The 127245-nt window shown below is 45.8% G+C and overlaps 2 protein-coding genes across 3 annotated transcripts; both read right to left on the reverse strand.

Moving 5' to 3' along the window:
- Window positions 1-11698: 11698 nt before the first annotated feature.
- LRRC58 (leucine rich repeat containing 58) lies at window positions 11699-29382 on the reverse strand. The gene is given in 8 exon segments (XM_066341007.1): window positions 11699-15897; window positions 15900-16004; window positions 17474-17608; window positions 17611-17750; window positions 19045-19173; window positions 28847-28938; window positions 28940-29170; window positions 29172-29382. Coding segments are annotated over 8 exon segments (1110 nt in total). The 5' UTR covers window positions 29349-29382; the 3' UTR covers window positions 11699-15796.
- Window positions 29383-31951: 2569 nt separating this feature from the next.
- FSTL1 (follistatin like 1) lies at window positions 31952-84210 on the reverse strand. Of its 2 annotated transcripts, XM_066341010.1 has the most exons (11): window positions 84117-84210; window positions 83959-84018; window positions 46407-46511; window positions 45045-45174; window positions 43826-43858; window positions 42068-42198; window positions 38995-39113; window positions 38136-38248; window positions 37228-37338; window positions 35426-35523; window positions 31952-35171 (listed from the first exon to the last, which is right to left on the reverse strand). In XM_066341010.1, the coding sequence occupies exons 1-11, from the start codon at window positions 84117-84119 to the stop codon at window positions 35127-35129; spliced, it is 948 nt and encodes a 315-aa protein (XP_066197107.1). In that variant the 5' UTR covers window positions 84120-84210; the 3' UTR covers window positions 31952-35126. The 2 variants fall into 2 exon arrangements, with proteins under 2 accessions (XP_066197107.1, XP_066197108.1); XM_066341011.1 differs by lacking the exons at window positions 83959-84018; window positions 84117-84210 and adding an exon at window positions 64688-64760.
- Between the last annotated feature and the right edge of the window lie 43035 nt (window positions 84211-127245).

The raw sequence follows: 127245 nt of genomic DNA on the forward strand, positions 1-127245 counted from the left end.
AAGGCTCAGTGGGGCCAAGAGTCACATCCAGAACAAGTGAAGGAGTTAGGAGCCTTGTTACGGCAACGTACAAAGGGGAATGAAAAAGCCTCTTGGAAAGCCTTGGGAGACCAAGGTCCAGCAATTTAAAAGATGGAGACCCATGGAATCATTCTGAATTTTGGCATTGAAAGCAGCCCTCCAATTTGCAGATGTGCAGGATATCTGCAGCTCACAGTGGCTATAACAAAGGCCCCCGTATTTCAGTGTCTCTGGAAATCTGATCTCTTTTAAAACACACAGGCTCTCGGACTGAGCTCAACAGTCTGGTCTCTGCCTCCATAAGACCATAAGTAGAAACATCTCTCCAGGAAGTGAGGGGGAGACTGAGACCCTGGCTGTTCATACAGGAACAGGACTGAAGTGCCTTGTTTCTGGTTCCTCCCAAGGCTAGCAGAAGCACTCCTGTTGTCCCACTGACTCGTGCTTATTACTAAACACTTTGTAAACTGTGATAATGAGAAATGACCGCTTTGTGTGTGCTTTGGTTTTGCTCCTGGGTTTTGCTCTCAAAAAATAATAGTCAAAGCTCTAGGGGTATGGACAGTTCCTTGGCAACTGTTACAGACATGTGGATGTGCATTGCCTCTTCTTCTTCACCCAGCAGAAGTGGGACCACAGCCTCACCCCAGTGAGCTCTGCAACCCTACAAGAGCTGGGACATCCTTCTGGGTGTCACTTGGCACTGTCAGAGAACATGCAGTTGCAGCCAGGGTGCTGGGGAGTCCAGGAAAAGTGCCTGGGTGTTTTGTCTGGAGGCAGGAAAGTGCCTGCTGCAGTGCAGGTGTGCACCAAAAGGATTGGTGCTGCCAAGCAGGAGGAATGGAGGTCTGGAAAGGCACAAGTGAGCGCAGAAAGCCCATAGTTAAAGTGAGTTGTGTTACAAACTCTGCAGGGACGAGGCCCCTGTTGTGCCAAAGGGTCCTGCTGTGCTTAAAGCATGCTCAGTAACCCTGTGTTGGGAACACATCACCCCATGCCAGAGAATAACTGGAGCCCAGCAGCAGCATGGCTCAGCCAGAGGCTGGGTCCTAGGAAGGGAAAGCAAAAGCTGAACCCGTTTGAAACTTCCAGGGGAGGCAGGATGCAATTTTCTCCGTCTGTCTTCTATGTATTTTCTCAGTCCTTGCTCTTTTTAAACATGCTGATGAAGAGTTGGATTGCAGAGCTCCCTGAAGGGGCTCAGTATCCATCACAACACTGCCTGATAAGAAGGATAAATCACCTGCTCATGCCTCTTCACTGCTGCTCTGGCTCTTCATCCTCAGCACTTTGTTCATCCTGCATGGAGCTACTTACACCTTATAGCTGCTGGGTCCCTTGTGGGAGTTGTGATCACCTGGGACACAGCACCTCATTTTGGAAGTCTGGCCCATGTAATTTGCTCCAAGATGCACACAATGGTTGGATACTTGTTCAAGTTTACTTTTAAAAAAGGGGGTTTGGAGCTGATTTTTGTGGACTGAGACACACACACCCCCTGTTTGCCAGTCATTAGCAGTAATGCTTCTCTTCTGGGGTCTGACTCAGAGTTTTAGCCCATTTAACACTTATGCTTTGGCCATCCTCAAGGGTTCACACCCAACCAGGGTGTCATACAGGAACATCAAAAATACCCTCTACTTAAATGGTGGCTTTTGGTCATCTGCTGAACTCTTCAAGCAACTCATACTGCAGTCAGATTTCACTGAATTTGTCTGAGTTTTCTTCAGGGTGAATTGCATTTGGGTTTTGCTTCATCTTGGGGAAAACTAGTGTTTTGGAAAAGCCAAGTTCATATATGACTACCTATGATTGTCCTGACTTTGCTCAAGTCCATTGCAGCTGCTCAGCTCCACTGTCTCTACCCATCATGAAGAATCTAAAAGGGAGCCAGGGTGTGCTGGATGGACACATCCTCTGCTGGGAAATTATCATCCAGCACACTTAAAAACTCTCATGAGACTTGACTGTGGCCTGCAGGCAATCTCCACAGATGTGTCCCAGAATGAAATTATCTATGCAAATACAGTTTTCTTTTCACACGTTGCAAATGAGCCTGTAGAGAGATCCGTGCTGGGCCTCGTTTGATGAGGCAGTCAGGTACACACAGGCTCGCACACCGTGCTCCCTCCTGGGCTTTGCTGATCTACATAGTCTGCTCCGAGTGTCCCCTGTAGAACGGGTAATGTTGCCATTAGCATGAAGCACCACCCTTCTCTCTTTCAGGCGCTCTCTCCTTTCTCAGCATGTGGCAGCCAGCAGTTTTAACATCCCCCTTAAAGAAATCATTCAGCCACACTTAGGCAATAGCGGTTTTGTCCGATTCATTCCTGAAACTTCTTCACATTTTCTTCTTACAGACAAACTTTCCTATGTGGGAATTTAAACGACTGATTGTTTTCTTTTCACATACCCACCTGGTTCATGGTCCTTTGGGTGTAAATGGTCTGAGTTTTACCCGTTTGAAGGTTCATTAAAGCCATCCTGCCTTTCCCAGCCCATTTCCAGGCCATGAGGTTGGGCACTGGACTTTGCACAGGCAGCCATCCAGGGAACCCATCCTCAAGAACCAGGGCTAAGTGCTCCACACAGTGAAGTCTTTCAGCAAAGAGAAGCCACTTCTTCAGCCTTCAGGAGTTTCTGTTCTCTTCTCCAGCTCTCAGGAGCAGGACCTTGGACTTATTTCTACTTCTCTGAGATTTCTGAAGGCTTGAACAATCTTCTGCTGTTCCTACATCATCCTGTTTTCTTTCTGACACTTTCCAAACAATCTCTTCTCAACTCCTCTTCGTTGCCCTTGACAGAAGTTTCCATTATAACCACTTACCTTGATAAAGCAACTGGGAACTATGTGTAGACTATTCCTACACAAAGAACTGCCCTCAGGGAGGTTCCCACTGCTCACTGTGTCCCTCCCAGTACATCCTGGAAGAGTGTCCATTCAGATGGTGAAATCTCTGCCAGGGGTAGTTAGGTGCAGCTGAGGACACGAGTATGAACTGGGCCCATTTTCCATGGCTCTGTGAACTGCTTTAAGATAACTTTGTAACTTGCTCATGCCACATAAAATTTTGAGCCCCCTTAGTGCCTCTTTATCCAGGGCAAGTTAAAAACCCTTTTTTTGTAGTACAAGGCTCTGCACCTTCCCAGACTTACTCTCTCAGAAAACTGATCTTTGTATGGTTGATGGGGACCCCACTGTTGCCAGATGGACAATCCAAGATCTCAGGAGTGACCCTGGTGGAAAAAGAAATAGGAAGAGTGGGGAAAACCATGGTGGAAGAAAAGCACCACGTGAAGAAGTGACATGTGACCCACACCCCCTTATAGCAGAAGCTACAGCACTTTGAACTTGTCTAGGGCAGGAAGATCAGCTTCAGCGTGGTTTCCACCATGCTTAGAACTGCAGCTCACTCCCACCCCTGAAAACTGGTTTGTTAGCAGCACCCTGCTCATCCTGCCTGTCTCTTATGCAAAGTAAGGCTAATCCCAGAATCACCTGACAGGGGCCCAGGTCAGAAAGTCACAGAGGGCTTGGGCCTGAGACATGACCTCCTTCAAGCTGCCATTTGGCAGCTCCCTGTAAAAGTAGAACTGGTGCTCACTACTGGAAGAAAGGCGGGTCTGCTTCAACTCTCCCTAATCCTTTCTGCTCCATCCATGAAGCCAATCTGTGGGGTGTTAGAAACTCTCTCTGTGAAGACTTTTTGCATCCTGCCAGTGGCAATGCTGGATGGGGACCAGCTGGATGGAGAAAACCCTCAGTCAGTCTGTCGGATGTGGGAGAGGTTGACAACCTTTTGTAAGCTGGTTTCCCACATGCTTTCTAATTATTGTTTTTTTAGGGGATAGCATCAAGGGGAAAACACAAGATTATGAATTAGGTACTGCGGCAAGGAAAAGGAAGCCAGGGTAGAGCTTCTGAGAAAGCAGCAGGATGATCCTACGGTGCTGTGTGTAGCCAGAGCATGTGGGAATCAAGTGAGGCTGTGACCAAGCTTTCTGGTGGAGAGGCACCAAATAGCTCTCTAGCTCTGGCAAACAGGGATTTTCATACAGATTTAGTCATGAGACAAATGACCTCATCTTTGATGAGATCCTTTCCAAACAGTTAGGACCGTCGCTCCAAATGTTCCCCCACTCCTCTTTCTTCACTCCACTTTACATACTGAGCATGATGCCATAGGGTGTTGAGTATCCCTTTGGTCACCTGTCCTGGCTGTATCTCCTCCCAACCCCCAGGACCTTCTCCCCAGCCTGGCAGTGTGAAAAGCAGAGAAGGCCTTGGCTCTGTGTAAGATCTGTTCAGCAATAACATCTCCGTATTATCAACCCTGTGGACAGCACTAATTCAAAATACAGCCCCATACCGGTCACTGTGAAGAAACTTAACTCTACCCCACCCAAAACCAGCACAAAGGGGAGAGAGAAACTTGGTGGATTATTCCCTCTCCCACATGGGGTAGGAGCACATGCACAGCTTTTATTAAACATCAGCAATCCCTCTCACAGGGATGGGATCGGGCAGAATCATAACTTATGGCAAAGCACAGGTTCCAGTGGGAGGACAGTGCGTCCTTGACTGAGCTGTCCAGAGGTTGACACATTTTATTTACCATAATATAAAAAATAGCATGGGAGGGTGGAGGGGAGCAGAAGAACACACAGTTTTTGTCTTGTGGGTTTTTTTCCACTTGTATTTTCCGTTGGAGACTTGGTTTTCATCAGTCCCTGTTTTTGGTGAGGTAACAAATGCCCTCCGAGGTTAGATGGTGCTTCATTGAAGGGCCATGCCTGGTACCACACTTCAGAAAAGCCTGCAGAGGTCCGAGCTCCTGGAGGACCAGCCAGGCTCTGCCCAAGCCCTGGTGCATGCTGACACAGGAGACCAGGAGTTCGGCTAATTTTAGGTAAGGGACTGGTCATGCCAGATGCAGTCAGTAAAGCTTGCCCACTCTTTCCTTTCATACTGAGTCTTAATGTAGGATTTTTATTAAACATTTAGCATGACCTGGAACCCAGAGGAAGCATTCAGCCTTTTTGATGCTAATCTGAACCACCAAAGCTTTTAAGGTTCACTTCATGCTGCCAGCAACACCCAGTGCCAGCAGTGATTAGTGGTCTCCTGGGAGGTATCTCAGCCTCTTAGGATTTGACAGGGAAACAATGAAGTTTGCAGTGGAGCCGAGTTTCAGCTGTGCCCATCTGCTAAATAACAAGTGGTAAATGATAGTTTCCTTCAATTGTAGCAGTCCATGACTAGTCATGAAGTCATATAATGATCTCATCTCAGTTATTCACCGTGTTCTTTCTTCTACCTGACACAGTGAACATGTTTTTCTTTCTAACAGTAGAGAGTAAAACCAAACCCAAATCCCTATTAATACAGATCTAATGCACATGCAGTACATAACAGAAGCATCTCTTTTTTTCTGGCTCTAGCTGCCACATCTAAAGTATTTTTCCATTTAAGAGCTGGAAAGACGGCCACTACCTTCTTTTTAAGGTGTTTCCTTGTCGCAGCAGGGGCCTGGCCCTTCTCTCCCTGGATGCTAAGCACTCTGCTGCCAGGTAAGGACTGCACATCCCTGTTTCCAGATCCTCACAAACAATGCTCTCTTGCTCATGGCAGTCCTTAGAAACAAAGACTTGAGGCTGAGAACCATGTGGCACAGAGGGCATTGGTGGGAGATGTTCATCGCTCAAAATTAGTTCCTGATGCTGGTGGGAATGTGTTGAATGAGAATGTTCCCCATCCATCCTGAATGAGCCATCCTGGAGCAAGGAAAGTAGAACAGGAACAGAAGGGGTGATAATTGAGAAACAAGGCAAATGCAAGCCTGACATGCAAGGAAATTATTGTTTGTTATTCTCTGTAAAAGGTGGCACAAAGAAATTTTAGAAGCAGAACTATTGTTTCCAATAAAGCTTTCCCTGGATGTGCAACACCCAATTTAACAACCACTAAAGTACACCTTTCCCTTGGTGGATGCTGATCTAAATATGCTCACATTTTAGTCACATGATAGGTTTTCCATGGTCTTTAAAGCTATTTTGAGTCAAGGACATGTACCTGAAAAATCACAGACCTTTAGTACAGATTTTTTTGCTAAACTGTGAAGCACTTTGATCAATAAGCTCACTGCTTTGTTGCCACTAAGGAATTTAAAGCAGCAACTGCCGATGCTTTACCCCATCGTTTAGAATCTGAGATGGGAAAATATTGTACAACTCACAAGAGTTTTTGCTTAATGTCCTTTAAAGGGATTATAATCACAGGCTTCATAGGATGACACACACCAGCCCTGAAGTTGTGAACTCCTCAGTCTCTCTGAAGGTTCTGAAATCTCCTTCATCACGAGCTGCTTTAAAAATAAAAGAAACACACCTTTCTTTTCTTAAAAAGAAATTGAAAAAGTGGATGTCTTTGAAAAAGTTTGACTAGATGTTTGCCAATGAAATTTGCATGAAGAAGACTCTCGTTGCTGAATAAAAGATTGTGAAGACAAGACTTTTGTCAGCTTTATTCACCCTGGAGAATTCTGAAGAAAAGTTTATGACAAAAGGCAACAGGGCTTGCAAGTATGAAAAGGTTGTTTCTGTAAAAAGAAAGGAGAGAAGAAGGGGGAAATGTCTGGGCTGCCATGTACAAATCAACAGTCACATGGAAAACTCTCAGATCCGGAATGTTCAAGCATGTTATGACAAGGAGAAAATGCAGGCAAGGGAGAAGTGTTTTTATCACTGTAGCCAGCAGTGCCAGCACTGGTGTCTTCTCACGAAGCAGCAACTCAGCTTCTGCAGTGGTTAAACCCAAGGATGTACCAGGTTTCTGGGAAGGAGGCTTGGGAAAACACATTATGCTGGCACCTGGAGCAGTAGCAAAAGATGACTGGAACAGCCTTTTCAAATGTCATTCCAGCCTTTCTGTTGCCAGGGTATTTTACTCTGGACTTAGGAAAGAAGGCACTGAATGAGCAAAGTTACTGCAGACCCATGCAAACTCCTGTGTTACCAGGACCAAGACTACAACCAACATAAAGCTATCTGCAGAACCTGTGGAAGGATGAAAAGCTTTCTGCTGGTGATGAATCAGCCATCACCTGAAAGATTTGCTGAGTCATGATAACCATGAACCTCCTCATTCATCCCAGATATTACTTGAGGATTAATATGTTGTGCATTAATGAATGTGAAAGAATTATTTGTGGGGCAATATTTCCATATTCCTACATCTCTACCCAGGAAAAAGCAACATCTGTTGCCTTTACATGTGATGAAATGTGTTCTGCTCTATCCAAAGGCCCTTTGTCACAACCCACTGTTGCCATTTGTCATGTTAGACCAGAACCTCATTTGTCATGTCAAATTATACTCGGGCTTCACCTTTGGCCACAGAAATCTGGGAACACCACCACGATGGTTTAAAAAGCATCATGTGAGACACCCTCTCTAGACACTTGTGATGAGTGGGATGGTGTAGAAGGCATATTTGTTTGTCTGAAGAGGGAGTGGCATTCAGAAAATGTCATTAAAGAGGATGTTTCCTTCTCACTCACCTGGTACAGAAGCCACCTTCACAACCCATGATGGATGGCACAGGATCACCCCTGGTGTTCTCCTTTGCCAGGAGACCACAGATGATGTTGGAAGGTGTTCTCTGTCAGGATACCCTCAGTTCAGAAGCTGGTGTTGTGTTTGAGGAATTACACTGGGGTCGATGTTATTTCATAATGTGAATCTCCAAAAATTTAGGTAACTGGCAGTGTGACACAGAAGTGACACTTTTGCCACCCCTTTTCAATACACTTCTCAAGGGGGTCCTTGAAGACCTTGGAAGGGCAGATCTGTGACTGTGGGAGCAAAGCTCCTGTTACAACCCAGAGGAGAAGCAGGCAGCCACTGGTGAACCTCTTTCTCCAAGAAAAGGTGAACCTCTTGGATGCAAAACCTCAACTGTATAATGGCAAAGGCATCTGCCGTTTCCCAGTCCTAAGGAGCACCTTACATGAGCCTCCCTTGGACCATGCCCCTGCATGGGCCCTTTTGACACCCTCCCCAGCAGCCAGGGCAGCTCTTAGAACTTGGTTTGGCCACCCACCTGCAGAAATGACAGTAACACCCCTCCCCTGGCATATGCCCTTTTCCAGGCTGGTGGTGGAAGACAACCCTGCTAATCCCCTCCAGTGCAAATGGCATTTATGTGCAACAGTACAGGTAAACAAGCACAAGCTCAGGCTCCTTGCCACAGGAACACACTGGCCCTGGGACAACGCCCTGCCTTTGCCCTCTTTCCTATGGGGAATTCACTAGCCACAATGCCCTGCTTGAAGCGGGAATCACAGGAGCAGGAATATACCCCACCAGGGCTTTGCCAGACACTATTAAAGCAGACAATATTTATAGCAATGAGCCAAAGCAGAAACCTTATTCATGCAGAGTTTAAATGTAACATGCCCACAGCCCTCCATCAGGAGGTGTGGAAGCAACACGATGCTCCTGGATGTGCTGCACAGTGGTTTTCTTCCTCATTGCCCACAAGTGTAGGGACCTCTGAGCACAGGGATGAAAATACCTGCTGCCACAGCACACCTGGCATGTGCCAGCTGTCAGCATTCAGCCAAGGGCAGTTTTGCCTCCCAAGGCCATACTTCTCCCCTCCACACAGACACCAAACGAAATCTGGTTTTCTAGAAGCACTACGAAGTGTTCCTAGGCAGGATTCTTGGGAGGGCTGTGCGTGGGACTAGGGACGAGCTGTGGCCAGCACCACAGTGGGGGCTTTCCCTACAACCATGGCAAAGGGTCATCTCTGAACAGGTTTTCAAAGTGCAAGGCAGCCAGATGGGGTTGCGAGTTGTGAAAGACCAACATAAAGTTTCAGACATTCCTGGACCATTTCAAAACGTGTTTTGACGAGCCAGTTGCATGGGGTTTTCTGCAAGGCCTTTTATGATTATATCTCTCAGCAGAAGACTCAGGACTGCTTTAAAGAAAGAAAAACAAACAAAAGATGCAATTTAACTCCAAATACCTGAAGAGAGTAAGTAGGGAACCCAACTTGGAAAACACACTGCAGTGTTTATTTGAAGATAAAAACCACTGCTGCAAACTACTCGGGTCTGATTTAGATTACAAAGGGTGTTTGTTTATAGAAATGTAAGGGATGTTTTAAAGTCTTCCAGCAAGGCCCTTTCAGCATTGCTACTCACAACAGAAACAAAGTGCTGGGTTTCAGCCAGTGCTTTCACCAGGCCCCCTGTGCCTGTGGGGAGGTTTTATGAACAGAGGTTGAGTTCAGGCCCTCTGAGGGAGAGCAGGACTACACAGGGAAACAAAGCGCTGTCCTGAGTGGCCCAGGGGCATCCTCTGCCAAGGAAGTACAAGACTAGCAGTGACCTGCTAACCTGATGCAAAGGATGTCCCCAAAAGGGCAGATTTACCCCAGCCTTCAAGCGTGTTTGAAGCAGAGGGTTATTGTCAAGGGAAATGTTAAGGTCTCTGATTTCTAGTATCCATATTCCACCCCATTCCCATGAAATGCCAGTTTGGTCAGGATATGTTCAGTGTTACCCTGCTCAGGAGGAGAATCCCTTAGGTCACCCACCCCATCACATGGCAGTTCCTGAGGAACCACAGGCTGCCCTCCCAAGTCTACAAACAGCATTTGCAAGGCAAGGCTTTAAAGCAACCACGTAACATTGGCTGACAAAAAGGACATTGCTCAATACTGTGCATGTGTGTTACACTAACTTTTACTAGGGATGCCAGGAACACCAGGAATTACTGAATTTTTCCACAATGGCATTTTCCTATCCATTTTCAAAGCCGTCAGGCTGAAATTTACTCCTTCAGGGACAGCCCCCCAAACGAAACAGTGCTATGGCTTTCATACATGTCCTTTCACCAGCAGTAAATGGCTGTGGCCTTGCAAAGGGTGTCATGCTGACCTGCTGGGCTCACTCTGTGACCCCCTGCCCCCAGCTATCACCCAGATGAAGAGTTTGTCTGCCCTCCCAATTCACCTGTTCATCAGTGCCCAAGTCAAGCTCAAGCAAGGACCCTGTAACATTTGGTCTGTCTCATTCCCTTACACAGGGAGTGACAGAGCTTGATGAAATAATTTATTTGCCAACAAAATGGTTTTCAGAGGTGTGTAAAATGGCAGCCAGCCTTTTGACACTCTGATGAAAGGGTAATATTTAGGATAAATATACAACTCACTAGTACTAACTTCGGGTCTTGCTTTTTCCATGGAGTCAAGAAGGGGTTACAGACAGGTTACAGACAGCACTTGGACAACACCCTGAAGACACATTAATCCTTCCCACTCTGAGAGTAGCTTTGAGCTGCTACCAGTAAGTCCCAGGCCAGGACAAAGAGATGGCCCTGCCCTTCAATGCAGCACTTGGACTTTCTCCCAAACTTTTTTTTTTTTTAAAGGTGAGCAACTGCAGCTCCCAAACTTAGTGCAGAGAAAAAGGTGCACACATTCAGCTCTAGCTGTCTTGATCACCTAAGGCAGCATGTCTGAGTAAGAGAAGTACAGCTCTGCTTTATGATGACACACTTCCAATGCATCAACATAACACTTCCCTTTAGAGCTGTGCAACTGCATGAGCCTAAAATGTCAATTTGACATTCTGAGCATCTGGTTCAGCCATCTACATCACTCACATCTCCTCTGCACTCTTCCTGTTGTTTTAGTGCTAAAGGCAGAGGTGAGGGTCTGAGGGCCAAGATTTGCTCCTAAAGAATAAAACGTTGGCAATTATTAAATTAATTACAGAATAAAATGTCAGGAATCATCACTTCAAGGATTTTGTTTCCAAATATAAAGTAGGCATTAAGAAGGCAAAGAAAAGGGTATCTTTAAATTAGTTAACAAAAAGAAATAAGAATATTCTCAGCCTGGCTGTTACTGCAAGGTCACTGCACTCCTCTGTACTTTATGTTACTCAAAATGGAGCTGCTGCATAATTTGAGAAGGTTTTCCTTACATATGAAGTTGAAACCATTTCTGAAATAGCTCCTGCTGAAGTTAATATCAAGTCATTCTTGTTCCCCATCATCCCATTTTCCAATACACCACATTTCTGCACTGACAGCTGGTAATTGCATGGCAGGATCTGAAACATTTTGGCAACAGATCACAAAACTCTTCAGGATGCAGGAGGAAACAGGGGATTACTAAAGAAATGGAAACACATTAGCCAGTTAACACGATCAGAAAATTAGCATTCAAAAAGTCATTTATAGGTTTCAAGGTTAGTGTATTAAGAGGGAAACAATTCACAAAGTTTAGACCTGTTGTTTCATATTGCTAGAACACTCCACCAGGACACCACCTGCTCTTGTTTGGGTATTATCCTGTCTGTGAGTTACTTCTGCCTTTGAACTGTGCAGCAAATCTCTGCAACACTCTTCCAGAAGTAAAACGGGCTGGTTCTGTAACACACACTGGTCTGTCACAAGTGGGCCCCCAGAGCCAGGAGCTTCAGCAGTCCCTTTGGGAGTCTCACCTACTCTTGGTTTTACACAGACCAGGTCAAATCCCATCCACTCCCCGACCATGTACAGCCCCATTTCAAAGCTTCCAATCCTACAAGAGTTTTGTCTGCAGAAACACCGGAACTGAGATGTTGGAAAATAATGGACAGACAACAGCAGAAATAACGTTTTGTAGGTTTAGTGTTTGCAATTTGTTTTACAGCTTATAATGAAATACAGTTAGAGATAGTCTACATTCATATGTTTCAGGCAAAATACAGTTTTAAAAATCATAAGGCACTTTAAGATGTCTTAAAACAAATGCTTATATAAAAATTCGACAAGAGGGCTGGATGAGAACCCTTTCTACCCTTAGTGTTCTGGTCAGTAAATGATCAATTCTCTAGTCAGGCAAGCAAGTGAAATAATCAATAGAAAGGTTTCCAAGACAGAGTTACTGCTGTATTAGTGTGCACTCTGAAGCAGTCTATTTGAAGTGTCTTCAGTTGGGGAGGGAGGGCATGGTGTGAATAAGATGCATTAAAATAGTTCTTTGAACTGGGCAACAAAATGCATTGCAAGGATTAAGTTTCATTACTTTCATTGGATTAAATTCCTTCCATTCATTACTGCCAACAAGAGTAAGGAACAAAAAGGAGTTGGTTCTCCCCTCCCTCCCCCCAGTCCCATTATAATTCAACACAAGATTTCAAAGACTTAAAATGACCAGGACAGAAGCCCATGAAAAACTGCATCTGGCCACTTCAGAGTATGTTTAAATATTCATTACTGACTTCCTCAGGTCTCACCTCTTATTAAAGAAAGAGAAACATAAAAGAATTGGCAACTGTCTAAGTTGCTTCCCATCAAATTGATATTCTGCTTCTTTTTAACACGACCCCACAGTTCCCATCCCATCAAGTACCTGCATTCAGAAACACACCAGCAGCTCTCCCTGGCAGAGGCCTGGTGGGGCAGGGGATGAATGCAGCAGGGCCCCAGGCCCCACTGGGAAGAAGGAATGAGCAACTTTGCCTGACACACTTGTGTCTCAGCTTAAGAACAGCTACAAAAGCTGGTCCTGCTGGGCTGCTGTAGCAACAAGGGCACTGATACCAAAACATCCACTGAAGACTTCACTTCAAGATGCATCTTTAGAAGCCGAAATCTGCTAAAAACTGACAGAAAACAACAAACTGACAGTGGCAAAAACACTGCCTATTTCTCAGGGCCCTTGAGAGAGGGATGGTAGAAACAAATGCCTATTATCCATCTGTGTATTTTCAAGTTATGTCTCACCTGTTTGATTGCCCAGTATATTTTCAAGTCTTTGGGGGCCAGCAATTGCTGAAAAATGACTCACAGGGGCTCAATATGTTAGGCACTACAGTATATATCTGCATCCCTGGTCCTCTCAAAACTACTTCAGAGGGAAAAAAACCGCAAACACAACCAACCAATAATTTGTTTTTCCTACAAGTTCTTGATTGTTTTAAATTCAGACTTATTGGAATTGCACTTTAAAAGCCCAGCAGCAAAAAGAAAACTTGGTAGCTATTTCAGGAATATATATATATATATATATATAAAATTTTAAGAGACATTTTATCAAGTCTAAAAATGCACAGATATCAACTGCATAAGCTGTCAAGTTTTGACCTGGCTACAATGAAGAATCTGTGAAAAAAGATTACCCTAATAGACCATATAATATTTGGGCAGAAGGGGGATGCCTGTTCAGTTAGGAAGAAACTGCAGTTAAGGATCGAGCTACATTAGAACCAGCCACCACTGGTCTGAACTCATCACATACAGAGGTGCAACTGTGCAAACAGGAACTGATGAAATCTAGCTTTGCGAAGTGAAAAAAATGCATGACTTCAAGGCAGCTGCTGCTAAAGACAAGAATAGGAAGGTGGTACCTCATGGCCCTGACTCAAAAGATCTTGAGATCTCAACTTGTGCGGCTCACTTTTGCTGGCAGGACAGTCAAGCTCTAGATCACTCAGCTTACTGCTACAGTTACACCAGCAGGCAAGTTAAAATTGTGGCTCTGAAATCATCTTGCTGTCCTTCAGCATTGCTGTGACTATGTTCACTTGGGACAGCAAGAGGCATCTGAGGGAGGAGATGAACAAAACAGGCCACTCACTGGTTGCAATTTCACTAACAGCATGCAGCTGGTTTCTCTCAGCACCTGTAAGTTCTTCCTTCCAAGCAAACATCATAGAATTTGCTAAAGTGACATCCAGTTGTTTGGCACATACACCTCATTGTGTCTTAAAAACATACTTAAAAAATTATTTGGAAAGGCATAGAGCACATGCAATTATTCCTTGTGGATCAATGCACACAGGGAATCACATGTGTGGGAACTAAGTTGCAATGATTAACAATGGACAAGGTACTATTTTACTAACAGATAATTTCTTTCAAATTCCAGTTCTTTCCAAGGGAAACTGGGGAAATAAAGAGTTCTGTCAAGGAAATGCAAGGCAAAAAAATTCAACCTGCACACCGAGACAGATTGGAACATACAAAGTTTCACAGACCTTGTTCTTCAGGTCACATGAAAGCAAAAATTGTAGTCTAATTAAAAAAAAAAATCACTAAAGCTAGTTATAAAGAGCAGAATTATCAAAGTGCTTTAATACATAAAGTGTCAAACATAATTAAACAGGACCATTAACACAGAGCTGCCATAAGATGTTAAAATAGGTACATGTGTTTTCTGAATGCAAGAGAGAAGCACAGGTTTTAAATTACCCCGTAGGGCCAAAACTTAAGAAAGTTTTTCTTGTTCATTTCAGCTTCTTAACATGATGGTTTTGCTCTGTTCATAGCATTCAAAGGCACAGTTGGATTTGCTCTACCAGAAACTGCATCAAAAGGACTGTCTATCATGAAATATTAATAAAGGGGCAGCTCTCACTGAGTGAAGCACACAACAGTCTCATAAAGCAGATTTATAGATACCTGTCAATTTGTAACATTAATTTTATAAGGTATTTCTTGATGCTCCTGAGTATTTTCTGCAGCTTTCCTTTAAACAGAGTTTAAGATAACTAGATGTGTTATTCGAACCATCAACAGACTGCCAAAGCTATTGCAACGAGAGCAAATGCAAACAAATATAAATAAGGAAGACATTTCAAAAGTACCTCGTGCAAGAAGGTCAGATAACATGCTTTTGCCTCCCAAACAGCTTCTCCTCCCCTGTTAGGAATCAGGAAAAAAGAATTCTCCACAGCACTTCTCTGGTACTTTCAATTCACTGAGCTGCTATGTACTTTAGGCATGTAACCTTAAAGATGGAAAGTAACTCTGCCAAGCACAGCCGAGCAAACTGCAGTGGGGAAATGTGGCTTTTTATAAACAAAGAATGTCAACCGAGACCTTTGCTGCAATTCACAGCTGTAAAAGCAGATTTGCTCCAGTAAGCTGAGACTCAGAAGTATGACACAGAGCATCACATCTGGTCCCTTGCACAGGCCACAAGTCTGAAGTAATGCCAATTATAACAGAACAACTTGTCTGTTTTCTGAAGGCACCATAAAGACAGCAACACTTCAGGTGTAATGGGAAGAGGGAGGAGGAGGAAAAATAACAAATATTGTTAGAAGGAGACACTAAGAGCAGCTTAGTATAACAAGGGAAAAAAAGGTGGCTCAGTTCTATGGCTATAACATTTGTAACACTACAAAAACCCTACACCTCTAGGCAAAGGAAGAGTAACCACAGTTTGGAAGAATCTAGTCCTGAATAAAAAAAAAATATTCAACTTTCATTTTCGGTGGATGGGTGTACAATCTGTAACTGAGATCAAAGGAGACAGAAAGGAATCACACTGCAATATAAAACACTGGGGTCCATACACACTCACATGGCATCATTAGCCTGCTTCTGATTTACCACAGTGTTAAAGGATCTGGACAGTCTCCTTTGCTCTGCAGGATGACTGAAGTCCAGTCAAGTTTCATATATTAAAATCCTTCTGAATCTGCCAGTGAGAACAAATCTGAGGGATCCTGTCTGAGGGAGGGGGGTGCCTCCCAGGCAGGAGACATTTCTAACAACCCCAGGCAACCTACAGGCAGCACGATACTGAGTTAAATCTCCTAAGCAGCACTGCACCAAGCAAGTCCAGGCTTGTTAAGATGTTCTGTCCCTGCATAGACTTGAGGACAATTTCTCATGAGCCCTTCAGGCCAGTGGCTCTCCCTTCACCATTCCATGATTGCTTTTCAAATCCATTTTCCTTCCCGTCTTCCCCTCCGGCTCCCCGTTATCCCAGCAGGACTTTCTGCATCCTGTGTGCAGCCACGCTGGCCTCATCCTCGGAGTCAGACTCGCTCTGGGAAGTGGAGCTCTGGGAGGCAGAGCTGTAGGAGAGGAGCACTCTGGGGAGCACAGGTAGTGCATCAGTGGGAGCCGGTACTTCCCACAGAAGTCAACGAACTTGATCTGTCGGACACAGCTGTCAAAGTACACACCTGTGAGGGAGAGGGAACAGAAAAACATGAGAGCCTGTGCCCAGAGACCTGCAAACTGCAGGGCCCTTGTGCCTGGAGCACATGCCTTCAATTAGGATTTCACTGGCACTGGCGCTGGATGGAGGAGCACAAGGGATACTGGTAGAAGGGAAGGGACCAGGATACTTCTGAAAATGTGAAATTCCTTTTCTTAGTAAAGAAGTCCTTTTCTTAGTAAAACAGTATTTGGTAGGTGATTCAGAACAGCACACTCTTCACGTAAAGACACAGGGCAGTTACTTCCAAGTAGCGTGGCAATTTCTTCTAACCATTAGGGGGAAAACTCAGGCTGGGAATTTGCAGACTTCTTAAATGTCAAATGAGTTAATGCACTCTATGTTCAAACTTGGAAAACCTCTTCTACCAGCTAGGAAAAATGCGCTCACAAATAGACCTTCACAGCTCTACTTTTCTTCTGCTTGAGTGAAGCCACCATGCTGAGCTTGGATGCTACTTTCCATGGCAACAGTCTTGCTGTAACACACAATTACGTTCTCTTCCTGTCACAGCAAGTGATTTTAGACGCTGACATTTCAGAAGTTTCCAGCAGTGTTTTAAGTCCTAGCTGGTCAGGAGTAAGCTTTTCTCCTGCAGTGCTAGAGCAATGCTGCAGTAACTGTGAGAGTTCATAAGGCATAGTGAAAAGCACAAAACCAATCCACTGTTATCTAAGCTGTGTGAAACTCTTAAAAAAAGAAACTTTTCTTTCCCCTCCCAATATAAGTACCAGCCCTTCCATCTTGGCTGATGGAGCATGCTTTGATATTGTCCTGTAAGAAGATACAGCTTGCATTATGACTGCAGGGTAGATACTAATTAATGATTTTTCCCCCTTAATCTTCTAAATGCTAAATGTGCAGATAATTTACTCTGGTTAAAGATTAAGCATTGAGCCAAATTAAGCCCCAGGTATTCCAGGCTATTTTACGAAGTCCTCTCCTTCCAAGAGCTATAGGCTAGCGGTCCCAAGCTAGAGCTAAACAAGTTGCTGTAAGTAATTGCTAAGCACTAGAGCCACTCTCCTCTTTTCCACCCAGAAACGATGCTCACCATTCAGCAAGAGCGTGTGCAAAAGTTCTGCTGTCCATTACTTGCTCTGAGCTACTTCAGGACAAATGGATCGGAAACTTTAGATCATAAAACCATAGTGGAATGATGGGATGAGCTACAAAATTCTGACAGAAGTGCTGTCAATTACATTCTCATGCAAATCCAGTAAACCAGCACTACAGCTCTGAATACTGTTCCTAAATGAACCAGGCTCCTTGAAGACAAGTTTCCAGGAGACCTGGAGCCAGGGGAGTACAGCCAGAATGTGGCTGCAGCAAGTAACACTTTGAACCCGAGTGAGCTTATAAAGTCACGGCAAGTCAGAGGGAAAGGAAGCCATCAGGTAAGAGCAGGAAGCAGAGCTGTCAAGGTGAACTTACCCCCGCATTTAGGGTTGGGGCAGTTGCTGGCCAAGCTCAGGTAGCGGACCAGACTGTCGGGGAGGTCGCTGGGAGCATAGGGAACGTTGCGAGTTTTAACCGTGCGTCCGGCCAGCTCTTGCAGGCTCGGGGGTTGTAGGTCAGGTCCCGCACAAACCGCACCACCAGCGGGTTCCCCCGCAAGCTCAGCTCCTCCAGGTGAACCAGGTTAAGGATCTCGCGGGGAAGGTAAGTCAGCAGGTTATTGTGCAGGCTAAGGGAACGCAGGGAATGCAGCCTAAGGATGGAAATGGATACTCTGTCAAGATGTGCAAGCAAAATTGCCCCACAGCTATATTAAGCAGACCTGATGACTGTCCCCGCTCCCATCAATTTCTTTTTCTTTGGCTTTTCCCCTTTTAAAAACATAAATTCATTTCAAAAGAACTGCTCATACTCCAGTACACACAATGCACTAGAAAACTCAGCTCAGCACCACAATACCTGCTAGAGAAACACAGTCTTAAACACACTGCCATCCCTCTCAGTATTCCCCACACACACACCCCCAAAAAAGGTAGAACAAAAGTGTACAAACTGAGTGCTTTCAGGGGACAGAGCGCTTCCTTGTACCCAGCACATGCACCAAGAACAGTCCCATGCAGCGCTCTGAATAAGTCACCTGCTCTGCCTCATGCATTAAAGATGATTGCTGGGAGGGAGCCAGCCCTGGAAAGCCCCTTGTTTTCATCGCTTGCGGCTGCACCACCTCGCGCTGATACCACCAGGACTGAGCGAGGTCAGGCCAGGCCAGCAGCGGCGCAGGGGACAAGCAATTCTTTTGCTTTTGGATGAGGCTTTCCCCTCTCAGGAGCACAAAGCAATGCTCCAGCACAGCACCCAGGGCTGCTCCCAAATTTGTAAAAATTACAAGGTATTGTACTCTAAGAATAATCCCACCACACTATCAAATTGCAACTTGGAGAACTCCATGCTGCCATTCACTTGTTTTTAGGGTTACAGCTATACCTCCCATCTTAATTTCCTATCTGAGGCTACACATACAGAACTGCAGTATCCTCTTTCTCCAGATAAATATTCTACAGATAAAGCAGTAACCTAGCCACTAAAGCTGTACTGTATGATTATATGAACATGCTGAGATCCAAAGGTGAGGAATACCAAGGGAATAGTACAAGACAAAAGCACACACAAAAAGGTTTTGGGTGAAAGGCAAAACCCATCAAGCATTCATTACTAAAAAACAGTAGCATTCTTACTTCTTAAGGCAGCAATTTATCTTTTCTGAGTTGCCTAGGTACTGTTCACAGTCCCCTATACAAATCTATTAATTCACTGTAACGTGCAATCTCAGTGATAGCTTTTTAACATAACCCTTTCATTAAGTTTTCCAGATCATATATTCATGGTCTGCCTGCAGTGCACCATGCCAAGGATGTTCTTTTTCAAATCCAGTCACATTAATAAACTGAAGGACAAATAGGTCCTCCCAGGTACTTTTATCCACACACAGAGAAGAAAAAGTTCAAAGAGTTAATTACAGCTGGTGGCTGATGACAGTAAGTACTCACTGTGCCAGCTGAGGTGGAATGCTCTGGATCTTGTTGTCACACAGAACTAGATACCTCAGAGAAGGCAGTTTTGCTAATTCAGGTGGAATTGCCGTAATGAAATTGCCTCCAAGGTATAGAAACTCTAAACTGAAAAACAGAAGAGAAAAGAGTGGATTATTTCATTAATTTTAAGTTTCCTTTAACATCTAGGTTTTCACAGCTAGTGCATTTCTTAAAGGAAATTGACATATGACTACCTATGAGATAATTTGCTGAGAGCAAGAAAAAAAAAAGCTGAGTTGCACATCAAAATTACAACAGAGCTGCTGTTTCACAATAGATAATGTTGAGATTTTACCTCCAGACTCCTGCAGTCACTATTACACCTGCAGGCAAGCACCAGACAACTGTGTCCCACTACAGCCCCTTATGCAAAGCTCCTGCTCCTATTTCCAAGGATGTGCAGCCTGCACACACACAGGGTCTGCAGCACTGCCACAGATCCTGCTGCAGCCAGTGGGAGCTCTCAGTTTCAGCAGGAGTGAAGCACAAGCAGCGTCTCTCCCTGGAAATCCTGGCCTTGCACCAGCACTAGTTACTCTTTGTGGAATCATCTGACTCCTCAGTGAATAACTGGAACCTTTCAGCATTAGTCAGAGGCAGCCAGTCCCCCTTTGATAGAATTCACATACCAACACCACAGCTGCCACGGCACAGAGTGCACCCGAGTCACACAAGTACACGCAGGCAATTTCTCAGAGACACTGATTTCACTACTCTGAAGTCATGAAGCCCAAAGCTACCAGAAACCACAGCTGGGCTACACTGCAGTTTGGGCCCAAATAAAAGAATCACTGGATGTCCTGTGAAAACTCAGTGAATTGGAGACAGGAAGAGAGAGAGGCCCTAGATTCCTTCTGTCAGGTGGGAGCATCTACTGTGCATCTCTGCCCTTTTAGGAAGAAAAATTGACAAACATTTCTCTGACATAATAGCTTCAAGTCCCCATTCCACGGACTCAAGTAGCTTTCTTTCCCTGTTCTCAGATGTTTTCTGAAAGAGGAACAAAGGCAGCCTCAGTTTGGGTATTTCCTGTTAATCACAGTACAGCCAAGGTTTTTTCCCACATTTGAAAAGGATGGATCCCACAGTCCTGGTTCAGTATCTCCAGCACACACTCGGGTTGCCTAACTACAATGCATCTTGGCCTTCTCTGATCCAGCAAGCATTGCCCGCAGGCCAGAGAAAGTGAACTCATCCAGGCTCCATCAGCCTTTCTTTTAAGTATAGGTTATTACTTCCTTGGAGTAGGAGACACCTCCATCTCACTCCAGCACTGAGAAACGCTATGGATACAATTAGCACAGAAACACAGAACAGAGGACCCAAGGGTCAGAATGGTGCACCCAGACGAGGTCTGAGCCCTGAAACACTGTGCTACAACATATGCGGAGCGCAGAGAAGCTCCCCCCGAGACTTCCCCTGGGATGGAGCAGGAGAACAGCAGAGAGAGTTTATTTCACTCAGCTCTTGCAAGAAACTCGAATCCCAGAGATCCAATGACAGCATCTGCTTGGGCTACAGAGGTCACTCCAGCAGCACAAATGCATGTGCCCAACAGCGAAGGACAGAATGACAGACCTTTACAACACACCAGGAGATGCTCACAGGGCTCAGCTTTCCCTGGGACCCCTTGTATTTTTGGAGTATGTCAAAGGCAATCTAAAAAATTGAAATTGGACAAAGCGGGCAGAAAATTAAGCCTTCAACTGAATTTGATTATATGGAAGGCAGTAACTGCAGTCCAAGGGACAGCACATTGGAGGTTACTCAGAACGTGCAAGAAGGTGCACAGCAGAAAACCACCACCAATTGCCACTGCTTCAAAGAAACCTTTACCTCTCTTCTACTCAGACAGCCTCTGTGTTGAGGAGCGGGGGCAGAAGGAAGGCTGCCGTGCAGAGACCATGTCAAGGAGAGATTATTTTTAATTAACTTTTGATCCCCTAACAAAGCCCTAAGTTTTAACCAAAATTCCTTCTTCAAGCCTCCATTGTTTCCCGAGGTGGATTTAGGCTGCTTGGCTCTCACTAGGGACTTAACTGCTGAGTATACAATTCCATACAATTTCTAACTCCATACCATTGCTGGAGTCCACACCAAAAGCTGTTGGGCAAGGGAATTCTAGCACTGTGGATTTCAATATTTAAACAAGATTTGGATGTGTACAAGTTTGCATTTCCTAGGAAAAGTGAATAATTAACTCCTCATCCTTTGCGTTTGAGGACACTATTGCCTGTAAAGTGATATGGCATAAAAACACCTCCAACCAGGGAAGGTGAAGAGGCACAAGTTATACAGTAAAAATGTTTTGGGAATTCATTTCAAGGCATTAAATGCATATGTCTCAAGAACTGCCTACTGTACAAACTAAGTGTGCAAAAACACTGCCTACAAACTTCTTACAGCTTCAGATCTGTTCTTTGTGAAGTCTGTAATGAGAACACTCAGTCATACCAGGAAGGATATAAAGACATAATATCAGAATACAAACTGTTTCAAACTAAAAACCCACTAAATAAGATGACCCCTTCACTGGCAACAAAATGCTTCCTAAAAATTTTTTGGTTTACTCATCTTCTGAATCACCTTTTTGGGGTCAGTAGACTAAAACCTCATGAGGCTCAGTCTGGTACAGCAAATTCATAATTTCCACATCAACTTACGGTATTAATTAGATGATTAACTTATAAGAAAACACGGGGAGGAGGTTTTGAAACTACAAAGAAACTTATTTAAAACATAGGAAAGATATTCTTATAGCTTCCACTGAAACAATGCTGAGCAAAATCAGTAACTCCATACTCCCATAAACAAAATCCATCACTCCCATCCCTCAAAGTACAATTTGCCAGGAAGAAGGATCTAGCCTAGTCTTGGCTAAGCAAGGTGAAGGAACCAACAGCAGCCATTTCTGCATCAAATTGAAGTGTCACGCATTGTCTGAGCAAAGCTAATCATGACACAGGAAAGGATTTTCAAGAGGCACAACCCTTTTGTCAAGAGCACTGACCACAGCACTGGAACAGAGTTAGCTCCCAGCTCATCTGCTCCTGGCAGATTTTCATGTCACACTCATACTAAGCCTGTGTCTGGAGGCAAAGGTGATGCTGGCTCTCGAGCTGCCCTGCTCAGGGCAGGGCAGTTTGCTGCTTGGTAAGACAAGCAAAAGCACTGCTCCGCTCTGCCCTCTTCAAGAAGGAGCCTGCAGTAAGGCAATCCACAACATTCACCCCAGGTTTTTGCACGAGGACCACAGCAGGGATGGCACTGAGCTCAGTGAATGCTTCTAACTAACCTTTCACACTTAGACCTAGCCCTTCTGACAATCATTAATCTGTACAGTCATTTTGATTGATCAGCTAAGGTCTTGTGAACTGCTGTGTACACAGAGGTAGAACTGCATGTTTTTCTGCACTTTCAAAAGTCAAGAATCTTCGAAAAACCAGAGATCAACTGTCATCAAACAAACATAAGCTCAGTTCCAATTTTTGAAGCTAGAATGAGTGATTTACTTCCAACCTGCCACACAGACTCTGGCTGAATGAGTTTCAAGAGGGGACAAACACTAACAAAATCAGTCTCAACAGAATCTGAAAAAAACCCCAACAACCATGTGACAGAGTTACTAATGAGGGTTGACACTTTCTCTCCCGCCTTTTAGCAATGTTGACAAATACACTATAAAAGGCCAGAGTCCCTTTCAGCCTCACACCCAGCAGCCCCTGCTCAGCACCAGTCCTAACTGCTGCCAAGCACAGCCAGCACACTGAGCCCATCATGTGGTGCTCCAGCAGCATATTTCACACCACTGGCCTGTAGGGTGGCAATGAAAATACTTCTACCTACTAGAAAAGGAGCGGAGAAATGCTCAAACAACTATGATCAATTCAGGGAGTGGCAGCAATGTATAATATGCAAAGAGACTGTACCTTCTTGCTTGAGTATGTCCTTGATGTTTTCAGGTCATCATATAGCACAAATCAAATCCAAAAGCCCCCAGACACTCAGTAAATAAGAAGAGCCACTCTGAACACTACAGGTATTTTTTATACCCTATCAGTTACCACAGCACTCCCATAGTCATATTTCAAGGGGATAATGTCTTCAGGCATAGGAGATACTCAAATTTTCATCCACCCTGTTTCCCCACAGATGCTTCTTCGGATAAATTTAACAGCTGACATCAAACAGATGCATCTAAATAGGTAATATAAAAAAAGCCCAAACCAAACAGTGGTGCCTGAAATAGCTCCAGGTCTTTTTAAGATAAACTTTTTAGCAGGAAATTTCCAGGGCAGTTTTGAGGCTCATGCAAGGGAGGAATTTCAAAGCAGCCCACAATACACTCCTGTTAACCCTGTTCTAACGATTTGCTAATTCCTGAGAGAACCGCATAGCCTTTGCTGACACCAAATTTTAAGATCAAACAGTCGTCTGAACTGTATTGCAAAACGTTTGAAGAGGGGAAGAAGAAGGGAGACAGCAAGCATATTTCCTAATGCTGTATCTGTTATCAAAGCTCTGCTTGCCCTTTTTCCCACACTAACAGCGTCCTTTAAGTGTATGCTTGTCTAACATGCTTAATACTACCCACGAATGAAAGCTAAAGCTTTGGTTTTCAATGCATCTAAGCCTTTACACAAACCTTGGATGAATTCAGTCAGGCGTTTGAGGTCTTTGATCCCAGCCCTTGCACAGCAGGCTTTATTAGAGGAACACCAGCAAGAAGGAAAGGAACATGCACGGGTCTTTTCCAAGCTCTGCCTACTCCCAGTCCTCTACAGAGCAGGAGAGTATCAGCTGCATTTCACTAAGCCTTTGAGAATCATTCATTTCACAGGACACTTGCAGGACATCTTCCCACGCCTGCACACTGATCAGGGCAACCTTGCATCCTTTAAGCCAAAAACTCACAGCTGCACCGTGAAGGTCAGAGCTATGTTCTACCAGATTTGCTCTACAATTTTGTGTCGGGATGGGCACAGCAGATGCCACATTTCTAGCTCACCAGCTGTAATACACCTTGCCCCACAGTACATCCTCAGCTGGATCAGCAGAGGGAGGATACGAAGAACCAATGCAGCAGTGGGATCCTCTATGCAGGCCACAGTTCAGCAGCTGCTGAGAGCTGTGAATAGAGTCTGAGAGAGAGTGACTGACCATAACATCTCCCACTGAAAACACAGCAAGGTCAGCAGGGAGAACCACAGAGAAGAAAACTCTTGTGTCTGCCTATGCTAAGCTCCTATTTTATCTGGCAACAAACAGGAGAACAACGCAAAGGTGGCTGCTCTCACACGTCTGGTGCATTCCTCAACTCTAAATTCACGGCAAGAGCCAATGCCCAGGTGTTGCACTGTACTGACAGGAACTGGGGATGCTGGCCATACAGAAGGACCTGGCATGGCCTAAACATGGTCCCAGAAAAGGCCCTCAGCAGAGTGCCTACACTTACATTTCTCAGAAACACACAAATCTATTGCTGGTCACGCTCGATGCTTACAGTGAAACTACGATGAAAGAGCACAGAATTTTCCTAATGGAAAACATGAAGCAAAGGTTATTCATCCCTGGTGCCAGCTTGCTATGATCAGCATCATCCTACTGCCATCACCAGAGCAATCATGATCGTACACTTATGAAGCCATGCAAAGGAAGCTTCAAGCATATTGGTTGTCCTTCCACAACAGCCCAGGAGATACCAATAATCAGGAACACAGCACTCACTTTCCATGTAGGATCTTGCACTGCACACAAAACATTTGTGTGGGCAAGGATGGGGGTAGACAACTGAAGTCAGAAGGAGCAAGGCACGACAGCAGCAGGACTGGCTGTGGCTCTTATCACCACATTCATTAACTTGACAAGTCACCAGGAACATGCCAGAGAAAAGTTTGTGCACATACACTTGACCCGAGTACAGTTTTGGTGTGAAGTGGTGGATTTATTATCTTCCTGTGAGTAACAACACAAGGCACGCACCTCCCGTTTCAGGACTTTTGCATTCGTAGCCACCAGTATGTTCCTCCTCTTTTGGCAGCTCGGACCCATCAGCTTTTACACTTTCAACTTTACCACATACACAGACTCCTTACCTACTATTTTCCTGGCCTTCACTAAAACTGATATGCTGTTCCTTCAATAACTAAAACAGGAAACTATGGGATGCAGAAGAAAAGACATGAAACTTAGTTATCAGAGTATTTTAAGAAAAAAAAAAAATCTCATCACAGCTCAGGTTATTTCCTTGGAAATCTACGAAGCTTTCTAGATTTCTACAGCTCCAGTCTGCTCTATAATCAGTGACTGGAGCAAATAGGAAGCTGCCAGGGTCATGGGAGGAGAGCTGCTGGTCTCAGGAACTCTAGTAAGGAGCAGGAGAAACTTGATCACTAAGAGCGCTGCCTGCATTCCTCTGTGGTCTCAGAGCCCCTAAGATAAAGAAAAAATTATTTTTTATGAGATACTGCACATGGAAAAAGAGTCAAGGTCTTGACTTGTCAGCAACAGCAAGACTGGCATATGCAGACTGATCTGTGAGGTTAATAGAAGCCAGAACACCAGGTCCCACTGCCAACTCTAGAGCTCAGAAACTTAACAGTCTCTGTGTTGTCGTGCTCTAACAGCTGGCTCTGCTCTGTCCTTGCTCAAGCTCATTTTATCTACTTCCACAAGTACACTCACACTGAGGACACCTCTCTTGCCAGCAGGCAGAAACAGAGTCTGGCAGCAGTTTCTCTCCAGAATGTACTTTCTATGCATTTGGCAAGGGTCACTGGTTATCTGTGTCCCAATGAACAGATTCCGGATTCCCTCTGGAGAACAACACATTATAAAGTGTTGTTTTCTCCAGCTCTGGCAAAGCTGTGTGGAGCGTTCTTTTGTTACTTAAGCAGTCCCAGATACAGAAGTCACAGATGGCAGAGTGGTAAAGAAGCTGACAATCCTTGGTGGGGCACAGATTTGCTATCTTGAGCTAAAGTTCAATTATATATGTTGACATGTTAGCAGAAGTTCAAAGAGGTAGCACTGGTGACGTGGGCAGCAGACAGAAGCAGTGTCCTAAGTGTAACTTTTTCCACCTGACACAATCACTTTGCAATGATGAACAGACAGTTTAACAGCTCTGTCTGCATTTGCTCTCTCCGAATTCTCCTTCCGGGGGTTCCAGCATGACCAGTCCAATAAAAGCTGCAAGACAGGACAACAAGGAGCCCTGCTTCAGGGCAGGTCAGAGTGATGCCCTTGGGAGGGCTGATCTGGAACAGAGACTGGACAGAGCTAGAGAATACATCAGGTATGTATTAGAAGCCCTTAAAGGATACACCTTGGGCAGTACAAGAGCCTGGCCAGGACTACACCCAAGGTGGACCCAAAATGGTCACAAAATGGATGACTGGTCATGAGGTTCTCACACTTGTATAAGTTTTTGGTCCATTTGCATATGGAGTTTAATTGTCCAATTACATCTTCAGATTATGAAGTCCCATCCTTCTTGTTTTCTCTCTTCAGTCCCCCATTGTTTATGCTTTTGGGCCTGAAAACTTGTAACTGTTGTCCTTGGTCTCCAGCAGGAAAAGGATTTGTTTTGTCTACCTACTCTGTGAAGAGAGCTTAATAACACTTAATATGAGGCTCAGAGCTATATCCCTAGGCAGCACAGACTCTGAATACATGAAAGCTAAAACTCAAGGCATCAAGAGGAACAAAGCAGAGTGACAGAGGTACAGCATGCAGCATCATGCTGGGGCACCATGTGCAGTGCTACACAGCCCAGTACTTTCCTGGGGATGCCACAGAAGACAAGCAGGGCTGAGGTTTGCTGTCCTGAGGAAAAAAAAAGGAAGAGAAAAAACCCACAACCCCAGAAACCATATAAACAGCAGGCGGGAGCCTCTGACTCAGTGCTGGGAGCAACAATCAGATCCCAACCACATCCTGGATGCTATCACATATGCTATAGAGACAACGTGGATCATCCTCCTCATGCAACTGCCCTCCCCCATTGGCCTCCTCTCCCTTGCCTCATTTCCTTTTTCATCCCTGAAGCATCTGTTCCCAGACAGACAAAAAGCTGACAAAAAGCAGCAGACAAAAAGCTGTCCTCTTCCTCATGACAGTCCCACCCAGGATGCATCAAACTCTGCATGAAGGATGTGAGCATTCTCCATTACCCAAATGTCTTACAGCATCTCTCAGTCCAGAGAGCTTAACTCAGAATTGCTCCAAATCCTTAACAGGTGCATGCTATGCCACCTGGACAAAAGCCACAAACCCAATTGTATTATAGTGCAGCAGACAAAAACATTCCCCAAAAGCACTCAAGCAGTTCTGGTACCTCCCACCTACACCCACGGGAGACACAGCCCATCCCATGCTTCCACTGGATGCAGCTCTGCTGAGCCATCAGAGTGAATCCAGGTATTTAGGGTCAGGGGTGCTGGAATTTGCGTAAGAGAGGCTGCCTCTGGCAAGTTCCTTGGCAAAGAGCTGGAGCAAACAAAGTTCAGATCCAAAGTCTTAGCAGAGAACCATACAGAGGTCAGCCTGAAGCTTGGGAATCCAGCAGAACACACTGACGTGCCTGTGCCACAACAAGCATCCCACTTGCCCGGGAGGGCACCAGGCTTCAGGAGTACCCAGCCCAGGCCAACGCAGGCAGTCAAGACCCATCGCTGCCTAAGGCCTGTTCCCACCCCACCACTGGCTCCCAGCTGCTGTGATTCAGCCACGAGTTTCTGTATGACTGACCTGTGTGGTTGGATACAGCTCCAGAGCCAGAGATACCACTGCACCCAAGCACATCCTGGGGCTGCATGCTTCAGGTCTGCCAGCACCTGTCAGATCTACACGAGTCCATGGGTTGAGAAAAACACCACAAAACGGCCATCCATGACAGCATGCCACCAGTGAGACTGCAGCTGTATGGGACAAAGGGCCCTGCTGTTTTGCACGAGCCACAGATACATCTTTATCTTCCTGAGCAATCCATCGTGCAGCCATGAGCTGCAGGACACATGGAGTTTATCTTGCTGTCACCCAGAGATGTGCATGAGAGCAAAACCACAGAGAGCCTTCCTCATGCCACCACTCACACCAACCACACCATGACCAGAGGAGCACTCCTGCACCAGGGCAGCCCAGGGACTGGGCAGTGCCAAGAGCCACCCAGTTTGTGAGCGCAGAAGGCCCATCGTCACCTGAAGAATACATGGGATCGGCTGGGTTGGAAGGGACCACAGCAGGTCACCTGTTCCAACCACCCTGCTCAAGCAGGGTCACCTAGAGCACATGGCACAGAATTGCATCCACTGAACACCTCCAGTGAGGGAGACTCCACAACCACTCTGGGCACCTTGTTCCAGTGGTTGGTCACCACCACAGTAAAGCTCTCCCCCATGTTCAGGAGGAACTTCCTGCGCATCATCATTTCTGCCTGCTGCCTCTTGTCCTATTGCTTGGCACCACCAACAGGAGCCTGCCTTCATCCTCTACACCACCCTTTAGACACTTATATATATATATATATATATATATATATATATATATATATATATATATGTATATATATATATACTGTGGATGAGATAAAGAATTTTGGTAACTCAACATGACGAAGGGGAAGAACCACGTCAACGGCAGCAGTGCTTGGAGACACCTGAGGCTGGAGAGAACTGACCCCCCGAGGGAGAGCGCGGCAGAAAGCCCGGGCGGGCGTACCAAGGCCGTCCCTGTTCCCGCGGGGCCCATCCCTCACCTCTGGAGCTCCTGGATGTCGGGCGGGATGCCGTGGAGCCGGTTGCCGCCGAGGCTGAGGCTGCGCAGCCCGCGGAGCTGCAGCAGCGCGGGGCGGCACCTCGGAGAAGCGGTTCCCGCTGAGGTTGAGGACGCGGAGGGAGCGGGCGAGCGGCGCCTGCCCGAGCCCCTTGGGCAGCGAGCCGGGCCCGCCAAGCCGGTTGTTCTTGGCCAGCAACGTGTGGAGGCATGGCAGGGACAGCAGCTCCGGGCCCATCTCCGTCAGCCCCGTCCCGCTCACGTCCAGCACCTCCAGCGCCGGGAACCACTGCGACAGCCCGGCGGGGCAGCGGGCCGGACAGCCGCCGCGGCGACAGCACCAGCCGCCGCGCCTCCGCGCTGCGCCGCGCCGACAGCTCCGCCGCCAGCGCCGCCTCGGGCTCGGGTTCCAGCTCCGACTCCGGCTCCATCGCCAGCTCCGGGGCCGGCTCCAGCTCGGGGCCCTCCCTGCCCGCCGCCGCCATCCCGCCCGCGCCGACCGACGGCCCCGCTCCTCACCCCGCGGGCTTCCGCGCCTCGCCCCGCCCCGGAACCTGCATGGCCCCGCCGCCCCACGCGTCATGCTCGATCCCGGGCGCGCCGCCCGCCGAGGCCGCGGCGGCCGCAAAGAGGCGACTGCTCTTATACAGGTTGCGGGGCGCCTGCGGGTGGGCGGCGGCGGAGGGCGAGGGAGCGTTCGGCGGCCCCGGAACGAGCAGCGAGGGGCGGCGCGCAGGCAGGGCCGGGGGTGGGGGGTGCCCCGGGCCCGCCGCTCGCCCCCCGCACCGCCACAGGCCGCACCTGGCCGGCCTGGCCTGTCGGGCTGAGCCGGAACCGCCGGCTGGAAATGCCACCTGCTCCCTGCCAAGTGTTTTACACCAAGCTCGGGCCACCGGAGCTGCTGAGTGTAAAACCATCCCCTTTCCTCTGCCGCTTTTGGCCATCCTCGGAGCCCGAAGGAGAGGTGCTCCCTGAGCCCGTGTGCCCCATGGCCCCCTCCGCTGTGGCTGCTGGTGGGGCAGCCTGGCCCAGCCTCCCTGGTCAGCGGGTGTTTTGTCCGAGGGTTGATCTGCTTTGGTCCCTGCAGTACAGGGAGGTTGAGCGGTCTGTGAGTTCCCTCCCAACCCAACACACTCAGGTTCTGTGAGCTGCTGCCGTGGAACACCAAACAGAGTACTGTCCCAGAAGTACTGTCCTTGCCTGGATGTGAAAAGACAGCTTTGGTCTTGAGCCGTGGCATTGGCAGGAGTTAACAAGTAACACACAAGTCCGCCAGGCAAAGTGGTCTGATGCTGGTCACTGATCAACATGGAGCTGACCCCTGTTGTACCATACACAGACAAACAGGCAAGTCAGGATCTGTGATTTCAGTCCACTGCTCTTTGAACACAGGTTAACATCAGTGGAGTCAGTAATCAAAAGAAGCAGCAGCAGCTATGTGTGATAACAATGAGAAGATTCAAAGCCCAAGGAAACTTTTGCCTCGACTAAGTCCAGGCTTAAGAAGCAGACTTGCTTCCTCGATGCACAGAGAAGCCAAAAAGAAGGGAATAGCAACCTTCCACCTACTCAAAACACTTCGTGTACACAGAAGTCTGTCATCTTGGACTGGAAGAAAGACAAAGAAAATCATGGTTTGCATGCACCAGCGAAGAGTTTAAAACAATGTGTGAAGTAGCAACAATGCTGAGTTCAAAGATGTCGAGGATACTGTGGACAAAGCCCATGGTCCACTTGTCCTTCCTTTGGTGCTCTTAGGAACTCCGGATTTTACCACCACAAATATTTTGATGTGGCAGCTCCCGTTGCTGAGCAGAAGTTGCCAGGACTATGCCCAGCCTTTAAGAAAGTGTGCCACAGTGGTAGGAATGAACTGAAGGTCAGTTTCCCTTGGATTTGATTCATTTGTTTTCCAAGATCTGTGGATTCACAATAAAAGCCCTGATGTGAACCCAGAGATAGCTGCAGAACAGACATTTCACCAGTATTGTTAACTTCTTATCAGCATTTTTGCCACTCCACAAACATTGTGCTGTTCCAGGACAGTTTTAGAAGAGTTTATGTAAGCACAGGAGTAAGGTCATCTGGATTCTGCTCTTTTCTTCTGCAGTGCTTTAAGCCCGTTCTCCTCAATGTGTGTCCTATGACATGGTTCAGGAACTGAGCCTTATTATAGATGAGCTTGCTCTTGTCTTCAGACCTAAGTTAATAAATACCTTACAAATGCAGTTCAGAGTCTTGATCACCACTTAAATAGCCTATTTCTCAACCTGAAGCTTAACAGCACCAGAGAATTGTGATTAAGAGTATGTAACTAGAGTGCAGCAATTTAATATTCAGCTGTGCTTAACTCCATAAACAGCTTTTCCCAGGCCTCCACAAGCACCGGGCAACAGAATTTTTGCTTTTCCTCTCTCCCACCTCAAAACTACTTTGCTTCAGTAAATATGCACGGAGCACAAGACAAAGTATTTGTAGTGCCACCTAGCTAAATTTGTGGCTGCCACTTCCATTCATTTCTTCTTAAAATCCTGGGAAATTCTTGCAGTAGAAATTGCAGTAATAAAGCAGCCCCACTTTGCAGTTGAGCAGTGAATGGGCAAGGAATGCCACAGAAAGACTGCATGTGCAGCAGTTGGTACATGCTAAAAGGGCCATTTGGTGTGAAAAAATAGATGGAAGAGCCAATGTTTGTGAGCTATTTGGTTGGTTTTTTTTTTTTTTTTAACAGCTCTGTAAGGAGCACATAAGTGAAACAAAGCAAGGCTGCTTTCTCTTTCTGTCAGACCATTACCTGAAGAAACACAGCAGTGGCATTACACTTACAGGGCAGATGAATAGTAGGAAACTTCCCCATGTCATACAACACCACTGAAGGCTATTTCACCATTCAGTCACATTTTCAAAGCCTTTAGTTATTGTTTTTACTTGCCTATGGGTTCCTTCCATGTGATTCCCCAGCTATAAAACAGAAACAGTCACATCGCACATTTGTCCAACAGACTGAGATCTGTGTATGAATGTGCAAAGACAGATGATTTTTTTTGAAAACAAGTTGTGTGCTTGTGAAAAATAAACCAAACAAGTATTAATTTTTAAATTTTGTTTCATTTATTTGGCAGTAATATCCAAACCCCCCTGCTTCAAAAAAATTACAAAATCAAGTAAAATAAGTGCACTAAGGAAACCTACAGAATACTGATAAATTTCACACACGTACAGGAGGGAATATAGAGGGAGGAGTGGGACTTTTTTGTTTGTTGCTTAAATTTGGTTTTTGGGAAAAACTAAACAAAACAAAACACATTCCCTGCCCCTTGTAGTCTGTACAGCAATCGTCCCAGAGGGCAATGGCTGAAATTCAGCACTTCCTTCCCCAGCAGCCAGGTCACCCTGGAGGGGTTGGTGACTGACCAGCCTGCAGAAGGATTGCTCAGTCTGGGCTGCCCTTCCCCTCTGTGCAGGGAGCAGAGATGTTTTGGTCCCCTTTGAGAACTGCTGCCCTTCGCATGGGCACTGCTTTCCACCGCATCCTTTGTTGGGGCACAGGGGAGGGAGAGGCTCCACAGGCAGCAGCCCTTTCCAGAGGCACTGAGTGTTGCTGCACTCCCAGCCTGCTGCCAAGGCTACCCTGGGATCTGTTGTATGGCTTCTCGGAGAGCTCAGCTTGCCGGAGACTGCAGCCCGTCCCTCCGCCTTCAGTGCAAGAGCAAGCTCTGTAAACCTCAGCTGCCAGCACACGGCTCCGGCTGCCCCAGCAGCCACCCCCATCCACAGGGCTGCACAGCCACAGCAGGCAGGAGGGGACAGAGAACACGTCACAGTGCAGCCTTACAGAAGCCCTGAATTCACCTCCCCTTCCTGCACGTGCTCTGGTTTTCACAGCTGGAGATGTTCCTGACTGAACAAGATGTTATCCTCGTCCAGGGAAAGCCTTTAAGGCAAGCTGTTGTGTTTTCTCTAAGGCACTTTAACAATCCAAGCTGGAAGGAAGTGACCCGGGAGGCACTAACTACCTTTTAGCGCAGGGCTGGAATAAAGTAAAACATTTATTAACAATGTTCCTGTGACTCCAGATCCAGCACACTAAGCCCTTTCGCTCATACGCTTAGGAAGGACCAAGCCTATGTCTAGTGGGTGCTCCTACTCCACCAAACACTTCTTCCTGTGCCACCAGAACACAAACAATGACTCTGTCCCAGTGTAGCATTGTCCACAGGACCCTCAGCTCATATGGACTCATTCCTCTCACCTTCACAGGGGACAGCTGCTCAAATCCTGGCTCTCATAAGAAAAAAAAAATGCTGTCTCCTTCTGTATTTATGATGCCCAAACCTCCATGGCAGGGTACATTATAGTTCTCACTGGAAAAGTGGCACTATGCCAAAGTCAATGGAAGTCCTCTGGCTTCACATCAGGAAAACAGCTCAAAGACCAGATAGCCTTTAACACATCTGGCTCATGGGGAAGAGCATAGGAGGGACAAAGCTTTCTTCTTTTCCTATACTTGTAGGTACCAGCTCATTCCTCCTCTCCAAGGAAAGAACTGTGCAAAAAGGGGAAGGTTGGGACAAAAGTCCTGCTGATCTTCACTCAAACCGGACATGCTTTTGCAGATGCAAGTGGAATTTTGCTTGAGTAGGCAATAGGGACTGCAAGATACACAGCAACAACTGCTGAAGTTGCTCACAAACAGAAATATGGAAGTCACAAGCAGTCATTCAGGGCACATGCAACTGCTTGGGAAGCACAGCACAGGCATGAAGGCAACACAGATGTTCAGGTGTGTATGAAGTACATTTGACAGCTGCATAAGAAAATCAGCTGGGCTTCAGGCTACAGAGGTGACTATCAACAAAACAGCATTTCATTTACATCTAGGACCAATGCTCTGAGAAATGTGTGGGCTGAAACTGACCCATGAAGGAATGTGAGAGTGGTCAAATGTGGTCTGATCAACGACACTGAAAAATGCATCAGTAATGAGGCTTCCAGCCCTGACTCCAAACTCATTCCTGGAATCAAAGAATAATGCTGCTGCCTCACCCCAGAGAAAGATGAAAAGCCCAAGTTGATGCCAACAGCACAGTTAAAGAGTTTTCTACATAGTTAGGCTTTTTAAGATACTGTACTGATGGGATTGCCTGGTCCCTCTGTTTCTAGAGTGCTTTGAGCAATTTAGAGAGGCACAAGCACAGACTTTGAGCACATGGTCAATGCTAGCTAAGGGAGCGAGAGCTAGAGAGCTGCAGTGGCAATGTTTGTCTGGTGAAACTAATTACATCCAGCCCTGTCTCTTCTTCCCACAGGGGACACTGCTATCCCCAGCTGGGAAATACCCTGTAGTGCAAGGCTCACAATTCGCCTGTGGTGTTCGTGGCAGCTGAGCGCAGTGCGATACAAACTGTGCATGGGCATTACAGCACTGTCAACAACAAAAACCCACATGCTGGGTTTTCTTGAAAGATCTAGAGCTACAAAACATACAAAAGCTGAATCACTACCATAGGAAATAAAATAATAAAAAACCCAAAACAAAAAAGAAAAGGGGAGTCAGCATGTGAATGTGATAAGAAAAAAATACAATAGCACCTCTAAGGAGGGGGCAGGGAGAGTAAGAGTGAGATGAGGTCAAAAGGAACCATGTTGTGTTGGAGCCCACAATGTACTGGAGGAGCTGCTGAGGACAGTCTGATGGAAAGCAAGGAGGAATGGGCTGGACTCATGCCAGCAGCATGGCACCACGACTCCCAGGTGCCACACCAGGCTGACCAGCTTTGAGGAGCTCGAAGCAAAGGGTAAGGTCCTTGGATAATGATGCCCTGCAGCACACGTGTTCAGCCACAAAACTGCCAGGCCTGTATTTCTGCAGCCAAGGCTGGTGCTGACAATTGTATTGACTGAAGACCCCCTTTTCTATCCAGCATTCACCTCTATCCTCTCCCCAGATCCAGGGGAACAAGAAATCCCTGTAAGTTCTTGGAGGGAGCAGCTGTCTGCTCTGGGCAACAGTCCCAGAGGCTGCTGTAAGTTCCTCCCAGCCTTCCAAGGTCCCAGCAATGAACCTCCCTGAACAGGTGGGCTCTGCTCCCCTTTCCTGGCCCCATTCTTTGTGTATTACAAAACAAATAACCCATCGCTATACATGTAAATATCTGTGACTGGGCAACTGTAGCAGACACTTGTGCATACTGAGATCAGCACTGGAGGACAGGGTGGCAGGTTGGGCCCATCCTCCTGGGCTCCTCCGCTGTGGAGGCCCCTTACATCTCCTTGGTGCTCATTCTCTTGGTCTTCTCAGCCGTGTCCTAGAGAAAGAGAGCACAGGAGTGAAGCTCTGCACTGACACAGGAATTGGGAGCGCTCTGAAGTCTTTGGTCCATCCACAGGCAGTGCCAACACTGGCTTATATCTGAAAGCCCCATACCTGTACTTGTACCTACAGGCAAGAGATCCACTCTGCTCCCCCTTCTACCAGAATTCTCCAAGTGACAGAAACAGAAGGAACCCATCTGGCAAGGGGAGGCTTAGTGTAAGCAGATCTTCCCGGCCTCATGCTAACCTGATGCTTCTGCAGTTCCTGAACATATCTGGCCATCTCCTCCTCAGTCAAATCTTGATCAGGTCGGTGTCTCTGAGCAGGCACCTTCTCATTCCTCCCTAGAAGCAGAAATGGAGTTTAGTGTTTCACAAATAGGGGATGCAAATTTCAGATTCTGAACCATGAAGAACAAAGAGAGGCAAGTCAGCCACAGCATCCCTCAAGTTTTTTCAGGCTTCCTTTTTTTAAGGAAGCCTTTTCTGGAGAATGGTATGGGTGGCTTCTTAGAAAGAGACCAGGCCTTGTAGCTGCCTGGGCCTTCACAACTTGGGTGTGCAGTCTGTCCCTGTCTCTCCCTCCCATATGACTGATAATAAAGCCACATGGAAGCGGCTGCATATTATTCAAAAGGAACACCTATAATTAGTTTAAACATCTTGGCCTCTTGTAGGGAATAAATGGAAGCTCAGTGCTACCCAAGTACAGTAACTGATAGCTAATGAAGAGCTGATTTTGCTCAGTGAAGATGTAACTTGCTGATATGTTTGATCTGATTCTTCAGTTCCAGTATTCCTCTAACAATAGCCTCTAACCCTTCTGCTGCTCTTACATGGGCAAGAAGTCAAGGAATTGTTATCCCATTGCATGCTTCTGTCATGGATGCAGGGAACAAAGCAGGCAGCAAGAACAGGTGTTGCATAGCAACTTTGAAGGTTGTTTCTTCAAGGGAGGCAACAAAAAGAGTCTCTCATTCTGTTGCCTAATCTATGACACCTACACAACTCCTCTGGCAGCTCTATTAATACTACAGTTGTCTTTTCTCAGGTGAGCTCCTGCTGCTACAACTAAGTCTGAGCTGAGGTGATCCTGAAGCCTCTGCTGCAGAAGATCAGATAGACATGAAAAGCTCTGTACACACTTCTGCTGTTTCTCTCTCTCCTACTCTGCCCAAGCTACTGACTATAGATCTGAACCAGTGTACTCCTGGCAGGTCCCACACAGCACTGAAACAAAGCACCTGCAAGGGCCTGGTTTCTAGGGAAGAAGGCCAGAAAAATACAGCACCACACTGGGAGGATGGATGTGGCTCCTTGGGAAGGACTCACACATTTGCCAACACAGGGAAAAGGTGGCATTCCACTGGCCCTCAGCTATGTGTGAGAAGGCAAACCAGAGAGCTGTTGTTCACAACTGCACCATGACCTCTCACAGTTGTACCGTGGCTGTGCAAGTTTAAGGGCCTTCCAAAGGAGGAACAACCAACCCTGCCTTACTATGAGCACCACCTCCCTTTATCACCAATACTCTACAGTTTTTGTGTCAAGAAGCTAAAGTGCTTTTTTGGCATTGGATGACGGTTCCTACAACCCCTCTTGATCAAGACAGGATCCTAGATCCTGTTTTACAAATTCCATATACACAGAAACAGTGAGGATATGGACACATACAGGAAAGCCAACTTGCTCACACCTATGTGGTACAGTAGTAGCCAGTGACCTGTTTGGCCTGCACCAACTGGATGCAGAGTAGATCTGGTCTGGAAGATTTAGTGCTGAATTTTCAGGACACCAAATCCACACTACAAACCCCAGTAGCATTGCCCCGAGCCCAGTTACACACATTCTGACCTCTGGAACAGTACCAGCTTGAGTTTGACTAACATGGAACATGTGAGGGTTAGGCAGAAACCAAACATGGAGAAGCTGAGGAAAAGCTGGAGAGAGAAGAACCCTGGATAGCTGGTGCCTTTGAAAAGACAGAGAGTGAGAAGAATTCCTTCTGTCCAGACCCAATCACAGTAATTTTCTGGAGAGCATACGGACCCTCACACGTCATTGCGGTGCACACCCAGTTCCCACAGGCACAGACGCAGCGGTTGCACTCCACCTGGGTCTCTGCTCCGTCCTCATAGGTCTCATCTTCCAGGGCACACTCTGATGAGGCACAAAACAAGGGCAGTGCTTGTCAGAGAGTGAGCAGGTTAAAGACCATATACTTTGGAGATGCCTTGAGAGAGGAGATGAGGTTTAAGGGGAAGCCTTCCTTCCCCCAACCACCAGAAGTTTCCTCATGACTAAAATATTCATGCTGAATTTGGTGAATGAGATCAGCCAAAATATAACTTGGGAAAGTCAAATCCTTTGTTTTTCTTCCTCGGAAGTACACATTTCAGTTTCTCAATTCCAAATGAAATCTAAATGTTGGATTTGTTTGAATTTCCTTATCTGTTATACAAAGAAAAGAACTCCTGAAATGAAATCTTGGGTTATTCTGATCCAGGTGGGGATAAGTTAGGGAAATTATTTGGAAGGATAGTGAACTTTGAGGTGGTCATGAGGGAGGCTCTCTGTGTGAAAGGCAGAGCATAGCAGACTTTGGTCTGGTGTGACTTTCCTAAGTTATCTGGCCATGAACTCCTCACATGATTGACCTCTGCACTGTTAAATACATGCCTTGACTTTACAAGTGTACCATACCCATTCAACCTACGTCATTGCTTCTAAAATCCAAACCTTTCTCATCACAAGTGCTGCAGGAGCTCTGGGACAGTAAAAGCAGTACTGACAACAATGCAGGGACAAAGGGTGCTGTTGGATGAGAGGCAGGCATATATTAAAATTATCTCTGGCAGTGGAGTTACAGACCCAATGTCTGGCCTGAAGCTGATCTCTTTTCTTTCCTCCCTTCCCAGGACCCCTCTTGTTCCCCAAGAGAAGGAAGGAGTTCCTACTTTTCTCTGGTGGGTTGAAGGATGGGCTGAGGCACTTGAGAAATTCATTGAAGCTGAGCTTCCAGTCAGCATTTTCATCTGACAGCTCGATGAGGGCATCTACGCAGAGTCCCCTGAAAGGAAACACAGAGGCTTGTTCTGCACAGGGCTGTGCTAGGCTGGTCCCTGCTCTGCTGTCTTCAGAGTGCAGGCGAGTAAAACCAGTAATGACTAGGGAGACTCCAAGACGTCTGGCAGAAGTGGCTTCTCTAAGGAAACCCCATGGGATACAGAAAAAAGAAAAATAGTCACGAAATACTCTCTGTCTGCCAATAGCCTGGGCAGTGGGGGGATATTCAGAACTGCAGGAATGGGACATCCACCTTTGTTGACACCTACATGGTGTCACACAGGTAGAGATGCAAGCACAGCATGACCACAAGCAGTCTTTCTGCACACAGTGGCAGACAAAGAAAGAGGGAAACCTCTCGAACTATAGGCTGCATATAGACGGTGTTTTCCCACCAATTTCCTTGCACTGGACTTGGACTATTAGGCAAAAGGTGAGGGAGTCCCCAGGAAAGCTAATTTATTAGGAAATACAAAGAAGATGACAAATCTTGTTACCAAACTCCCTTCTGGCTGCACAAGTGCTAGATTTAAGGCAAGAGAGGATTGGAATATGTGCCTAACATGAAGGGTAGAGATAGACTGCTCCTCTTGTGGTGTTCACACCTATTTATGTAAGAAGCCACTTCATACACAGTTAACTCTGTCAGTGCAAGCCCTAACTGATATTTACCATGAGTGAATTTCCATGTTACATTCTACCACATCTGCCCCCCTGGCCCTCCCTCTGGCATCCTGTCCCACTGCCCACCTGAGCAACTTGTTGGTCTCCTGGTCCATGTAGGTGGTGATGTTGATGGCAGTTTCATTCTGCTCCACAAACTTCAGGAATTCAGTGGAGTCCAAGCGAGAATCACCATCATCAAAGCTCTGTATGGGAAGATGTGAGAGGCTCTCATTTATCAAAGTACCCCTTCCTTCTTCCTTGTCCATATGAACATAGCATTTTGAAGCTTTAGTGAGACAAGTTCCATTATCCCTGTTTTTCACAAAGAAAGAGGCTCAGAGAAAAGCAGCAACATATCCACATAAGGCTCAGAATGAGAGAGATATGATCCTACCCTTGTTCTCACAGATAAGCTACACTGCCTCTCATTCACCTCCTGCTGCTTGATTTATGGCTCTAACCCTATTTCTTCTCTTTGTTTCAGCCAGCTCTTAGCTTTCTTATGTACCTCCTGCCTTAAAGCAGACCAGCTGCATTCAAGGAGGTGTCAGCTTTCCAATATGGGTAAATCCAAAGCTGTGCCTGGACTCTGACATTGACAAAAGGGAATAATCACAGGAAGCAATTTTCTGCTGATACCAGGGAAAAAAATTAATGCAATAGCACAACACCTCACCAACAACTTCTTAAGGGCCTGACAAGACTCCTGGCACTGAAAAGCAGCGCTTTTAGCCCCAAAATCCTGGCTGTACTGCCAAAGAAGTAATTGCATTTTGCTTTCCTGCTTGGAGATGTGACACCACAGTTCTGGGCACTCAGCAGGAATTGCTGTGTCCCCTCAGAGACAGCTGCATTGCTGTGAATGGAAAATTAATCCTGCGCACACAGTCTGCTGCCACCTAATTTTTGCTGTGTGACTGGGGCAGGTCACTGTGGCTCCTTGTGCAGCACTCTCAGGAATGCTGGAATAGACACTGCCTGTTGTTACCTCTGTGTGTTTCAGGAGAAACATCTAGGGCTAGGGAAATTATCCTGCATAACTGCTCCACATGTCAACTTCCACTAGATATTGAAGCCTCTTGTCCTGCTTTTTTTTTTTTGTTTGGATTTTTTGGTTTTTTTGTGAAAATGACTGCAGTTTTCTTAATGACCCAGACTGTTCAGTGAGTTTTCTTGCCTTTCGAATCTATGGTCTACATGAAGGCATTCCCACAGACATCCTCCAAAATGGAGCAGCTTCCCACTAGTGGCCTTGGCTCTCCTTGAAATAATGTCCTTCAAGGTCACAGCCTGCCTGACAAACAAAGCACATCCCAGAGCCCCACAAGTCAGACTTCCAGGAGGGAAATAGCTTAATGCCACATCTACAAACCTCCTCATCAAGGAGAAAAGGGAAAAGCTTCATTTCAACTATGCCTCCAGTGTCTCCTACATGCAGGACAGGAATCAGGCTATTTTCAGGAATGCAGGGCATGAAGAGCCCCACAGCTTGGGATGACAAAATTCCTCCAGTGACAGCAGACACTTGTTGCTGACACAAACTTCTGTGTGTTTGAAGCCATTTAGTTTGCTTTGCCTTGATTTGTCCCAAGTTGTTCCAAACTCTGAATTGTGCTTTAAAAACCGTTTCAAAGCTTAAAGAATAAGGTAGTTGAAAAGGTAGATTACCACCTGACAGAGAATCACTGTCAGAATCATTAAGGTTGGAAAAGACCTCCAATCTCATTGAGTCCAACCTCTGATTGAATACCACCTTATCAACTAAATCACAGCACCAAATGCCACATCCAGCTGTTTCCTGAATCCTTCCAGGGATGGTGACTCCACCACCTCCCTTGGCAGCCACTCTTTTCCCAGCCTGTAGTGCTGCCTGGGATTGTTGTGACCCAAATGCAGGACCTGGCACTTGGCCTTACTGAACTTCATAGTGTTGACCTCGGCCATGGAAATTGTTCCTTTGGTACAAGCAGAGGTATTTCTTTGCCATAAGAGCTCTCACCTAGTGGCTGGGATCAGTGGTCCAGAAAAAGTGGGACAGTAAAGAGAACATGAGGCTGCCTGCCTCTGAGCTGCAGCCTCAGGATATCACCAGCACACTGACAGGCATGGGGACAGCGGGTGTGAACAGCTTGTGTGGTGACAGTGGAACAAGCCTGTGGCTGCCTCATGCATTTCAGCAAAGCCCGTGGCCTGAGGAGACCCTGCAAAAGTGAGTGGGGACAGCACATGGGAGAGGGACTGACACAGGACACTGCTGCTTTTGGATGCTGGCAAGCACTGACAAGGGCAGTGGATTTCCACAGACAGAGCAGCACGAAGGGCTGCAAATGTGAGGATGCTCTGTGAAGCGAGGGGACCAGCTCCTCTGTCTCACCAGGGGGTGCCATTGCCATGGCAAATTTACTTGCAGTGCTAACTCCTGTCAGGCACCATTAATCTCTTGCTGTCAACAGCTCATGATTTAAACACTCTCCCCTCTTCCCCACCTGCTCCTCCAGCTCCATCCTGCATGCTTTGAAGTCTCTGTCAGGAGCCAGGCGTGAGGGGGAGGGACAAGCAGTGCATGTGGCAGGAGCATGGGAGAAGCTTGGGATCTGCTGGTTACAGAGGGACAGACTGACAGGAAGGAGGGAGGAGCAGGATTACTGCAAGCCCAAGACTCAAGTGGCTTTCACTCTGCAGAGTATTAGGGAACTTGCCAGCTCTCAGCCACAATTGGGACATATTCCTTGAAGCCCTCAAAAGTCCCCTATACCTGTCTCAGCATGGCTTTGGGACTGTCTGGAACAAAGAATCAGCAGCCCCTGCCACAGCTTCCTGCATTTCCAGCACTTTCACCTTTTTGGTCTGGCTTTTTACCCCTGAGATTAGTTCTCTACTCTGCTACAGGCACATGTGGCTTGCCCTCCTCCTTTTCCCCAGGGCAGGTCAGACACCAAGAGCGAGAGATGCTCCAAATCTGGTTGTCACAAGCTGTGTCAGTGGCTGCTGTAGGCAGCCCATAACATCAGGCTGTAGGACTTATCAGATCCCTCTGGTCCCCAGTTACACAGTCACATCACTCACAGAGCCTCTCAGCTGGGGGCACAGCAGCTGTTATGCAGTGACCAGGCAAGAAATGTTGTCTGGGCTCGGAGGCAGGTGCTGCTCTACTTGCCTTGAAATATTTGTCCAGGATTTCACTGTAGTTACTGCCCTTGGAGAACCACCCATCTGGGATAATCTCGGCTTCCAGCCACTGGATGACCCGGCGACGAAGCTCATCCCTGTCCGACTGGTAGCAGACAACTGTAACAGGAGACAGTGCAGCAGAAGGAAAAACAAGAGTGAGAGAGATCAAGCTGGCAGGAAGATCATAGAGAGAGGACTGGCAATAAAAGCCAGCCAGCCCGCCCTGATGGCAGCTCGCAGCCCCTCGGTCTGGACATTGGAGTTACATCACTGCCAGATCTAAGCAGATGTGTCATGTGCTGAATAGTGGATGGGCTGCTGGTGACACCATGTGGCAAGGCCGGAAAACAACATTACTGTCAAAGCTCTTCTTCTTACTCCTCAGGCTTGAGGAAGAAAAACCCGGAGCTGACTCATCTTGGTGTGAAGAGCCCCAGACCGAGGGAGGAAGGTAACTGATATGTCCCCAGACTTCCCGACACTGTGTAGAGTTGTCATTCAACTGCCAATCCTAAAATACCAAAATCTCTATCCTCTGCAAGGGTGAAGACTAGACTGAGCAAGCATTTCTACCACTCTGTCTCCAAGACTTGAATTTCAGGGCCTACTGTCTCAGGAAGTATTGTTCCTTCAAAGCCTTGATTTGTCCACTCTGAACTGGAAATGAGAGGGGGTCAAGTTGGGCCTGTTTACTCACAGTGCTTGCCAGTGTCACAGGTTTCTCCAGGGCAGTTATCACTTTGTTTGCTAGTACAAACTGTGCATTTGGAAACAAAACTGAATGCCTAGCTGTGAGTTGTCACACCTGCCCAGTGGTCAGCAAAGCCAGAAAAGGAATCAGTGTGCATTCACATCACTTACACACACTAATGATCTCCTGAATCCAGTGACTACTATAACAACCAGATGGAGAGATGAAAAAACCCCAGCTCTGTAGGGATAATTTTGTACTTCTTTAAAACTGCTTTAGGGTGGTGGCCATGCTCTGACATGGTCCTTCCTCTCTAGTTCGTATGAGGCTTTGCTCTCATCTGTCCTAGGAAGTTAAAGGTGATGATTATATAGCTCCAGTACTTAGAAGTCATAAATGGGAAAAGGCTCTCCTGATGACGAGCCATGGTCCTAAAATCCAGTGTTAAGTACACATGGCAATACATAAGGGGAGAAACCAAACACAGGAAAAATTGCAGAGATTTACAGTTTAGGTGATCATAGAATCATTTAGGTTAAAAGAAACTCCTAAGATCATCTTGTTGGCTGATGGTAGAGGTACCAGCTGTACCTCCTGACTCCCTGCCTCTGCATCCATTGGTTCATCACTTGTAAAGCAAAGTTTCCTTTCAAAAGGCTACTCCTGGAGTTGGGGACAATAGCTGCACAGTTATGGTCTTAGATCCCCAATGAAGGAGGTGAAAGAGTGCTCCATCCCTCAGCTTGGGTGATGAGCACAGTTTGAGTCCCTGGGGGCAAACTGGGTTTCATTGCACCTTGTCTGTGCTGAGTCTCTGAGACATCCCAGCACAGTGAAAAGCCCAGGAGACGTATGAGCTCTGAAAGGTTATCCAAGAGTGAAGAGCTGGGCCATCACATTTCAGCTGATTTATCAACTCAGACTCTTCTACAGCCCATGTAGGATATGACTTTTATTCAAAGCTCTGCACTCCCCCAGCACACCTTCCTGCCCATCTCCCGGAGCATACAAATTCATACACAGGCCTCAGCCAAACAGAAGACAGTTTCTTACCTGGACTTGCAGCTGCATTCTCAGACTTCTTCTCTGTTAAGGATAAAACAGAAGAAAACATTTCTGGTATAGTGTGAAGAAATACAAATCTCTTCCCACCATGGTAAAAGCAGAGGAACCTAGGAGTCTTTGAATATATGAGGGCCACATACATGATTGAGGGGCTGGAATCCCCTGGACCCTGAGGAGATACTGAGGACAATTTAGACTGAAGAATTGAAGGCTCAGAGACAATCTCATCATTGTTTATAAATCTGATGGAAGGAAATGAAGAAGATTGCACCAGACTTTTATCCATGGTGTCCAGTTGACAGGGCAAGAGACAGTGGGCACACATTTAAACATATGAAACTCTGTCTGAACACAATGAAACCATACAGGTGGTGCGTGTGTGTGTGCGCATTAAACAGCCCCACTGATGAGGCAAAATTCTTGCTCCTAAAGTTAGTGAGGTTCTTCATGAACATGGATGATAGTACTAGTTTTAGGAGTTTATTCTCTGAGCCTGACTCTTCCTCACCAGTTAAACGGAGACGCTTACTTGGCTGAATCCAAAAGCTTAGAGTGAGGCAGCAGGAGCAAAAGGTTGCCCTGCTCTCCTGAGTGCCACACTCCCAGAAGCTTAGGGAGACAATAGCTCGAAGGTCCCCCTACAGTTAAGGTGTCAGGGTTTAAGTGCACTAATGAGGGCCTTAATGACCCTGCTGGCTTCACCTCGAGCCTCTATCTCTACTCTAACTGTGAGCCATGAGGCTCCATTTCATATCTGATGCCTCAACTCCTAATACTTGCCTGTAATTATTATGTTGTAGCCATGCCTGTCTCCAGCTCTGTTGCAACCATTCTCCTCCACAGACTGTTGATCCAGGCCCTGACATGGTGACTGTGTTCCCACCTTGATCTCAGCCCTGATACACACTGCATCACTAAGAGATCATCTGGCTGTTGTCTGATTCTGGTTACCAGAGTCACCAGCCCTGACTTCACGACTTGATTTCAGGCCTCCTTCAACACTGCCAGCTTGCCTGGTCATCTGGACTCTTGCTTGAATCTGTATACTGTTCAGAGGCTTTTTCTGTTCACCCCACTCAGCAGCCGCTGGGCAAGGTCTTGGCTGGTGAGGCCTCTGCCTTGCCTTGCTACCATGCTTCCCTTCCAACTCTCTGTTCCTGAGAGGTGGAAGAGAAGTGTGATAACAGCCCTCCTTTGTCAGGGTTACCTTTGCAGTGGCCATCGTAATCCACCTGGATCTTGGAGCCGGTGAGGCAGGCGTCACGGTGCAGCTCACAGTGGTTCAGGTACGTCTTGCCATTGCTCCCGCACACAGGCCTCTTGTGAGGTTTGCATTTCTGGGGAAGAGCCAGAGAACACAACATTTCACCTGCCTCCTTGGGACAGCCACAGGGAGGCAGGTGAGTCCAACCATCAGCCCAGCTCAAGAGAAGTCCTTGTCATAGGCCCCTCCGCCCTGTCTTTGGAACAGGGTAATTCACCCATCATTACCCCAGCAAAACGCACACAGGGAAGTCTGTGGATGTGAGTTCAAAGGCCTCACTTCATCCCAGTTTCCATCACCACCAGCATGACAGAAGTCTTTCTGAAAGCGGAACCCTGCAGAGAAATCAGTGCTCAGCATAAATATGGACTATAATTCTGCAAATGCTGCTCTATGTGCCATGGCCATGCCTGCCCAGAGGTGTTCCTGTGCCTCTGGTCTATGCACCTGCGCTTGCTTGGCTCCGTTGCAACTCTCTGTAGACTCTGCTCCACCCTTCTGCAATCAAATGGCAGAATAAGCCATCAGCCATGAACAAACAGCACAGTCTGGAGCAAAGAGAGTTCACCAGTGCCACTGCTCAGGCTATGAGCTTCTTTCTTCTATCCCTTTTGCTCTGGCCAAGCCTACCCAGAGTAGGTAGGCCAGGAAGATAGACTCTCTTCTTACAAACGGGGCATTTCACTCTCCAGTGCCCAGGCTGGTCACGCCAGAGCCACATGGCCATTCCCAGGAGCCAGGCAGAAATGTTTTGAAGGCATGGGGCAGAGCAGAGTAAGGAGACACTGTGTTTCTACAGCTGGGAGAGATTCTTCTAATCATCTCTGACTCCCTGCTGGATAAAGCTATTCATCCTTACAGCACTCTACCACAATTATTTCCATCTTACAAAAGCTGATTTTTGGTGGGGTGCTTGTAACCTCCTCAAACAAGATGCCAGTGAGGGCAGACTGTCTTGGAGCTCACAGACCACTCCCTAGGAGTGCCCTTCAAAGCCAGCTGCATATCCATACCCCACTGGGCTTTCCCAACAAAAGACCTCCAGTCTCCTGCGCATGTAAAGACCCTAGGCAGTCCCGCAAGCAGCACAGCTGTGAGTCCCAGACTGTATCTACCCTACAGGGCTCTTCCCCCATGCAATACTTGAAACAGTCCTGCTGTTTAAAGAGCCACTGTGAATTTGCAGCTGCTTCAAAACAGCCATAGCCTTATTCCATCACAGGATCCCTCCAGTGACAGAAACCCATTGGGAGGGTGATGGCGGTGACACCTGTCCCAGACACAGAACCTGTGCTGCTCCCATACCTCAATGCACAGGCAGGTTGGCTCTCCCTTCTCTGTCACTGCACACTCACGCCCAGCTCCACAGAAAACATTGGCACAGATCTTAGACTTGCTCCTTGGCTCTTCCTGCAAGATACAAAGTCACAGACACAAAATACATCATAACCCAGAAGAGTAACAATACAGTTAAAAAAAAAAAAAAAAACAATCCACATTTAACTGGTATTAGGACCAAAAGGTACCATGGTTAAAGTGGGGATGAAAGAACAAGAGAGATATGACTTCAACAGATGGACAGCTCAGACAATAAGAAGGAGCAGACACAAGAACAAGGGCTACACTCCCAAGAATACAGGGCTTTCTTCAGGTCATTCCTAGAAAATCACCTGGGAGAATTGGAGCAAACACGAGCAAGAGGAAGTCTAGCAAGAATGGCAAGAATAATTTGCTCATGTCAAAGACTGTTGTCTTTAAGATTTCTTTTCGTGGAGGTTAGGGAGCAGAAATGTCTTTGTTTGAGACACTTAGGAAGAAGGTGAACATATCCCCAGACAAAGGTACAATACGAACAGGCAGAAGAAATTGCCATCAGGCACCAGATAATGTCCTTGTCACAAAAAAGTCACAAAACTACATGACCTATTATCTTGCTTTCACTGGTCAAGATTAAACACTTTAAAGGAAGAACACTGTCATGGATGAGATAATTATCTAGTAATCCTCCTATAATGAAAATTCCTTCCTGGTTCCTGACAGCCTGCAGTTAACTTATGCCCTGCACAATTTATATGCTTTATAGTTCCATCCTAGCTAAAGTCATCACAAGTGTTGTTGTTCACATAACTGTCAAAATATTTTTTTTTTCTTGGAGTCCCACAGCATTACTAAACTGGTGACATCTAGCATGGAATATTTCCATAATTTAATCATGTTTTTGATACAATTACCACTTATTTTTATCCATTTAATACCTTTTTAGATAGACTTTTAAAAGAGAAGGTAGTTCCAGGGGTTCAGACTCTGAAGTACCTGACTTAATTGCCTGCTTTGTCATTAATTTCCTTTATGGCTCATTTCATCTAACATTTCCCACCTGTATGTTGAATATCTGGTTTATGCCAGCCAACTGGCTTCTGCAGCGGCTTTGCATCAGAAAGAAGATTGAGGAATGAAAAATAATAAGTGAGATAAGCCAATCACATCTGTTGTGTTTCTTCCATCCAATACAAAAAATGTTCTTTCACCTTCCCATTTGAGTTTTGTTCTTATACTCTGCTGACTTGTGGCATCTTTGTATTTCCACCACATATTTTTGAAAATAGGTGATGAAAAAGGAAGAGAATTTGTCAGAAGAGCAAGTATTATTGAGAAATGCTGAACACATTTTAACCTCCTGTTTCTTCTTTATTCTAATTTTTGTTTTGTTTTGCCTTTAAACCACAATTTCACAGAGAGTCGCTGTCTTTACTGAACAGCCCACAGAGACAGTCAGATAATTTTCTGAATAACCTTGCCCTGGTCTTCAGAATAGTTTGTTTGCTGGCCTACTGCACAATTCATCAAACCCAAAAATGTCCTTCCAAAGCACTGCAGGAATCCCTCCACGTTCACATAGTGACAAACATCTTTCATACTCTCTGCAGGCATTCCTGTTTTGCTGCTTATTCTGTCAAATACAGTATTTGGACATGCCTTAGCTGAGAAAGGTATCCCATGCCCCAGGCCTGTTCTCCCCATGAAAACAGCATTCTCCCTCTGCCTTTTCATCGCCTTTCACATATTGTTTCTGAGCTACATCCACCTCTCTCTAGTCACCTTCCAGTGGAGGGCTGGGGTAAATAAACTGGGTGCTTCTGGGGTGGAATGGAACAACGGGAGTACTTCACTGCACAAAGCAACTTCCTGCAACTCAGGCCAGGGAAGGAAGAACAGCTCACTTTATCCAAGGCAAGAGTCTGGCTTCAGGCACTCACACACCTAAAACACACTGTAGCTACCAAAGTGCCGATCCATTTAAGGGGTTTTGAGTAACTTGTCAATGCCTTCAAGCAGTCAAAGACAGAAAAAACCAGCTGGTCAGGGCTTTGAATGGCCACCCAGCGAGCTCTGTAATCTAAGTGTCTGGCAATAGATGGCAGTACTCTGCCTCTCCCATGGACAGACTGCCAGCAGCCACCTCCCATCCATGCCCACCAATGCCAAACCTGGCTTTTCATTCCTGGCTGACACTTGACGCTCTGCTACAATGCAGCCGGCTTCAACAAGCATCTGCAGTGCCCAAGCTCAGGTTGCAGGGCTCCTCTCATCACAGGAGCTCACTTGGAAACCCGGTCTCCAATGTGGCCATCCACAGTTCCCTCCCTGGTAGTGCTAAAGCCCGGGAAACATCCCACAGCTCTTCCACTGTAAGCTGGGCTGGGGATGCTGGCAGGCAGACACCACCAGAACAGCTCCTGAAGACACCCTGCCACCTGCCAGGCTAGAAGGCCACATTACTCTGATTCTTCTTCTTAATCAAAGCAATACAATTTTCTGGTTGCTTCTTCTTATTGCCTTAAGTTGCCCTAGGCTGGCAGGGGATTGCAGCTGGTTGCCACATTCCAGCATGGCTTTCCCCACCTCACGAGGAAGCAAGCTGCTCTGCCTGCCTGCCCTCTCACTCTGGCACAGGGTTTCTGAAACTCAACTGTGGCATACCACAGGGTGGAAGCTCCTTCTAGTAGCTCTTGGCTGCCTTCCCAGCAAATGTGGGAGTCTCCTGTGCACAACTGAGAGTTTAACAGGGCCAGAGGTGGATGACTGGATGAGTACAGTGGGGGTCTGCAAATGAGGCTTTATAATCTCCCCATTCTCTGGTGATCTCCCAGAAGCTACCAGCCAAACTGGTTACTTGTGACAGATACTCTTGATCTTACCTTGGACCTTGTCATGTTTGCTTTTTATAAAGCTTCACCTGTTGGAGTTATGTGAGTGAGGATGTCAGCTGCCATTTTAACATTAAATAATTCATCCTTGCACCTGCCTCGTAAAAGCTTGAAAATATGAACTGCAAGTTTTTAAATCTAAAAAAAATTATTCCACAGTATTTCAACATCATTGCCCTTAAATTATTAATATCAGGATTTGGGGTCTGGAATCCCAGCTTTTACACTGCTTTGTCCCTGAGAGCTGCCACTGCCTTTTCTGTCATCCTGTGCTTGGGAAGTGTTCCCGTTCCAGTCCACAGCGCGCTCAGGCAGGCGGAAGGGAAAGGGCAGAGAGTTGTTCTTAATTGCTGCACGGTGGCATTTCCACTGCAAGCCTTGGCAAGACAGTTCCTCTCTTCTGCCTCGAAAGAGGTGCCCAAGCTCTCTCTCTGAGCAATGCTTTTATGTACCCCTCTGCTGCCCAGAGAGCAAGTGAGAAGGTGTAAAAGCAGCCAGGATGAAGCCAGGGCAGGAGTGCCAGTGCCTTTGGAATGTCTGCCACAGCACAGGGGCACTCTGACTCTTCACCCTGCAGGGGCACAAAACTCCCAGGCACCTTCTCTGGCAAAGACAATGGAGAAAGCTGTTCCCAACAATTCAAGGGCCAGAAGTTCAGGGCAGCTGGGCAGTGTCATGTATGCATAGCCCAGCCTGTCTGCTGAATGGGGATGGGAATGCACAACGCTTTTGGAGGGCTGGAAAGTGTAACCATGTGGATGAAGGTTACAACAGGCAAACCACTAAGCAGAAGACCTGAGCTGACAGTGCAGAGAGTCACATGCAAAGCCTCTGCCTCAGCTGTTGCCTCCTGAGGAGGAAGGAGGAAAAAAGACATTTCCAAGGCACCCGCAGGCAAGAAAGCCAGAGGCAATGCCAGTGGTGAAGGATCACCATGGCAACCAGCAATGCAGGGCCTCAAGGTGGAGAGCTAAAATTAGGAAATTAGGCAGTGGAAAGGGCTGTTTCTTATCTCCAGCAGCATCTGGTGCTGAGGACTTGGAACCCAAACCCAGAGTAAGCACAGGTGTCCGGAGCATTTCCGAGTCCCTGTCTGCGCCTGGGCAGGACCAAGTGGGCCTCGACACACCAACACAGTGCCATGTGCAGGTCTGCACAGGATCCCAAGGTCCTGTGAGGAGCTGTGCCTGCTCTGCACTGGTGGGACTGCATGGAAACAATGCAGTGTCTACAGTGAGATAAGAGCAATTGTACATATGACAGAAAAGTGCTATCACAGCTCTTTGCCTTGGCAAGGGAACAGCCCACTGCAGCTCTCCCCTGGCCCCTGCTGAGCCACGACTGTCTCCTGTCCCTTGGTGGGAATCAGGACTTTCCCAACCAGCCTGTGAAAGTTGAAACCATGAACAACTCAGTGACAAAACACCTCTGTAAGGAAGAACAAGCTTCCACCTGCAGAGAAGAACTGTACATGCAGCTCCACATCCACAGTGCCCTGCTGCCCAAAAAGAGCAGCAGCGACTACTGCCATTACACACATTCTGTGAAACAAGCAGAAAGACTGCCTGCTACTATGTGGGGAGTTAATGTGCTTCACAACAGCCCCTCATATTGCCTTGTTTTCTGCATATCTTTCCATACAAAATCTCCTCTTTGGGGCCTCAAAAGTCTTTTTCTCAGCAGCCCACACTGCGCTGGAGAAATACCACCCACTGTCCTGCTCCTATTGATACAAGTAACAACCTTTTCTGCTATCAGCAGTGAGGGCAGATCTTTTCTTCCTTTGGCATCACTTTCTGGAAATCCATAAAATTACTTGACCCTCACATAATGCTCTGCGCTGTTTGCTGTAAAATCCAGGCTTTGTGGTTTTTGCCTTGCGTGATGTGCAAGGAAATCAAAGTGCTCTAAAGCTGGAGCACTGAAAGGTCCTATGGGAGACAATCCCATGTACTATACAAACTTGAGTATTCCACAGATAAGGCAAAACTAAAGGGCACCAAAATGATGTCTGGGATTGCAAGACATGCAGAGATTCTCATGCCTCAGGGAAGGCAGCAGAAAAAGCTGTGTACGAGTTATCAGATATAATCAGTACAATTTGCAACAGACTCCCCTCCATGCAGTCAGACAGAAATAAGCTGTGCAGCTACGTATTTCTGCCAGTCCTCCCTACATCTTCCCATCCACATCCCTTTTGCCTGTTCCCTGCCACAACTAACATGGGAGTAGGGATGTAAGGGATCTCTGAACGTGCTAAGGTGCCACCTATAAACTGCATAGCCTGCACAATTTCTAAACCTACTCAACATGCAGCCATGAAATCTAGTGCCTTGTCTAGCTATTGTCTTGGCAATGTTTGCTTCTGAGTGCAGAAAGATTTGGAAACACAAGGCAGTAGGTCAACAATGCAGAAAGCTGAGCTAAGCTATGTCTCCTGACTCCCAGACCTCTCTTCTCTCTAGAAACAGGGAGAGAGAAGCACTACATTGTGCTGCAACGCTCAAAAAGAGAGGGCTGGGCAGCAGAGCAGCTCAGGGAGGAATCAGGAAAATTTAGCAACTCCTGTACAGTGATGGCACTGAGAAAGCATTTGGCTCATGCGTTTCATCCCATTACGCAGGTGTTTCTCTAGGCAGAGCAGCTCTTTCAGCAGCAGTGTCCTCCTGCAGAGCTCCAAGGAGAGCAGATCCCATGTTCACTGGAGGGCACGAAGGGGCAGCCAACTTGTCACCTCTGGTCATTTGAGCAGCTGGCTCTGGCAGCACGTTTGTCCCGTTGTTCTGGTTTGCAACTAACAAGCAAAGCACCCATTCATCCCTGCAAACCTGACCCAATTCTTGTGGCAGCTTCCTGGATCCACTAACACTCTGGTGTGATGGTGCGGAAATTTGGCAGCAGCATAAACTGAGCAAATTAGTGTGAAACAAGCAGGCACCTCTGACACTGGGTTTGCCATAAATAGGTAAGGTGACCATTACAGTTTTCCTTCCTTTGGGCTACTGCCTCAGGTTGGAAGAAAATCCACACAAATTATCTTAAATTCTTTCTTTAGGAAGTAAGGAAGGATTGAGTTTTATTTAGCAAAAATAAGATGGAGATAAGGCCAGCAAGCGGGGATTGAACCATGCCATTGCCAGTTCAGCTCTCCAATAAAACCAGACATCATCAGGACAATCCCAGGACATCATTGCTATTGGGATGGTATAGTAGGCTGTGGAATCTACTCTGGAAGGAAACCTGCTGCCAAAGGTTGCTGTACACATTGGTACAGGGTCATCTCTTGCACACTCCTTTTGGCCTGTGTTATCTGGAGTCAAAGTGGCCACCCTCTGGAGCTCCTTCCTCCCCGGCTGCAGGAGTTCCCTGCCCATCTCTGAGGTGCACATGGCCCATGTCCTGCTGCTCACAACAGCAAAGGTGTTGCTGGGCAGCTGGAAAGGCTCAAAAACAGGCTATCCTAGAGCTAGTCAGTTAAAACAGAAGAGATGTTTGTCAGTCAAAGTCCAGACCAGGGCTGGATTCCCCAGGGGATTGTGACCAGCTGCATTTGACAATGTTCTCACTGCTAACAACATCCTATTGGAAGGTGTCAGTATGGGGTCCCTGCTGGATACAGAGGAGTCTAGCGCCATTTAAACTGCAGTACTCCTCCCCCAAACCCTAAAGCCACCCTGCAAACAGCAGAACTAATGAAGGCCAGTTTCCAACAGCTCTCTCTGCACGGCCTGTCAGCTCCTTACAGGGCAGCTCATGGACTCCCTCCTCAGGGGAGGTCTTCGCAGGCCCCTCTCATTAAGGCAGTCACCTAGAGTCACAGAACCAGCTGGATCCCATTATCTCGGAGGCCTCCGCCGCTTTATCAGCTGTGCCGGAAACAGGCCGATAGATTCAAGACTCGCTGGAGGCCAGAGACAGGCAGGCAGACACAGACAGCCTGCTGACATGGCTTTGCTTCCTTAGGGAGCCGGGCAGGAATTCCTTTGCAGAGCCCCACAGAACACTTCTCTGGCTCAGCCTCTCCTCTTGACAGACTCAACGTCACTGTTGCCTGCAGTCCTGAGGACAGGTCCTCACTCCAGCCCCCTGCCATGAATCCAGGCCCCCTGCTGAATCCCTGCCACTGACCCTTGTTCTTCCCTACAGCATTATCTTTGTGTTGAAGGGGAGACCTCATCTCACTTCTGCCCCCTCCAAGCTCCCATCACTAGGGCATTTCAGCCAGCTTCAATCAAGGGCTGTGAACAGCAATCTGGACAGTGTCAGGAGCTACTGCACTCCCTGTGGGATGCCTGCCATGGAGGAGCACATGCCTCAATCTACCAATCCACACACCTAGACATCAGCCAACCCCTCTTTCCAATACTTTGTATCTCTTTCTATTCTCAACTGACATTTAGGACTGGCTCTCTTAAAACATCACACCAAGTGCAACCCCTTAGAGGCTTTTGAATGCTTGTGAGATGAATATTTAATGGCAGCTGACTTTCACTAATGGGAAACAAGCCAGACCATACATCTCTGCATATGCTGGGAATCAGGGCGTGTTCCCAGAAAATCTGGATGCAGAGAAAAGAAGGCAAGAGAGGAAAGGAACTGCAACTCCCAGAGCTCAGAGGAGGTTCCCCCTCTGCAAACCCGTACCTCACCCATTTGGGCGAGACCCTCCCTGACTTGCTGGCTGCTCAGTCCACGATCCATGGATCAGATGTGTCCATCATATGAGCATTGAGCAGGAGAGTGGCTGAGGCTCTGACTGACCTCTGTGATAAAGGGGGCCCATCAGCTCAGTGACCTCTATGTGAGGCCATGGAAAAACAACATGGCTTGTGAAAACCTGCTTGTAGGAATTCATCCATGACTCTGTCAGGGAAATGAAGATGTCTGATGCTTGTACTGTTTCTGAAAAAGACTGTCTGGGCAGCATTGCCTTGCAGACATTGGCAGGATGGATACAGAGCTCTACCTCTCCACTGACCCCTGTGGAGACATGGCCTGGGTCTCTGGCAGGGACAGCAGCCCTCACATGCCAGCCATGGCTTTCTCATGTCCCACAGTGAGCAGGAAGAAGTTGGTGCCTGCACAGAAAGGGAAGCAAAAATTGGGAAGGAGGGTTTTCTCCCCACAACCTAATCAAGAGCAGAAAGGCATCTGCCAAACAGCTGATGTCTCTTACAGAATGATGCTGCTAAAACAGTTACAGAGCCAGGCACACCTCTCAGCGACTCCGCTGTGCAAGGATTCTGTTTTCCCTTTTAAGCTGGAAGGAATGTCTGTGCTCTGGCCCCCACAACCTCATATTTTCCACCACAAGGCAATGACCGGTGAGGCCCCATTAGGGGAACAATGACATGAGAGTCTGGGGAAGAGGAAATCTCTCCTGCAAACAAGTCTGGAAAATGGCTGCTAGAAGGAAGGGAGTTTGCATCTGGCAGCACTCTCACTCCTGCAGCCTCACTCTGCTGCTCAGGCAAAAACACTCCTTATACTCACAGCTTCCAAAGTGTCATGGCCCAAAGCTGCACTGTCTCTTAGCACTACTCCCTCCACCTATCCCTACAGCACCTCTGAAAGAAGGAGCTTGATTCCCTTCTGCTACATCATGTGGTGAAATTGCCAGCTTTTCCACAACCACTGGGATCTTTCTTGCTAGTGCTGGCTCCCTGCAAAGCATGGAGGCAGGAGTTCAGAGACTGACTGATTTGTGTGTAAGGAGGGCAGAATCAGTCCCAGAGGAGAAGAGGACGTGATGCTCTGCTGAACCATGGCTCTTAGAGGGAGGAATCAAGTTAATCACTTTGTATTTGGATAGAAAAATAACCCTCATGCACAGGGAAGCATCTCTGTGCATATGAAAGGTCCTAACTGAAGTTAGTCCCACAGGGCCTTAGAGAAGAGATTTATATCATCCTCTCATGTGACAAGACAGGAAAAGAAAGGCCCAAGGACAAGACTTGTTTAAGAATGACCAGAAGACAGCAGCTCAGTTCCCTCTGTTCTCTGGTCTGGGTCCAGGACCACTTCACTGTGTGATACACAAGTCATACTCCTCATTGAGGCATCATTCTTCTTCCCAGATCCTGAGCTCCTAGGAATCACAATTCTCCATCCTATTTTGTTTAAAAGAAAAATAAGAACAAGACCAGCATGGACTCCTGAATTCCAACAGAAGGGCCATGTTCTCTACGTGGGTAGTGCATGAGACAAGTCACAGCACTTAAGAGTGGTCAGAGCAAGCCCTTGACAACAGGAGGATGAAGGAGGAGAATGAGGAGTTCACCCTGAGGGCCTCCACACCACAAAAAAGCTGTGAACCACAAACTATTGCTAGCAACTAAACATAGGTGCCATCACCTCTCTCTCTCTAAGCACACCCAGGCTCCACTGTAAAAGGGAGGTTTCTCTGTCAGATGGCATTTCACCAAAGGGGTATGCTCCTTCCTTCATCTGCCCCATTCTGAGGCGCACTCACACAGCTCCCTGCCCCCACACCCATTACCCAATCTGAGGCAGTTTCTGCCATATACAACCTCAAATGTTCCCTTTTCAGCCCCTAAATATGTGTTGACTCACAGCTCCTTCGGCTTCATGGCAGTCCCTCTTTTTTCATCCTTCATTCCCCTAATTTCCCACAGTCTGAAGTCCTGCAGATTTTACTGGTCCTGCCAATAGGTTTTGTTGCCTCTTTTTTCTGATCAGGGATGATTTATTTCTGAATAGAATCCAAATCTGGCACATTTCTCTGCCATCACCTGGCTGCAACAGAGAGAAGGAAAGGGTGAGCTAAGCAGTGGGAGGCAAGTTAGGATTTACAACCCTATGGCATATCCACACCCCTTCCAGTAACTGGATACACAGGAGGAATGTAGATTGCAGGAAATGCTGAGGTTTACCAGCAGCCTCCAGCTTCTTGTGCAAGAGTCCTCAGTGGTTTTGTCCCCCTTACTGGGATGGGAATTCAACTGCAATGGATTTTATGATCCCTCTTCCCAGTTCTGTCTCTTAGTCCTTCTTTACTCACCTTCTACCCCAGCACATTGCAAAAAAAGCAATAGAAATCACTATGTGACTGGGGGGAAACACTGAGTCAGCCTCAGTGTGGGAGAGTGAGAACAGAGCTGGACATAAGCCAGTTCTGCACTTCCCATTTTCTAGCCTTGCTGAAGGATATGCTCAGCTCCTAGTTAATGCAGAGCAGCTTCGGGTCTGCTCCACCCAATGGCTCTGACGGAGGCAGCTCTGGAAGAGTGAATCCACAGGGGACAGTGTTCTGTCACAGCCATTTCTCTCCTTTGAAGCTTCTCTACTTCATGCAGTCATGAAATCCCCTTTACACATGGGAACAATGAGGAAGGCTCAGATAACCCCTCATTATTATAAATAATTTTGTGTAGACAACTTTTCTTGGTCCATGGTATTGATCCCTCATCCATCCCATTCCTGAAATCATATAACTGGGAGTGGTTATCAGACTAACTTGAACATCTGAAAATAGGAGTGAAGTAAAGCAAACTTGCAAGAGAGGAAAGGTTTGAGCAGGCTGCAGAAGTAACCTGGAGCCTGCTCATGAGTAGTATATCTGCCAAAAAGGCACGGCTCCATCCAAGGTTAAACTGTGTCCCCGTAGCCAGAGGGAGCTAAAGGCAAGTTTGCCAAAGCTCTATCATACTGCAAAATGCAAACTAGGATTTCAGGAGATGACCTGACAACTGACAGGTGTGTGCACCTACTGATTAGTACTGAAAAGAGGAGAGAAAAAACTCTGCTGCAAAAACTAAGTGAAAATCCTTGCTGCAGCTGGGACATTGGGAAGGCTGCAGCAGTACACAGGGAAGAGACATGCATGTGTTCACTGCTCTCAGAAACATCACATCAGTAACAAGCAAATCCTACTACACTGCAAGGGCAGGACCCCACAGCCCCACACTGAGATCAGGGAGTAGCAATGCTGGGCCATGTGGGACCCAGCACAAAGTGAATTGTGACCTGAGCTATGATCAGCATGTTCTTTTCAACTCCTGCTGTCCCTATTATCCTTCAGAAAGTCTCCGGTCAAGTCACCAGCACTGGAAACCATGCAGTGGTAACACCATTTGATGCCTATCCTCGAGAGACTTCCCTCTGTGGCAGGGAAAGCTCTGTAAGTCTCTCTGACTTGCACTTAATGACTGACCCCTTCACTGAGACAGCCAAGAGGAAGCTCTGATAAGGCAAGAAGGCCATGAGAAAACTGTCAGCATCACTACGAAATGGGCTATAAAATACAGTCACTATGGAAACTGTCACAGTTGGAAGGACAGAAAGAAACTTCTAAAGTCCAAGGGTTTCCAGCCTTCCCATGGATGCCCCAAGGATGGGTGTCTCTCCAGGCTATCAGCACCACAGCCAACAGTGGCCCCTTTGCCTCTGCAGCTTCTGCCGGACCCAATGTCACACGAGAAGATTGGTCAAACACAGAGGCTGCTTCTTAGACAAGCTGCTTGTGCTTAGATTGGTGTGTCCTCGTGCATCCCCTGCCTCATTTCTGATTTAACATGGCCTAAACAGCAGGGGAAGAAGAGATAACTATGTTATGTGGACGGTCAGTGAGGCAGCTGGATGGTATTCCCCCCAGTCCGCCCTGACCTGTTAGCTTATGATGTGTTGCATGGAAGATATATCTATCACAACCACAATGCCCCTCCCAGCAGTGGAGCAGTACATAAAACAAAGGGGAAAATGAAGCAAATAGCCTCTGCTGTGCTCATTAGAAATGGCACACCCTGTACCCACACATATAGTCTCAGTCACCACCACTTCTGCCAGAGCAGAATTACCCTTATGTCCCCCCGGCTGACAGCACTGACTTGCCAACATTTGCAACCTAAATGCAATACTGTGATTAAGAAACACGAGAAGTGACCATTGATTTCCTATAACTCCTAAATAAGGCTGGGTAACACTTTTCAGACAGAGACCTAATTCACTAGAAAATGCAATTTGAGGTAGACCAAAACTATTTGGAAATTTGTGCCTAGTTCAGAGAACAGCAGCTTTGATTCCAAAATGATTTCTAAGATGAAGTGAACTGTTTTCCCTTTCTTATTTTTAAATATATTTCATGAGGTTATGTATCTAAGCTTAAAGGTCAAAGAAAGCAAAATAAAAACATGTTTTGGTAAGCTTAGCAACTTTGCTTGCCCAGTTACTTTTTTCTGTTGGAAATAAAACATGAAATTCAACTGACCTAAAATGCAATTTCTGGGCTGACTCTCTGGTTCAGCTAGGAAATTAAAAAAAACCAAAACCATTAAGTTATTCCAATGGCTTTATTCCTATGACATTGTTATTTGGTGTCTAAAGCAACCTATTCTTCTAATTCTTTCATCTCCTTCCATCTGGCTCTTTGTGACTGTGTCTGGAAATAAAGAACTGTTGCAGACATCTCTCTCCCCCTCTCTCTGCAGCCATGGAATTTTTTCCTGTCTAGTTGCGAAGACTTTGGATACTGACTCCCATGGCTAAACTTTCAAAAACAAACAAACAGAAAAATCAAGCCACATCTCCATTTGGTGGTTATGAGATCCCAGAGAGATGCTGCTTCAGGGAAGGCATCCCTTCCTCTGAGTCACTCCAGCAAAGCAGTGATTTAATGAGGCAGCTCCCTCTGAACTGTACCAAGGCCGAAAACAGCGTTCCTGCTCTGCTGTGGTCCCTTTCAAACACTTGGTCCTGTCTCATTGCTTCCCATCCTTCAGACCCTCGTGCCTGCCTCCTGAGTCCCACAATGAGTGTTGCAGCTGCCAGCAGAGGAGGAGATCCCTCTCCTGCTGGCACCACCCAAACCCAGCTGGGCAGGCTAATGGACAGGGGGAGGTTTGCATGCAGGAACTTAAATGGAAGGCTGACACGTGCACTACGGAGATATGCAGGCTTGCCTGGGGAACCAGAGTGCACCCAGGACTCGTGCAGGGACAACACAGGACTATCTCCAGCTGGAGAGCAGGTGCCTGGGTCTTCCCAGCTCTCCTTCCTGATGGGTGATTTCAAGAGACGCTCCCAGACACTCTACACACACCCAGAGGTGGCTCAACTTGCAGAGACATAAAGGACCTGAGTACATCACTGCAGTCACTTAAACACAGGGCTTTTGAACTCCACTAGCCTGTCTGGTCCCCAACCAGTAAGGGCAAGCAACCAGTGCCAGCCCACATCTGATGATGACAATCTGAGTGCTTGCCCGTCTCACCTTTCTCCCCACTCTGGAGACAATGATGAGGCATCAAGGACTTCCTATAAGCTTCAGTAATGCCCTGGGCTAGAAGGAGAGGGCTCTAAGCCCTGCTAGTGATCCTGAGGCTCTCCACGCCTGCTGCAGCCTGCGTTCCTAGAAGAGGGATCACTGCTTGAATCACCTCCAGCAGCATGAACTATTCTCTAATACTTCCTGAGCCCTTCCCAGGACGTTTTGCTTTCTGCCCTGTGGCCTGGCTGGGCCACATTTCAGAGATGAAAGGCTGTGAGCGCACACAGATGCCGGCATCCTTTACGCATTCCTGGCTCGAAAGTTTCCTCGAAGCAGCTGCAGCTGCACTGCCAGGGAGGAGCAGCTGCCTCCCAGCCCAGAGAGAGGGCTGCAAACCCCAACTTGCTAGGTATGCTGCAAGATCCCAGCACAAACCCTTCTGGCTTTGGGACCAGCTGTGACCCCCTCAGGCCCCCAGCTAGCCCAGCAGAAACCATGGCAGCTTTCTTGCTCTCCCTGAGAGTTACAACTGCCTTAAGGAGACATGGTGCAAAATGTAGAGGCCGTGATGCTATCAGCACGCAAACTTGCTCAATAAAAACATGTGTTTCTCATCTGTTTTGTCCTCATGGCTCCCAGAGCTCGTCACAGATCAAGCACGTGAAGCACCACTGCCCACAGCTGGGAAATGTGTGCTATAGGGAGGGAACCCAAAGAGCACTTGAGGTCTTGGGCAGAAAATTCAGGATTTGTGCAAAACCCAAGCAGTCAGTAGCACAGGCACTTGGGTGGCTGCAATACGGACATCTGCATGCATCTATCTCCCCTGCCCAGCTCTAGCACAAGCCAAACCAAATTCTCAACCCCAAACACTGAAGGGAAGCTTTTTCATAGTCTCAGCATGCAGCTCAGCCCCATCACAATGTTACGGGGAGACTCTGCCAGCAGCCTGGCAGGATTTCAGCCAAACACACTGTCCCTGCAGTGGTTCCCACTTAAATTCAGCATTGGTGCAGGAGCTCAGCCTTGACCCTCCACAACCAGCAAGAAAAGGTGTCTCCCTGAATGATGGCCCTCCTCTGTACCCCTCCAAATCCAGCCCTTCACTCTGACACGATGAAACCACCACAGCTCAAGAGATTGGGAAGGAGCTCTCAAGGATCACACCAGGCTGTGGCACCAGCTGCTGGCAGAGATAAGCTCAGAGCCTGGGTGGAAGCTGCAGCCCTCTCTCTCTCACGTACTCAAGATAGAGAATTATAAACACAACACTGTCCAAAAAAACCCCATACCAAACCAAACAAAAACAAAACAAACAAACAAAACCCAACCAAAAAAACCTCACCAAAAACACACACACACATAAAACCAAACAAAAAAAACCCACCAAAACCCCAAAACAACACAAACCCACCAGAATCTGTGGAAGAGTAACCACTAAACCAGCTGGATCCGATGTCTTGGGGGGATCTTGATGCCCTCATGCTTTGTGCATACAAGCCAGAGGCACACCAACAGATGTGGGGCAGAGACCTCTTAGAAAATCCATAGTATTCCCTTAGCTGGCCACAAGGCACATTCCTTTGTGCAAGGGAGTCCCTGTCACAGGGGCTGGCCTGTCCCTGTTGTGAATGCTCTGAAAAGCAATGTCCTTGCAGTTGCTGTATATCATATAGTTTTTCATATAATTTGAGGCATTTGCTCCCCTATTTCCCTCCCCGTCATGTCTCAGAGGTGGGCTGAATTAATTGCATGTGCTTTTTCTGTGAGTGTATAAACTGCACCACTGCCATATGCAGACAAGAGAGAGGAAAGTCAGAGTAAAGAAGCGGCTCTTTTTGTGTCCTCTTTACACAGGTCCTTTCTTCTAATACCTCCCCAAGACAATTATTTTTTTTTCATACCACATGGACAGTCAAATGGCCCCCTTCCCACACCACCTTACTGAAATCACAAAGCAAGGAAAAAGCGGCTTTGTGCCACCCAGCTGATCACTAAAACAACCTATGGCTGCTGTAGGAGCTGTGGCTGGCACAGCTCTGCCCCTGCATGCCAGTGCTGCTGAACCTCTGCCCCCCTGGCACTGTCCTTTCCACCCTCAGCCTTACCCTGGATGAGAGAACTCCAGGCAGGAACAGCAAAAGTACCATTCCAGAGGAGAAATGTGTTATTTTCTTCACACCCCCACTGCAGCATGGGGTTTTCAGCAAGGATGCTCCTGGTAATAAACTCAATCACCTGGAGTGTCTCTCTGCTACACAATCCTTTCTGCTGTCCACAGGCTGTTTAATTTCTCTCTTGAGTGCCAGACCTTCTGTTCATTAGCACTGAACTTTCTCCAGTTGCCAGCAGTTCTCATTGCTCTCTGTTGTCAAACTGCAGACTGCTTCCTGTCCTGTGTCCTCCCCTCTCATGACTGATTTTTGCTCCTGTAACTTTGTCCTTGTGGAAACTTCATTTCCTCAAGGTGTTTGGGCAGTCACAGTCCTTGATACCTTTCTGATGCTTTGGAGTAAGATGAACTTCAGCTCCCTACTCCCTGCCTGTCCAGATGATTTTCCTTGCCCACTTTCCCAGCGCACTGGTCCTCCTGCTCTCCAGCATTAATCCCTATCACCAACTCTTGCCTTCAATGGGATCACACAGTTGGAAAGTACACAGGGCTGGGAGGCTCCTTGTGAGTCACTAAATCCAGCTCCATGTTACCAGTGCTCCCTCTTTGTGCAACTCCATTTACATGATACTGATTCAAGGCTGTTATTTTTGGCTGTCTCACACCCACGGAAAGCCTGGTGTCAAAACTGTCTTACAGTTATAAGCCTTCCTCTAATGTCAAGGCTGACTGTATTCATGGCTGATCCATACATATTTATTCACAATGGCATAGGAATAAATTCTATGCTTTAGCTACTCCAACCAAATGACTTCTATACTTTAACTCAAACAACATATTTCCCTCCCTGGCATTTCATTCCTTGTCTTGCTCAGCATAAGGGAGGAAAAGAGAAAGCAAAAACAGATGTCTCACTTAATAAATAATGCTCTTTTATAAAAGTAATCTCTGTTTTGATTGTTATCAACAATACTTTTAAAGAAGCATGAGATCCAAAAATCTTCTATTGCACTGAAATCTGGGGGACAGGCCGAATCAGAGGTGAAAATATGCAGTTTAACACCTTTTTATGGCCAGAAGAGGGCAAAGAAAGGTTACAAAACTAAATTTAATATTTTCATTAAGTGCAAGGTTCTAATCAGGACAGTAAGCCATGATCATCAAATTCCTGTTCCTTCTAGGGAAAAAGAATCCTCTGTATAAGATGTGACATGCAAGATTAGGGATGGAGACAAAGGAGAATTGATTTACTCATGGTTACAATAGTCTGTGAACAAACAGAACAACATGAGGCAGCTCTAGTTTTGTTTCAGAGAGGGAACAGCCACCTCCAGAACTAAACCCCCTACTGTTCTGGAGCTGATATCCATTATTGGCCATGCTGTTACCTCAATGGGCAGCTGAGAGACAAAAGACAGCATTTTCCCCACACTGTAAACCTTCTCCAGTAAACCAGGGCTATGTTTCAAATTATTTGTAATTGCCTCTAAACCTGCAATTAAAAATGCCATGCTACAGGCAACAATTGCCAGGGACTCCTGGGATCTCTACGGGTATCTAAGTGCCCATGCACCACAGATAGAGCATGCAGAGATTCCAAGAACAATTCCTGTGACCCAGAGAGGAGGAGGAGGGTAGAGATGCTGCCACAGACGAATGCCTATCTGGTCTCCCACGTTTTTCTCCTAGCTTTATTTCCCATGGAAAGAAACTATTTTTTTATGCAGGCTTGTGCAAAATCTCTTCAGCGGGACCACATGTTCATCCTCCTTGTTCCTCGAACAGCCCTTGTGATCCTGCTTCCCAGAAGACTGGTTAAGCACAGATGGATTGAGGTTCCTTTGCCAGCCCTTTGCCTCCCACAGTCTGGGCAGGCATCCCATGCTTCTCCCCAGCACGGGGACCTGACCCTGATGAACTGGAGACCTCCAGCAAATCCTCTGCTGGCATCTCCAACAGAAGGCAGCAGACCACACAGACTTAGTTGTCCTCTCTTCGATGAAGAATGCTCCCTTCTGGGCAAATTTGAGGATTGTTTTGGGAATGCAGGAGGGATGCAGAGGATAGAGAAAAAGGGAGGGAGGAAAGCTGCATTGTTGTCGCTCCATTCTTGGCTGCTCTTTGGGTAAATAATGGACTTCTGCATCCAGAGCTGCTAATCAGCTCTAAATGCCCTCAAAGAAAGCAAACAACAGCACAATAGGAAAGCCCAGAAATAAATCCATTTCATTATAAATTCATTTTGTTTTCATTCCATTTTTCTTGCTAGCAAGAAATTTAGGTTAAGCTAAGCACTTTCTTTTCCCAGCAATCTCTGCTGGCTGTTGGCTAATGCAACAGAAAATTAGGCTTTTGACAGTATAATGGCTTTGTTATGAAAAAAATGCAATTATATTATTTCCCAAGACAAATTCTGCAGCATTAAATGTCTGAACAATACAGCATTGTCCTTGAAGCTGTTGGTGAAGGAATTTTACATGAAGAAATAGGGGGACGAGCAGCCTTCATGGGAGATTCGTTTTACCGCGTAGCTCTCCACTGCTCAGAAATACAGACAAGATTTCATAGCAGGGACACAACCCATATGTGAGATAACTGTGTTACACAAGGTTTTGCCTCTATGCTGCTTGCAGCTGCGTCACGAGAACTGGAGATTGTAACCACCTGAAGACTCCTCCACGGCACACAAGAAGCTGTGTCAATTCATCAGTGTCGGCTTATCTCCGTGCTGGTGTTTCTCACAAACTCATTAACAATAGCTAAGGCTGATAATCCAGGAGGAAGGAGGAAGAGTCTGGAGCACTAAATGGAGTGAATTCGTAACAGATATCAGATATTTCAATAATCCTCCATGTCTAGGCTAATCTCAGGAAAGCTGCTTCAAGTTCAGCTGTGGACAGGAATACCCCAAGGCAGCAGGAGAAACCACCAAGGGCTGACAGATCTCAGTCCAATTCCTGAACACCACAAAGGGAAAAACTGAGGAACTGCATGGTTTTGGGATGGGCACAGAGCACCAAAGCTCAGAGGCTGTGCTTACATTGGGAAATTCAAGAGAGCCAGACTCTAGCAGTAAAATCCCAGGCATCCAAGCTCAGAGAATAGGGCCAATGGTGTGGTCTGCAAGTTCTCAGGCATGGTTTAGGGGTTAGCACAGAGCCCCAGTAAACAAGAAGTAATTCACATGCAGCATCTCTACGTAAGAACTAAGACAGTCTAACAGCAGCATAGATGTTGGGCATTTGGTGTACCTTGGCCCCACAGTTGGCAAACAACCCCATGCATGTTTAATTTAATAATGCAGATATTGCCAAAGCCATGGCAGAATCTCAGCCACAGCCTGTAAGGAGTCAAGTACCATGATGGGAAATGCAGTAAAGGACAAGGTAAAGTCATAATTTTCCACACATCTGGTATTTGCAAGACATCCTTGTGACTGGAAAATACAAAGACATGCCAAGCTCTGTATATGAAACAGCAGCTCTGATCCCCCTCCAACTTCTCTTGGGTTTGTACTTCATGGCCTGACCTCCTCTAAAGGTCCTCTGAGGAATGGAGAGCAGCTGAGCCAGCACATTCACAGAATTCAAGGTGTCACCCAACTGTTATGGGTGTAACAGGTAGCACCCCAATGCTTAAAAAGAGCCTGACACTTTCTCCTATGAAAACATCTTTTCCACTGCTGAGAACTTTGCCAGCACTGAACTGCTCAGGTTGAAATGTTTCCATGTCAGAAGTTTGCCTCAGGGTGACTTTTCTTAAGCTGTCAACAGAAAAAGGTCAATGGTTTCTAAGAACAAGATTAAGTTGTTTTGTTCATGTTCGAGGAATTGTTAAAGTTGTGCTCAGAACACAGAGCAGACCTCAGCACCTCTGCAAGAGCCTGGATTTGGTGGGAGAGTCGCCCTGGTGCCTCTTGCTTGTGGGGAGACGGTCACATCTCTCAAGGACTACAGCAATTTAGTGTGTGTTTGTGGAAATCACCAACTTAGATACAGTGACCATTCCAGCACTCTTTTCCACTTCTGATACTTCAGTCACCGCTGAGAGCAATCTTTCTCCTCACAGCTCACGGATCCAAATTACATTGCTCAAACACGAGCTAAACAGGAATGCCAAACAAGCTCTATTCTGGGACTGCAGGAGTTCACAGGCTTCTGCTATTGGGGTACAGCATGGAGGGATGAAATTGAAAGGCAGGGGGGCTCCATCTCCCTTTCAGGTCATCCATCATTACAGCCAGCAAGGCTGAGGCCAGAAGAAAACAGGACAGATAGCACAAGGGTGGAGAACTGAATCAGCAGATGGTTTTCATAGAAGAGGCAGGCTCAGGACATGACTGAGAGCACAGAGAAGAGCCAAGGCAGGTAGGTAGGATATGACCATCCAGGGAGCTAGAGTCCCCTTGGGACCTGGATTGTGTGGCAGCAGATACCAGTGTGTGCTTTATGTTCCCTCATCAAGCAAACACACAGTGGGATGAAACTCAGGGCCTGAATGAGTACAGCAGCAGTCTGAATTCACAAGTAGGACAAACCCTTTGCCCATGAAGGTGGCTGAGCTACTGCTGCTCCACTCATGAAAATTCCCTTAGTTACTGGGTAAGCAAGCACTGTAGAGCCAAGCACACAGGCAGCTCACACCTTCACATCTGACCTTCAGCTGCTCTTATTTATATTTTCTCAAAAGAGAAGCATAGCCCTGTGCTCTTAACAGTACAGAGTCAGTGGTTGCTACCACATCACTAGACAGAGGATGAAAACCACCTGGATGGGACTGACTTTATTTGCTTGTCTTTGGTTGAAGCAAGAAAGACGTAGTAACAGCCTACCTCACAGAGGTTTGACAGCTGCTCAAGTAATTAAGCAGCAAATCAAGCAGCAAAAAGCCTGGTTACTAGTGATAGCACCTGAGGGAATGGCATGAAAATGTGTCAGGGAAGGTTAGATATTTGGAAAAAGTTCTTCACTCACAAGGGTAGTTGGGGACTGAAACAGGCTCCCCAGGGAAGCAGTCACAGCACCTTGCCTGACAGAGTTTAAGAAGTGTTTGGACAACACTCTCAGGCACATGGTGTGACTCTTGGAGCGTCTTATGCAGGGCCAGGAGTTGGGCCCCATGATCCTTGTGGCTTCCTTTCAACTCAGAGTATTCTATGATTTCAAATGCTCTAATGGGCTGAGATAGATGATGCAGCACACAGCAGAATAAAATTATAGATGCTCGGTACCACAGAAGTAAAAAAACATTGAGGAATAACAAACCAACTACACCCAGAGCTCAGCACTAGAGGCCCCAGGTGTCTTCCTCCCCAATATCAGATCAGCACTCATCTACAATAAATCACCCCTAGAAGGGCCAGGGTCCTTCTGGGGAGCCAGGTCTTGCCAACACAAGGCACCACCTTCAAGTGCCATATGCCCTTATCAGACAAAGAGCAGCCACACAAGCAGTACATATCTCCTCCACAAAAAAAATAATTTTCATAGCAGCTAGAGCTGCATGTCAGCAGATTTACACCTTGGAGCTCAGGAACATGGAATATGGGGTACGTTCAAGGCAAAATAAAGGTGGTAGAAAAAGGTACATGTCAAGGCAATGGCCGCCTCAGATGTGAAGGGTACCTGCACAGCAGCAATTCCTCCCTGAGCAATGAAGGTGATTGTGCCAGACTCTGGGAAATACCCCAGAAACCCAGGAGTTTATAGTGGCAGTGGAAGGCAAGGTCTCTACACAGGCATCAGATTTCCAATTACCAAAGCCAGGTCAGTTGGCTTAGAGACAGGTTATTTCCATGGAGTTTTTTTGCTTGCTCATTTAATGGTAACATTTTTACGTGTCTCTGTTTTCCCATACAACAGCGAGAAGCCAGACATTGTGGATTTTTGGTAGCCTCCCTAATAAGAGGGAGTGTCTGTGAGGCAACTTGCAAACACAACCCTACCCATGCTTTTGACCACTGGGGCTCCCAGCTGCTACTCCTTGAATCAGAAGTGACCACTGATGATCTGAACTTGACTTTCCATCCTCCTGGGAATCATACTACAGAAGATTGACATTCCCCTTTTTACCTTTTGTATCCAGTCCTGCATGCCTCCCTTTAACCTCTTCCCTCAAAGAGAAAATCATTGGATCTGCTTCAGCTCTTCTGCCAGGGGAGAACATTCCTCCAAACAGCCTGACATTCACAGACATTGGAAATGCTTAGTGATACAGAAAGGAAACAAAAGCCTTCAGCCTCACTGGAATCCCAGCCCACAGCACCAGCCTAACACTGCCTGAAAATATCCCTTTGGATCTGAAAAGCTCAGCTCCACGAAGTGAGGGCAGTGTCCATGCTCTTGTTTTGCAACAATGCAAAAATGGCTGAGTTCATGTTTCTCCACAAGCCTCCTTGTTTGTGGAAGTGTGTAGATGCCAGAGGGACGTGTGGCAGGCTGAAACTTGGTGGGTTTCATGCTTTATGTCAAAATCAAATCAAAGGCAGGGGAGTGCACTTAGTTTGGACATATTTTAAGTTAAACAAGCATAAAATATTTGGCAAACTTCCCTTGCTTAAATGCAGTATAAACAATTTTGGTATTCCACAGAAAATATCCACTGAATGCAGTGCATAGCTAAAGAGAAGGTCACACTATTCTATAGTCTTCATTAAGGTCACACTCTAGTCTTCATTAAGAATGGGACAGCCCCAGCTTCTGCCCCAATTGTAGCAAAGTCCACATATGACATTAAGTGGCTCATTTGCAGCCAGGGCTGCACTGGGAGGTGAGAGGAAATATCCCTGTAGGATGGTAAGCTCTCCTGCAGAACTCAAATGAAGACAAGTCCATTTTTGCCATTACTTTCTGAAGGAAAAAATAAACTCTGATAGACACAAACCAGAGGCAGACTAAAGGTTTCAGAAGGCAGCCTCTGGAAAATCCAACTGCAGCAGTTTAAGACATTAGCTTGCACAGCTGTCTGCCAGCCCTGGCTGTCCACCTTGTTGGCCAGCCAGAATTTATTGCTCCTCTAATAAAGTCAGCAGAAAGAAATACATGATTGTGGCTCAGCCACTACAGTTTGCAGCCCAGTGTATTAGACTGCATTGCTGACAGTTGGTGAGATCCCAGACTGTATACTGAAGGAGGGAAAGAACAGATAAGAACAGAACAAAATGTCTTCCTTGCCATGAAAGGCTTAGAAGAGACTTGAAAGAAAAGAGGCAAATAAAGGGGCTAAAGAACTAATGAAAGATGTTTATTCTACAGAAATTGATGCTGCATTCTTCGCTGTTGGAAAAGCTGGTTTTGCATCTACTGCTCCCCACGGGTGCAGGGAGCTATAGGTGCAAAAGATAAAGGCAGGTCTGCCAGAATTATCAGCACTGCTCATGCTCCTACTAGCTCAGAGGCCGCTGTAAAAGGAGCATCCTCCACTGTCTAACTGGTTATAAGGAAGCCCTCCTGATTCTAATACCTGCACTACTGACACCACTCTCCCCTTCCAGGGCTCCACTCCAGGAATGACATCACCTGAATGTACAAGCAGTCTATTCTTAGAATTCCTAATGCAACCAGGCCCTCTACTCCTATGCAGAGAAGATTTCAGACATAAAATGCAATGTGTTGAAAGAAATTAAGATAGGAAATTTAGAAGGGACAATAGGTTTTCTTTTTTGACAAAGATTTATGAAAACCCAGGAAATTCACACACCCAAAGCATTTATTAAAATATGTCCCTAGAGCCAGCTTTGACTTAAGCATGCCAGGAAATCACTGGTAGCCTTTGAATACTGAGAAAAAAATCCTTAAAAGTACATATCATTGTGTATTGTAGATGTAAATCTCATGCACTGGATGTCCCACTTGCTTTGTTAAACAAAGCTACACTAGACACTACCTGTACCAATGTGCAGGCTGTAGGAAATCTATTAAGACAACATGATCGGTTTCACCCAAATCGATTTTAGAAATAGCATGTGATACTGTAGCAATGTATTGAGACACAATTACCCAATGTAAGATGCTGCAGGCCATTTGGAAGTTTTGCAATTACTGAAAGTCTACTACTCTGCAATGAAAGGTTCAAGGAGTCAACACAGAACTTTAGGGTTCTTGGTTTGTTTTGCAAAGAAAGCCAATCTTACTTTTTAGTTCCAGAGTAACTTTGCTTAGCTCAGTTTGAAATAACCTAAAAACAAGCAAACAAACAAAGCCAAAAATACCCACTCAAAAATCCCCACTACCCAAAGAAGCACCAAAAGTTCTTTACAGAAGGTCTAACAGCACTTCTAGAATAAAACTTGCAAATCTTGCCCCTGTCCTTCCCTGCCAAACACCCAGACCCTCTGAGGGTGTAGGCACTTCAGGTCAGACCCAGGTAAGATACCAGCCCTAGAAAGCTCTCTAACCAAGCTGAAGAGACGGAATGTGTGTGTGTGCTCCTTTGCCTATGGCGAAAGCAAGACACAGTAAATAATCTTAGCCTGTAATGAAAGATTTACTGCAATCACAACACCCAACAACTTCATCACAGGCTAGGCAAATCCAGCTGCTGGCTCCATGTTCCTCCTTGAGTTTTAAGTGCTCCAGCACTTCTAATTCCTGAGCCACTTCAATACAGTAACTCAGAAGGAAACAGATCTCACCCAAGAGAGGCTAAGTATCTTACTGTGAACATTAATGTCTTCCACATTTGTGCTGACCTTTAAGAGCCTGTCACTCATGAGGCCTTGACACCAATTCTCACTCACTGGGTGAACCACAACCCCCTTACCCATGCATGTATTACTTGCTCTTGCCCCTGGCGAGCCTGACACTGTGAAACACGTACACAAACACAGTCCAGTCCCAGCAGCGAACCTTTATACAAGAAGCCTTTAATGTTTCAGTCAGCATTAAGTCCAGGGTGTGGATGAAAATCAGGTCTCTAAAAGGGACATTGTTTGTGGCTGCCTCCTTCTCCCCTTCAGCAATGAATACGTGCTCTCCAGCAAAAGTATCCCAACTGGCTGTGGAGCAGCTCCTGCTGAGCTGTGGCAGCTCACTGCTTCATCTCCCATGGTAAAGGTGCCCCACGTTCAGTTACCAGTGCACACTGTGCCATAAGCACTGCAGGACCTGCTCCATGACCTGTCCAATAATCCCTCCTGCATGATGGCAACCTTGGCCAAAGGCTGCCACAGGCAGCCAGGCCACACAGAACTTCAGCTATCCAAGCCTAATCCTCCAAGTCCTTTGTTACAGCAAAACACAATTGACTTTCATGAGCCTCATATCCTCCAAAATGCCAGGATGCCAGCACAACCCTGCTATAAGGGATGCTGTTCTTCCAGTCACATCAATGTTCCATTAAATCTCATTCCTTCACCTTCTCATATGCCATCAAACACACCAAGCAATAGTTTGTGAAACATGTGCTTTACACCTCTGCACACTCCATGCATGGACTTCACCATGTTTCTTCATCTTATCTAAGTTTTGTATCTTCATCTGAGCCAAGACATTTTAATTCCTCCCCTCCTCACTTCTCTGTCGGAAACCATTCAACTGCAGAGAGATCAGACTATACTAACACCGGGACAGCAGCCAGCAGTATGCAGTGTGCCTGGCTTTTTAACAGCTAAATCCTATAAAAAATAATGATGCAAATATGGGCACTCCTCCCCGAGACATCCTAATGCTTTCAACAACCTCTTAGGAACACATAATGCTGCTGGATGGGACAGAGGTTGAAAGGAACTAATTTGGAACTCCTGGTACTTACTGTGTGAACACCTGCTGGCTATACAAACAGGCCTAGGTATGAAAGCTGAGATAGCTGTACGCACACTCTCCACTGCTGTATCAGATAGCTGCTTCCTGAAAGCAGGCATGAACTGCACTGCATTATCACCTAAATGTGGCCATGGAGTAGAAAGCTCTCCTTTAAGAATCTTACAGGCTGACACAGGACCAGGAAAATTCTACCAAGCCACCCACCTTGAGGTACTTAAGCTCAGACCACTATCATATTTAGGAGACTAACTCCCCTGTTCTCCATGAATGTTGGAGACATTATCTGTCTTCAGCACTAATCCAATACCACATGGGAAGTCTGTGGGAAGCCTTGCAAGTCCTGCTAGGTAAGCCCATCCTCAGCTTCCACCAACAACTGCAGGTGTTCCATGACACTATCCTGCCATGCACAGCATGAGTATGAGCAAGGACACAAACCCCTTCTCACACAGAATTAAGCTGATGAATGCTTCTGCATCCACCCTTCACTCATGGCACCTTGTGTCCTTGAGTACATCACCTAGTGCCCTCTGGAATTTGTCTCTGCAATAAATGAACACTTGACAAGTTCCCCATTCCAGCAGGGGAAATGTCCTGTGGGGAGGTGGAAATCCTCCCCCACAAGTACGTGGGGAGTATGTGCTGGAGGCTCCAAAGGAGAGGTTTTATGTGAGAGAAACCATGGGGACAGACCACAGCTTTTCTGAAAAAGCATTAATGCTCTCCTGCATCCAAAAGACAGAGCAGCCAGCAAAAGGCTTCTGTTACGGGGGCTGTAGGGAATGTCATGGGGCAGAGAGGGAGGACATCTCAGGACATCTCTTTTGCACTCCCTATGCTCTGTTTTCCAGTGTTTTCCCTCATGCCTGTAAAGATAAAAAATTAAAAACTATGTTCACCCTCATCCCCAACATCCAGAGTTATTCTGGGGGCAGAGTTCAGTTTTCAGCTGCCTAAGGGCAGAGGAAAAAGAAGAGGGAGTACAAAGACAAAGCAGCACAGGAGATGCTCACCTTTCTTCAGGGCAGCTCACAGGCAGAGAAACTCACACACTCTGTAACCACTCCTTTAGATGCATTTCTGAAGGAAGTTTGGCTACAAGTCTAAAAATCACAGCCCTGAGAAACAGGGCTTTGTTGCCTCTTGCCGAACTTTTATTAAAAATGAGTTTCAAGCTTGCAGCAGTGCACAGGGTGAAAGCATCACCCACCTCAAGAGAGGGAGCTACCTCCTTTCACCTCTCATCACTGACAAAGACTTCCAACTAGCTTGCCCACAGAAAAAGCGCATGAGCTTTCTTTATCTGAATGCCTCTGCTGCCCAGTAAAGGCTGCCGAGCAGGAAGACGCCTTAAAGCTATGAAAGCACAAACCTTCAGCCTCGCCCATTTAGTCTTTCCAAGATGTGAACCGGAAGGGACCTGAGGCCAAGAAACACAGCCAGCCTTCTACTTTCTCAGAGGAGGAAAAAAAATTCCAACATCCCTACATAAAGACAAAGGGACACGGTGCTCAGGGCACTGGCTGGGGAGCATAGGAACCACAGCAAGCTTCAGCTGAGGCTGCCTGAGGACAGGCTCCAGCTGGCCGAAGTGCTGCGGTTCGGCTGCTTGCCTCCTACAGGACACAAGCTGTGCTGAACACACCTCCTGGCCCCCAGACCAGTCAAATCTCACCTGTGTAGTCACGAGGGTCAGAAAGCCTCCAAATACTGACCTTTAACTTTATCATGTATTTTAGGAAACTCAAAACCAAGTCTTGAGCTGGTAACAACAACAGCACATTTGTGTACTAGGGGAGCACCCCCATTGTGAAAATTTCACCAGCTGTGCTTCCTGATGGTGTGTGTGTTAATGTGTATAAATTCCCTAGTAGTAAATTAGGGCTCATAGTGGTTTTGCCTTTCTTCTTTTCACAATTTATATTGCCCAGTATCTACAGATTCCCAGTAAGGAGCCCTGTCATCACAGAGTGAGGGAGCACTAACACACTGGGAAAGGGGATGCACTGCTTAGAGACCCAGTACTGGGCAAGAGACTAGGAAACTCACCTTGGCAGGGGATGGCCTGAGAAGCTCAGACTACTCAGTTTGCCAAAGACAAGACTGGGAGCTGTCCTTGTGCAGACCACAGTTACAGCAGCGCGGAAGAGACACACTGGAATAAAGGCTTCTTCTGTTTAGTGGATTAAATAGAAGATTCAGCATCTGCAGATCAAGACTAGACAAATGCAAGCCAGAAATGAGGTGCAACAGCATGTGGGTAATTAACCATTGCAGCAACATACCAAACACAGCGGTATTTTCCATTTCTAGTAATTACTTAATCAAGACTAGATGTTTTTAAGATACATTGTAGAGTCCAGAGCAAATGGAATGAAAAAAAAAAAAACAACCTAGACATATGGGCTGTATTATGCAAGAGGGCAGAACTAAAGCACAATAGCTCCTTCTGGCCTCACTATCTACTAATCTATGCGGGAATTGCCCCTTTTAGTGTCAGTGGAGTTGGTAGACAGCCATATTTTTAGCAACAAGACATGCTGATGTTTACATGAAATTGTAATAATAATACCTTGTGTTACACCCACACCTTTAATCTGAAATTCTCTAAGCTCTTTACCACCACTATGTCAGCAAGCCTGACAACACACTGGCTGATAAATTGGCATTATCATTCCCCTTTCAGCTTGTGCTTTTTCCGAGTAGCTAATCATCTGCTAACCATTTATGTGGGAAACAGAACACTCAGGCTACTTGCCATGTTACTTTTAAACTTTTTGGTGAGAAAATGGTCACATGGGTACCTTGCAGAAGCTGTCAGGGCAGAAAGCAGCTCAGCACACAGAACTCCCCAGCAGCTACCCTACTTCAGATGCTCATCCCCAATACAAGCTTTATAGCATTTAAGAATTGTATACAAACTTCCCTAGGAAAATTCTGCCAGCAAAACGCTTTTGAAGAGCAGAAGTCAGCAATTAAAGTGTTAAAAAACCAAAATAGATAGAAAAAGAAAGAATGCTTCCTAGTTGTTTTAACAAAATCTTCATATACAACAGACAGACAAAAGAAAAAAAGAGTAATTTCCATTAGTTTCCAAGACAACCAATGGAAATCACTAACCCATCTTCTCTCCCTTGTCAACCTCTGGCAGACGTGTCAGGGAAAGCAAGGGACTATGCCCTGTAAGGTTCTCTACTTAAACAGAACACTGGGAAATCTACATTGCCATAATGTCAAGTGCTCCCCTTACAGCACAACTCTAGTTTCCTTTGAGACACCAGGGGATGGAGAGGTGCTTACTGCTTTCCTGTGAGAGCAATGCACCCTAGAAGTGTAATCACCTCTGAGACACCACAGCTCTCCCACTTTACGACCTGCTTCTTTCTCCTTCTGGCTTCATCAAAACATTCAACCACCTTTATTCCATCTGTGAGCCATTGGCTCACATCTTGAAAATGGCCCATATTAAGCCCTTTTTGTACATCTTTACTGGCTGGCAAGAAATTGCTGTATCACCCAGTAACTCTGGTCTACATTTTGTCTCCATTTTTCTTACTATTGTTATCGTTGCTGGCAAGGAAAATGATCCTCTGCAATGCCTGCTGCGCTTTCTACATAAGACTTTTTTTAAAATTTTTCTTAATAGGAATGCATTCAGCTTCATAAATGCTGCTATGAGGCACATTATCCTTGTTTTACAAGGATATCCATCATTATCCTTGTTTTACAGATGTGAGCACCACAGCTTAGAGGAATAAGGTGCCTTGCCCAAAGCCTACATACTAATCATGGCATCCTGCTAGGAGTGAGGACAAACTGGTCTGCAAAGAGTCTGTTTGTATTTTCTTGATGTCCACAGGCTCTGAAAGTGTTTGAACCACAGATGCTCGGAGTCTGCTGTAGTCCTTCCACCCTGACAAAACCCCACAGCAAATAAATACTAACCTGAAACAGAACCAAAACACCCAAACCTCAAACAGTTGTCTCTGTTGAATGCTGGTTTACTGTTGACCTTGCATCTGCAGCCAGGATGGCCTTACTCACCCCAGCATCTGGATGTGTGCTGCTGCACTGCAGAAGAGCTTGGCAGTGATTTGCAAGGAGCTGTTAACATCCAGCTGTTCTCCCATCTCTTTCTGTTTTCACGTGCACAAAGCCCAGGCAAGTGGCTGGCACTGTGTGAGTTCAAGCTTTTCACATACCACAGTGAGATTTAACACTCGCCCAGCAAGACAGAAAATCCACAAATAATTCATACTGACTGCAAAATTTGCTACATCCTCCATTCTCCCATGCCAGGTCTAGGTTGCAGGAGTTACTGGCAAGTACCAGGACTGAGCACAGTGGCTCTGTGTGCATGGGTGTGGGTGCACACGAGGCGTAACAAACCATGTTTTGTGCCTCCTGATAAGCTATGCTTTGGCTCAGTTTTCTCCACGACACCCTCCTGGAGGGGACTGCACACAGCTCTGAGCATCAAAGAGGAGACTAAGCACTGAGTTCAAAGTTGAGCAACAATAAGATGTTCTACAAACTGCTTCCCACAGATTCCTGTCTTGAGGCTGATAGCATTTTAGTGGCTATGAAGGTATGAAATACAATCACTGGGGAATGCTCATAAATTGCTTCTTTGGCCTGCAGTAGAAGCTGATCTCACACTCAAGCTTTTTCCTCTGGTAAGGCAGTAAGTGCTGTACCACTGGATCTACTTTTACAAAAGTTAGAACAACACTGTATCCTGTAGGAAATTAATACACTTCACTAAACATAGCTAAAACTGGCTTTTTGGTTTAAAAGTTGTTTGAGAAGGGTCAGAGGTAACACCAAGCAGAGAATAAGATCACATACATCTCTTTTCCTGTATTGACAGGAGGGAGCTACAAGGAGATTAAAAGAGGTGTGCTAAGCACTGAGCTGAGGGGTCCCATAAACTGGCTACATGTACATGGTGGAGATAATGGCATGGAGGAGGCACTGATTACCATTGAACACGGGGGTGTAATTAGGACTGTTGGGACAGAATAAAAAGATTAATGGTCTGCTTGCTCACAGAAGAGGACTGTGAAGATAAACTTACTAGCTCTGAGATATTCCAGAGCATGGTATCATTCTTCATAGAACAGGAAGGGGGCATCACTTATCAGGGATGTGTAAAACTAGATTTGACACTAATGGCTATGGTTTATACAAGCAGCTACTAATCCCAGGGCATGCAGTGATACCTTGTAGAAAAAACAGTCTGTTTTTCTAAACAAGTAAAGAATAAAAACATACTTCCTTCTTAATCTGCTCCTCCTTTCCCTTACACATGACCCTCTACAAATAGGTCCAAGCCTCGGTCCTGGGGATGACAGAAAAAGCTTTGCGAGAAACTGAGCCTCTGCTGCAACCTGACTTCTCCATCCATCCACAGGCTAATTGGAGAGGGAGAGCACTGCCTGAAGATTAGGCTGACACCACTCATGTGGCATTCATTGTCTTAGGACTGGAATACCCCAGAGCTTGCATCATGTGGAGCAAACACGCTGTCCTCAGACAGGAACACCGCAGCTCTTCTGCCAAGCTGAAGGCGATGCCTCTGACATGAATGCTTGGTCCCTTGCCACCCTAATCTTCCAGAGCCCTGGGTTTGAATGCACAAACTGCAGACCAGAGCTCGGTCACAACCTTTACAGTTATCCCTGGGGAATTTTACTCACCCAGACAACTAAATGATTCAGACATTGCAAAAATTCCCCAATGAAATCGCTTCCTCCTCCATATAGGAAACGAGACAACAATTCCAATCCCTCATACTTAAGCTTCCTTGAACATAAACATGAAAAAGCAGCCAAAACCGGGAGGGGAAAAAGTCCCAGAGCAGCAAGAAGTACATATGCAAGGAGTTACATCATGCAGAAGGAAAGCTCTTGGCTTCAGGCTAAAATTACCAGTGCTTAAATGGCAGGGGCTGCTCTAGCATGAGGGGCACCTTCCCAGGAACAGTCCTCCAGATCGATTCATTGAGGGGAAAACAGCAACAGGCTCTGCTGTCAAAACCATTCCTGGACAACACAGTGCTGGAGGCCAGCTTATCAGCTGGCCAGTGCCTGCCAAAGCCCATCCTGGTGGATGGATAGAAATTCCTTGTTCTGCCTCTCTGACACTCAAGCCCCAAAATATCTCATGGCAGCAGGGTGACAAGGAAAAGGCAGACAAGGATAGAATTTCTGATGGCAGGAATTACACCCAGGCCCTGGACTCCCTCATTAGGACAAGATTCACCAGTATATCTCTCCATCAGAGGCAGGTACTTTTGCCAGCCTATTCCTGTCACCCCACTCTTGCTTCCCTCTTAAAGACTTCAACATCCTCTGCTCCCCTCCTGTGACTTGGAAGACTTGAGACCCCTTCAGGTGTGAGTCATACACTGCCATGGGTAGCTCCACAGTAAGTCTTTCCAGGACCTATCTAGGTCTCCTCACAGATACAAAACTAAACAATTTGTTCCTAACTATAAAACAACCTTCAAATCACTGTTTCTTTGAAAACTTGCATTGTTGGGAAAAAAAGCTGATTAAGCCCTGGAAGCTCCACCAGCAATCATATTTCCAAGGTCTCTTGATCCTGTCTCAGGACTCTAAGCAAGAAGCAGGGATGGGATCAGAAGGAATATGTACTGGCTAGGGACAACCAGCAGTGGATAACAAATAGCTGTCCAAACAGCCCTTCTGTGCTTAGAGCATAAGGTGTGCAAATCCTCTTCTCCTGCAAATGAAATGCAGCAGCTCTGTCTTGGTGTTTATTTGTTTCTCTCCATTGTTTCTTCAAGCTGGTTTGCTGCTCTTTGCAGTGCAAAAGGGAAGGACAAAGGAGAAGGAACAAGAAAAGCTGGGTTCTATGGGGTCCATTACACAGCATTAAGGTATTTTCAGAAAGTGGTTTAGCTATCAAATAGTAGAAATATGGGATTCACTTCCAGTTGAAGTTAAGGAGATACTAAACTCCTCCCCAGTCATCCACCCCAAAACCTTTGCTCTTTCCAACGTATTTGTCCAAGAGGAACCTCCAATTTGTTTCTACCTTACAGGCCTCCTGATGCACTCCAAACAAGGTGCAGACATCTGCAAGAAATTCCACATTTGCAGACTGGAGCATGAATTTGCTTTTCTTCAACCCTTACAGGCAGCCTTCATCTAAACCCCTGCCCCAAGCAACCACAGGGCCCATGCCAAAACCAAGAAGTACACTGTAACAAGTGACAAAACTACAGCACAGTAGTAAAATTTCACAGCAGCTTATATGAACCTCACTTCTGGGTAGCTAGTTTGCAAGGCAGAGAAGAGGCAGACACTCATTACTGCTGCCTGGTGTCTTCAGCCCAGATGAGCACTGAAGCACACTTGAGAAAAAGTAGCAAGACAATGCCACACAGTCCCCTGTTTGTGCTACAGTTATCTGTGCTTTAATGGAGCATTGAAGTCTCCAGAGTTGTTTATCTGCCATTTGTTTATTCACTGCTGAGGAGCTGCAATCAGAATGCCACAGTTGAGGGCAAATACACCTCTGCTCTAACCAGCTCACACCTAACTGTATGCAGTGGTGAGAAAACCTACAACGCCTGGTAAAATCCAGACATATATAACCCCTTGTCTACCATCCAGATGGAGCTGGAGAAGGAATATCGCAGCACAGCGCAAGAGCAAGGTGCTCTTTTGCTTGCTAAACTCAGAGAAAACGCTGTGAGAGATAAATCTCTCCAAGGAAATGCTGGTTATTCACATTTAAGCATAGCTATCACAGCAGAACAGAAGCCAACCTCCCTGCAAAGATAGATGCAACTCAGGTAAACAAGGCATTTCTGAGAACCAATCTCATCTAGCTCGCAGGATATGTGGCGGAAACACAGACTGGTTAATGGGAGTCTCATCAGTCTGGGAAGAGACATCTGGCCGGGATTTGTGACAAACTCTCTTCTGTACAAAGAGAAACACTCCCCAGCTCATGTAACACCACACAAGAAAGATCAAAGGTGCCCCGAAGCCTCCCGATGGGCAAGCAGCTGTACCAATAACAGCAGCTGGAAAATGCAACAGGAGACTCAGCCAGTCCCTTCCTCCTGTGCTGGGAGCAGAGCTGCCTCCTCGGCAGCCCCCGGCAGCAGCCCCCTGTTAATTACCGGCAAGGAATTTGCACTCTGGCAGATAAAGTCATTCACTCAGCCACTGGCGCGTTTGCACAAAGCAGCTCGGCTCTGACAGCAGCTCCATCTGAGAAGCAACATTTGGGTGCCACGCACATGTGAGTGCTACAAGACATCATGTCTGCTGCAGAGCTTGTGCCACACGTGCTGCTGCTCAGAGGTTACAGCCCCTTCAGAACAGCAGGGGAGGCTGTTTAAACACTCCTACACAGGGCATTTGGCCAGTGACTTCAGCTCAATGAGGTGCCTTGGACAGAACCCCTTGGTCCATCTCCCAGACTCCAGTTCCTGGGATGTCTGCAGCACAGCAGCTGCCTGGTAGCACAGCACGCACCTTAAAAAATAGGCTTTGCACAGATGAGCCTTTGCTGTGCTCCCAGGGAAGAACCACTTCTTCCCTGCCTCCCCATTTAAAAGGTGCTTATTGTTTTGAGATGCAACTCCAGCAACAGCTGCTCTGGCACTCAAGGGAAAGATTTCAGGAAGACACCTAGCACTCCAAGACCAGCTCAAAGAGAAAAAATGGATGCAATCTTTCCTTCCACTGAAGATGTGCTTGCTAGACTAGACCTAGGAAGTCACTTTAATTACATTATTTTATGAATATGTAACTGCTGGGTTTTATTGCACAAAGCCAATGCGTATTTAAAACAGTCTGACTTACCCACATGATTGGCACCATGCTGCCTTTTCTGTCCACTGTCCTGGCTAAATTATCTGAAAGCAGAACTGAACTATTCATAAAGTCTCTATCATTTAATTTCAAAAGGCAAATTTCTTAAAATGATGGCTTCAGGGCCAAATACAGCTATGCAATTACATAAAGATCTCAATTTAAATTTTATCTGTTTCATTTATTAAGACATCAGTTTTTTGGTTTTGTCCATTGCAAAAACGTGGGAAAAATTGGACCAAGGCAAGCTCCTATGCTGGCCACACTGTGTGAACAGTCCAGTGGGAGGAAGTACACCAAGTCCTGTGAAGACTGTCTGAATTCCCAGCTCCAAATCCCCTGGTGCACACAAGTACTCTGCTGCCAAAGGGCACAAATCTTGGAAAGGGTGAAGAGTTGCTCTCCTTACATGAAAAAGCAGCCAAGTCAGATCAAGAGGAAGCACTTACCTAAGTTAAGCAAACAGAAACTTCTGCCTTTTCTCTCCCCCTTAACATCCCTTTTCAGCTCTTCATATAGCAAAATTACACTGAGGGAAACAGAGGTCAGGTGAAAAAAAATCATCCCAATGTTACAACAGATGAAGACACTGAAAAAACCACCATGCTTTTAGAAGAGGTTATAACTCTGCCTCCAGATATTTGTCACCACTGTGTGCTCAGGGGTTATAGCACCTCACATCTGTCTGGACATCTCACAAAAGGGGGAGTCGCTCGCTGGCCTTCCTCTGCTTGCCCTTTTTAGCCAAAATGAGACAAGTCAAATTAAATTATTTACACATAACTCTTTCCAAAGGCTGGCTCATTTGGCCAGAAATGGGTTAAGGATAGTTAACCCAGAAGAACAGCTAGAGGCCCCAGAGATTATTCTGAATGGCCAGAAAACTTGCAAAGAGCAGAAGGCAGGCCAGGTCAGTGACCTCTCCTCTTGGCAATGCTGGATTCAAGAAAGGACTCATATCCACAGCTCACATCAATATATTCTTGCTGGAGTAAACCTCTTTGCTAACATCTAATACTCATGGTGAAAACAACTTTCTCAAAAATTCTGAATGAGGTTTAAGGGAAAATGAAAACAAGAAAACCCCTCATTCTTATTGTGAAACAAGTATCCTGGTGGGACACAGAATGATGCTGGTATGGAAGTCCCATGCACTACCCATGCACTACCCTTCAGACCTCAATGGGCAGAGTGAAATAGCAACTGAACTCCTCTCCGGTGTTAACTAGGTAACTTGCTCCAGCAGGATGTGAACAACTGATCGACTTTTAATCAATTTAACAGACATTTCAAGCCTCTCCCTTTTCCTCTATTGTGATGGATGCTCCATAAACCACTCCATATGATTTGGGAGCCCCAGCTGAGAATATGACTAACTTCATGCTTGTAGCATCCCTGTTAATAGGAGTGAACAGCCACCTCATTGAGTCTGACCCAGGAAGAGAGAGATAAAAGAGGCTGTCTGAAGCTGGTGTCTGGCCTCCATCCGAGGAGTACAGTTCACCGTCTACTGCTCTTGTGACTATTACTGAACCAGGCCAAGAAAAGCTCCCAAGTTCTGGCACGCCTCAGATTTTCCAGTCTGCATGAGGTTATGCCAGGAACATTTACTGAAGCAATTTCTTTCTTTCTTTAAAGAGACTCTAATTATGCACCTAACAATGTTGTAGAAATGAATGTTGTAAAAGAACCCCAGTACAACTCAGACACAGTTTTGCTAACAAAAGGATTAGAAGCTTAAGGCTCAGTGTTAATATTCCAAATGTTCTGAAAGGGACAAAGTGCAAGCTGCAGCAGAAACAGAAGGCAGAGAGAGGGTTATCGCTTCCAAAATCTGGAAAGGGAAAACCACACAGGAAAACGCCACACTAATCTTATTGAATGCCAGTGATGCAGTAGAGTAGTAACGAGAAACATTTAGAAGTGGGCAACCATCAAAGCTGTCTCTGAATTACAAGCAGCTCACCTTCAAGCACAGTCCAGTCCCTAGAAAATGAGAAGGTTTAGATACCCCAGAGGGTGGGATGCTACCCGTCATTGAACTGATATTCACTGCTTGGCAGCTACTAGCAAAGAGGAATCAAACTGAATCCCAAAACAAAAGTTGCCTGAAGTGTCCATTTTCCCTGAAACCAGTCCCAGACCTCAGTCATCAGTCTCAAGTTTTGCTGAACTTATACTGGAATCAAAGCAAAATGTTCACTGGTTTGCCACTTGGACCATTATCTCTAAAGCCAGTCATAGTACTTCATTTATTCACTCAAGCATGAACTGGCTTTTAAAACCAAGTTTTTAACATGAGACATTTTTTCTTACTTTCAGTTTGCAGGTGAGACACAGACATGCCAGTACTTACATCTGGGAAGCTATCCAGGTACTATAAATTAGAGAACATTCGGCAAAAAGCAGGATTTAGCACTTCAACAGTGTTAGTGATACCAGTGAAATCACAAATGCAGGACCAAACATATTTTGGCTGTTTCTCTGGGTTACTGATCCCAGAAGGCTTCTCTCAGACCAATGTCATCATTATTTAGCTGTTATTATAATTTTTCTTATGGATACTGTGCACCTCCTTCCTATAGAGGTGTCAGTGTATATTGAGCAGAACTGGTTAAGGTTTATATGTAGGCTTCCTAAGAAAATGAATAAACATGATTTGGCTTTTTCAGGACAGTGCTGGAGAGGATGCAGGGAAATGCTCACTGCATAAGTATGTCACGCTTTGGGAAGAACGTATATTACAATATTATCATGTACAGGCAAATGTGAAATGCTGGTCCATATTACAGCTCAGTCCCACTCCCCTTGGTTTTCATGACAGCAGCGACCACAGCTCAACAGTGTTGGCTAACAACCACCCTGTCTCACTTCTGCTCCTCACCTGGCCTTTACAGGGAGTTCTCAAGGAGCTTTGCCCAGGGACAGAGAGCAACAACGATGGGCTCCATCCTAAAGCCTGCTCTCTACCATAACCCGGGCAGCACAGTCCACGGGTGGGAGGCAGAAAAAGGGAACCAGACGTGTTTATGATTTTTTTTTTTCTTCATGGAGCCAAACTGCGATGCTCTAGGGTGGGTCTCGCCATCTGGGAGAAATATGTAGGGAGAAAAAATGCAGGGAGCGATGACGAGCTGCCCCCCGAGCGAGACCGTTTTCCTCCGAAGGCAGGCTCGGCCTCCCTTCTCAACCCAGCTTGAGTTCATTTTCCTCAAATCACTTCCACATTTCCCCTGCCGTAATTATCAAATATTTTGTTTCTGACTTCACTTTTTAGGGAGGCCGCCGAAACCGGGAATGCAGGCACCGTTTGTTTTCTGTCAACAGAGCTGGGGGGACTGCAGCTGGGGGCTTTCAAACGTTTTCAATGTCATTGCAATGAAAGAAAGGAAGAAAAGAAGAGCGAGGGAAAGAGCGCGCGGGAGAGACGGAGGGAGGCATGGAGAAAAGGAGGGAGGGAGGAAAGGGGGCCGCCCCGGCGAGCCCGTCCCGGGGCGGGACGCAGGGCTCCGGCCCCGGCGCGGACACAGCCCCTCGCCCCCATCAAGGCGCCCGTCGGCCCCGCAACTTCCCTCTCCGCTCCGCCTGCCACTTTCCCCGGTCCCGGCTGCTCCCCCGCGGGCGCCGAGGCGCGCCCGCTGTCCCCACCCCGTCCCGTCCCGTTCCCCGTCCCGCCGCCGGGGCCCCGCGCCTACCTCGGCTCGCAGGCGGGCGGCGGCCAGCAGGGCGCAGAGCAGCGGGAGAGTTTTCCAGATCTGCAAGAGAAGGAGCGGGGAGGCGGTGAGCGCGGGCCGGGCTGGGGCCGGCGGGGCGGCCGCCGCCGCCGAACTTCCCGCCCGGCGACCCCGCTCACCATGCTGCGGGCGGCGGGCGGCACCGGCGGGGCAGGAGGAGTTGCGGAGGCGACTTCGCCGGCTCCGGCTCGCTCGTGAAGGGAAGGGGAGGGCTCCCCCTCGCCCCGACCCGCCAGCCCGCGGCTCCACCCCCGGCCCGGCCCGACCCTCGCCCCGGGGCCGACTCCTCCCCGGCCCCCGCCCGCTCCCCGCCGCCCCTCGGCAGCGCCCCCGTGCCTCCCGCCGCCGGCCCCTCGGCGCCCCTCGGCGACCTCGGCGGCCTTTGAAGGCAGCGGGGGGCTGGGGGGCGTCCAGGGGACCCGGTGGCCGCCCCACACCGCCTGGCTTCGCGCCCCCGCCGGGCAGAGCACGGGTCCGCGGAGGCTCCCCGAGCCCTGCCCCGGTGGGGGTTCAGAAGGAGCGGCGACAGCCGTGCCGGGGCGCGTATGCCCGCCGGCCGGGTCGAGAGCACCCCGCCGAGGGGTCGCAGCCTCCCCCCGTATTGTCACAAAAATGAGGAAACTGAGGCACGAGGTGGCTTCTCCACGGGTGGGACTCACTCCCCGAGCCAATCCACTGTCCCCCCCACGCTCCAATTCTGAGGCCACTGAAGTGCTGGCCACAGCACGTCGGGATACGGGCGGGTTAAAAAATAAGGGTTTAGACCCATATGTGTTAGGATCCAAATGTTCTCTGAGCAAAACAGGCTGCCAGGACGTCATGCCAAGCACAGGGGCTCAAAATCCCACCTAAAATGCCTGGTGGTGCTAATTTGTGTATAAATACTTGTGATCTTCTTGTTTTATCTCTTCCTCTCTGAATTTCAGTAGCCTCCAGTAGCTAGAAGGAAGGATCTGACAATGCAAAGAGACCCATTGCCTTCGGCACATACAGAAATCCGTGTCACTGCAAGCAGCACTATGACACCAGTTGTCAAAGGCATTTTCTCGAGTTTGAGGTTTGTTGTTACCAAAAATGACACCCCTGGCTTTAAAATACCATCTCACTCTGACGAAGCATGCCCATAAACTGTCTTCTTTTCCTGCTTTATTCTGTGCCCTCAATGCATGCAGGCACCAAGGGAGATGCTGGCATGTGTACCCTCATTCACAAAGACCAAAGAGTATTCCAGTATCCTGCTGGAAGGAGAAAACTCTGGGAAGAGTTACCCTAGATCAGCCCTCATCTGGTCTGCTCATGGCAGCAGCTGTGCCATTCTTCTGTGCTTCCTCAGGCTCTGTTTCCTTACTCAGTTTTGTTTTTAGGACTACTGTTACTAATTTTGCATTTATAAAGCATCCTCCCCAGCAAGTTCTGCTTCTGCCTGTGAATGGTACTAGTCTATAAATCCATCCTGAAGAGATGTTTAATTATTTCACTGCTGATGCTGAGCAATGTGGTTTTCATTGCTTGGTTTTGTTTTTTTTTAAACTCACCTTTCATGATGTACCTCTTTGTTTTGGAGTCTTTGATTGCCCTGCCTCATGATACAGCACAGGCATATTTATCAGCTGGCCTCTAGTTTGCAGAAGCTCACCCTGAGTCACCCTGTGGTGAGTGCCACAATAAGAAAAAAACAAATGGCAAATGATAAATACATTTTAAAAGATTCATCACTTTCTGTGCCCTTGATACTCAGTTCTGTGGAAGCTGTGTTACATGAGGAGGCCCTCTATTTCCAGAGAGTAAAAGTGACTGGCATCAGTCTTCAGAACAGAGCACTAGCAGGGGTCTCCCAGTGCCTGCATTCCCTCCCTGATACCACGGGCAGCCGCCTCATGTAGGTGTGATTAGGCACTGTGCTGGATTATGTAGGTCACTGTGAGCATGGTTTTTTTCTTTGGTGTACTCAAAGGACTAAATATGGAACAGAAAGTGAAGGATTAAATCTCCCATTCTGTGTTGACATTCAGGTATATAAAAATGTATTTCTTCAAGTTAGTTTCTATCATGTGGAAATGGGTAGAAGTAAAAACCAAAAAGCATCTCTCATACAAGCATCGGAAAGGGTGAGCACAAGACAAAACAGTCTCACTGAAGACACCAGAGCCTCATTGCTGTGTACAAAGGCACACATTTTATAACCAAATACTGGATATCTGACAAACTTTTCGCTTTTATTCCAAACTTTTACCATTTTAAACTGTAAACTGCAAAGGAACAGTTTGTACAACCTGAGTGCATGACAAATAAATCTGATGGGAATCTTTGCTCTTTTGTAATGGGCCCAAAACACGCAGCTTGAATCAGAAGCAGTAGAATAAGGGAAAGCAAATGCATTTATGGTTGCATTTTCAAGCTGTGGCCATAATGGATAAGGTAATTCATCATTGCTGGCTACACAACCAAAGTATCATAAAAATGCTTTCAGCTAAAAGCTTCATTATAAGGGCGAACGATGTTTGCCTGAAATTTTGAAGGCTGCAATGCTCTGGTGGGCCAAAGAAATTGGGAATCGTTGCTCTACAGAGAAGATGTTGTTCTATTACATATAACAGTATTTCATTTCTGCTGATGCTTACTTTCCAGTCACTGGTATTTCTAAAACAAATATTTTTTTATACATATGGGATTGCAAATTTTGAGATACAGATTATCCTCAAGTGGCTGCACAACTGAAATTCAGTAACAAGTTGTTGCCTGAGAAGCAGATCAAGGGAAGCCTGGACACGTGCAAGTGTACATCTCATGGGTGGATACATTCTCCTGTGTTTAATAAAATGCAGGCTTCAACAGAGGCTTTCTCCATTCTTGGGGCACTGTCAAGATCACTCCCCTGGATCTCTGGCGCCTCATGAGGGTTACTCTGAAGGCTCAGCCTCTCCCTTATTACAGCATGTGCTCACATATACACCCAAAATGATACTATAAACCTCATTTCCCAGGAAAATGAGGCTAAACATGCCAAAAATTACTTGTTAAGCCCTCACTCAACTCTTGTGGCTGTACCATGATATCACTCTCTCCACATTACCTAACTCCTATCCACCACCCACATCCTTCATGTCTCCCCATTTCCCCTGCCATATGAAACATCTGCCCTAAGGGATGGGGTTGTGCTCACACTGCTGTGATGAAGTCAGTGCTTGCCCTGCCTGCACCGTGTTTTGGGTTACAATTCAAGAAACCAAGTTGTTTGGCAAGTGGCCTTCATGATGGGACAATAGTTGCCTGTGTGATGGGACAACAGTCTGTCCTACTGACAAGTAGGAAATTTGCAGCAACATTATTTGGTGGAATTAAGAAGCAGGGTATTATTTTTGAGTAGCAAACCTGTTAAGGTTGTAGCTGAGAAGGCTCAGCTTGTGTGGCACCGGAGACATCTGTGTTGCTTTGAGCTACGTGAGCAGTGACTCCTCATGGACCAGACTGCCAGCACCTGAGGAAGGGCCAAGGGATGCCTGGGTTTTCACAGCAGACATAGACCGAGACTGCAAGACATGAGGGAAAAGCCTGGAGCAGGATAATATCCTCAAAGATGTGAGCATCAGACCCAAATGAACTCTAGGATGACTACAAGGCCAGCGTGAGGGTGCCCAGAGCTGTAACACCTGGATCACATGGACACCTCACCACCTTCTTTGAGAACTCAGGCCTTGCAGCAGCCTTCTCCAAGTGGCCCCTGACCTGGCAGTGCTGACTCGTGTCCCTAACTACTTTTCTGGAGTTTGGTTACTTTGCAAACTGCACTTTGTTAACTACAGATTTTTTTTCTATTCTCCTGGCTTTTTTTTTTTTTTCTTCATTTCCTTGCTCTTGTAATTGTCTTTCTCATTGTGGTTTCCTCATTTCTTGCTCCTGCTCCAGCTGCAGTATTTGTACTAATCATTATTCCTTAAAGCTCTGTTTCAGACCTGATGTAATAAAGTGCTATGCCTTCCCCTCTTTTTCTTCCCTAGTAGATGCCTTTATTTTGCAGGTAGTGCTGGGGACATTGCTGACCAAAGGGTACACAAGTGTCTCACTAGCAAGCTATGTGGTTTGTATAAATGCTCTCTAATGCTTAATGCATTTGATAGGCTTTTGGATATACCATTAGCTAGAGCAGCAAAAGGCCTAAATACTTTGACAACTTGGCCCTTAAACTTTATCCTTGGTATCACTTATGCAAGGTGAGCTTTTCTAATTTCAGACAAGCTCTCAAAGGTAGCATTTCCTCACAGAATTCATCCAGCCCCCAGGTGTGCTAACCCAGGTAAGCCATGCCCACCGGGAGTGGGCACAGAGCTGCACCAATGTCCGATCAGTGTAATCATATCCACTCTGCATTTGCCACAGCCTGACCTAGGCTAACTTGGTGTTCACAATACCTCATAGGCTACACTCAGATCCAAGCCATGGTGTAAGAAAGAAAAATCAGCCTCAAAGCCTCAGTGTGGAAACAGTAATCTATCCTCAGAAGTGTGGCATGCTTCTGTGTCAGCATGTTCCTCATGCCAGTTCACTCCACTGCTGCCAGGCCAGGATGCAGCATGGACAAATTAAATACTCTTGCTTTTCACTCTGCTCCTGCACGTGTCCATTGTAAAGAAGCTGAGGGCACAAGGCTGTTCAGCCTGAGGAAGAGACCTTGTTTGGAGCAGGATAGATTGAGGTCTCTTCCAACCTGAATTATTCAATGAACTTGTTTGGTCCTTTAAGTTTGGCACAGCCTTCAAACTAAAACCACTCTCACAAAAGAAATCCTACCTATCCAAAAGCAGTTTGATACAGTTCCCTGAAAGTGCTCCCTAGGATGCTGCTTGTCCATGGCCAACCAACTCAGAACTGCCAAGTCCAGTAGCTGTGATCTGGAGATATGGGCCTGTAAGAATTACTGTGATTCTTTGTGTACAAAAGACATGTCTCACACATCCAGAGCAATAGCTGTCATGAAAGAAACAGTGTTCTCAGGCAGTCCAATATCATCTACAAGGCTGCCCCCCAGCCTGATGGGGAGTAAGAGCTATCCCAGCTGCACGATGTGTGCTTCCACCATTGTGTAGATAATGACTGGTCACAGAGGTTGGCTCATAGAGACTGTCTGGTACGTCTATCCTGGTGCCGAGGAGATGTGGCTTATCAGTTAGATGAGCAAAACCCTTATTTCATCCAAATGAGGCAGTCACTAGCAAGGTATCTGTACGCACAGTTATTTTGTGAGCTCCTAGCCTATGTGCTACTGCCTCAGTTTGTTGGACTTGAATCTGACCCCAAAAGCCCCTCAGAGAGCTGGATAATGCAACAGGCAATTGCAGAAACCTAGCAAATTAAGTCCCAGGACTAATATCAAGGTAAGGTGAGTTGTCTATTGTATAGGCAGCTTAATGGGCCTGTCTGATTCATAACATGGGTTTCCTCATGTGTAATGCTACATCACAAAGCAGGATGCAGGTTTGCACTGCCATAAAGAAACACTGCAAGACAGAGTCCCAGCTTGACTCCACACCTGCTAATGTCACAGGCACTTCACAGCACGAAGTGTTACATATGATACTATTCTTCAAAAGTGAGGAAATAAACATCTCTGCCTTCCACTTCCTTCTCCATTATCTCCCTCATTTTGCAGACTCATTCACTGAGGAGTTGCTAAGGTCATTTTTATCAGAGCATAGAGTCAAACACAGGACTTTTCTGTGACTGGATGAAATTTCAGCTACTTTGTCTTCCTACATCATTGAGCTATGAAGATGTACTTGGCCCTGCCATATTCCATACCATAACCCAGGCACCCTATCCCCAACAGACTACTGCTGTGAAGCGAATGGTTATCTGCACCAGCAAATCCTGATTCACACAATTAAGAGCACTTTCTCCATTAGCTGAAACAGTAAGGGCTTTGTGCTCATGAATGTAGCAGGAAATTAACCCAGGATGTCTTGAGCTCAGGGACAGGCCGTTATAATCTATCAATTATATTGCAACAAAACACAAGTGTTCCACATGCCATTCACTTGTTTCACCTCGCAATTGCTGCTGTCACACAGGGGCAAGCTTAACCTTTGAATGAAACATCCAGAAAAAATTCCAGGAGGTGTGCTAGCACCTGCCATGCTGCTGTAAAGAAGCAGGCACTCTGTCCTCAACAGGCAAAGCTCATCAGTTGTAGCTTGGGTGTGGGACCTACAGATCCTGGCTACCAAGTCAGAGCAACAAGTGCCAATGGGCATTTCAAGGATTAATATGAACGTCACAGCAGGTGCTGGGATGTGTGCAGGCAGCCCCTTCTTGGGAAGGGCAAGGACACACAAGGAAGATTTTGTGTAGAGACCTCAACGCCACAACATCCATCTATGAGATATGGGACCTCAGAGACTGCTGAGGTGATCCTCCACTGAACAGCTCTGTGTAAGGTTGTCTCCTAATCTGCATAATCTGTCCACAGCTGTGTGATAGTAGATATTGAGTGTGCCCCAAGATTCCACCAATCCATTCAAACAGTTGCCACAGCATCAGATCCTCTCTCTTAGCAATGCTACAGGACTGTCGGAGTACATCAAACTTAGGTCTTGTAGCTTCCCTGTTCTTACCCTTACATTATACATATACAAAAACCTCACAGACCGCACCAGTCACTTCTATGGTCCAGAAGACAAAGATTCTTGGGTTCTCTCACCCACTCTGAATAATTTTGCTTTTCTCATCCTCTAAGGATGGGCAACTTGTGAGCATAGAACATGATCACAAACACATCGCTTTCTGTCTCAGCCCGTGGCAGAGCCTGGGATACTTGCTACAAGGCGTTCAGGAATTTGCTGCCCAAAATGCATTTGAGCTTTGTGAGTTGTGCCTGGGTCAGTGGGGACTGGGTGTGGAACAGCAGCTCTGTGAGTCACTAGGGGTCTGTGAGACCTGAAGGAAAGGTCGACACAGCCTTTTTAAAGTACAGACTGCTGCACTGTTCTGTACACAGATTCAGGATGTCTGTTCTGATGCTGTATATGAGAAAGCTTGGGAGCTGGCCATGGAAGTTTGGACAGCTGACCTAAAACATAAACACGAGTTCAGGGGCTCTTATAAAATGAGAAATTATGCTGCTAAGCAAGAAAATGTGCAATGTGTTAGTAAACACAGCTCACCCTAGAGATTAGCTCTTGTCATTGCTTAGCAATGCAATGAAATCATATATTCCCCTCCCAGCCCTGGGCTAGACAGTGGAAACCAAGGGGGTTTAGTTTTCCTTCATACAGAGGAGCAATGCCTGTCTTTAACCAGAGCTACCATTCCCTAGGATATGCTAAGCACCCTCAGCCCCACTACAAGGGCTGGCAAGTGCAGTTGCTGAGCACCTGAAAATACAGTTGTTGCATTAGGTGGTAAGTACAGACAAAGTGTCTGACCTTAGACATCCATATTTGAACATGTTGGCCTTTAATCACTGCAGCCAAGCTGACCCAGTGGGTCAGGATTTATGCCAGACCTTTTACGTGTAAGAAGAGGATAAACAGCTGTAAACAAAGCCAATCCAAAGGAAAAGGTCACTGCTTTCAACCTGTGTGAGAGAAAGCTTTTGAATTGGAAATGTTAATGATAGGAGGTAAAGTGGATAAGAAGTTGTGATTACAAACCAAATGAGTTAATCCAGGAGAATGGAAACTGGGAGAGCTGGATGGGCAAGCTCAAATGACATGTTCCTCTGGGCAGCGCAGAACTGCAGTGACCACTGAACTCTGCTGGAAAGCAAGGCACAGGCAATGAGAGACTCCTTTCCGGCAGAACAACAGAGTGGAGGAGATGAGCAAAGCAAGCCATAAGCAAAAAGGAAGGATGAAAGCACCATCGGAGGGCTTGGAAAGAGAAGCAAGTTCCTCTGAATGGCACAGATTTGGAGGGGCCTGTCTGACTCTGAAAGGCAGAGGGAGGGGATTAATTCGTGGTGTAAGTGTGACATCTCCCCATCTCATCCAACACTCACAAGTTCATTGACTTTAACAGTAGCACAATGCTACCTTTAGAAAAGGTGTATTCACTGGATCTGAACTTCTGACTCTTTTAAAATGTCTATACCCATCTCTTCCCACAGCAAGAGGTACAGCTGTTTAACATAGCATTGGTAGAGACCAAAATGCTGAATAAAATCTGTCCACAGAACCCAGATCTCCAGTATATTTTACAAGCTTGCTTCTATCTTCCTTTAGTGAGGTATAAGGTCATCTGTTCCAAACAAAACAACTGGCTTGGCAGTTTTGTCTCCTGTGGGTACCTATCCCAATTTGGTCATGCGTTGTAACTCTGTGCCCATGCAAATCTATATGTGATGCACGCAACATCTGTCCAGATGCTCTGGGACAGGGCTTTTAGAGGCCTTTTCCATCATCCCACTCCCCAGGAAATTCAAACCTGGGAATGGCATGGCCTTGAGTTAGTGTGGAGCCTGGAAATGACAAATTAACATAAGCTGTGAGTTTACATACTTCTCACAGCCATTTATGGCCTTGTCTGAGCTTAAATAAAAGCCATGGTCCCTGGAAAATTTGGGCCTGTCTGTCAGTGAAGCATTCCAGAGAAAACATCACGTGCTCATTTCATGAAGTGAAATAAGATCTTTGTTCTGCATGCTTTCCTTCCCCCCCTCCCCTTTTTCTGAATGAGGCAGTTTTGTCCAAGGATTACAAGCCAATGTTCCAATCCCTCACAGACGTTTTCCATTATCAGAGCTGCCTCTTGTCCTTCACATCATTTTCCACAGGACTCCTGTAACTGGGGCTGGGAAACGAAGCCAAAAGCTCAGAAGAAAGGACCCTACTCCAGGCTGCTGACAAGACTGAAAAATGCTTTAGGGTGTTGCTGAGACCACCCAGACTGAAGCATCTTTAGCAGGGGAGCAGCTGAAAAAGATGCTAGTGCTGGGAGGAGGCTCACTGTCCTGTACAGGCATTTAAACAGCTTAGCAAATTAACTTTGATGAGGTATAATCACATTGTGTGGAAGTGACTGGTGGTAGACAACAGTGACTGATGATTAACTCTGCAGCATACAGTACAAAGGGCCTTTGTGTTGTCCCCCCTGAGACTTACTTATATATTGTGAGCTGCCTCTGTCTGGGAGTCAAATTGCCCCTGCTAAAGAAAACTACCAAACAGGGTTGGAGGAAGGGAGGGGAAACTCAAGGGAGATTTTCTGTTTGGATTCTTCTTCCCCCCACCCCTCCCACAAAACATCATCCTTTGCTGGGGGTCCCAAATGTAAGGAGCTGGGCCACCTACTTCCTGCACAGAGCCAAGCAGCTTCCTTTCTGCAAACAGAAACCTGCTACTGGAATGGCATCAGCCTCTGCTCTGCAGATTCCTTTTTCTGTTGGGCTCAGCTGCAGAGGAGGTCACCAAGCTGGGAGGACCCATCTGAAGAACCCACAACGCCTTTTTCTGTGTCCTCACATAACTTTGCCATTCTGGCCCTTGGAGACGTCTGTTGAAGTTCCTCCAACCATCATGATCTCATCTGCCTTGAGAAGGAAAATCTCCAATTCCTTATTTCATGTTTGCAAGGAAGTTAAGGTGGCACTTGATGAGAACCATGCAGAAATGAAATTAGGTTCCCTACATGTCCCCTTCCCTCCAACTCAGCTCTAGGAAGTGAAATAAAGCTACAGCAGAGATGTCAAACAGGTACTCACAGCCACAGCTTACATTGCTGCAGGAAGATTTGCCAGGACTCCTCTGTCAGCATCCTAATATGAAGGAATTCTGCTGCTTCATGAGCAGGCACTGCCCTAGGACAAGGGAGGTCTCAGTGGCAGTACTGTATCCCCAATGACTGTATTCTGCATTTTATCAGGATAGTTTGGGAAGCAAAACATATCAGCAGGCCTGGCTTCCATGATCAGACCCCTCATGACCCCTACCTTCTGGACCAGACCTCGTTTCAACTGGCTTGATGAGTTTGACTTTTTCTCACTTGCAAGCCCCAAGACTTCAGCAGAAGTGTTCCATAATTCCTGGTGTCTCTCTTTTTGCCACCCTAAGCCTAGATCCATGTCTCACCAACCCCATATAAGCTCTGACCACCTGGTTAGATGGTGAAAGATGGAGAGAAACTTTTGCCTTGGCAACTGTTTGCAGAGTTGAACTGACTGTCAGAGGGATGGGGTTATGAGCTGAGCACCTCTGCCAGGCTGGGGCCATATGTGGGTTTGAGCAGTCCTGCAGACTCACAGAAATGCCGGCCTGGAGGGGATCTTGGTGGCTGTGTGGTTCAGCCTCCTGCCTGAAGCAGGGCTATGGCAGACACTCATTTGGTTGGTTGTGCCTCTGTCTTGCCAAATCTTGAAGCTCTCTGCAGATGGAGACTCCACCACCTCCCTGGGCACTTGTTACAGCTGTAACACTGTACCAGGAACCTGCAAGTGCTTATCCTCCCTAAACTTATCCTCACCCCTTCTTATGTCCCCAGACATGGGGTTCCTCAACATGTAGGGGTCTCCACATGTAGGAGCTCAGTGGTCGGAAATGGAGCTGTTGGCTGCTCTGAGAAATCTCCTGGACCTGGACAGATCTTGGCCACAGACAACCTGAGTCACTGATGAAGTCACTCTGGCACTACACTCTATATCAGGAATTCGTTTGAATTTAGGCTATGACTACAAATTAGGAATTATGGTAATTATATAATGTTTATTAATATAAATATTATTATGTAATAATAATTAAGTATTAATACACACTGATGTTGCCTCAAGTTTGCCTGCTTTTCACTGTTTGCATTTTGTTCTCATGCAGCTTCAAGTAAACTATGCATATTTTTAGAAATTTTTAGAAATTTTTAGAAATTATCTATTTTAAATTTTAAAATTATCTATTAAATTTAGAAATTATCTATTTCAGATTTAGAATTTTTAGGAATTATCTATTGTTATTGCCTCCTCTGGGGGGAGAAAGATGGTTGACGGGGATGTTCACCGATGAGGTCGAAGAGGTGGCTACCTGTGTAGCCAATCTTGGCCTGATTGCAAAACTGTATATATACGGAGTCAGAAAAAATAAAGTAGAGAGCTTTCCTGCTTGACCTCCTGCTGCCTGCTTCATTCTTTCGTGTCCCTAACAGTGACACACTAAGAGTGTAAACTTGCTACAAACCTAAAAATATTGTAAAATGCTGACTGAAAATGCATAAAAACATTAATCCTTTTCCACAAACTCTTCCACTTGCATTTCCTTTGTTAGTAATGGGTAAAAAGGCATTCAGCTGCACACAGCCACCTTCTGCTCCTGTTCGCCTGCTCTGACCAGTCATAAGGTTGGTTAAAGGCCTTTTGTTTTTTGAGCACAGATACAGCAACAGCAGGAAAACTTGGCAAATTTAGCTGAGACTGATAGTATACTGCTTCACCTAGCTGATTTTCTCTCCCCTTTGGGGGTCGTGCCCCATTCATTCTTTTCTTGCATACATTATACAGCAATGTTAAGGTAAACAAAATTAAAACCAACTTGGTTATATTGTTTGGTCAGAGCAAAGATCAGACATTTCCCCCAAAGCAATGCTGACTTTTTCTTATCTGCCAAGAAATGCTGCAGCTCCCTCAGCTGAGGCAGTAGAAGGGCACAGGGGTCACAGCTGATTTTACTTCTGGGCAGAGACCGAGCTGCTGAAATTCTCAGAAACTCCAGACTACTTGCAGATAGCAAGACAGCAGAGGGCACACTGCAATCACTGCAGGTACGGGGGCTCGGGAGCAGCCCGTGGTTCCACCACACAGTGAGCACACAGAGATGTCTTTGATGTACCTGTGCAAGGAAAAAGGACAGTGTGCCACCCAGATGAGACAGAGCTCAGAAAAAAAAGGTATGGAAGAGAAAGGGAAATGGGAAGCAGCAGTGCCCCAGCTGAGGTGACAGCACACAAGATGGCAGAAGCCATGTATAGAGCTTCTGAAGAGCAGCTGGTATAAGGAGGTCACTTGGGGTTTCACTGCCATGCAAGGGACAATATGAAACAACTTTCCATGTCCAACAGATGGGTGTCTTCTGCCCAGCCACTCCTGGTGACATTGTGACCTGGCCCTAGCTTTCCAGTCTGATTCCTTCATTCCTTGTCCTGGTCCTTCCTGTACTCAGAGCTGTTTTCCCATTCCAGTCCTCTTTGCTCTCCAGTCACTGTCTCCCCTCCTCATATTTTCTCCCTGCTTGCTTTCTTTACTTACCCCACAAAGTATCTATTTGCCTTCATCTTTGAGGCTCAGCCTCCTTCTATTTACCATAATCCCCCCAAACATCCATTTCCTGTTCCTAGGCTCCTTCCTCCAGCTCTTTGTCCAATCACTCACCCTTCCCAGTCTCCTTCCTCCAACTGTCCACAGGACCCCCCACCTCAGCTGCTTCTGGCTGTGTCTCCCCATTCTCAGTGTCATCTCCCTCAGGCTCCAGATCCTACAGTTTCTGTCATGTTCCTGGTCACACTTTGCTACCCACAATCACTGCCTTCTGCCTTGTTTCAGGTCCTGGAGACTCGTCCCAGTATAATCCATTTTCTTCCCATCTGGTCCTTCCCTACTCTGCATTGCAGGTAAATGTCTTTCCTTCCCGAGCTGCTTGTGCAACTGGCAAAGGCATCAGAACAGCACAGAAATAACAGATTTCCTGCCTCCAGTTGGGAAACAAATGGCCAAACTCGTCCATCCTGAGAACAAACTCGTGCTGCTTGCTCTCACCCAAACCCAAGAAAATCAAAGCAGGTACCCCATGCACCCATCCAGCATGTGGGAAATGTGGGGGCCATGGCAGTGTCTTTCAACTGATGTGATGACATGGAGATAAGGACATCGTGCCCTCCTCAGACACAGCTCCATTTTACCTTCTCATGGTTGATTTTCTTTCAAACAGAAGTACTGCTCTGTAGTGGAAATGCCTCATTTTAGTGTTTGTGCGTGGAAACACACTAAAGCAAAGCCCTCTTAAGACAGCCAGATTTGTATCCTTGGGAAAAGCAATAGATGCACTGTGGAGAATTGTACAACCTTGGGTCATTTCCTGATGGGAGATGAGAAAGACCATGAAACCTGGCAGCTGCAGTCCTGCATTCCTAATAGTGGTAATTAACTTCAACTTGACCTTCCTGATGGACAGATAAGATTGCACCAAATCTTTCCATCATTTCACAGAGTGAAGAAAACACAAGATAAAGCCATTTGTTTCACTTTCTGTGCTGCTGGCATGCCTGATCTCAGTAAAATAAAGGCAGAAGGAAATAGGCTGGAGCTGGGAAGGCTGAGTACAGCAGGAGGGGAAAAAAAGCGTGTGGCTAAAACATTTGGCCAAGGTTGGGACAAGGTAAAGGAAGAGGAAGAGAGGAGAGGCATTTTTTGGGGAACATACTGGACTCCATCTGAAAAAATACCTGCTATTTCTCCACCATAGCAGCCTTTTGAAGCATTTTCTGTAAAAGAAAAAACATTCCAACAGGCACATTCTTTTCTTTCCTTAGAAATCTGACCACTGGTAGAGCCAACAAGACAACCTCTCTTACAGTGTATTACAAAACTTTGCCCTGGCTGCCAAACATTCACCGTTTATTTGTACTGAAATTTTCCATTCTTGCTTTCCGTCTCAGACATGTATTTCCTTTTAAATTCTTACAGAAATAGCATCCTTGTGTTCTGAAAGGGGCTTGGGAAAAGAATAGTTTTAACAGTGCAGATTTGTTTTTCCAACCATTCCAGAAAGGGGCAGAAATTCAAGGAGCTGAAGCAAGAACTTTAGAGGAGAGAAAGAGGACCCAATCCTCTTATTTTTTTTTCCCTGCCAGATCTTTGGCTGACCTTATCAGACCCCTCTGTTTGAATTTCTCAGCACAAATACCAGTCTTTCTGAGCTACAGCTAACTAATTCCTGTGGTCAACTGATAGAAATAACCAGCAGACCTTGGCTGAAAACTGGTTCCCGATTTCTTTGATTTTACAGAGGAGCTCACACGCCTAAAACTTGGCAGCCTGGTACATTCCTTAAGATAAAAAAGAAATGAAAAAGCCCTCCTCCCACCCTTTCATGACTTTCCTCTTGCAATACTTGCAGTGTTGTAGCAAGACTATGAAATGTGGTAGGGTACATAAGTAAGAAAAAGATAACTTTTTGTAATATGGTCTCATGAAAATCTGTTCTGATTTTGGGTTTAAGTACAAAATGTCACAAATTTCCATTTCCCATCTGTGACGGGCATAGCGCAGCTTGTGGTTCTGGCCACTTGCCACAACTCCATGACAGTTTTATTGCCATGTGTAAGTTCTGGCCCTGCATCCTGCCACTTTCCAGAGAACTTTGGTCCAGCTGATCTATTGCCAGCTGAGAAGATGTGGCCAAATGTGATACAGGAAAATTCTCTGATAACTGATGTCTAGGTGCATGCATATTTCTCCCTCAAATGAAGCATTGTATTACTAAATGCTGGCCCATAGTATTCTTGCAGCCAGAACAAGGTGACATGGACTAGATGAGGGGACTGCAAAGTGCGTAAAAAGCAGGCTGGACAGGTGAGCTCAAAATGTAGAGATCAACATTCCAAAGTCTAACGGGAAAATGGGAAACCACTTAGGAGTAACTTTCCTCAAGGGATTAAATACCATTTAACACTCCCATCTACAGGAGCAAAAGAAGGCAGAGAACACCTTTCAGAGTTCACAGATGATTCAAACTTGGAGTAGTGGTGGGTATTCTGGAGGGCAGCACTGCCATTCAGAAGGACCTAAATAAGCTGGAGAAAAGGGCTGGCAGACATCTCACCAAGTTCAACAATGACAAGGACAAAGTTTTGCAGTGTTTGCCTGCTGACTGCCCAGGAAACACCTCTGCAGAAAGGCTTTAGGGTCCCAAAAGACTACTGATTGAAATCAGAAGTGCACTCAGCAGCTATGTAGGCCAAGTGCATGCTGGACTGCAGAAACAAGAGAGCAAGTCAAGAAAAGGGACTATTTCCCTCTGTTCAACACTCACGAGGCTGCATCTGGAGCATTCTTTCCTGTTCTTTTCTTCCCAGGGTATGAATTATGTTCATATACTAAGTGGGGTACACCAAGAAAATAAGGAATCTGAAGAACTTAGTGCATAAGGAAAGATTGAGGAACCTGGGTTTGCTCACACTGGAGTAAAGACAGCTGTTGGGAACTTACTTGCTATCTTTGACTAAAGGGAGGGTTATGGGAGTCAGACTCTTCACAGGGTCCAAGCTGAAAGGATGAGAAGCAATGGACATAGTTGCAGCAAAGGAAATTCCACAGTTCGTAATCTGGAGTGACAAGTACATATTCCCAGACTCATTCCCCTTGTGTGACATCCCTTCTGGGATGACATCTTAGACTCTTCCATCTTGGTGATATCCACCCTGTGTGGACCCTCTTTTCCACCAAGTGTGTCCCCTAAAACCAGTACCTGAGACATCTGAGTCCTCCCAGTTAAGCAACCTCACTCTTTGGGAGCTCAGCCTGCTGATACCTTTTGGCTCAACCCTCCAAAGACAGCACAGCAGGACTGAAAGCAGCATAAGTTTCAGGGAAGAATTATTTGATCTCACTGAGCCATTTACATTCCTCAATATCCTAAAATGTTAAAATTACAGACCCTTGAAAACATCTTAAATCCCATGAGATGCTGGCATTTTTGGTGAGCCTGGAACTTTTGGGTGAGCCTGGACTGACTTGTCTTGCTTTGCAAATACATATTGGATGTGATGTTGGTCAGTCCACCTTCAAAATTAACTCTTTTCTCCTCCCTGCATACTCTGGTTGGAGAAGGCAATTGCACAGTCCTGCTGTCCATCTTCCTGCCACTGCAAAATTGTTGCATTTTGCATTTTTTTGCACTGCCACTGTTGCATTTTTGTTCTGATGGGCCAAAAATTAGGTGACAGCTGGGACCAATGCAAAATATCAAGTGATGTTCAAAGGCAAGATAAAAACATTACTTCTTCCGACACCTGTCATAGATGATGAGCTGTTCTTGCTTCAGTGCTTGTTTGTCCCTTCATAGAAGTGTGGGAAATTCAGGGACTTCATGCTGGGCTTTCAGCGAAACAGAAGAGTTGGCCAAGTTTGGCTTTTGTCTTTTAGTCTTTGGTTCTAGCTGGGTCACATTTTCCATTATTTCATCTGAAACTGCAAGTTTCTTCTTTAAATTAAAGAATGTTAAAATTCATAGAATCATTTAGGTTGGAAAAGACATTTAAGATCATGGATTCCAGCTGTAAACCTCCCACTGCCAAGTCCCACTAAACCATGTCCCTTAAACTGCAGTAGTCACTAGTCTGTCTCTGACACTTGATACCATATCAAATAAAAAAAAATGCTGAAAGTATTCACACACCTTTACACAAGCAAGAGAAAATGGGATCCCAGAATCTCTTGCTGAACATCTCTTTAAGATTCACCTCCCCATTTTACATCCCATCTACAAGTCGGAAAAGCTCAGAGCATGACATATGTTGTTGCCATTTGATTCAAGTAAGGGGCAGCTGGAGGAGGCAGTGGACAGAGGAGGGGGAGCTTGACACTGCGTTTGAATTCTATTGTTGTGAGCACAGCCCTTGTGGTGTGAATCGCCTCCCTGTTGGGGACGATGTTTCTAAGACCCAAAAGTATTGATGATAACCATTCAGGGTACAACTCTGTGTGTCTCCACCACAGTGTGCCCCTACCCTCCCAACACAGTAATCACACAGACAGCACTTAATATCCAAAGGACTTCGCCTGGACCCTCTCACCCCACTGTCTTTAAGTGATGAACTGCAGGCGTCATTGTATGCTGAGTGAATGCTGCTTTTGTGGGATTTGACACACTGCCATAGAATTTGTTAGCTAATGGTGTAGCTAAAGAAATCCTACCTTTTGACAATAATTCACAATGAGTATGGTATCTCTTCTAGAGAATACATCAATTGTCAGTTTCTGCCAATAACACAAACTCTGATTCATCTCTTGCACTACCCTTTCTGATCTGAGCACCAATGTCCATATTTCCTTTCACCTGTGGTTTCACACCATGTCAAAACCTTATGCTTCTTTTTCTGTATTTTTATAAAGCATTATAGCAAAAACCCCCTTTACCTATTTTTTTCAGATCTGTTTTTCCAGGAATCACTGTTTCTCCTTATGTTTCATCCTTAGTCTTTTCTCTGCAGACAATGTTTTTCTCATCCCAAAAGTCTGCAATAGCCAAGGGAGCTTGTTATTCTTGTGCAGGTCATTCTGCTCTCCTTGCTTCCTTTTAAAACACAGCACATCCCACAATCTGCTTTTCTTGCTATTTCTGATAACTTAAATGTGGGCTTTGTTAAGTGTTGGATTATCAATACAGATTGCTTCCTCAAACTCTTCTTTTTTTCCTTTTCTGTATGAAATTTCAAGGAGGATATATCAGAAGAACTTGTCTTTCCCTGATTATATTTTCCCTATCAATTTGAATCTTTCTAGTTTTAGAGTTACGTGCGACTTACTTGGTTGCACAGGAGCATGAGGCTTGTGAAGAACATCTCCTAAGAGACTGTGAATTTCTTGCAATGTTAGCCTGTGGTCCAGCATTGTGCAAGAGAAAACTCTGACATCCAGACAATGGCAAACAAGGACTTTTCCAGGAATTTCATTTTGCAGTGTTGGCTTCAGTTCATCCATAAAGTACAAGAGGTCCTTCCTACTACTCTAACTGTCTAATGTGGTATTCTCCTTGCTTTTGCTGATTTAGCCTGATTCCAAAGCAACTGCTTTGGAGGTCTTGTTCAAGGTTTTCTAGCCACTACCCCTTCTTAGTCTTCCTCATTTATATCCTTCCCCAGTTCATGAGCCATGCATTTATGCTGCTCATGGTAAAAATCTTGATAGGTATGTCAATATTCCTTGTGCAGTTGCTGACTTTGAGAAGGAAGTTGCTGTTCATTAGCTGCTTTCTTCACTTTGAATCAAATCTGATGTCACCTCTTTCCGCAGCATGGACAAAATAATTCAGTTCCTTTGCATGGATTTGCATTTTGCTGTGATTCAATTTTAGGCTGCACTCTCTGCTTCTTGTAGGTAATGCTGTTAGTTTTGAGGAGTTTTGTCATGTTTTTCTCTGGATCTGTCATTCATAAGAATGTCATCAAAAGTGACTCCCGCCCTTAATCAACTTCATGGTATTTCAGGAATATTTTGGGAAATATCTCCACCATACGCAGCATTTTAAGAGGCTCAAAATTGAAATGCTGTCTTCTCAAAGTCATTAACATTCTGCTTTCTTGGTCCAGCCTGAACTGCCTGTGCTGAGATGGAACATTTAGTACATGTAGTATATTTTGTGTAGAAAGCAGATAGGTGATCTCATCTTGGGTGTGTAAAGTGCAATGTTTTATTGCTTTCTTTCTGTCTCAATAGCCTTTGCAGCTACAGATTATAATGATATTTCTCTCTTTCCCCGTGATTATTGTGAAAAATCATTCCAGTGCTTTCTCCATTGGCTTAATTGCCTTTAGCTGCAGCACAGGCTCTGCTCCTGAGTCCTTTCTGAGTCTTGCTGCTGGTGGATGCCATGGTGTGTATTCATAATTTTAGGCAGTAGCTGCTCTCTTGCAGGGAGGGGTTGTGTTTGAATCCCAAGGGGGCCTGGGATGTCATCCTCAATGATTCCTGTCGATTCAATTCTCCTGCAGCAGTGGAGAAATCATCCATCATTCTCTGCTGCAGCACAGCTCCACTGCTGGACAAGTGCCCCAGCCCAGCCTGGCAGGCACAATGAAACCACAGCAGGGAGCAGCAACGCCCAAGTGAAGAGGCAAGCCTGAGGTTCAGACGGGAAATTGAGTGCCCGTGGCAGGGTCAGGGCTCCCATCGGCGGGGTACCAGCCTGGCAGGAGCACGGCTGTAGTGCTGCTCAGGCAGGAGCCAAGCATGAGAGAGCTGTGACTTCGAGCAGTTCCCAGGATAAGGAGGGGGGTTGCCTATGAAAATATCTCAGCAGAGCTTCACAGGGAATCCTCCACAAAAACTTCTCCCAGCTCTTCTTTCCTCACCAGCTTTGACCAGCCAGCTAGTCTGAAGCTGCAAACCAAAAGCTGCCATCCTAGGAGAGGGAGAGTACACTTAGGGCCCTGACATACTCTCCATCCCATGTCTTCAAATTCCAGGAAAGCATTTGGTTTTCTCTTCTGTTAGGCAGACTTTGAAATTTTTAAATCAAATTTCAGGGACTTAAGGTTTTTTTTGTCCCGGGACCAGTTTTCCTGGCATTTTATATATAAGCACTGGAGATACTTGACACCTTGATGTATGTGTGTCTGAAACACTGCATTTCCCTGCTGTGCCAAATGCAGGTCTCTGCATCCTGCCAGCCTCACAACGATGTTTATGGGACAGCTCAGGGTGTGCTTCCCCTTTAGTCTGTCCTAGGGTGGTAACTGGCCTGTAGAGCCACGAGAAGATGCAGTGTCACTGGTGTGTCTCCTAGACCCTACATATAAGGGAATTTCATACAGTCATGGAATATGCTAAGTTGGAAGGGACCCATCAGGATCATCAAGTCCAACTCCTGGCCCTGTGGGAAGAGTGCAATGTCACTGCTGCTGAATTGCTGTCCTTGGAGGTGCTCTGCAGTCACACCTGTGAGTGTGGCCAGCTACCTTTCCATCTGCTCAAATGACAGGCTCTCACCTCGACTGAAAGCCAGGTCTGCTTATTGCTTTGCACAGTGCAATGCATCACACCAGTGTCCTGCTGATGTGCCTCGGCTGCTTGCTCCACTTTAACTGCTGGCTGTGGCACAGGCCCTCTGCTACCTCCCTCCCCACTCAGCACTGCCTGTGGCACTCTGTTGTCCTTGTCTCTTCATCTTATGAGGTAACACCACCTCAGCTTCTCCTTCTAGATGATGCCTGTGCTCTCTGAGCTCCCTCTGTGCAGTTGCTAAATGGGTCTTCACTCCTAATTTTCCTTGTGCCCCTTTCTGTTTTGACCTTGTTAAAACCTTCTCCTTCAGTACACCATTCCTCTCTTTCAAAGCAGAATTTTCCTTAAAGCCTCTGCTTTCCACTCACAACTGGGCTCTTCCTGCCTAGGTTTGGGCTTTTTCCTTGATAATTAGTGTTTGTGCAGAAATGTTTTCCTTTGCTGAGCTTTGTCTCTTTGTTCATTTACCCTGAGTTTTTCACCAGTCACCACAAAGCATCCAGCTCCAGCCCACCTCCTTTGCTGTCTTTCCAGAAGCCCCACATGCCCCTGCTCTGTTCCCATCTTCTCCTTCTCTCATCTCCTGCTCTCCTCTTATGCAATACTTCCATTTCTGCCCACATCAAGCAGGGAACTAACATCTTACCAGCTACTACTCACAGGACATTTAAGTGTGGATTGCCAGCAACTGAAACCAACTGCACCTCCCCATCAATGCATGGCTGGGGAGTCACTCAGATCAGCACACTCATCCCACAGACATTTTCCTGGGGTAATTTCCAGCCAAACAACTGAGCTCATCTGATTCAGATCACAGAATCTCATGCCAGGTCCAAGTTGATAAGAGGTAACCAGAAGCCCCCAGGGGAGCAGAAAAAAAGGTGGGACAGCCCCTCTTGTCAGCACTGCAGCATCGGGGTGGCTAAACAGGACCATGAATCATGCCCTGTGACAAATCAGTGACAAGGAGATGCTATTTGGCTTCTTTGAGCAGCCTGATGACTATCATAGGCCTTTTGCCTTGCAGGAAGAGGTTTAGACATTTTTCTTTCTAAGTAACACTATCAGGGGACCAGAAAGTGCCATATAGATGTAATTATGCTCAAAAGCACAATCAGAAGAAAAAATGTGCCCGCTGGCTCTGCAGGAATGAAATCTAGTGTCAGCAACAGTAACACAGACCCTGAGCCATAATAAAAGTAATAAATAACAGCAGCAATGAGGACTGCTTTTCTTTTGTTAATCTAGGGGAACTCTGATGGGACACTGCATTGGTGGGGGTGTAAAATGGGTGTAAAGTCAGAGCAAAATGAAGCATATGGCTCTTAGTCCATGCAGGACAGGCTGTTCAAGAACTCCCTAAAATCAGAGGAAAGTCACTGTATTGCTTGGCACCTGCCCAAAGTGATTTCATCTTCTGTTCAGGATTAAGATGCATTAATAGCCTGAGGGCAGCAGTTTCCTTGCCAAAAAATGCTTTTCTTCCCCCCTCCACCTCCCATCTTGTTTTAAATATGAGGGCTTGCAGGTCAGGAGTGAACACTCAGCGAGTATTACTTGAATTATCAAATGAAAGTGCAGCAATATAATTTTCTTTCAAGAAAACACTGACTTAATTAAAATGTGCACTCTGAACTTGGCAAATTTCGCATTATTCATGAGAAAGGTATGGGTTTGTCTATTGCAAAGGCAAGCTAAAAATAATCACAGATACAGAAACAGAAGGGCAGCTGTTAAGAGTAAGGCACTAGAACTTTTTCTGGCAAAGCTCTCCAAGAGTGTCATTTACCCTCAGACCATTCTCTAGTCCCCATCCAATATAGCAAAGCTGGCAAAACCCTTCATGTAAATGTGATTATGCTGGCCACAAAATCCTTTTGGCCAGAAAGACGTTCTTTCTTTGGGGAAACAGCACAACCTGTATGGGCCAAAGCACTCCTGCTGACCAAATTGTGCCCTAGGAGGCAGTAAGTCTGGAAAGCTAGGTGAAGGCAGCATTCAAAAGCTGCAGTGAGAAGTTTCCAGCTCCCAGAGGCCCAATCCAGCAGATGAGGACTAACATGCTTCTGCCACAACCTTGTAGACTCATGTTCTTCCACTGAGTGTTTTTCTTCTATAGCAGGGCTATGATAGCAGGAGGTACACCTACCATTGCCTGAATCTCTGTACCACTGTGGGTACCTGTGCAGGTTTCCCTTTGGGTTTCAACAGGGAATCAAGGACCCAGACAGTCAGAATGTGCAGTGAGACTGGACAGATGTGAAGCCAAAAGACTTGGAGTGCTCAGCAGCACCTGTGCTGAGGCAGAGCAAAAGTGGCAGCAATTTTCACATTAACAGAACCAAAGCATTTTTACCTTAAGGTTTTGTTCAAAGGACACTGTAAAGGGAGGAGGAAAATTAGAACTTATCTTGCATATCACGTTAATAAAATCTGTATACAGATCAAAGAGATGAGTTAAACTTTCTCCTGCTTCCAAATGCCTTTCTATTGCTTTGCTCTTTGACTGGAGATCAATTGATCTGTGAAGTGACATCCTGATATAAAATTTGCCTTCCCTCCACTGCACCTGTCGTTTTCTGGCAGGTTGATCTGAAAGCACAAAGTCATGTTAGTTATCTGAAAATCCTAAGCAAGATGTTTCCTGTCTTACCTGTGTAAATTTTGGTAAGTCTTATCTGCTTCAACACACCCATTTGGTAGCTGGTGGAAGCCAAATATCTGAAAAGTATGTGGGCAGTAAAGGTTGGCCAGTTTGCAGTACATCCAAGCCAATTCTAGAGCAAAGGCTTTCTTTTGAGATGACATGGTCTGCAATCCTCCATTCAGGTAAAGCAGGATAGAAATCTCCTGGCAGTAGATGAAAACTGGTCTGTTTGCTTAAATTATGTCCTTATCCCTAGCTTAGAAGAACTGGAGGAAATCTTATAAAAAATGCTTTGAAAGAATCTGGTAGGTGGGGACCAGCAGCACACTGCATCCATCCATGAAGCTTTGCCAAAAGTAACTGGAGCTGTAGCAGCTGTGGGGGGACAGGGGAACTGTTGCTGAACAAATACTGCATTGCAGAGACTGGCTGGGACAGCAGAAAGTATTTCTGACCTAGGGCTGAGTATAAGAGCATGGCCAGTGGTTGACATCAGGTCTACATCAGGAGACAGGCAGGGATTCCTTCCTCATCTTTCAGAACAGGAGCTTGAGGAACAGCTTCTGCAAAATGGGCTGGGTACCACACAGCCACTGTGCAGCCTTGCTACACCATCCTAATCTGCTGGGAACCTCTTCTCATCCCCAGAGAGGTGTTCTCTTTCATCTTCCTGCTCCTTCACAAAAGAAATGGGAGTGTGTGAGGAATTTGGTGCATCTATTCTGTGTTGAGTTGAATAAAGAGGAGCATTTGTCTCTCCTCTGAAAGTATTATCTGCAATGGATGCCACTCTCAAAGACGCTGTAAGACTTCAGGAGGTGTTTTGGAAGAAGTATGACCATTAAGCAGAATAAAGTATTTTCACTGTAAGGAAGATTTCAAGGAAAAGGAAGGTAATCAACCTCCAACTACAAAATAAAAACAAGGCATGACTAAGAAAAGAGACAAATTTTATCTCTAAAGGTATCCAGAAGGAGAGGAATTCAGATTGTGCATTGAAATCCCTGAAGGCTCATCCCAGGTGCAGATTAGTATAGGTACCCTTGTAGAATGAATATAGAATAGCTCTTCAAGTGCTTGCTGAGATAATATGCAGATAATAGCTCTCTTGGGGCACCCAGGTTTCAACATAATGCTTATCTTGATTGAGGGAGAATCTGAAGGTATGAATGGGCAGAGTGCCACGATTCTATGGAGAACTTGACATCTGATCCTGACAGCCTAGAACAGCTGGAGCCAAGAGAGATAACATTGTGGTTGTAGCTACAACTTTGAAACTCAAAAAACTGAGTGGCACAGCTAAAGATCAGACCAGTGGACTATGCCATGGGCAGGATGTGAGAGAAGAAACCAGTAAGAAATCAACTCTGAATCTTTCAAACATCTCATTTCATAGAAGACAGATAAAGAAAGCCCTGGTTATGTGTCACCAGTATCTCAGAAAGACAGTTAAGAACCAGGATCCTGTTGGGCAGGATGCTGCTCAGAGGACAGAATCCCTGCCATGGGTTTCGGCTGGGAGCTGAGAGCATCCAGTCTGTGTCAAGGAAGACTCTGGACAATGTGTCCTCATGTTGTGGATGGGTAGCAATTCCACCTCATTTATTGGAAGCTTTGTACCATTCTTTGACCTGTGACTGTCCCTTCAGCAGCTATCTCAGGGACTTTTGAGGGCTAATTTTGTGAAGCAGTATCAGACTGCCATAGCTGGATTCCCTACTGAAAGATCTGCAAAGAAGAGATGGGGCCAGAGAAAACATTAACTCTGCTCAAACAACAGTGAGTCTGAAAAAAGGGCAGGAGCCTTCTTAGAGCAGCAGTTCACCCCTGGCTCTCCTCCTGCCTGCCTTCCTACCACAGTCAGAGACACCTAGCCTTGGCTGTAGGGCTGGCAGGCCACTGACTACAGCACCTGAGTGCTCCTTGTCACCAGCCTCTTCTTCAGGCTGTGCTACTTGTTAAGGTTGTAAGAGAGCTGGGACCAGTCAACAGCAAGAACATTTACTATGCTTGAATACTCTGCCATCCTTTCAGGTTTGCCTGGCTTGATTTTTCTAGTTGGGTGAAGCAGAGATGGTTTACACAATGTGATCTCCATTTTCCCTTTTTTCCCATTTTTCTCATTGAAAAGCTCATTGCCCCTTGTTGCCTTCAGGGTGAAGGCTAATCCTATAATCTGCTGCAGATTCTGTTTGTGTTGAAATGTCACCTGTGTAAACTTATTCTGCTCAGACCATGCGAAGTTTGGTTCATGGAGACTTGTATCTGTACTGGGGAGGTCAAAGGGTTATCAAAATAGAATTATCTTCCAAAAACCACCACAAAAGATGCCAGCCAGTGGCACTACTGAGTGAAAGGAGACTTGCTGGAAGCTGCTGCATGGGAGGCAGATGAGTCTCCTGTTTTGACCCAGAATTGCCTCTGTGATGGTGAACAAAGGCCATCACTGTCCCTCTGTGTAGGGGAGGGTCGTGTCTCTCTCAGTGGCAGAACTGCCTGTTGTTCTCACCAACACTTTAGCCAAGCAATGGTCCACTCCAGGTCAGGTTGCATGTCTGTTATTAAATAAAACAGAGTGAAAGCTTCAAGGGCTGTGGGACATGGGCATCAGTCATGTCAAGCCACTTAAATTCTCAACCAGAACAGAGTGGCTGTATTCAAACCCCTCTTGCCTGTTGGTACGTCCGTAGAGCTCGAGATGCTGCCAAACACCAGGAAAGGTGCTACCTATATTCATGCAATGAGTTTTTCGGAGCCTTAAAAGTAAATCCTGGGCTTGATCCCAGACCTGTCCAAGGGGCTCTGCTGTGAACAGAAACTGACAAAAGACTCAGGGTTAATCAGTTCTTAAGGAAATAATTGGGAACTGCTCCTCCCCAAGTTCTCATTTAAATGGTATCCAGTCCTTTTCCAGGCTGGAGCTGACTGGCACAGGCCAAAAAAGTGGCCAGGGAACATAACCATTAAGTTATACAGAAGTTGAGCTTTGCCAGTACAGACAAAGCCTCTGCTAACACAGCTGGCCAAACTGGGTGCACTCCTGCAAAGGCTCTGACTGACTGGCAGCCCAGTTCAATCAGCCAAGGGCAAACCATGCCCCTGGAAGCAAGCCATAATAATGAACATGTTAAGAGAAAATGAACTCAATTTAAAATTTATAATGTATGGCTCTGTGTGTGTCAACCTGGATCACTCAGCACAGGGAAGACATAACAAATATCCCTGGCTGAGGTGCCATGAGATCTCTCAGAAGCCTGAAGCTCATTTCATTCATTCTTCTGGGTGCAGCAGCAAAACCACATGCCAAGCACTAGCTGCAATTTGAAGTGTCTAAGCTCCCTCCTGGGCAAGAGAAATGTCCTAGCTTTGTGAACAAAGGCATTGTTTAAGACTGGAAGCAGGATGGAACATTTGAAATAAGGAACAACTCCAAAAATATGTCTTTTTCCTTCAAATTTTATCTTTCTCCTCACAATCAGTGCAGGCTTGGGGAACAAAAGAAGTGCTTCTGCCATACTCAGGCAGTAGTCACACTTCTCCTCTGAGGGACGTAAAGAGCTGCTCATGCAGAGGCACAGGAAAGGTGGACCTTTTGCAGACTCCTTCACCAACCTCTGCTGCTGCATTTCATCCCTCATCCCACTCCTCCAGTACAGAGGCAGATGAAAGGTGGGAACACACTGTACTTCTGAGACTCACGCCAGTGCAGTTGTCACAACTTTTATCCTTCCTCCAGCCAAGCAATCTGGGAGATGGAGGCACTTGCAGGTGGGGCTCTCTAGCACTGCACACCTCTCCTCACCATCCTACTACACCACAGAAGACAGTCCTTGAAGAAGAGCTACTTCACCCTTAGAATCACAGTATCATATAATGGTTCAGGTGGCAAGGGACTTAAAGGCCAACCAGTTCCAACCCCTCTGCTGTGGGAGGGGCTCTTTCCACTGGACCAGGATTCCTAAAGGACCATGAAGGGAATTTACACAGTGCAAAGGACTGAAGCTGATGTTTCCAGTGCAATATTTGCCTTTTCACAGCTGAAGCATGTGAAAACAGCTAGACTGTTGTGTGAACTTTCTTTCAAAACCTGAGGGTGCTTTTTGAGAATGAGGACATGACATTGCAAAATCCACTAAATAACAAGGATTTAAAGCTGCCTGAGATGAGCACTTTTGCATTTTGTTCTGATCTAGTGAGGACATAATAAAATATAGAAGTTTATAGGAGCCTGGAGCCTGTTGGACACTATAGGAAATACAGGAATCTTTCCTGAAAGGTGGATATTGTTTACTAAGCCGTCTTCTGATATACAAATAAACTGCCCATGAGTGACCAGTCTGGCACCAAAATGAGTGTTTTAGTGTGGCTGAAGTGGGAGCTACAAGTAAATGAATTCTAAGATATTAAAACCCTCAGCCACATCCCCTCTCAGGTAGAAAAACCTCCCAGCATCAGCCTGCTGCTTGTGGTCCTCCAATGCATAGAAAAGAAGTATCTTCTACAAAATCATGTTTCCTCATCAGCTGCAGGGAAACAGATTTTCCATGTCTTTTGTTACTGCATTGTTGCTATAATCATACAGGGACCAATGAACTGAGACAGTATTGTAATATGTAGTTACAAAAAATCCCTTTGCAAGTTGAATCTATGTAGGCCAGATGTCTATTTGGGTGGAAAAGTCTGGCTTTAAATATATCATGAAATATATAAATCATTTAAGGGATTAACATACTGAGTGAATGTCACAAAAATACAGTTTCCAAACAAGAAACATTTATGCAAAACTGGAGAATAGACTAGAAACTGAGAGTGCTCTTTTCTAGTAATTCAGAATTCATAAAAGTTGCTTCCAAATGGCAAGAATGGCTTTTGCTTCTTATGCAAAAAGAAAAGCTGAAAGTCCTCTTCTAAACAGCCTTTTTTTTTTTTTTTGTCCTGATAGTTCTTACATGATTCTAAATTTCCTAATTTTTGATTTTTTTTCAATTTCTGTGAGCAACAGAAAAATTAGCAGTACTATATACAGGTAATACACAAGTGAGTATAAATTTCAATTACAAAGTAATTTCTATTGCTAGTAATTTGTTAAAATTATTTTTTGTTCACTAGCTGTTGATAATGTTTTGTTTGAATGGCAAACAAACAATTTAGGGAATATAAGTTTCTGGTCTTTCAGTTTGGATCTGACAACACTCCTATTTCACTGCTGAAACTTTGGCAAATAAAACAGAAAAACATCCCATTAAGACAACAAGCCAACAGTTTTCAGCTCTTATCATATTTGTGAAGAAATAAAATGCCCATGATTGTGCACTCTGTTACTATTTCTGGCACACCTATAAAATAAATCTCAATTTATTATTTTATCATTTGAAACCTATGTTTCCAGGTCCACTGGGTTTAGTGAACTGAGCATCCTGCAATGCATAGAGCTAAAGAAATAATTTCTTAGCCAACAGACCGTTGCATCAGCCTTCCTTGGTAATTCATTTAGGTGTGACTGACCACAGAGTCTCCTCACAGGAGCTGTTTTAATTGTTTCAAAGATTGCTATACACAGATCTAAGCTCTCCTGAGCTCTCCACAACAGAAAATCCTCATAAGCACCTAAATACAATATCCAAACACAAAGACAGGTCAATATGGTGAGCTTTGCAACAGTCATATGCAAGCTTTTTCAGCTATCGTTGGACATGCTCCATGTTCCTCCAGCATCATTAGCAAGAGTTATGCCAAGCACTTTGGGCTTTTTTTGATAAAAAATGGAGACCAAGGCAGAGAGATACCTTGTGATGAGAGTGTCCTTGCTCTAATGCTCCATTCTGCTGAAAGGCTGAAGGTGAGGCAGAAAGGGGGAAGCTGTGTGAAGTTTTTACTTGGAAAGTCCTCTTAAAGGTGGCAGGTTTTAAGGTACTGAACTACAGCTAATGGTAACTTGCCACTGTACAGATAAGGAAACAGGTCTGGGGACCTGATGGTCAGGAATTACTTTCCTCTCTCTATCTCTTCCTAGCTCCACACACTGATTCCTGGCATGACCCTGTGTGGCTGGCACCCAACCACGTGCACATGAAGATGCAGGAATGGAGAGTCCAGCAGCTGAAATTTTGCACAAGAAAGGATGTTGCTCACCTCCTCTAGTGGCAAAGCTTATTATGAATGAGAAGTTCGCAGGATTTTATGAAGGCTGTGTGTGCCTAGGAGCAGCAACATGATTTTATTAAGGATTCAAGAAGTCTGCAAACTGAGGATCCCCTAATTTCAATTTTAAGATCACTTCAGCAGGGAAGGATGTGCCTGTGCCACATCTGCAGCATGATGGAAAGGGATGGTCAGTTGCTCAAGCATCATACACATGCTATGCTGAGGTAGCTCACATAAAGTGCTTTTGCAACACTCCTCTAGGTTAAAAGCAACTGTAAGAAACTCATTCCTCAAGGACAAAACATACATAGTTGGATTAACAGCTCACTCACCCAAATCACAGGTGTTTTTGTCAAAATCTACTTGGACTATGCTCTCCCTGAAAGCAGGAAAACGTCTGCTTTGCTTTTCTCCCACATCTGAATCTGAATCAAGCTAATCTTTCAGTATGAACTATTAGGAGCTTCCTAACTCTGCCATGTGATGGACTCGTTATAAAGCTCTGAGAGACAGATTGGGTATTGAAGCAGTCAAATGCTGACAGCCCTGGCTGCTTACTTTGAGCTGCAATAGCTATGCTTGAAAAGGAACATGCTGTCATTGAGTAGCTGGAGGACTCCTCCAAAATCTGCCATCCCACCTGGACAATGGCATTCCCAGCACAGCTGAGCCTCTGAGTGCAGCAAGGAAATCCTGACCTCACACGGGAACTGACTGAATTTCAAGGGCAGTACAACCCTAATCAGAGGCCGAATATTTTGGCAGATGTCAGAGAGTACAGACTGCTTTGGTGTCCTTGGACTGGATATTCGAAAAGGTTTTAAACTTCTCCCTCTCCTGTTCCGCCAGCAGAGGGCACGGCTCCCCGCTCTGCCAGGAGACGCATCAGCCTGCAAGGACAACGGGATTGCCTGCTGGAGAATCTTGATGTCCTTTTTCTCCCACCTTCCCTATACCTCTATTTCACGCTCCTGGCTGGACCTAAAGCCCTGTCTAAGAAGAAGATACACAGAGAAGTTTAGCCGAGGCGGAAGGGAAGGCAGCCGGCTGTCGCTTTGCCTGGCTTGAGAAAGCATCTGACACGTCTCGTTCCTACGTTGAGCCCATTCAGAAGCAGCTCTGCCAACACGCCGTTTCCTATTTCAGCTCTGCCTCGTTTGCACTGTGCTACAGATTTGTGCAGCAGCCCCAGCCCTGCCTCAGGGCCGCTGAGGCATCCGGCAAAGCCTGGGTACACGAGGGTGAGGCTTCCTGCAGCTCTTGACCTGTGGGAAACAGCTCTTGACCTGTAGCGAACCAGATGCTCACTCCTCCTTCACAGCCATTTCAGAACCACAAGATGCAGGGCAGAGAGTAATAGGACAGTGACCTTTTTCTGCAATGACCATTCAGTAAACAGCACATTCTATTTTATTTCTTCTCCAATAGTCACTGCCAACACAGTGTGACAAGCAGCATATCCTCTCCTGTGATGTGACAATAGAAATCTAACCAGAGCAGCCACAAATTTGAACCTTTTTCATTTTTTTTTTTTTTTTTTTTTTTTTAACCATAAATAAAATATGGTTAAAATATAGGATATTAGTGATGCCTTTGGGAAGTCAGAGTAAGGCAATTTCAAGAACACTGATGGTAAAACAAAGAAGAAACAATGAATGCATGATATTTTGCACTAGGCTGAGGTTCAGACCTACTCAATTTACAGTAAGGCTTTCCAACAGCCATTGGGAAGCAAAAAAATTTAGCTTTCAGGAAAGCTGTTAATCTTTTATCTAAGAAAAACACCTCTAAGCCAGCATGGCCTTTTTGATGCTGTATGAGGATTCAGGACTAATTTCCTAGAGGCTTTTCTCACCAATGAGCTTTCATTCAGGAACTTATGCAAATGTATTTTAGGTGTGAAGTGCTGGGAAATTGCTTGTGCTTCCTCATAAGACACCTATGCCTGGACTCCAACAGTGGTATCTTTTCTGGCTAGATGATTAGAAAAGCCAAACTCAGGTTTTGGACATTAAATAGTCAGAAGAAACAAAAACTGAATTGGTGAAACTTTTTGGTTTAGTTTGATGAACCAATATTTTGTTTCTCCTTAGTTAATGCTAGAACAAGACGCATACAATTGTTCGGATGCAAATATGTATGGAGTTATAAATAACTGAAATTTTACATCCATATGAACTGAAGTCCATGCAAAATAGACAAACATGATCTTAAAAGCCAAAGCAGCCACATATTATTATGGAAGAAATATAGTAAAACTTATTTTTATTTTTTGAAGATACAAATGTATATTGGAAGATACTCTGAATTGGAGTCTAGCAATTCAGTGGTAAAAGCAAAAATAAAAGACAGCCTAAGATATTGCTATGTGTAAATGCCAAGTATCAGAGCCTGTTGTGTTGGAAAAGGTTAGGAGTTTGAAAGCAGTGATAGAGGACATATAATTTTCCCAAGCAACCAAGACTGTATTCTTATGCAAATGATTAGGCTACTAAAAATACCAGGCAATCGAAAGGACCAGCTTTATATAAGCAGAAATACATACAAATCAGCATTCCATGAGGCTCACCAATAGGCACCAGCAGGTCTTTTATGGGTGTTTTAAACCTCTGCTTTCACCCTCTCTCCTTGACAAGTTGTCTCTCTACATGCACCAGATGCTTCCAAGGCTGTGGAACTGCCAGGGATTCAGCCAGGAGATTCAGAAAGGGAAAGTCAACTATCATCAGTGAAGAGGAGTACAATGTGGATGAGGTGTGCCTTCCCAGGAGACTGGTGGAGTTCCTCCCACAGGACACCAAAAATTTGGGCATTAAAACTGTGGGTTGCAAAAGCCCAGTGCAAGGTCTCCAAGGAGATGGTGGGCAGGTGCTCATGGTGCAATACAGCTACTACTCTTCCTCCAGGCTTCATCTCCAGCCTGGAAGTGACAGTCCTGCCACAAGAAGCAGGAACAATGTGAACACATCACCATCATGGTAAAACCCCTGTGATATGATCTATGATTTCTTTTGATATCTTCTGCCCAGCATAAAGCAACTAAAAAAATTTGCTCTGTCCCTTCTGAAAACTATGTCCTTCAGTTGCTAAATGGCTCTTAGTCTTCTCTGCCAATGGCACAATATTGTGGTACTGAGGGACTCTGATCTAGCAGCACTGTGGCACCACTACATTGATCCTGGGTGAAAATGTGCTATAAATGCTTCTGTATGTATTTCCAAATAATAGGTCACGTAAGCAATCTGCAGCATCCCCAGGCAAAACTTCTGAATTAGGTACTCAGAAAAAGCTGGGCTCACTCCTGACCTTGTGCACTAAGGACCTGGATAACTCAGATGTCAAACTCTCTTTTCACCTAGAATTTTAGCCTGTGAGAATCTGCTTTGGGGTCCTTTTGCTGTGACCAGAGGGGAACCTTAACTGAACTTTCCATGATAAGTTTTTGCTTCAGCCCAGAGATCTTACTCACCCATTTTTTAGCATGACATGTTGTGCATGGACCTCTTGAAGCAGCCCTAAGTTTTGACTCCATCATCAGATAACAAGGGGTTTTAATAATCCAGCAGGACTTGAGCCTGGCAGTGTATTTCTTCTCTTTCCAGCCCTCCCACACATTGCATCTTCTTAACCTGTGTTGGCTACCAGACTAAACAGGGCAAAATTGCTTTTGTCCTTCCTCCTTTGTGCCTCTGTGCAGGACCAACACACCAGCTTGTCCTTTCTGGGGAAGAGTCCTTAATTTTATTCCCAATGAGACATCTAAGAGACCTCTGACAGAGATCCCTCTGGAAAGATCCCTAAAGTTCTCTCTCATTGGGCTTGAGATCTCAATTATTCAAGGTTGCTACACTGGGCTCTATGCAAATAAGGCTTGTGTGCTTTAATTTTTCCCCTATGTTGTTTTCTTTGGGAAAGTTAACAACAACTGGAAGAGTTCTATTGCAACCCCAATATTATTTTCTGAACCATGATGCCTGTTTTAACACTGTACCCAAAAGCAACAGGAAGTTTCTCTAGACAGGATGGCACTGCAGCTTCTTTAAAGCAACTAGTATTTTTGGCAGCAGCTATTTTTACCCAGAGAATGCAGCTCAGGGTTAAGAATGAAGGTGTAGAAGAAGCATTACTTATCACAGCTCCATTTTGTTCAGTGTATTATATTATAAACTTTATTTCTTCCCTTCAGAATTTTTTCTTTGGGCTGAGCCCCAGCATACTAGTCAGAAATACTTCTGATCTTATCTACCTTACTGCTGCAGCCAAGATGAATCTTGAAAACATATATCAAGTTTTGCTTTAGATCAGAGATCCCTTCCTTTTTGAACCCTTTGCTATTTTACTAGTTTGGGAATGCATTGCTCAAACCTCCTTCCCCATTCTGCTGAGCGTAATTGTTTGCTTCCTAGTGGAAAAATAGTTTAGAACTCAACAAACAGCATTAGTTTTGCTAAAATATGTTTGATATTGCCTAAAAGTGTACAGAACTTGTTTTGACTCCTTTGGTCTCTGCAGAGCAGTGTGAACCCTTGTAGAAAAGATTTTTTCCTAGGAAAGAGTTTTGCTGCATCACTGCTGTTCGCCTCCTGCTTTCTGCAGAGCTTCACTGATTTCAGCTGAAGAGAGGCAGCTGAGGTTTCTAATCAATAATAATAATAATAATAATAATAATAATAATAATAATAGTAATAATAATAATAATAATAATAATAATAATAATAATAATAATCATCGTCTTGGAGCAGGACCCCAGCATACCTGCAGCACACCTACCAGACCAGCATGTGCAGAGTCTCAGGAGGCTTTGTTCACTGGTGCAGAAAGGAGTAACCTAAAGTTACTTTGTAAAGGGAAGCAGCAGCTATAGAAAATTGTTAAGAAAAGACATAAAATTTGCTGTTTACCATTGCATTTCTGCAGTTCTAAAATCAAACCAGCCATGTTGTCAGGAGCCAGCATTTTCTGGATATGTCATGCTAACCTTTGCTACACTCAGGGGGGGACACAATGCAGTAGGAATTGATTTGAGAAAGCACAGAGAACCAGCAGCTTTTGCTGAAAGGAGTTTTTCTTGTATTTTTATCATGATGATACATCTGGGTTTGGTTGAAAAAAATTATTCAAAATAACAAAACCTGAATTGTTTTACTTTCCTTTATCCCTCTCACTTTTCCCCTTTTGTTTATTCCTCTGTTTCCCTGGTAGCCACTGGTATAAAGTGGAGAAAAGGAGGTGAAAAAATAAATAAAAAAAAAACAACCAAAATATTTTTTAATGGAAGGATTAGGAAGTGCTTCTCTTTCTGTCAAAAACCAAAAATGTTGCAACAAAACAGCAAATATGTGAAAATGATTGTTGAGGGAAATTTTATCAGATTATTTTTATTGGTATTTTTATCACCATCATCATTAACACACTATGCTTTCAGCACTACCTCTTACTGCTGATGCAAGCCTGATGACTTCTTCAGAAGTCCTGGACTGGATCCCAAGATTTGAAATCCTGAGACAAGGCCAAGCCATAAGAGCAGAAGGGTGCCAGGCAAAGTCACAAATGCAGTTCCAGCTGCTGGGTGTTTGATTCACTTCTCCTGTCTTAAACTGAAGATCACCTTTACCTCATCACCTACTGTCCTTTCACTGCCACAGAGCACAAACAACAAGCAACTCTCAAGCAAGAAAGTAATCTTTAGCAGAAAAAATCACCTCGAAATATCTATGCTCTGATCAACTAATGTTCTGTCCAAGGGGTACCAAATCCTGACTTTTCCTTTCTTCCAGGAATAAGGTGTTAGCAAGGACAAGGCAATGCTAACAACATAATCAGTCCAAACTCCAAGGGACACCCCCCCTGCATGCTGTGCCCCAAGGTCACCCTAAGGCCATGAGCACAGCAGTACCCTCTGTAGAAAACTTTAAATTCAATCCTGATCAAGCCTATGACTGTCTAGACTCTGGGACCAAGAAATACTTTTGCACTTTTGCTTCTCAAGAAGGTCAAGATAATGCAGTGAGCAACAGCTTCTCCCTCCAAGAGGTCCCAGGGAAGAGACCTCTCACCACGGTGTCACACCTTGCAGTTGTGTTCCTGTGCACCATGCACAGCACATCTAAAAGGCCTGTGTCAGCAGTATGCTACATGATAGGCCAAGTCAGAAGAATTTGTCCCAAACACAGTCAAAAACCGAGACAAAGCTGGTGCCACATGCACTATAGGTGCACTCAGAGAAGAGAGATGCTGGTATTTGGAAGAGGTTGTGCTGCAAGAAAATAGGATAAAAATCCATAAGCTGTCAACTGAAGTTGTCAACTGCCTGACAAATGTCAGAGGTGGGACAATGCAGCCAGAAGTAACTCTGCTCTGAGACTGCTCTGCAGGTCAGAAAGACCTTTTCTATCATTGCCTGAACAAAAGGCAGCATTGCAGTCAGGAATAGATCTCACCCCTGTGATGCCTCTGCAAAAGGTATGTCTAAGAACAAGGAAACAAAAGCTTCATAATTTCACTGATCTTAAAAAATACACAGGAGATTTTTAAGATTAGGGGCTCAGTTTTCCTGCTTTGTTCAAGTTCTTTCTACAGTGAAGTAAAACAAGGAAGAGTCAAGGAGTCGACAGAGCCTCCCAAAGCAAAGCAAAGGGATGCTCTGTGCTGGGGAGAAGTTATATAATTGTAAAGAAAAAGCACTTTAACTTTGGTGACTGTTGTGCTGTGAGTGTTTTATCATATTTCAAACTTTCATTTGGATTTGAGACAGCTTTTAGCATATTAGTTTGTCTCATGAGTATATCCCAGACATTCTCAAGTCTTCATTAGAAGGACTATCCTGGAAAGAATTAAGCAGGTCGAGAGGTGAGTCACCACCCTTTTTCTTCCAGTTGCTGAGCTGTGCTCAGTCCTCAGGGAAATTATGGAGAAATGCAACCTCCCTATTAACTGGTCCAGCAGAAGAGGGATCTCAGCCAGCTGTGAAAGACTGATACAGACATAACAGCACCAGGCTTTGCAATTTCACTTGGAGTTATTCTGTTTGTGACTTTGTGCTGTGGGCAGCTCTGGTCACTGCAGGGACTGATGGACTGTGTGGAGAACAGGAGAGGGCTGCCTCCCTGGAGCCTGCAGCAAGACCAACACAGCAACAGAAGGTGGGGATACTCACCTGAGTGAGGACAAACTGTCCTGACAGTATGTTGCACACAAAGAACGGAAGGATTCACCATGAAAGCATTAGTACAGAGATGGATGGGCCATTCCCCATAGCCTTCACCACAATACTGGTCTGTAAAACTAAAAGGCTGGTTGTAGAAACTGAGTTTGATCAGCCTCCCTGTGCTGAGGAGAACCAGCAAGCTGTATGATGACTACTTGCACTTCCCTTAGCTTCAGGCCCAGGAAGATTCTGAAACAATTCAAAGCAAAGGTGGAAGAATTTTGAATGCTCCCTCTCCAAATGTGCTGTGTACATCTTGTTTGATTAAAGAAGACGAGAAGAATCAGGGAGCAGAGTACCAAAAATTCATCAGTTGCCATCTGTCAAGCATTTTTCAAGTGGCTGCCACCACAACTGGATCTACTTTTAAAGATGTTTGGATGAAAGTGAGCAAGATGTGCCCAGTAGAGAGCAGGGAAAAGACTAAGCAGCAAGTGAAGGAGGCAGAGGAAGTCAAAGTAGGTTGAGGGTGTAAAAAGCCTCTCAGCAGTGCTGAGAGTTTAGGAGAAAAGAATTGGGTAGGACGAAAACACATGCAGGTGAGTAGGAAGGAAGCAGATGCATGTCAAGGGATGAAGTGGGGGGCAGTAGGAGAGCAGGAAAAGTACTGTGTCTAAAGAGTGCTGCAAGGATCACACCACAAGTAGAAATCTTCGAGGATTCAAATCACAATTCCACTGGTTGAATTGGGACTTATGGCACTGTAAATAGAAGTGGTTTATACAAAGAGCAAATCCTCTGCTAAGAGGTTATCTAGAGAAGTATGGAAACATTAATTTAGGAAGCAATTTTTAACCTTGGCAGCTGCCTTACCCCATTTCCCCAAAAAGGCAGGTGAAACCTGATGGATACAGGATTCTGCAATGCTAAAGCATATTTCTTGTTTAGTGAATGTTTCTGAAATATACAGTGATAACAAGAGTCCAGGGACATCACTGCTCTGCCTTTCTATCTCTATGGGTCAGAAGTTTAAAGTTCTAGTATTGCCATAATTTTTTTTAAAACACTGAAATACCCAGTCTGGACATGGTGTATCTCTCCCACTAGCTGGCATTCTGCAGCAACAGCCTCATTTGTATTCTGTCTTTTACTTGAGCAAAGAAAGAAACCACTCTGCATTGCCACAACTAAGTCCTTCCCCACTGCAATACAGAGATTGCCAAAGAGTCACACTAAATTCAACATGTTCCTACTAACATACTTTATTCATACTGATGGCCTGCTTCACAGTGTGTTCTCAAAGACTTGATTTAAAATTTAAGCTCCAGACTTCTAACAAAATATATAAAGCAAAACAAAGTGAGACTCTTTTTCTACACAGCAGTACAATAGAGCTGCTTCTCCTTCAAGGCTCATCTATCATAGATTTTAGGCAGGAGTTTTTTTTCCCCACACAGGGTTGGAGTGTCTTCCTGTACAAAGGAGAAATTTGTGACTTCTAAAAAAGACATTGTCTTTAAAGTCCTACTTCTTTTTTGAGTTAAAAATTAATTTGGACCTGATGATACCACAAAGTGAGGCTTCCTCCAAGATCATGTTCTTAAGTGGACTTCACTTCGACAGGACAAGTCCCTAACACCAAACCAACTGTTGGGACACTGTATTTCTGTCTTTTCAAGCAGGAGTGGCCATGTCTGTTGGGGATTAAAGTTTTCTTGGCCCGTCCCGGTTGGATCTTCACACAGCAGGCTTTTCTTTACACTCTGATTCTGTTTGTGAAAGGAAGTCCAGCTAAACCCATCAGGTAAGACATTGCAGGGAATCTGAAAGCTTTGTGGGCCAGAGCCATTTTTCATAGGGCTCTCCTTTGCTGTCAGCAAGTCCAGCATTTCACCCATGGGTCGGGGGAGAACTTACAGGAGCATCCTTCATGTGCAATAAAGGCTGTGTAAAATTTTGCTCTAAGCTACACAGGCCATGGCACTCTGACACACAGTGGACGCACAGGGAGCTGGAAAGTATCTGGAGTACACTAAACTCTTTCCACAACTCACGGAGAAAAAATGAATCTCCAAGGGATGGTTTGCAGTCTCTCGGACATGTTTTGGGATAAGAGGACTCACCATCTGAAACTCTCCCCATCATGTCAGAGAGAAGGAGGCAGAGTTCACGGCAGGCACTGCTACTTTTCTGATACCCAAACTGAATGAGGCAGATCTATCATTTCTTTTGTGGGCAGAGCAAAACACCTGCAGAAAAATGGGGAAAAAAAACAAATATCAGCTTCTGGTGATGGTCTGTGTCAGGAGCAGCAGGCCAGAAAAGATGCTCCCCTTATGATGTGTGAACCATTTCCTGCAACACTTGACTTTCTTCTCACTGACTCCTGTTAGTAATTGCTTTGTGAATTTTTACTGGGAGCCATCTGAGTTCACCCTTGGCACCACATACAATCCCCACAGCCAGGAGGTTGAGCACTGCTCCATGAGTGACAGTGCAGTCCAGGAATGGCAAGACTGGGCTGAGCTGGGAGCCAGACAAGGTGATGAGGGCAGGACCAGTGGCAATAACCATAACCAACTGGAGTCCAGGGCTGTCCAGGCAAAGCCAAAGCAGTAAGGAAGGCCTGAGGTCAAGCTAGGAACTTGAGCGAAACCTAGATACAGTACACATTTCACACAGTTCAGGCCAGCTCTAAGGCAAGGATCTCAGCTTTATGCTGCATCTGGGTGGTTGGAGCAATGACAAGCTTGCTGGAGTACTCCAGTTCCTGACAGCCATTGTCAGGACAGGGGGAAGTCTAGGAACTAGACAGGGGAAGTCTAGGAACAGTGTTAGCCACCAACTGCCTAAGCACTTCTAGCACTTAACCAACAACAGGACTTACCCTCAGACATGCAGGATATGTTTCAAATTCCCACCCTACTCCAAGGCGTCTTCCTCTCCCACTCTTCATTGATACATAACTTATTAATAGCTTCTTGTGTGAGGAGCTGGATTCAGAGGGAGAGCTAAGAATATAACAGTGCTAAAAGCTACAATCAATGACCTGCAAAGGAGTGGGGAAGAGATGCTGGCTGCCAACTCACCCTTCTCTCACCACGGCCGCCCAGGCGGCACCAGCTCCCTGGCTGAGGCAGCTCAGGCACGACTATAATTCAGTGTGAGTCAAAAGTTTTATTTCGACAGGGAAAGTTGAAACAGCAGAGGGCCTCTTGCCATGGTCTCTGGACAAGCCAAGGAGAGGCAGGAATGGTTTGTTTAATGCCATGTCTCATAATTCCTGGCACTTCACAAGTCATTAAATGTCCTAGTTTTGTAATGAACTCCTGCTGAGCTCAACATTTGATACACATTTATGGGTGGCCTGTTGGCTGCACTAACAATTCATAATTCCCTTAACCATCTTAACTCCTTCCCTTGCACGCTAGGCTTCCTTTAAACAACTATAAGATAAAGATATAGGGGAGTTCAGTTCTTAACACAGAATGAATTACATGTTTCTGGACAATTTATTGGTATAGCTATATGCTGCAGCTCGATACACTCATTCTGAGTTCAAATCAAACTATGCTGGATCCTAATGCTTCTTACACTGCTCCCTTTCTGTATTCATTTGGCTTTTACCGTGGATATATCCATACACATGGAGGCTTGATATTGATGCCGCTCCAAAAGAAGGTCAGCAGCACACAGTATTTATTCACTTGTATAGAATGGGAACAGGAGCCAAATGACCCTTCTTGGCCATTGCATGTGGGAATTAGAAATAAGGGGCCTCTGTTCAGGCACCTTCTTGTGATATGAGTGATTCTGTTAGGTTTCCCTGTTTCCCAGCTTGCTTTCTTTGCAAAAGGTCAGTGAGAAATCACTAAAGCGCCCAGCAACATGTTGACCCAGCCTGACAATTGATTCCAACAGGGCAACTGCAAGCACTCAGCACAAGTTTGACAGGCACCAGGATTTTTGGAGTTGACAGCATATTTAACCTGTCTCTTCTAAAAACATCATGCATGGTCAACTTGGAGGTAGGTAGACAGGTCTGTGATTTAGGTTAATTTTTCTCTCATTCACTTGAAGCACAGAATCACTTAGTCTGGCCACACTGAAAAGAATGACTTTGTGTATACAGTCAAAAAAATCCAGTCTGTGTATTTCAGGGCATGACTGAAAAGCCACCAACAAAATCACACTGTTCTAAATGGAAGGCATCTTGGGTTACTTTAAACTCCAGGTGGAAGATATTTGTGGCTTCAATCAAAAAGTGCCATAAAGGTGTGTCTGATTTCAGGCTACCTTGTATCAGAATGGTCTGAAATTCAGTGGGGTCAGACAACTTTCAAACTGCCTTTGTAGCTGGGTTTGGTTGGGATGGACTTTCTTCACTGCAGCCTAAAGGGTCTGTGCCTTTCATCTGTGGTTAAAAGAGCCCTGGTAGCACATGGGTTTGGGTATTGCTGAGCAATGCTGGCACAGTGTCAGAGCTTTCTCTCCAACACCCCACCAACAACTTTGAAGGTCTGTAGGGTGGAGATGGGCAAGAGACTGGGAGGGGGAATAACTGGGACAGCTGACCCAAATAACCAAAGGGATATCCCATGCTATATGATGTCCTCCTCAAAAATAGAAGTTGAGGGAATGGAGAATGATGGGAGGACATTTGTGGTGATGTCATCTGTCTTCCCAAGAAACTGCTATGTCTATCGAGGCCTTGATTCCCAAAAAATAGCTGGACATCTGCCTTCTTATGGGTTGTAGTGAATTAATTCCTCTTTTTACTTTGCTTCCATGTGCAGCTTTTGCTTTTCTGAACAACTGCACTTTTATCAAACCATGAGATTTTCTATGCCATTTTCTCCCCCAGCCCTTTCAAGGAGAAGAGTGAGGAAGTAGCTGGGTGGATGTCTGGCAGTCAGTCAAGGTCAACCCCCTGTGGGGTTCTGGACATGGATTAATTTTCTTGACTGTTCTTTCAATTTTGATTACTGCTGATGGCAAAGAAAACAGATGATGTAAACTTCAAAGGCATTTTCATAGGAGAATTGTCAATTTTATTGAATATTGGCAACTTTGAACATTCAATATACGCAATATTAGTCCTAGTAAAAAAGAAGAAAAAGCACTTGGTGTCTTACCTCTAAAGCCTTGGTGTGTGAGCCCATGAGGATGTGGTTTTATGACCAGCATATTCTAGTTCAAGCTTGGGCTGCCCTACTGAGACTGGCCCCACCTTTACTTGTGCCTATTTTATATTCCTGCTGCTTGCCTTAGGTCAACACTAGGAGTCAGGAGGAGAGTCAAACAAGCTTCAAGATCTGGCTGACAAAACAGGGACAAGAAGGGTCTTGTTCACTCTTGCAAAATCTTTTGTTTCAGGTGGTTTGCAGTAACAGCAAGACTGTTCAGAGGCTGCCATAGGGTGGTCCAGGAGGAGCAGATGATGAAGGAGGTCTGCACAGGAGGACAGTTTGTCACCGCAGCATTTCTCCCTGTGTGCAGCAGTTCCTGTCAACAGGAGAAAAAGCAATCACTGATTTCAGTCAAGTGCTTTGTCTGCAGCATTTCTGTCTTTGTCCTGCATTGCTTTATGCAAGGTTTAGACACTGACTATTGGTGACTCAGGCTTTAGCTGAAGGATGTGTTTCAAAGTTAGAAACAAGGCTGTTACGAAACAAAGAAAGCGCACAAATTCACCCCTGGAGGAGTGAAAACAACAAATTGCAATGCACAGGCTACAGTGTCAGAGAATGTTTCTCTGGAAGGGATTTATTTCTTTTCTTACCCCATTTAACAAGTGCCATTTCTCTTGTGAGAAAAGACTCCCTGTGAGGATTTGGATCCTCTAGGATGGAGGATGAGTTAGCGGTTAGAGCTGAAATGCAAAGGTGTTTCCAGCATAACAGCTGGCTGCTCAGTTTTCTAATACCTAATACAGTACATTACATTGTTAATGGAAATGTTGCTTTGTACCTTCTGTTTTTCTCTCAGTAGAATTAATTCCAGCACTGTTTGCATGCCAAGCATGCACACTCACAGCCACAAGCTCTGGGGGGAGGGAGAAGACACAGCTTGGACCTGTACTGATAAGATCACAAAGATTCTGCAAGAGGGCTTGGAGCTGAACCTGCTGGCTTTGCCAAGTGACTTCACCACAAGACCATCTCTGCTCCTGCCCAAAGGAACCATTGCACACCACTTCAGACAGGCCTCCAGAGTCAGCTGACTGGGGCAAAGACATCTGGCTGTTTTGAAGTCCTTTGGGAGATCTGCAGGAACAGGAGTCTTCTGTTCCACTCTGTGATGCAGCAAAGAGGAAAAAAAAAAAAAAAAACCCAAAAAACAACCCTACCATTTCCCACAGAGCAGCTAACCCTTCCCAGTTTGCTAATCCAATCTGCACTCCTGCTTCTGCCAGGAACCAATCTGTTTCAAGGCTGCACGTGTCATTTTATTAAGCAATAGGAGAGAGCAGGGAGGAGCAGCTTTAAAAGCAGCAAGCTGTGCAGGGGCTGGGAGACACAGGCTGCCAAGACTTTGGGAACACTCAGAGATGAAAGTACCACAGCACTGCCAGATGGCAGTGCTGCTGGTATAGGTACCGTGCTTCTAAAGCAGCTTTCTGCGTGTTGGTTATGAAGAGACAAAAATCGTGGAGACACAGAGCTCACTAAATCCAGTGGTCACAAAATGGGAAGTAAAGGGAGTTTATTTTTCCATGCTATAGGAGCCACAGACCCAAGCTGAAAGCCCTGGGAGAAAAAGCAACAAGGCATATAAGTACTTCCCCGGGAGCTGACTGTGAATGAAGCAGCTTGGTTTTCACTTGGATTTGCAGACATGTTTGTGAAGAAAATGAGAGTGGAAAAGCTGGAGAGATTTCTGAGAGGACTACAGGCTTGTACTTGAGAGAGGGAAATGTACCTAATGCTGTGTTGTGGCTGGGGTACTCAAGGTTCACAAACTGCAGAATCATCCAACTTGTATTTCATCCTGCTGAAAGCAAGTCACAACTCCTAATTAGCTGTTCAGACCAAAAGGAGGTCATTTATTTTCCAAGTGCTTAGGAAAAAGTGTGAAAAGGTAGGATGTGAGGAAGAGCTTTTGCTTTATTATTGCAGTGCCAAAGCACAGCATCTTAAATAGAGTCAGCAGTATTATTTTGTCTATGCTTAGGAGGAAACTGTAATTCCTCATCCAACATTGCCTGAATCTGCAGTTACCACAGTGTAAATCAGGCCATAACTATATATGTACAGCCATTAACTTACTGGGTACCAATCAGCATAACTATCACTGTTTTGTGATATTGGAAGAAGAAAACAGTAAACATGTTTACTGGCTACTTGGTTTCCAGAAAGACAACTTGCATATATTTCTTTACATCACTGGAGACCAAATTTCTTAATACCAACAAGATAAAAACTTCTTCAAGCCAAAGCCCAAGAACCATTAAGGTTGCAAAACAACTCTAAGATTATTGGGTCCAATATTTAACTCAGTACTGCCAAGTCTATCACCAAACAGTGTCCCCACATGCCGTGTCTTTTAAATATCTACAGAGAAGGTGACTGCAGCACTTCCTGGAGCAGCCTGTTCCAGTGCTGGATAATCCTTTTGGTG

This window comes from Sylvia atricapilla, chromosome 2, assembly GCF_009819655.1.
Source record: "Sylvia atricapilla isolate bSylAtr1 chromosome 2, bSylAtr1.pri, whole genome shotgun sequence".
Taxonomy (NCBI): Eukaryota; Metazoa; Chordata; class Aves; order Passeriformes; family Sylviidae; genus Sylvia; species Sylvia atricapilla.

Bases quoted from the DNA above. Each gene is read 5' to 3' on its own strand.
- FSTL1 (XM_066341010.1), bottom strand. The intron at 42,199-43,825 runs GTAAGAAACTGT...CTCCTGTTACAG, and splicing joins GAATGCAGCTGCAAGTCCAG to TTGTCTGCTACCAGTCGGAC. The intron at 35,524-37,227 runs GTCCGTATGCTC...TTCTGCTTCTAG, and splicing joins CACCGCAATGACGTGTGAGG to GGAGGAATGAGAAGGTGCCT.